At 42.6% G+C, this 144,179-nt stretch overlaps 13 protein-coding genes and 1 pseudogene across 13 annotated transcripts; 3 read left to right on the forward strand and 11 right to left on the reverse strand.

Annotated features, from left to right (window-relative positions):
- On the forward strand, nucleotides 849–1,796 carry LOC102183450 (putative olfactory receptor 3A4). Its single transcript, XM_005693397.1, has one exon. It carries the CDS (start codon nucleotides 849–851, stop codon nucleotides 1,794–1,796), a length of 948 nt encoding a protein of 315 aa, XP_005693454.1.
- Nucleotides 8,677–9,624, forward strand: LOC102183723 (olfactory receptor 139). The gene has a single exon (XM_005693398.2). It carries the CDS (start codon nucleotides 8,677–8,679, stop codon nucleotides 9,622–9,624), a length of 948 nt encoding a protein of 315 aa, XP_005693455.1.
- Nucleotides 22,380–23,278, reverse strand: LOC102183999 (annotated as a pseudogene).
- On the forward strand, nucleotides 32,911–38,228 carry LOC108638211 (olfactory receptor 1L4-like). The gene is made up of 3 exons (XM_018063993.1): nucleotides 32,911–32,916; nucleotides 35,453–35,605; nucleotides 37,248–38,228. Exons 1-3 carry the CDS (start codon nucleotides 32,911–32,913, stop codon nucleotides 38,226–38,228), a joined length of 1,140 nt encoding a protein of 379 aa, XP_017919482.1.
- On the reverse strand, nucleotides 41,737–42,681 carry LOC102184552 (olfactory receptor-like protein DTMT). The gene has a single exon (XM_005693400.1). The coding sequence runs from the start codon at nucleotides 42,679–42,681 to the stop codon at nucleotides 41,737–41,739; it is 945 nt and encodes a 314-aa protein (XP_005693457.1).
- On the reverse strand, nucleotides 60,094–61,038 carry LOC102182625 (olfactory receptor-like protein DTMT). The gene has a single exon (XM_005693395.2). It carries the CDS (start codon nucleotides 61,036–61,038, stop codon nucleotides 60,094–60,096), a length of 945 nt encoding a protein of 314 aa, XP_005693452.2.
- On the reverse strand, nucleotides 67,791–68,735 carry LOC108638237 (olfactory receptor 1E2-like). Its single transcript, XM_018064058.1, has one exon. The coding sequence runs from the start codon at nucleotides 68,733–68,735 to the stop codon at nucleotides 67,791–67,793; it is 945 nt and encodes a 314-aa protein (XP_017919547.1).
- On the reverse strand, nucleotides 77,627–78,571 carry LOC102182904 (olfactory receptor 1E2-like). The gene has a single exon (XM_013971959.2). It carries the CDS (start codon nucleotides 78,569–78,571, stop codon nucleotides 77,627–77,629), a length of 945 nt encoding a protein of 314 aa, XP_013827413.2.
- Nucleotides 83,553–84,497, reverse strand: LOC102191033 (olfactory receptor 1E2-like). Its single transcript, XM_018064056.1, has one exon. The coding sequence runs from the start codon at nucleotides 84,495–84,497 to the stop codon at nucleotides 83,553–83,555; it is 945 nt and encodes a 314-aa protein (XP_017919545.1).
- Nucleotides 93,267–94,211, reverse strand: LOC108638212 (olfactory receptor-like protein DTMT). Its single transcript, XM_018063995.1, has one exon. The coding sequence runs from the start codon at nucleotides 94,209–94,211 to the stop codon at nucleotides 93,267–93,269; it is 945 nt and encodes a 314-aa protein (XP_017919484.1).
- On the reverse strand, nucleotides 99,685–100,629 carry LOC102190774 (olfactory receptor-like protein DTMT). The gene has a single exon (XM_005701398.2). The coding sequence runs from the start codon at nucleotides 100,627–100,629 to the stop codon at nucleotides 99,685–99,687; it is 945 nt and encodes a 314-aa protein (XP_005701455.2).
- Nucleotides 114,129–115,073, reverse strand: LOC108638236 (olfactory receptor-like protein DTMT). Its single transcript, XM_018064054.1, has one exon. The coding sequence runs from the start codon at nucleotides 115,071–115,073 to the stop codon at nucleotides 114,129–114,131; it is 945 nt and encodes a 314-aa protein (XP_017919543.1).
- Nucleotides 120,776–121,720, reverse strand: LOC102184840 (olfactory receptor-like protein DTMT). Its single transcript, XM_005693401.2, has one exon. It carries the CDS (start codon nucleotides 121,718–121,720, stop codon nucleotides 120,776–120,778), a length of 945 nt encoding a protein of 314 aa, XP_005693458.2.
- On the reverse strand, nucleotides 139,982–141,093 carry LOC102185949 (olfactory receptor-like protein DTMT). Its single transcript, XM_005693406.2, has one exon. The coding sequence runs from the start codon at nucleotides 141,091–141,093 to the stop codon at nucleotides 140,149–140,151; it is 945 nt and encodes a 314-aa protein (XP_005693463.1). The 3' UTR covers nucleotides 139,982–140,148.

Consider the following 144,179-nt stretch of genomic DNA (forward strand, 5'->3'; position numbering starts at 1 on the left):
CAGACCATTAGATGGAGGTTGATCCGTTGTGGACTTGACTTTATTCTCAACATTAATCATTAGAAAACATTTTCCTCTGCTCATGCCTTATGCCTTTGGCCCACCTCCCACCCCCATCTTACCCCCCACCCCTGGCCCAGGAAGCTCCAACTCCAGCCTCTTCCCATTTGAAGCAGACTCCATGTGAGTGACTTCAATATCCATCCTTGAGCCAGAGGTTGTGGTGGATCACTGTGTGTTATTAGTGTGACCACCCAGGGGTGGGGAAAGGAAGACATTATGTCAGTGATCAAGCATGTGGGCAAGACACAGCACCATAAGTCTTTAGCCTCATGTGGCCCCAGGTCCACGATAGTGTGTGTGTTGGATGATATGCAGTTAGAACCAGGAGACAGAACAGCAAGAAGCCAAGTGTTGGTGGAGTTGGAGAAGAGAATTCGGAGTCTTGGTGTCTGCTTCTCTGGCCTGAGAGCTCAACTGGGCATCCAGGGAGGCGGCTGAGTTGGGTATCCACTCACCCTACCTGGAAATGAAGCCTGGAAACTCATGCTGCTCAAAGGCTCCTTTTACATTTTTCTTATTCAGTAGAAGGTCAATACTTTGGAGCCCAAACTTGGTGCTCTGTGATGACCTAGAGGGGTGGATGGGGGGTGGAGTGGGAGGGAGACTCCAGAGAGAGGGGATATGTGTATGCATACAGCTGATTCACTTTGTTGTGCAGCAGAAACTAACACAACATTGTAAAGCAATTACACTCCAGTTTAAAAAAAAAAAAAAGTCTGATTCTCCATTTGTCACCATCGGCACCCTCTAGCTTTACTTGGTTCTACTGCCGGTGGGAGAGAGTCATGGATCCGGAAGCCTCAGGAAATGATTCCGTTGTCACTGAGTTTGTCCTGCTGGGCCTCACGAAGACCCCAGCTCTACGGCCCATCCTCTTCATCATCTTCCTTCTCGCTTATGTAGCTACTGTGGGGGGCAATTTCAGCATCCTGGCTGCCATCCTCGCTGAACCCAAACTCCACACCCCCATGTACTTCTTCCTGGGGAACTTGTCCCTGCTGGACGTCGGGTGCATCAGTGTCACTGTCCCTGCCATGCTGGGGCATTTCATGTCCAATAACAGAAGCATTCTCTATCGGTCCTGCCTCTCCCAGCTCTTCTTCTTCCACCTCCTGGCCGGAGTGGACTGCTTCCTGCTGACCGTCATGGCCTACGACCGCTACCTGGCCATCTGCCAGCCCCTCACCTACAGCACCCGCATGAGCTGGGGAATCCAGCGAGCCCTGGCCGGCATGTCCTGTGTCTTTTCCTTCACCAACGCGCTGACTCAAACTGTTGCTGTATCTACTCTCAACTTCTGCGGTCCCAATGTGATCAACCACTTCTACTGTGACCTCCCGCAGCTCTTCCGGCTCTCCTGCTCCAGCATCCAGCTCAACGAGCAGTTGCTCTTTGTAGCAGCAGCCTTCATGGGTGTGGCCCCCTTGGTCCTCATCACTGTGTCCTATGGACACGTGGCAGCTGCAGTCCTGCGGATCCGCTCAGCGGAGGGCAGGAAGAAAGCCTTCTCCACGTGTGGCTCCCACCTCACCGTGGTGGGCATCTTCTATGGCACAGGTGTCTTCAGCTACATGCGGCTGGGCTCGGGGGAGGCTTCAGACAAGGACAAGGGCATTGGCATCCTCAACACGGTCATCAGCCCCATGCTGAACCCTGTCATCTACAGCCTCCGAAACCCCGACGTGCAGGGCGCCCTGAGACGGGTGTTCACAGGGAGACAGCCCCCCACATGAGATTTCTTGCTCTGGCTTTAAAGAATATCATGGCTCCACTAACTGCTTCCAAGAGGTACTGCGATTAGTGCAAATGGAATGTGAACATGGTGAAATCAAATCAGAAACTGGCTTAGGAAGGAAAGTACAATAAAAACAACAGTAGCTGTTACTTATATCATGATTACCATGCGCCAGGCCACTCTTCTAAGTGACTGACAGCTATTAAGCCATTTAACCCTCAGAACAACCCTATGAAGCAGGCACAGATTTACAAATTACAGATTAGGAAACCGAACCTCAGAGAGGTTAAGTACCTTGCCCAAAGTCACACAGCTAAAGAATGTCAGAGCTGTGATTTAAATCTAGGTGGGCACTGTCTCTATTGCCTCTTAAAAGTAATACATCATTCCAAAGGAGAAGGGTATCTGTAAAGTGGGATGGATGGGACAGACAAGAAAGAGGGGACAGAAGAAAAGGAAAGTCAGTGTTATAGGAAAAATATTTTTTAGAAAATAAAAACATGGAGTAAGAAGTTTTGTTTCTTTAATAAATTGACAGTTTGTTCCACAGCAGCTGGAAGAGGCTGGTAGAGGAATTGCTGGAGATTGGCTTTAGCAAATAAACCAACACAAAGAGAACAAAGTTTAAAACCAAAATCCAAGGGGCAAGGCATTGTTTAGAAAAACCATAGAGATGAGGTAGAATATTGGGCTGACAATAACAAAAAATATGAGTAATAATAACACTAATTAAAGAGTTTCCACTCACCTGGACAAGTCTCCCCGACTGACTGACTGCAGACCTTTGCCTTCTTGGACATAAACCAGAACCGAACTCTCCTTCTGCATTGCTAAAAGGAGAAAACCACGTCATTTATTCCATTTATAGCTTTAAACATCTTTTTATATAATGCAATAAAAATGCATGCTTAATAAAAAATTAGGAAGTATGAAAAGAATAAAATTACTCAGAAGTTCATTTCAGAGAAAATCATTTTGATATTTAGTCTATAATTGTTTAAAAAGCTTGTACCTAATATATATTTGTAAAAATAGAATAACCTGCTTTTTTCACTTAATAACATAGTGATAACATATTAATAAAAGAATGACATAGATGGATATCTTTCCATGACATTCAATAGAGATCTTACTCATTTTTTTCTAGATTACATAGCATTCCTTTGAATGGACAGAATAAAATGGACTTTATAACTTTCTCTTAGTGAATGTACTTTGGTTGAAATAATCTTGTTGGATGGAGGGCTGCAATGAACCTAGAAAGAACCTTTATTTAATTTTCAAAGGAATAGATTCATTGATTCTTTCCCCACTGATATAAAATCACCCTTTCACTATCATCCTAATATCCTTCTAGTTTGGGGTCTGTTGTTGGGCTCTTTTATGCTCTTCTTAATCATTATGGTATTAAAACACAAGTTAATATGTAGTTGTTAAGGTATTTCTTATTACTTTCATTTCCCTGGCATTGGTCTGTCTTTGCCATACTCATTCTTGCAACTACTTATAATCATTCTTCCAATTAATTTTGAAATGTTTGTAAATTTCTAACAGAGTGTCAATGTATAAATTTAGGAAGAACTGACACCTTTGTATTACTGATTTTCCCAATCTGGAACAAGGTATATTGCTTTAATTACTAAAGTCTTATTTTATAGCTTAAGAGTGTTTTCTTTTTTTAATAATAGAATTGTGTGAAACAGAAAGCTAAATTTCCCTTGCCAGGAGGCAGATTTATCCAGAGTGCTTCAGGAGGCCAAGGAGGCATGTCCCACAGATAGGGGTTAGTGAGTGTATGCTCAAATTACTGCAGCTGGCTCTGGAGAGTCGCTGATACTTAAACACACCACTTGGAACCTTGGGAAAAAGGTTCTATGTGAATTTATTATTCTGATAGTCAGGTATATTTACACTTAGAAAAGTAATGGAAAGGAAACATTTGTGTGTGCTTCACCGAGTTCACCGGTTTTCAGACTCCCAGCTGTACCTGAAGCACAGACATGTAGTTTATAAGATTTGAAAGTAATCAGGACGCTTCCCTGGGGGCTCAGGTAGTAAAGAAGCTGCCTGCAATAAGGGAGACCTGGATTCAATCCCTGGGTTCGGAAGATCCCCTGGAGGAGGGCATGGCACCCCACTCCATATTCTTGCCTGGAGAATCCCCAGGGACAGAGGAGCCTGGCAGGCTACAGCCCATGGGGTCACACAGAGTCAGACATGACTGAGCAACTAAGCACACATGCTTTTCAGCTCTTACAGAATGAAATTTGTCAACAGTGGACCCACATCCTTCTTTGTCAGCAATCATCTAGGACTAAATTTCTATAGACCTCATTAGAGAGGACCAGTACCCTCCAATTTGCCGGGCTTCCAACTCACCACACCCTTTGCCTTGCCCTTGTAGGCACAGCAGTTTGTTACCCCTGATCCAGACATTTGATGTTCTGCTTTTGTCACTGTTGAGAAAAGTTTTGATCTGCAATGTATGTGTGTTTCCTAGAATTTTCTGATTCTTTCTGAACCCTCAACTTATAGGAAATTCTACTAGCACATAAGGCACTCAAGTAATATCAATAGGATGAATCACTGTCTAATTTGGGGGGTTCCCCAAGTGGCTCAGTGGTAAAGAATCTGCCTGCCAATGCAGGAGACACAAGAGAAGTGGATTCGATCCCTGGGTTGGGAAAAATCCCCTGAAGAAGGAAATGCAACCCACTCCAGTATTCCTGCCTGGAAAATCCCATGGACAGGGGAGCCTGAAGGGCTACACTACAGTCCATGGGGTCACAAAGAGCTAGGCATAACTGAGCGACTGAGTACACACGCGCGCGCGCACACACACACACACAAACACACACATTGTCTTATTTTAGGGAAGATGGTCTCAACAGTTAGGCACTATCTAGGGAGAAGAAAAGAGGCACAGACTTGCCACTAAATTGGACCTGACACTGAACAAAACCTTACCTATGTCCATAAAAGTATAATTTTGTTAAAGTATTAATTGATTCCAAAAACTTTCATTGAGTACCTAAAATGAAGCAGGAAAAACACTACCTGCCAATCCAGAGTGGTCTGCCTCTTTCTCTCATCTCTCCTTGCCTTCTCTGTGTGGGGCCAGTTTGCAAATCAACACAAAAATGTTGTAGATAAGATACAAAAGTCATGAATTATAAAAGAAAAAATTGATGAATTGGATATCATCAAAAATTTAAATGTCTATTATTTAAAGGATACTGTTTATGAAAATATAAGTCACAGACTGGGGAACTATTTACAAAACATGGATTAAAGGCTAGTATCCTTTATATTTAATAAAATATATATTTAAAAATAACAAGAACTAGAAAAACAACTAATTTTTATTGAGGGGAGCAAGTTATTTAAATACTTGATCAATGACATACAGATGGTAAATAAGCACATGAAAAGATGCTCAATATCATTAAGGAAATACAAAGTTAAACCACAATGAGATACTATTGCACACCTAATAGAGAGGTTTAATATTAAAAAGACTGATGATATTAAGTGTTGATGAACAACTGGCAATCTCATTCATTGCTGGGAGGGATTCAAAATGGTACAGCCACTTTGAAAAACAGTTTGACAGTTTCATTTATAATTAAACATCCACTTAAGTAGGTTTCAGCAGTTATTGGAGAAGGCAATGGCACCCCACTCCAGTACTCTTGCATGGAAAATCCCATGGATGGAGGAGCCTGGTGGGCTGCCGTCCATGGGGTCGCTAAGAGTCGGACATGACTGAGCGACTTCACTTTCACTTTTCATTTTCATGCATTGGAGAAGGAAATGGCAACTCACTCCAGTGTTCTTGCCTGGAGAATCCCAGGGACTGGGGAGCCTGGTGGGCTGCCGTCTACAGGGTCACACAGAGTCAGACACGACTGAAGTGACATAGCAGCAGCAGCAGCAGTTATACTCCAAGGCATTTTCCAAGGAGAAATGAAAACATGTCTCCACACAAAGAATTGTCTGAACATAGTTGTATCTTTATTTGTAATGGCTAAAATCTGGAAACAATCCAAATATTCATTAACTGATAAATACCTTAGCAAATTGCAATACGTGGAATATGACTTGCTGAAATGTGCTACTACTACAACCAACAGGCATGAATCTCCGAAGGATCATGCTAATAGAATGAATCCAATTATTTAAAAAGTCTACATAATGTGTGATTTCATTTATGTGACACTATGAAAAAACCAAAACCATAGGGAAAGAAATCAGATCAGAGGTTGCCATCGCAACCTCTTTAAATAAGCAGTGTGTACATATTGACCCTAAACTTTTAAAAGCCATACCTTAAAAAACCCAGTGTAGAAAATAAATGAGAGAAACAGTACCAGAATCAGTGAATCTGGAAACCAGCCTGAGCTCCACTAGGGACACCCTCTCTGGCTTTGCCAAGTCAACTGAGCCCTCTAGTTCTTATTTTTCCCATCAGTAATATGGAACCTGTATCCTTTCTCAGGAGCATTAGGAGCCTGGAATGAAGTTGTGACTCTAATGTTCCTTTAATAAAATCCAAAATGCTAGGCAGATGAGAGAAACCCTTAAGGACTGAAGGACTGAGATTGTTTGTCTGCCTCTGGCTTCTGGTGCAATCCCTGGGGAGTGTGTCATTTTTAGGGCCCCTAAGGGCTTGTTAGCTCCCAAATACAGAGAGAACACCAAGACACACTCTGTCGTTCCGGGCGTCACTTCCTCTATAAGGCTTCTGGAGACGGGCCACTTTGGGTCAGCTTGGCATTCACTCCCCTCTCTACAAGAACCGCCATCTGGGAACTCGGAGTAGAAAGGTAAGTGCCTCTGCACCAGGACTGCTAATTTCCCATCCTTCGTGAGTAAGTGTGGATGAAGAGCCCACATGATCTTCAGGTAGCTTTTCCCTTGGTGCTAGAGAATAAAGGACTGAGCCATCATCAGATTCAGGGGGTGGCAGTGAAATGCAACGGTGGCGTTCTCTACTCTTAGTGACAAGAAGGACGAAGGTCAGAGCTGGCAAGTAGAGGAAGTTAGAGGGAAGAGATTAGGGTCAAGAATGGGGAAATGAAAAGTCTGGGGAGAGGCAAGGGTGGGTATTTAGGTTGATCAGGGCAGAGAAATCAATATTTATAGTGTCTTACAGCATATTAAAAAACAGAGACATCACTTTGCCAGCAAAAGTCTGTCTGGTTAAAGTATGGTTTTTCCAGTATTTGTATGAATGTGAGAGCTGGACCATTAAGAAGGCTGCGTGTCAAAGAATTGATGGTTTCAAATTGTGATGCTTGAGAGGACTCTTGAGAGTCCTTTGGACAGCAAGGAGATCAAACCAGTCAATCCTAACAGAAATCAATCCTGAATATTCATTGGAGGGACTGAAGCTAAAGCTGAAGCTCCAATACTTTGGCGATGAGCAGACTCATTGGAAAAGACCTTGATGCTGGGAAAGATTGAAGGCAGGAGGAGAAGGGAGCAACAGAAGAGGAAGTGGTTGGATGGCATTACTGATTCAATGGTCATGAATTTGACCAAACACTGGGAGATAGTGAAAGACAGAGAAGCCTGCAGTTCATGAGGTCACAAAGAGTTGGACACGACTTAGTGACTGAACAACAAATACCTCTAAGTAAACCTAGAGAATACAATATAGCCTTTCATATTGCAGAAGGGAAAATGGATGGACATATAGATAGATGATAGATACTGAGATATTGGCAAAGGGGTTGGCAAAAATAAAAGCACAAAATACAAGTTCTCCAGAACAAACTCTTACACATGTGAACTTAAAACAGGATATCTTTTTTTGAGCTTTCCTTTTCTCATTTTAAAATGATTAGCTATCTTCAAGAATTTCTGTGAAATTTAAATGGAGTAAAATATTTCACAAAAAGTTTATATTCAAGTAACTGTTGGCTTCCTATTTTTCCCCCTTTCTTTGTCTCCTTCCTCCCTTCCTCTTATCTTCTTTTCCCCTTCTGTTATCCTTTTTCCAACGTCCTGATGCTAGTAATAGAAGCTTGTTTATAACACAAGCATCTAGACTCTTAACTCCACAGCTCTTTCCACTGTGCTGAGTTGTCCTTATATACCAGGAGAAAGAAAGGGAGAGAGAGAGAGACAGAAGGAAGGAGAGGAGGGGGGAGAAAGGGAGGGAAGGAGAAAGAGAGAGAGACTGTGAACATCTTTGTGTAGAGAAAGAACTACTTAAGGCAAATTGGACCACAGGACCCGAGGCACACTGCACCTTGCATGGACAGGCAGGGTGGGGATGACTGGAGAAGTGGGAGTAGACAGATGCATTCAGGAGAGAGATGAACCTCTGCTCAGAGCAAGGCTAAACTCTTGTCACTGTGTCATGAGACACTGTACTGTGTCACTGCTGTTGATTCATACCCAGATTGGGCGTGCCTTAATGTTAACTTAGGAAAATCTGCCTATGATTTCCTAAGGTCAGTCACTCTACACTGATACAACCTTCATAGCTGTCAAAATAGTGAAACCCTTCCATCTCATTTTGATCAACAGCCACTGTCCTGGGTCCTCAGAGCAGTTTCCTCTGTTCCAGCCCCTTTCTTGGGATCCTCTGGATCTCAACCTGAGCTGGAAATTCAAGAGTTAATGTCTAGCATTGTAAGGGCCATGGGGATCCTGCTCAAGCTCTAATCAGTATCCATTCCATCAATAAATGTACTTGCCCCATTATCCCTAGCATCCAGCAGACACAGATTAAGTAGTGGGCTGCCGTCTATGGGGTCGCACAGAGTCGGACACGACTGAAGTTGACTTAGCAGCTTAGCAGCAGCAGCAGCAGCTTCCCCTTTCAGCAGGCCCACATTTTCTCACTCTACGTCTCTCAGCAGTGGCCTATGGAGCCAGGTGCCTGGGGCAACAAGACTGTGGTCACTGAATTCATCCTTCTTGGCCTAACAGAGAACATCGAACTGCAACCCATCCTTTTCGCCATCTTCCTCTTTGCCTATGTGATCACAGTTGGGGGCAACTTGAGTATCCTGGCCGCCATCTTTGTGGAGCCCAAACTCCACACCCCCATGTACTACTTCCTGGGGAACCTTTCTCTGCTGGACATTGGGTGCATCACTGTCACCGTTCCTCCCATGCTGGTCTGTCTCCTAACCCACCAATGCCGAGTTCCCTATGCAGCCTGCATCTCACAGCTCTTCTTTTTCCACCTCCTGGCTGGAGTGGACTGTCACCTCCTGACAGCCATGGCCTACGACCGCTACCTGGCCATTTGCCAGCCCCTCACCTATAGCATCCGCATGAGCCGTGACATCCAGGGAGCCCTGGTGGCCGTCTGCTGCTCCATCTCCTTCATCAATGCTCTGACCCACACAGTGGCTGTGTCTGTGCTGGACTTCTGCGGCCCTAACGTGCTCAACCACTTCTACTGTGACCTTCCACCCCTTTTCCAGCTCTCTTGCTCCAGCATCCACCTGAATGGGCAGCTTCTTTTTGTGGGGGCCACCTTCATGGGGGTGGTCCCCCTGATCTTCATCTCGGTGTCCTATGCCCACGTGGCAGCTGCAGTCCTGCGGATCCGCTCGGCAGAGGGCAGGAAGAAAGCCTTCTCCACGTGTGGCTCCCACCTCACCGTGGTCTGCATCTTTTATGGAACCGGCTTCTTCAGCTACATGCGCCTGGGCTCCGTGTCCGCCTCAGACAAGGACAAGGGCATTGGCATCCTCAACACTGTCGTCAGCCCCATGTTGAATCCACTCATCTACAGCCTCCGGAACCCGGATGTGCAGGGTGCCCTGAAGAGGTTGCTGACGGGGAAGCGGCCCCCTGAGTGAGAAGGCAGGGGTGTCAAGATGCCTCTCCCTCCTTGAGCAACGCCCCACTTTCTTGTGCTGAAGGCTTAGCTGTGGGCAGGAGGATATTCAAGGGTGGACTAAGAAGGAAAGTAGGTAACTCAGGCCATGGTAGAATGTGGTTTGCCATGAACTGGGGAGAAAGGCTAAAGCTTAGAGAAGAGAGTATCTAAATAACTGATGAAAGATGGATTAGAGACAGATGGGAGAAGGGACTTTCCTGGTGGCCCAGTGGCTAAGACTCCATGCTCCCAGTGCAAGAGGCCTGGGTTCAATCCCTGGTCAGAGAACTAGATCCCACATGCCGCAAATAAGTGTTCACAAAAGATCCTGCCTGCTGCACTGAAGATCAAAGATCCTGCAAGTAAGAGCCAGCACATCCAAATAAATATATCAATATGTTTTTAAAGGATAAATGGGAGAAAATTATACTATGGGTCAGGAAGTGGGACACAAATAAATTATGTTGTATTTTTAAAATTCAATGACTGTTCAGTTGAAATACATTAAAAATATTAATTAAAATGTTTGCCTTAACCTTTTTAAGATAAGACATGTTTGTATCTTTGGGCTTCCCTAGTGGCTCAGGTGGTAAAGTGGCTCAGATGGTGGGTCTGGCTGCAATGCAGGAGACCCAGGTTCGATTCCTGGGTTGGGAAGATCCCCTGGAGAAGGAATGGCAACCCACTCCAGTATTCTTGCCTGGAAGATCCCATGGACAGAGGAGCCTGGTGGGCTACAGTCCATGGGCTCTCAAAGAGCCAGACACAATTGAGCAACTAGCATATCTGTATCAGAGTATTGGGTCTGGGGACTTCCCTGATGGCTCAATGGTAAAGAATCCACCTGCAATGCAGGAGATGGAGAAGACTTGGGTTTGATCCCTGGGTTGGGAAGATCCTCTGGAGGAGGGCATGGCAACCCACTCCAGTATTCTTGCCTGGAGAATCTCATGGACAGAGGAACCTGGAGGGCTACAGTCCATGGGGTCACAAAGAGTTGGACATGACTAAAGCAACTGAGTACGCACTCATGCATGGAGTCTGTTTTTTAAAAAGATTCTTCTTCAGGAAATAAACCCATGATTGTGGAATTAAGGTTTGGCATAGCCTGGGAACAGGATGTGGAGACCTGTCAGAGTACCTTCCAGCATCTTCTTTAGAGCAACACTATCAAATACCTCTTCCTAAAACCAGGGTCCCCATCCTGACTAACCATGAGTGGGAACAACACATTTTCACGTCACTGTGTGAACTCTCTCCCCCAGCCTCTCTACTGAAAACTCGGGAGTGGGTCATCATTAATCTCCTGAGAAGCAGCATTCAGAATAGTTAGTTTAGTGTTTATTTTTCCTGGCAAAGTACACCGATTTATAAGAGGGCATTCTATCTAATATGTATAGAAAATCAGTGAAGGTGAAAAACGAAGGGAAATAGAAGTTTGCAAGTTACCACTGAATGAGTACTGGAAACCAAGATTTTACCGAAAGAACGAAACTGAGGAAACCCATGGAAGAACAGTGACTAGAATGAGAGTTGATTTCACATGCAGTTGTGACTGTTTCTAGAATTTTTTTTCCGTGAATCTTTCAGACACTTCCTGGTCCACACGTTGGAAGTCTGAGAAGAGGGACCTTACCTAACACGCTTATTAATTGATGAGGAGGGCAGCTTGGCCCCTCAAGGTGTCTGAGACTATTCCCCAGTCAAATGAAGGTTCCCACCGTCACTCTCTCTATTTTTCCTGAAGACAGCTGTCTCCCACATCAGGTCCGGTTCCCCTGCCAGTGGTTGGTGGCAGGCCCTGCAGCCTCTGGGCCTGGGCCCCTCCGCACTCAGGCCACCCACGATGCCTGATTAAGCCCCTGGCGCAGTGTCTATCCCATTCCACGTCATCCGATTTCTTTCTGATGACCACTGTATCACATCCAGACCTTCGCCGGGGATGTCATGTCTCTCTGTCGCTCATTTCTTCCCGGCCTCTCCCCTCAGTCTTTCTCAGCCCCAGCCTCTAGCTCAGCGAGGATTTTTCTTTGTCAGGAGACTCATGCCTCTCTTCACTTTTATTGCACGTGCGTAATCTCCTCCGAAAGGGTGTGCCCTGCTGAGCAAGAAAGACATCATCATCATTTCTGTATTCCTTGCAGCTATTTTTTGGCTCTCCCTGACTAGATTGTAAGCTCCTTAATGACAAGGACCATGTTTTCTATTATACATGTCTTCAAATTCACAGCACAGTGCTGAGTGCATAAAGCCATCTCATGGATCAATCAGCTGCTACTAGGAACTGATAACCATCAACTGGTATTCCTCACCTGTGATAGGAAATGTGTGTTCGACATGGGAGGTCAGTGAACCGGCCAGATGTTTTCTAAATGCCCGAAACCCAAGATCTTAAGATATGAAAGGAAAAGAAAAAAAGAAAGAGAAGCTTTCTTCTGAGGATATAGTCAGTCATTGAGCTAGCCCTAACAGGAAGAAACTTTCTGGATTTTATGTGTGAACTGCAATGCCATTTCTCCCCCAGAACTAAAAGAAACTGCCTGAAGTTAGAGCCAGAAGTGTCTCCCTCTTGCAAAGAAATGGAAGAGAACTTTTAATTAGCAAAAGCTAATTGGAGCTTGGAGCCCCAGGGTTCTGAAAGCCTGCAACATCCAAAAGTGGGATCCATTCAACTTGGAACACATTAAGAGGGTGGGTTGACAATAATAAATGAGTGCTAATCAGTATGACAAAGTGTCTTTCTTTAAGTGATGTCCTGAAGTGAATAATTTTTAACTCTGCTCTGCAAATATGAGCAATTCATATGTGTTATAAATAATTTTAATGAAAAGCGTATTTTTGTTTAAAAAGAAGAATGAATATATTGACATGAAAAGATGTACAGCACATATTGCTGAATTTACAAAGTGGTAATGATGTGACATGTACTGTGTATCGAGCCAAAAAGTGCTGGGGAACAACCCCTGAGTCTTAGGTGGTGATTTCCACTGCAGAGGAGAATTGGACTGGGCAGAGGGGTGGGAAATGCAAAAGGACTTTCACTTTCTACTCCATTTACTCTTTTTTTTTCATATTGTTTATTATTTTACTTGCAATCCTATAGAATGACCTACTGGGACGAATGAGGATTTTTATTTTGGTGAGGGGAGTGTTCCAGGGATTGAACAATGCCCCTAGACGTGGAAGCGTAGAGTCTTAACCACTGGACCACCAGGGAAGTCCCTCCGTTTACTCTTCTTTGAAGTTTCTCACTGAATTCTGTGGCTTGCCAGGTGGCTCAGTGGTAAAGAATCCGCTTGCCAATGGAATCGCCGCAGGAGACTTGGGTTTCATCCCAGGGTCAAGACTACCTCCTGGAAGACGAAATGGCAACCCACTCCAGTATCCTTGCCAGGAAAATCCCATGCACAGAGGAGTCTGGTGGGCTGCAGTCCACAGGGTCGCAAAGAGTCAGACACGACTGAGAGATGGAGCACACAGTCACTGAATTCTGTAATATAGAAAATTTTTAAATAAATGCTATTGGTGGATATGGGAGTGGGAGGAGTAAAATGAATCGACTGCAGTATTTTCTCTCCAGCCTTCAAAATGTCCTCTGTCATCCTCATCTTTGAGGAAAAAAAAAAAAAGTAAGTTGCTTATCCCTCCAATATAAGGCCACGGGCTTCACTTGATCTAGATTCACAGGCTCCAGAGAGACATAAAGTAGCCATTGGTCATCTTATCCATGCTGCCTCTTCTAAGATGAGAGCCAAACCCAAGCATCTCTAGCATTAGAAAATACCCCAGGGGGACCTTTCCCCTTGTCCCATCTCCTGGCCCTGAAAATTCAAATTTCACCCTCCATTCCACACGAATGCCTACCTTACACCAGCACCAGCACACCTCCTCCCCCTAAAACCCTTGCACTTCTGCCTAGTTTTGAATCTTTTTTATGTAATTCCAGTCAAAGGTAGTGACTCATTTTGGTGGGGACTCATGTAGATTTTCATGATTCCTTGTGCCACAGATATAGGGTCATGGCCTCTAGGAGCTTAAAGAAACCTCTAGAGATATTTTGGTCCAGCCACCCTGACTTCAGAAAACTCATATCCAAAGAAACTTGTTCCAAATGTTCTTGGCCTTCAACACAAATGTGAGCTTATTGAGGACAGCCAGGATCCATCTGCTAAGCTCAGCTAATGTCATTTTATAAACCATAAGCGTCTATAACACATATGCCTCCTTGGACAAGTTCTCAGAAACATTTTCACGTTGCTTCTTTCTCCCACACCCTTGTCACTATCTAGAGGTCCACCATATGTGTCACAGAGACAAAGGCACTGTTAGAACCCAAGAAAATTATGAAAGTAGTATGATTCCTTGTTATACTACTGGCACATAACAATATTCACAGAGCACTTTGAAATCTGTGTTCTCATTTGAATCTTGCATCTGCACAGAGGAGTATCATCCACAATGAGGACCAGAATTAGAAAATATCAATAAGAAGGCCAGTTTTTATTATCTTCACTTTGCAAATTCAAAAAACAAGAAACTAAAAAACAGAAGCTAAGTGATTTTCCAAAGGCCATGGGGTTAGTAGGGCTTCCTAGGTGGTCCAGTGGTAAAGAATCTTCCTGTCAGTGCAGGAGATGCAAGAGACACCAGTTCGATCCCTGGGTGGAGAAGATCCCCTGGAGAAGGAAATGGCAACCCACTCCAGTATTCTTGCCTACCATGGACAGAGGAGCCTGGCAGGCTACAGTCCCTGGGGGTCACAAAGAATCAGATCGACTGAGTTACTGAGCTCGGATGCATATAGGGTTAAGTTAGTAGGGCAGCCTGCAAGTGCTGACTCACAGCCCAGTATTTTTGCTTTCCTCCATGACTGCCTCTAAGAAATCACCAAAGACTTCTGAACTAAACAGAGTGATGCTGACTCTCAGTGTAACGAGTCTCGGAAATGGGAAAGGTACGACAGCTTAGAGAAGAGAACCTTAGGGTATCCAGAGACTTGCTTTCTAACCCAGCCTCTTCTACTTAAGGCCACATGAGCTTTCAAAGCCATTCCTTCCTTCCACATATCTTGCACCTTTTTTCATTCATCTATTCTATGATAAATACTCAGACCCCCTCCTCCCGCAGGATACCAAAGGCTATGGGGAAAAGGGGGCCTTAGGTAATTCAATTAAATGGACAGGTGATAGGATTGAGAGCAGGAGGTTATGCCCAGGAATAACTCATGCACAGTGGAGCTCTGATGAATAAAGTCTGGTTCTTGGGCTGTGGCAACTGGAGAGATGCCCAGACTGGAGGCGGTAGCAGTGGTCCAGGCAGAGATGTGACAGCCCGAGAGGCAGAGGTCACTGAGACGGAAAGAAGTGAACTTGGGAAGGAATCTTGGAACATCAGCCAGAAAACATCTACACTTGTTTTCAGAGTTTATGTTTGTAGGATCTGAAGAGATTAGGATATTAAGGCCCTAAAAGACTTCAGACCTTTGTTTGGTATTTACTAATAGTTGCCCAGGCCAGGATATATGGAAAAGCAAATGTGAATCAAGCTTCCTCCACGTGCCGGGCAGCAAGCTGAGCAACCCATGCTCCTTGTCGCATTAAACTAGCTGTGATCAAGCGAGGTCAGCAGTGGACCCAGAAGTTGGGAGGCCTGGCTTCTGGGCAGACACTGCTATTTATTAGCTATGTGACACTGGACAGATAGATCAGTTACCCTCCGTGGGCCCCAGTTTCTCATTTATGAAACGGGAATCATAGCACACAATTCAAATGATTACTCTGAAAATTAAATAAATTAAAATACAGAATTAGTGTGTTGATAAGTATAATGTTCCCTGGTGGCCCTTCTCTGGTGGCTTACTGGGTAAAGAATCTATTTGCAATGCAGGAGACCCAGGGTTAATCCTTGGGTTGGGAAGATCCCCTGGAGAAGGAAATGGCAACCCACTCCAGTTTTGTTGCCTGGAGAATCCCATGGACAGAGGAGCCTGGTGGGCTACAGTCCATGGGGTCACAAGAGTTGGACGTGACTTAGAGACTAAACCAGCACCACAAGTATAATGTAGAAGGTGTTAAAAATCCATGGGGTTTTGAGTTGCATCTTTCTAGAGTTTGTGACCTCACACTAGAAAGCACCAGAACAGGAACTTACTGCCCCAAACTCCAGCCTTGCCCGATCAGTGTTAATGTCCTTTGTATCACCGTGGCCCTCACTTCCCTTGAATGAACTAGTGAAAGACTCAGAACAATGGAAGCTTCTGCCCTGCCGTGGACACCTGGAAGAGGGCCTGATTAATTCCCTGGGTCCCAAAACACTTTGCTAACTTCTCGAGCTCAGCGGAGCCTCAGGAGGTTCACCCATCTTCATGGATGTTCACCCACCCATCCATCTTTCTCACAAAGTTTCCCACCGAGACAGCGGTGACGGGGATGGGAATGAAGTCCTCGAATGTTCCACAAACAGAATCCTCTAATTAGCTCCCAAATGAGAGCTCAGGACAACTTGGCTGAGAGGTGGCTGGGGATTTGCTGATTGTCTTCTCCATCTCTGCTAACAAGGCCAGAGGGAAGGGACAGCCAGCAAAGATTTTGCTTTCATTTGTGTCCTTTAGAAAGAAATCAGACCTTAGAGAGGAGGGTGGAGGAGGCCAATTAGTGATAGATGGTTTCAGTAGTGTTGTTAACAAGATTCATTAGCAAAGGTGCCAATAGAGGGAAGATGTGTTCAAAACAAGGTTGCCTGGGTGTGAGTGTCAGCCTCTCTGCAAACACTTGCCGCCACTTCTTCACTTTTTTCTGACTTTTGGCATTGCGTGCTTCCATCCTCGTCACACCCCAAAACTCTCCTGTCCACCCACCCCTCCTCCATCATGGCCTGGTTTTCTTCAATCCCATATTAAATAAATGTGCCTACTCTGTTGTATGAATTGGCTGTATCATTTTATACCTGCATCAGGATTTCCTTAATCAACTCTATCCTAACCCTTTAGACTGCTTTCAGTTTTCCGTTATTAAATGCAAAGTGTTATATGTCTCTGCACAGCTGTTTCCTTGATTGGACCGTATGCATGTATATATCTTCAACTCTTATGAATATTGACAAATCATCAACTAGATGCATTGTAACATTTGAATGTTCTGCCAATTCAATGCAAGAAGGCCCCTTTCCAGACCTTAAGCAACTTCAGGTATTATCATTTAAACCAGGGATCCCCCAACCCCCAGGAACTGGGCCACAGAACAGGGGGTGAGCGGTGGGCAGGTAAGCAAGTGAAGCTTCATCCAGCACTCCCCATCACTTCCACTGCGACCTGAACCATCCCCACCATTGCTTGCATTGCCACCTGAACACTGCACACTCCCGTTGTTTGTGGAAAAAAACTGTCTTCATGAAATTGGTCTCTGGTGCCAAAAAGGCTGGGGACTGAAATCTTTACAATGTGATAATCCCTGTTTCCCATTACTGTTCTACTTTGCATTTTATTGTAAAGGTTCTTTTTCTTCTTCTTTGAGTGCAAGTATTAACTCTTAGCTGCAACTATTTTCCTTATTTATATTTGCCTCTTATTAATGCGAATTGTGTTTTTGACACACGAACGTTTATCTTCTGTAGTCAAGTATATAAATATTTTACTTTATGACATCTTTCTTTGCTGCCATACTTGAAATTATTTTCCTCATCTCAAGCTTATGTAAATAGTCATCTATTTTTCTACTATGTATTTTATAATTTTATTTTTTATGTTTTCCATTTTTCCATCCAAAATTTTAGTACATGATTTGACATAGGGATACAATGCCCCTTTCCCCCTCCTCCGCTGGAGATGAGGGTTCCTTTCCCTGTTTCATCGGGAAAGGATTCCCGGCCTTCCCGTCGCATCTCAAGAGGAGGCGCTCTCAACAGGAAAGTCGAGAGGAACTCCAGGGGTCGTGCCACCATTCCAAAAGACCCCCAAATGTCTCAGTCCACTCCAGAGGAACCTGATTTCCCTGCACTGCCTCGTTTTTTAACTCTATAGCCTGTGCTCCCAAGACAGTTCCCAATAACTTGAAGAATGCTTTTGTCAAATATTAAATGTTTTAGTGCACTGATCTCTGCTTCTGAACAGCTTTATATTCTGTTACACCATTCTGTGCTTGTGCCACAGTGTTTCAACCGCCTGTAGCTGTGGAGCGGACCCACAGGTCTGAAAACCTCATATTCACATTGCATTCTCATTACTCTTTCCTCCCAAATTATTAATAGTTGGTAAGTATCACATGTTCTCTCTTCCAGTTTAGCTATAGAATCATTTTTCTCACTGGAATCTTCTACCATTGGGGTTTTACTTAGAATTTGTTGAATTTCTAATTTGGGGTTGGAGGCTTTACAGTATAGGATCTTCCCATGGTATGGTCTATCCATTCATTCAAGTGTTATTTCTAAAGAAAAGTTTTGAAGGTTTCTTAAAAAATGAGTTTCCCTGTTTTTATTAAATTTATTTCAAGATATATAATATTTTACTCTCATAAAGTGGATATTTAATGAGATATGAATATTTTAAGACTCTTAATCTGTGTTATTAAACTATCTCATAACAGAAAGGTGATGCCTTACTCTCCATTTAGAAATTGTCCATATCCATTTTACCACATCATCACAAATATTAATTATTTTTAATCATTTCAAATTTGAGAGGCAAAAATATATTAAAAATTTACTTTGCATTTTCTGTTTCATAGTGAAGCTGAGTATTTTCTTCTAGTAAACATGGTATTTTTCTCTTTTGTAAATTGTCTTTTATGTTCTTGGCTTATTCAGTGAGATGTCAGCATTTTCACTTCAATATTTTTATTTTTTAGTTTGTTTCAGATTTCTATTAGATCTTTACAGGTTAAATATATTAACATTTTCATATTTTCTGCAAATATTTCCCCAAATTTGTTGCTTGTCTTTTAATTTTGGTAATTTTTACATATATTTTAAAAATGTTTATGTAGTCAGATCTATTGATCTTTTCCTTCATGCCTTCTTCCATTGCTTACATGCCTAGAATGCCTGCTATAGTTGACAATTATATAAATAGTCACTTATTTGTTCTCTTGGGTTTTTAAAATTTGGAGCTTTGTATTTAACTCTTAAATCCATCCTGCATTTATTTTGGCACATCATGTAATGTAATATATACATCCAGGAGGTCTTTATTTTTCAAATGAGCAATCAATAGCCTCAACAGGAGGGAATAATCCATTCCCTGCCCCACCCTCACTGATTTATAATGCTTAATTTATGATAAGAGTGCAAGTTGTTGCAACATCCTTGAAGATCATTTTGCCAGTATCTAATAAAGATGAAAATATACATACCCTATAACCCAGCAGCGTCACTCTTAGGTTTATGCTCAAGACAAGAGCAGCCATGGGCACACACATAAAAAATGTCCATGGAAGCATTATTCATAATGGTCCATTGAAAACCCAAATGTCCATCATCAATATAATAGAAAAATATTCTGTTGTACATTAATACAATAGGGTGTAATACAGTCATGAACATGAACTTGTTAAAAATTTATAAACAGAAAACTCATCTATTGATAGAGTTAGGAGACCAGAAGGGGGAGCTCTCCAGCCCTGTGTGGATCCAGAGCCCAACAGAAAGAAAGACTCCTGTTCTAGCAGGGACTCAGCCAATGAAAAGCAATGAATTCTTTGTTTGCTACAACCCTCCCAACTTCCTTTAGCCCCCATGATATTATTCTCCTTCCGTTGCCATAGGGGGACTTGCACTTGGCTCTCCATGGTTGCAAACTCTGAACTGCAGTTCTCTGCTGATCCTCAATTAACCCATCTTTGCTGGAGAAATCTCTGGCAGTCTATTTGTTTTAGGTCAACAAACCAAACCCATACCTGAATACTTGGAAGAATCTTGGAAGCATATTAAGGAAAAGAGAATATGTATTATATGAATTCTATGTGTGTGTATATATATATATATATATAGGCTTCCCAGGTGGTGCTAGTGGTAAAGAACCCGCTTGCCAATGCAGGAGACATGAGGCGCAAGTTAGATCCCTGGGAAGATCCCCTGGAAGAGGGCAGGGAAACCCACTCCACTATTCTTGCCTGGAGAATCCCAGGGACAAAGGAGCCTTGGTGGGCTACAGTCCATAGGGTCACAAAGAGTCAGATACGACTGAAGTTATATCCACATGGAAGAAAGAAAAATGATACTACAGGAAACAGGGCATGTAATTAAGAGAGAATGAATGCTATTAGAAAAATAAATATCTATTATAGCTTTTTCCTTATCTTTTAATTCATCATCTCTAATTTTTTTCTCTTCCTTTTTCTGTAACCTTTTCTGTAAATCCTCTAGACCTTTCTACTCAAAGTGTGGTCTGCTACCCGGCAGCATCTGTGTTATGTGAAAGTTTGTTGGAAATTCACAATCACAGGCCTTCCTCAAACCTCCTACATCAAAACCTGCACTTAAACAAGATATCCACATAATATATATGCATAGTGTGGAAGGAAAATCAAAATGGAGTTATATAGCTAAGAGAGCTCTCTCAAATGGAGCCAGGAGGCCGTTGAAGAAGTGTGACCATGAATGTCGCAACCCAGATGGAGTCTGAACTTTGACCATTTATAGTAAGTTCCCTACATACACACCTTCAAGCTTTGAACTTTCAAAGATGCAAACGTGTGTTCCATCCCATTGGGCGTGAGTGAAACTGCATCCTGCCTTCCGTCTCCTGTTACTGATGATCCTTCAGCTCTACCATCTCCCACCTCCTCTCCCTCCGCCAACCAGTAACTCTTCCTGCCTGTTCACTCGATTCCAGCCCCTGAAGCCGGCTGTTGTACCGTACTACCATACTTTTCAAGGTATTGTAAGATTAAAAAGGTTTTCTTTATTTTTTGTGCTTGTTTATGTATTGTGTGAAAAGTATTATAAACCTCTAACAGTACAGTCTATACAGCCTATTGTGTTAGTTGGGTAACACAACTAACTTTGTTGGACTTACAAACAAATTGGACTTACAAACACACTCTCAGAATGGATCTCAGACATACTCTTTTGTCTTACTGCAGACAACCAGAAGATTTGCCCAATATTTCAGAAACTCAAAGTACTTATTGGACCTGTGCCCTAAATAACTCCTAACAAACTCTCTCTTACAGACAAATACTTTCTTGCATCGGTGCGTGCTTAGTTACTTCAGTCGTGTCCACCTCTTGGACTGTAGCCCGCCAGGCTCCTCTGTCCATGGGATTCTCCAGGCAAGAATACTGGAGTGGGTTGCCATTTCCTTCTCCTGGGGATCTTCCCTACCCAGGGATCGAACTTGGGTGTCCCGCATTGTGGGAAGATTCTTTATCGACTGAACTACATCCAAGTTAATTCTAATTCTTGCCAGACAACTTTAACAACATTGTGGCTTTTGCCTTTCTAATTCCCCTGCCCCTTTCTCTTCCCTGAAACACTCATTTTACCCAAATCTGTGTCTCCACGATTGCAGCTCCTAAGACCTCAAATAAACTCTTTCTTATTTGCAGCCTTCTCTATTTCTTGGTCAACAGTGGCAAAGTTGGTAAAGTTAAAAATGGGAAAGTTCTTGAAGTTGGTTCTAGAGTCTTAATTCAGTTTTCTGCAGTGATAACCCTAATTCTTTATTTTAAAAATTGAGGAGGATGGGACTTCCATGGTGGTCCAGTGGTTAAAAATCTGTTTTCCAATGCAGGAGACATAGGTTCAATTCCTGGTTGGGGAACTAAGATCCCACATGCCATGGCGCAACTAAGCCCATGCTCAACTAGAGAGCCTGCCCGCCGTCAATACTGAGCCTGCATGCGCTAGAGTCCATGCTCTGCAAAAAGAGAAGCCATGAGCTGCCACAAAACAAAGCCCACACACTGTAACGAAGATCCAGCATGACCCCCCAAATTTTTTTTGAGATGATTTTCCAAAGAACTTTTCTGCTGAACCCCATTGCAAGCTTTTCTTGGTTTAACAAGATCTTTCAGGATCACTGAGAACATGCTTTAGAGCTTTCAAGCATTCTCCTGTGTCCTCTATTAAGTCTGCCCCAATGAGAAACATGTGTTCAGAATATTCAGCTTGGCTCTCCCTGCTAGCTGTCTACTGACCTTCCTTTGTTGACCCTTGCCTGCAGGAGTCCAGATTTAGAGCACTGGGAGCAAATGTGAATTTCTTAAGCTTCTGTGCTGGTCCAGCTTCATAGAGTCCTGGGTGGAGTGGGGTGGTGGTGAGATGTCAGCTAATGGGCTGACAGTGCCTCCAAAGAGCAATGTGGGAAAGCCCGCTGTGTTCTCTGGGTTAACATCAGGTCCAAACCTCAACTCTGGGCTTCCCAGGTGGTGCTAGTGATGAAGAACCTGTCTGCCAATGCAGGAGACCAAAGAGATGAGGGTTCAATCCCTGGGTCAGGAAGATCCCCTGGAGAAGGGCATGGCAACCCATTCCAGTATTCTTACCTGGAGAATCCCATGAACAGAGGAGCCTGGTGGGCTACAGTCCATAGGGTAGCAAAGAGTTGGACACTACGACTCAGCACACACAGCACAAACTTAAACTCTTTCTGTGGGCTTTGCATAACCCTGGGGAGGGGAGCATGGCTCTTGGGAAAGTATGAGAATGGGAGGACCTTCTCTATGATAGCTTCTCTCTCTCTCTCTCTCTCTCTCTCTCTCTCTCTCTCTCTCTCTCTCTCTTTCTTTGTCTTTCAAGCTGTTATCTAAGGGCACTGAGCCACAATGGATTTTGAATCTTGTTGAATGCAGCCATGACCATAGACTGCACATTTTCATCAAAAGCAGTGATCTTCTCCTCCAGTGTATCTGTTCCAACTTCATCATCTTCAACTACACACTGTATTTGAAAGTTTTTTAATTCCATACCTCACTGGATCTAGTTTAGAAGATGCCCAGACTAAGCCTTCTGCTTGAATACTTCTGACACACTTCTCCAGTTTTGCCATACTTGTCTCATCATCCCAAGGGTTCATGACTGGTAAGACAGAAGACTTGGCAACAAGTGATGGTTGTTTGGCTTTCTTTGACTCATTCCGTGCAAGTTCTTCTCTTAGCCTCTTGTCTTCTTCACTTTCCTCCTCCTCCTCAGATCCAGAGGGATCAATGTCCTCATCATCTTCATGTAGCTCCACTTTCTGTGGTGCCTTCCACATTAGCAGGGCCATACTTGCCCAAAGCTTTCTTCACCCCTGGCAGGCTGCTCTTTCTGTAAGATTGGATGTGCTTGTACCTTGGGCTCCCCTGCTGGCTCAGACAGTAGAGAGTCCACCTGCCAGCGCAGGAGACCCAGGTTCAGTCCCTGGATTGGGAAGATCCCTTGGAGAAGGGAATGGCAATCCACTTCAGTATTCCTGCCTGGAGAATTCCATGGACAGAGGAGTCTGCTGGGCTTCAGTCCGTGGGGTCGCCACTGAGTGACTTTCACTTCATATACCAACATATGGCATGACACAAGTCAGGAGGTGGTGGGCCCGAGATGGCTTCAAATTCTGCCATGTTTGCTTCTGATGACATAGACCCCCAGATGTAGCTCTTGTCCGCCAAGGAGTCATTCAGCGCCCAGAGGTGGGCAGGGCTTTTCAGGTTTTCAAAACCCATGATGACAACTGCTGGAGAACTGGGTGGCAGTGGAGGAAGAGAGAAGCGCAGGCAGTTGCTGCCGAGCACTAAGAGGGAGAAAAAGGAGTGGTAGCATCTTTGACACTTCACATGCGTTCACACCCACCTCACAGCCCTTTTGTGACCCTCTTTTGTAAACCCTATGAGATAGAGTTAGTCTTTCAGAGCCTCTTTATTTTCCCTGTCCCACGATTTTAAAACTTTGATCTTGACATCATAGAGGCAGGAACTTCTGGGTCTAGTACAAGTCTCTTGTGGGTGAGTCCATTTTGTGGGTGGATATCACTGAGTTCTGCCAACCAGGTTTAAATCCCCGTTAGTGAATTTTGTCACACTAACTGTAAATCTTTTATTGGTTCTACTGGTAATCAACCACTTGATAATAGGAACACATACAGTGTTCCAAAGTTTCTGCCCTCATCTCATTAAATGTCCATGTGAGTGAAAGTTAATCAGTCATGTCCGACTCTTTGCGACCCCATGGAATATACAGTGAATAGAATTCTCTAGGCCAGAATACTGGAGTGGGTAGCCTTTCCATTCTCCAAGGGATCTTCCCAGCTCAGGGACTGAACCCAGGTCTCCCACATTCCAGGCAGATTCCTTACCAGCTGAGCCACCAGAAAAGCCCAAGAATACTGGAGTGGGTAGCCTATCCACTCTCCAGCGGATCTTCCCAACCCAGGAATCAAACCAGGGTCTCCTGCATTGCAGGTGGATTCTTGACCAACTGAGCTATCAGGGAAGCCCAAATGTCCACAGATTATTTTACCTATTTTTATATATAATAGTTAAATATATAATAAGAGATTATCATATAATATATTATAATTATATTATTAAATTATATTATTAATATATTTATTATAATTGTAATAAATAATATAATTATAAATAATTATAATCACTATAATATTAATATATTATATATTATAATATATAATTAATTAAATATCAAAGTTGTATATTGTCACCCTACTTATTTAACTTATATGCACAGTACATTATGAGAAACACTGGACTGGAAGAAACACAAGCTGGAATCAAGATTTCCAGGAGAAATATCAATAACCTCAGATATGCAGATGACACCACCATTACAGCAGAAAGTGAAGAAGAACTAAAAAGCCTCTTGATGAAAGTGAAAGAGGAGAGCGAAAAAGTTGGCTTAAAGCTCAACATTCAGAAAACGAAGATCGTGGCATCCGGTCCCATCACTCCATGGGAAATAGATGCGGAAACAGTGGAAGCAGTGTCAGACTTTATTTTTTTTGGCTCCAAAATCACTGCAGATGGTGATTGCAGCCACGAAATTAAAAGACGCTTACTCCTTGGAAGAAAAGTTATGACCAACCTAGATAGCATATTCAAAAGCAGAGACATTACTTTGCCGACTAAGGTCCGTCTAGTCAAGGCCATGGTTTTTCCTGTGGTCATGTATGGATGTGAGAGGTGGACTGTGAAGAAGGCTGAGTGCTGAAGAATTGATGCTTTTGAACTGTGGCGTTGGAGAAGACTCTTCAGAGTCCCTTGGACTGCAAGGAGATCCAACCAGTCCATTCTGAAGGAGATCAGCTCTGGGATTTCTTTGGAAGGAATGATGCTAAAGCTGAAACTCCAGTACTTTTGCCACCTCATGCGAAGAGTTGACTCATTGGAAAAGACTCTGATGCTGGGAGGGAATGGGGGCAGGAGGAGAAGGGGACGACCAAGGATGAGATGGCTGGATGGCATCAGTGACTCGATGGACACAAGTCTGAGTGAACTCATGGAGGCCTGGCGTGCTGCGATTCATGGGGTTGCTGAGAGTCGGACACAACTGAGGACTGAACTGAACTGATATTATAATTATATATTAATTATATAATATTATATACCTTATATAATATATTCATAATAATATATAATATAATATATAACTTTATTATATATTATAATATATTATAAATATACATTAGATAATATGACATTAGATATATATTAGATAATATTTTTAATATAGTATATATTAATTAATATATGATAATTATATAATAAAATAATTATTTAATTATAAGTGATATATTAATATATTATACATATATTATATAGCTATAGTTATATATAATATAATATTATTTTTAATAATTATATAATAATATATATAACACATATTATATATAATATAATATATATTTTATATATATAATAGAAGACTTCTGAGGCTTCCTGGAAAACTTTACTATATATATAATAGTATAATATAAGATTATATTATTATATATAATATATTATTATAATGTTATTGTATATAATAGTTACATAATTATTATACATAATATATAAATATATAATAATATATTATAATCTATAATAATAACATTGTTATATTTATATTATATATAATATATATTATTAATACATATACTTTGTGTATAAATATATTAATATATTGTTATATAATTACTACATTATGATATAAATTATGATATTATGTATATTATAATAATATAAGAATTTAAAATGTCCATAGATTATTTTAATTCTTTAGGTAAAAACCATTGCAGGAAATAAGGGCTATTATTTTTAGAAGAAATTGTTCCATCTGAAGCTGTAGGTTCAGTGTGTCTGTGGGAGGAGAGCTCAGGATCTTCCTTCATTACCATCTTGAACCAGCTATTATTTTTAAAATACAAAGAAGAAAATACTCATAATCCTACTATTGTCATTTTACTACACTATCTTCCATTCTTTCTCCCCAGTTTTCAGTTCAGTTCAGTTCAGTCACTCAGTCGTGTCCAACTCTTTGAGACCCCATGAATCGCAGTACTCCAGGCCTCCCTGTCCATCACCAACTCCCGGAATTCACTCAAACTCACGTCCATTGAGTCAGTGATGCCATCCAGCCATCTCATTCCAAGGGACTCTCAAGAGTCTTCTCCAAGGCCACAGTTCAAAAGCATCAATTCTTCGGTGCTCAGCTTTCTTCACAGTCCAACTCTTACATCCATACATGACTACTGGGAAAACCATAGCCTTGACTAGACAGACGTTTGTTGGCAAAGTAATGTCTCTGCTTTTGAATAAGCTATCTAGGTTGGTCATAGCTTTCATTCCAAGGAGTAAGCGTCTTTTAATCCCCAATGTTATTGAGATACAATTGACCTATACATTCTTTTGTTATATAATAATTTTAAAAAATTGCTTGACAGATGTCAACTGGGGCCCTCCTGATTTAGAGATCCAGGTAAAACTGCCCTGGACTTTCAAACTTTCAAAGATCACACCCGGGGAAAATTCCAAGTCCGCCACAAGACTTCTGAGGCTTCCTGGAAAACTTTACAAAATCTTGACTTCCGCTGAGGTTCTGCTCACAGAGAGGCAGACTTCCTGCTGCATCCCCTCAACCCAGACCTGAAATAGACACCTCCTTTGAATTCCACGTTCTCAACTCAGTCACTGCAAAAGTATTTCAAATTATGCAGATTCAGATGTTTCATCATTTCTGCAGTTGATGTTCTTATTTTTCCTTCTTCTTATTTTTCTTATACTTTATCCTGATCTCCTATTCTTTCCTCTCTCTTCTCCCAAGTGTGAGGAAGATCTCATTCCAAGAACATATGGTGGTACAGAGCCTAAGAGCCTCTATAAGTCAAGTCTCAGGGGCGCTAGAATGGGGTGTGTGTGATCACACGCAGAGAGGTGGATGAGGAACCAAACTGGTTTCTCAGACAATTCCCAGAGGCAGAACTCAACCCGACTTCTCTGTCTTGCTAAGTTACTTCAGTCATGTCCGACTCTGTGCGACCCCATAGACAGCAGCCCACCAGGCTCCCCCATCCTTGGGATTCTCCAGGCTAGAACACTGGAGTGGATTGCCATTTCCTTCTCCAATGCATGAAAAGTGAAAGTGAAGTCGCTCAGTCATATCCGACTCTTCATGACCCCATGGACTGCAGCCTACCAGGCTCCTCTGTCCATGGGATTTTCCAGACAAGAGTACTGGAGCGGGGTGCCATTGCCTTCTCTGTTCTCTGTCTTAGGGTGTCTTTAATCATCTAGTAAACTTTTTTCATTGTACTTAACTACTTAAGTTATATATTTGAGGATCCAGTTTTTCACATCCACTGCTTGTCAACTCCTTTGGGTTGAATGCCACTTTCTTTTAGATATATTCTTTCTGAAGTAATGTGTTTTCCTTCTCTGTTTTATGCCTTTCATGTTTGTGGTTTCAAACATATGGTTCTCTATCAGTTCTATATAAAAGAGCATGCCAAAGAGTCCCCCATCCCAAGTATGTTTATGAAGTCCTGACATTGTTCAGATGTGTGATTTTAAAGTATTCTAGTTCCCATGTTGCCTTCTCCTTCAAATTTTAAATTGTAAAGCAATGTGAGTCTTAAAACCAAGTTTAATACTACCTATTTCTTAATATGTCTTTTCCAGGTGACCTGTCATTTTATCCTTTTCTGTGGGATTATATTTTAAAATGTTTTGATTGAAAACAAAAATCAACAAGTTGTTTCTGTTAGGAAGACCCTCAGAATTTGAGGGAAATTGGTATTATTTCTGTAGGGTCTGCCTTCCAAGAAGTCTTGATTTCTGTATTGCAAATTTTCTACATCTGATAGTACACTCTGTGTATGTGTTTCAGAGATACTAATACATGTTCTTTACTCTACTGTTATGGGTGACTCAACTCTTAAACTTAAAACAGCAGTTTTGGAAGCAGGTCTACATAGTCTAAAATGTCGGATTTAACTTATTTAGAATGATGTGAGCTAGAAGATGCTAGTAAAGTAATGCTCAAAATTCTGCAAGCCAGGCTTCAGCAATACGTGAACTGTGAACTTCCAGATGTTCAAGATGGTTTTTTTTTTTTTTTTTGAATTTTTTTTTATTTTTTATTTTTTAAATTTTAAAATCTTTAATTCTTACAAGATGGTTTTAGAAAAGGCAGAGGAACTAGAGATCAAATTGCCAACATCTGCTGGATCATGGAAAAAGCAAGAGAGTTCCAGAAAAACATCTATTTCTGCTTTATTGACTATGCCAAAGCCTTTGACTGTGTGGGTCACAATAAACTGTGGAAAATTCTGAAAGAGATGGGAATACCAGACCGCCTGACCTGCCTCTTGAGAAACCTGTATGAAGGTCAGGAAGCAAGAGTTAAACTGGACATGGAACAACAGACTGGTTCCAAATAGGAAAAGGAGTACGTCAAGGCTGTATATTATCACCCTGCTTATTTAACTTATATGCAGAGTACATCATGAGAAACGTTGGGCTGAAAGAAGCACAAGCTGGAATCAAGATTGCCAGGAGAAATATCAATAACCTCAGATATGCAGATGACACCACCCTTATGGCAGAAAGTGAAGAGGAACTAAAAAGCTTCTTGATGAAAGTGAAAGAGAAGAGCGCAAAGGTTGGCTTAAAGCTCAACATTCAGAAAACAAAGATCATGGCATCAGGTCCCATCACTTCATGGCAAATAGATGGGGAAATAGTGGAAACAGTGTCAGACTTTATTTTGGGGGCTCCAAAATCACTGCAGATGGTGATTGCAGCCATGAAATTAAAAGACGCTTACTCCTTGAAAGAAAAGTTATGACCAATCTAGATAGCATATTCAAAAGCAGAGACATTACTTTGCCAACAAAGGTCCGTCTAGTCAAGGCTATGGTTTTTCCAGTGGTCATGTATGGATGTGAGAGTTGGACTATAAAGAAAGCTGAGTGCCGAAGAATTGATGCTTTTGAACTGTGGTGTTGGAGAAGACTCTTGAGAGTCCCTTGGACTGCAAGGAGATCCAACCAGTCCATTCTAAAGGAGATCAGTCCTGGGTGTTCTTTGGAAGGACTGATGCTAAAGCTGAAACTCCAATACTTTGGCCACCTCATGCGAAGAGGTGACTCATTGGAAAAGACTGATGCTGGGAGGGATTGGGGGCAGGAGGAGAAGGGGACGATAGAGGATGAGATGGCTGGATGGCATCACCGACTCGATGGACATGAGTTTGAGTGAACTCCAGGAATTGGTGATGGACAGGGAGGCCTGGCATGCTGCAATTCATGGGGTCATAAAGAGTTGGATATGACTGAGTGACTGAACTGAACTGAACTGAGCTAGAAGACATAAAGATTGCCCTCAGAAGGCAGTTCAACACTGATGCAAAATTTTTGCCCAGGGCACGTTAACAAACTATAGCATTCTTATAGCTCAGAACCATAATACATATTATATTATTTAACAAAGTCTTCTAGGTTTATTCATAATAAACTATGTTCTTAATTTAGCAATATATTACAATATCCAACCAACACTACTAATTCCATTTTCACTAAAGCACATTCTAAGACAAGAAAATATTCAATAAAAATTCTTGCCCTGAAGCATTTATAGTTGCATGTAAACTTCTCAGAACATGAAAGGTCTTTAAAAAGAATCCACAGAGAAAATTCAACAACCTAAGTCCATGACTCTTGGAAGGCGACTCTGACATACTTCACAAGTTGGAATCAAATGTCCAGTTGTATGGAAAGTCATGACCTGGCATCTGAGGTTTTTCCTCTAGATTCTGAATTTATACTCTTTCTAAACACAATTAAGTTCAGTTTTTTCTCTGATCCTTAATAAAGATCATTTACAATTTCAGCTTTCTTTTTATCCAACTAAGATGAACACAAATTAATGTGATATCCTCTCTACAAAATAATAACAATATTAATAATTGTTCATAGAGTATAATTTCTCACTTGGGTGAGAAAGTAAAAGGAAATATGAAAAAACATTTATTTTTATAAAATATAAATATAATATTATATTTATATTATTGTAATAACATAAAAACTAATATATAAATATTTTAAACAAAACATTTACATATATTTAGATAGTTAATTATTACATTAATATTTATTTATTAAATAATTTTCTTTAATAAATTAACATAAATATTTTTAAATATTATATACATATTTCTTTCTGTGTTCATGTAGCATGGCATATATTTGGAAATCAGTACACAAGTCAATTCTAACCAATACAAAACGTAATGATATTCATCTTGTATTTATTCATTTGTCTGAGAATTATAACTATGCTAATATAAAGTAAAACTTATTTTAAATGGTTTACACTAAAGAAAAAATGCAAATATTAGATATCTTTTTTAAACTTTTTATTTTGTATTGGAGTTTAACAGATTAACAATGTGGTGATAGTTTCAAGTGCATAGCAAAGGAACTCGGCAATACATACACGTTTCTAAACTCCCTCCTGTCCTAGATGTATTGTTGTACAGCTTATTGCTTTTCAGATGCAAGGCCCAAGAGAGGCCAAGACTCTGATTCAGAGTTGGCTACACTCTACCAGAAACAGGTAGAGCCATGATTATGGCTCATGGATTTAACAGCCAAAGGAAATGAAAACAAAGTTCTGTTTTCCACAGAAGCTAAAATCAAGACTAGAAAAACTAATACTAAAAATCATAATAGCATTCCACAGTGAGGAGAAGGCAAACTCAGCCATTGGTGATGGCTTGTGTAATTAGTGAAAAAGCTTGCTTGATGAATTTCTTCTCCACATTTGTCAGTAGCCACAGAAATATTCACCTTTTTGACCCTGGATTTTTTCCTCTGGGATCTTAGGAATGCTTCGTGGAAGAAAGTAACACTTAAGTTGACATACCTCCCTTACTTTTTGTTCAAAATTACCATAACTTGGTAAATGATTAAATACCATTTAATCACTTGGTAAGTGATTAAATAACTTGTGGCATGTCCACTGCATGAAACACGCAGTCATTAGAGTGAAAGTGAAAATGTTAGTCGTTCAGTGTCTGACTCTTTGCAACCCCTTGGACTGTGGCCCAGCAGGCTCCTCTGTCCATGGGATTCTCCAGGCAAGAATACGAGAGTAGGAGCCATTCCCTTCTCCAGGGGATCTTCTGGAGCCAAGAATCGAACCTGCATCCCTTGCATCTCTGGCATTGGCAGGCACGTTCTTTACCCCATGCCTAAATCTCTCTCCGACCTGCCTGTTAACCACTCGGTGCAATCTCAGAATGTCCCACCCTCCAACATGAAAGGGAAAGTCAGACTCTACCAGTTCATCTCTCTCCATTTGCCAAAGAGGAAACAGATGCAGAGAGGAGAAGAGACTCACTGGGGGTTCCTCACTCACTCCGAGACTTCTCTGACTCTCTTCAGAGCCAAACAGGGCCGGCACCCTATGGTCCCCAAGCAACATTTTCAAATGAATGAACAGTCAAGCTAAAGATGCTCATCCCCTGAGATGCGGCTATCAGTCCCCAAGTGTTGAAAGGTACACCAGGTGGAGGAAGGGCAGGTGAGACAGAGATAAAGATAGAGACTGTCCTTGACAGAAATTGATGAGCCTGGGAATTAGTCTGGGCCCTCCAGATGCAGGAGGGTTGCTTTGTCAGGCCAGTGAAAAGGACAAGACAGTCAAAGGGCTTTGGAACAAGCAGTAGGAATCATCTTGCCCCAGCACCAGCTGGTCAGGGCTGAGATCCTGGCATCTCTGACCTGGGCTGTGGGCTTAGAGAGCAGCATCCTTGAAGTCCATCAGGAGCAGCGCCACACGTGTCCCATGATCTGCTTTCCTGGGGTGAATCTGCCATCACCTCCAGCCCCTCTTGCCTCCCTCGGCTTCCAGGTTAGATGGGACCTTTAGGGCTGTTCCCTAGGGCTTGGGGAAGAGGTTCTGGGGTCCATGCTGGGACACTGGGCATCAGAGTCCTCAGCTCCACTTCACCACTCTCCTCACAATGGCATCAGAAGAAAGAACTCTTTTCTGAGCAGAGGAATCGCAGTGAGGTGGCAGGTTTAGGGGTGATGGATGCAGCTCCACATAGGTACCTCCAGAGAGAATAGACTAGGGTCTCCTGGCTGTGTGGTTGCCAACAAGCCCTGCCCCTCTCAGGGCCCCCTCAGAAGGAGGCAGAGGAGCAATAGCATCCTTTAGGGACATGGGGCCAACACAGGTGTTACCACATGGAGGGGTGTCTTCCCAGTTCTGGGCTCTCAGACCCTCGCATCCCCTCTCTCCCATTCAGTCTCTCTAGAAGGACAGGAGAGAAGGTACCATGCTGGCTGAGAACAGAGGATCCTCCTGGGGCCTGTGAGTGCAGAGGCCATAGCTCTCCGTGGAGTTGCCTAGTTAACTAGTTAGTGACCCCTCTGCTCCCAGGCTGCATGGCCTTAGGCTGTTGAGGTAACTCTTCCTCTCCAGGGCATACCTGCCTTAACTCCCTGGCTGGAAGCCGAGCAGCATCTGGTATATGGTGTGAAGGGCAGAGCCCACTTGTGTTCACAGGTGAGCAGTCGGGCAGGAGATTTGCTGGCAGAAAGTGGAATAATCAAAGGCAGGCAGGCAAAGTGGGTAAACTGAATGTCTGAGTGACAGGGAAGTGAGATATAGCCCCCAATGCAGGGCAGACAGGATGGGAAAGTGCATGAAAACTTGGGTAGTCCAAACCCCAGATTCACATCCTGGCTTTGTCACCAAATTGCTGAATGAAGTCAGTGTTTTCTGGGTCCTGCTTCCCATTTGTGACATGGGTGTTGGGGGAGATGATATCTTAGAGTCACTGCCAGTTGGCTGACATGGAGGTAGGAAGGAAGGTGCACTCTTAAAAAATATATATATTTGTTTATTTAGCTGCCTTGGGTTTTAGTTGTAGCTCGCAGAATCTTCATTGCATCATGCAGGGTCTTTCATTGTGGTACATGGACTCTCTAGCTGTGGTGTGTGGACTCAGTATTTGTGGCAATCAGGCTCCAGAGAGAACAGGCTTCAGTAGTTGCAGCAAGCAAGTTTAGTTTCCCCACAGCATGTGGGATCCTAGTTCTCCAACCAGGGATTGAACCCATGTCCCCTGCATCTGCAAGGCAGATTCCTAACCACTGGACCATCAGGGAAATCCTTGAGCTCTTTAAGAATGTCTTAGCTCTCAATACTTACTGCCTGGTGTAGAGTAGATACAACAGGTAAGACTGTCATGTAAATTATTAAAGAAGAATGAATGAGAAGTTGGCGGAGGAAAGCAAAGGAGGAGAGGAAGCCCTTGGAATAGAAAGGGTTTGTGTTGTTGTGCTTGGCTGTGTCCAACTCTTTGCAACCCTGTGGACTATAGCCCACTAGGCTCCTCTGTCCATAAGATTCTCCAGACAAGAATACTGGAGTGGGTTGCCATTTCCTCCTCTAGGGGATCTTCCTGACACAGGGATGGAACCTGCATCTCCTACAGCTCCTGAATTAGCAGGCAGATTCTTTACTCCTGAGCCACCTGGGAAGCCCTAGAAAGAGCTCATTTTGAGTTAAAACAGGAGTTGCAGAGAAAGCTATTTGGGACACCATCAAAAGAAGAATCTGGGTTGACCAGCAAGAGACCAGGGTCAAGGAATTAGATAGACACTCCCCAGACTGAGAGACCTAGGGCCCACTGACCATTCCCCACTCTGTTAAGGCAGATGGAGACCTGAGACAAGAGAAAGGAAGGAAGAAGCTGTTGGTTTTGTGTGCAGATTCCTGCACGGGTCTCAGTGTGCCCAGGAAGATCCATGGAGGTCTGATATTTGTTCCCCTGGCACTGGTGGGAGGTGGAGGAGGTATGTATCTGGGTATGAGTCTTCAGGTGCATGTGGCATATACACCTATGGATGGGTCTGTGTGCATCTGTGTGTGTCTGTCCTACCTGTAAACACATGTATGTGACTGTTCACATGTCCTAGTGGGGGTGAGTGTGTCTCTGGCATGTCTGTGTGTCTGAATTTATCATACTCACATCCCGTGTGCTTCTGTGTCTTGGTGCATCTGAGTATTTCCTACAAAGGTGACCTTTTCCATATAAGATTTAGGGCTGCAAGCTGCCTGGGAGCTGCAGATCTTAGATCTTCACTATGTCTGCCTCTCTTGATGAACACTTGTCTGTCCTACTCAAATGCCACCTCCTCACTGTAGCCTTCCCTGGCTGCCGGGACAGTTCAAACAAGTTCTCTGAGGGCAGATATTTAGTTATCCGTTCCTATAAGGCCTAGCAGATAACTAAACATCTGTCCTCAGAGAACTTGTCATCCAGTGGGAAGACAAGGATCACAGCAGCAAAAGTCACTGCAATACCAGCAAATGAGGGCCGCGTTCCAAATGAGGGTTACAAGAGATGGAGGAGAGAGAAATTCATGTGGGCTGAAGAAGTCAAGAAAGGAAGTGGGAGCTGAGAGAGGAGCACCGGCATATACACACCCGCACGTGTGAAACAGACAGCTAATGGGAAGCTTCTCTATAGCACAGGGAGCTCAGCTTGGTGCTCTGTGATGGCCTTGAGGGGTGGGATGGGGGTGGTGGGAGGCAGGCCCAAGAGGGAGGAGATATATGTATATATATAGCTGATTCTCATTGTTGTACAGCAGAAATTAAAACATAGTAAAGCAGTTATACTTCAGAAAGAAATAAATACATATTTTAAAAAAAAAAGAAAGGAAGCAGGGCTTCCTGGAGGAGGTGAAGCTGGGGCTGGGTACTGGGATGGGGTAGGAAGAGCACCGCAGGTAGGGAGCCACGTGCAGGAAAGGCACGCGAGAAGGTGTAAGCAAGAGACAGCGACGAGGGCTCCCTGGTGGCTCGGTGGTAAAGAGCCCACCTGCCCATGCAGGAGCCACGGGTTCGATCCCTAATTGGGGAAGATCCCACGTGCTGTGGGGCAACTAACCCCTGGGCCACAACTATTGAGCCTGTGCTCCACAACCAGAGAAGCCACCAAAATGAGAATCCCGTGCACCGCCACAACCAGAGAAAAATCCATGCAGCTACAAAGACCCAGCACAGCCAAAAATAAATAATTTTTTTAAATGATGGAAGTGGCAAATAAATTTTGTAAAAAAAAAAAAAAAGAGAGAGAGACAGTGAGAAGATCATCCTGGCTGGGGTTGGGAAAGGGAATAATGTGGAAGCAGCTGGAGCTGAGGTTGGAGAGGAATCCTGGGAGCCAAGCTGGAAGGCTTTGGGTGCCAGGCTGAGTGGTTCACACCATATCCAGTGGGCAATGGGGAGACTTGGCAGGGCAGCAGAGCTGGGTGGAAACAGCATGCCCAGGAATTCCTGGGGCCCTTACAGGTCTGGCTTTCTCTCTCTTTCTCTCTCTCTAAGGCTGCTATTCCAGCCCACAGGAAACACGCTGAAGTCTCTGGGCAGAGATGGGTAACGGTGTATCTGTCCCTAAGACCAGGGACCTCTGGCCAGGAGGTGGACCAGCCCACAGACTCTGCAGACAGCCCTGAGACCTGGCACACTGCCCTCCAGGTGACAAACCCAGCACCCCTCTGCTGTCTTCTCACCATGGTTCTATTTTCCTCCCAACCCCACTCTGCCTTCCAGGGAAGAAGCCACATGTTCACTCTCCCCCTTACTTGAAATTCTCTTCCTATTCCCAAGTCTCTGTCTGATGATCTCCTACTCATTCTCCCAACCCTAGTTCAACCCTTCACTTTGGAATCTTCCTTGAATCGGCCAAGCAGAGGAAATCATTCCCACTTTGTTCATAGTTAGTACTGCTTCTTACATTGTGCATGGCTGGAGGTCAAGGACAAAGACTGGCCTGCCTTCATAGTCCGAGAGACCAACACAACACCTGATCCAAAGCAAGCACTTGATAAACTCATGTGAGGTGGACTGTTGAACTGTTTAGTGCCACACAGCCCAACTCCGGATAGAGCAGTGTTCAAAAACACTGAAAACACAGAGGGTAACCAGAATGGAAAAAGACCTGGCAACAGAGTCCTGTAAGGAAGGATCTAGGGCACCATGGATGTTTGGACTGGAGAAAAGAGGACTCAGTGGACCTCGAACAGATTTCTTTGAGCATGATGTAAAAAGCTGCAGAGAAAGCAGATTTGGTGTGTGGCCCCCAGCGGCCAAAACTGGGGCCACTTGTGGAAGTTACAGGGAAGCTGGTTTCAGATGAGATTAAGAAAAACATACTTAAATAACTAAAGCCTCCCTGAGCTACCAAATAATATGTGGTGAATTCATGAAAGGCAAATATAGTAAGATGTCTTGTGAGAAAACTTCAATTGGTATTCAGATGGACTGGGTCTCAATTCTGCCCCTAACTACTGGTTTGACTAAGCAAATGATGAGGATGTCGTTGAAGATATAGATAGATAGATTGTGGTTGTGTTGTTGTTTAGTCACTAATTCATGTGATGCCGCGGACTATATGTAGTCCGCCAGGCCCCTCTGTCCAAGGGATTTCCCAGGCAAGAATACTGGAGTGGTTTGCCAATTTCCTTCTCCAAGGGATCTTCCTGAGCCAGGGACAGAATCCACATCATCTGCATTTGCGGGCAGGTTCTTTACCACTGAGCCACGAGGCCTGGATAGATAGATGGTAGATAGATAGATACTTGATAGACACATGATAGATGGCAGTCTTTAATGCCTATTATGTGCTGGGCACTGTGCCACGTATTTTAGATTTATTATCCACCCTGTCCTCACAACTGTGGGGAAGGAAATGGCAAGCCACTTCAGTATTCTTGCCTGGAAAATTCCTTGGACAGAGGAGCCTGGCAGGCTACAGTCCATGGGGCTGACAAAAAGTGGGACACGACTGAGTGATTAAGCACATCCTCACAACTGTAGGAGTAGCAACTAGTATTTTTCTCACTTAAAGGAGAAGAAACTGAGGCTCAGAGAGCCCTAAATGATGGAGCCAGGACTCAAAATCAGGTCAGATCTACTCCCAAGCTTGAGACACCCCAGTGCCCAGAACACCCTTCTGAGAGTAAGTTTCTCCATAAAACTAGGATTATCGGATGAGCAGTGTGGTCCCTACCCCATTTTAGCAAACAGAAGTTTTAGAAAATATTCATATTTTAAAACATGCAGAAATCTACCTAGAGGTGCCAGAATTTACGGTGGGCCGTCTCCTCTCTCCCCTCAGCGCCCCCACCGTGCCGGCCACTCCACGGCTCTGGCCAACCTCACCTCCCGCCCAGCGTTCCTCCTCCTCGGCCTGATGGACGGCACAGACATCCACCCGCTGCTGTTCCTCCTCTTCCTTGGCGTCTACCTGGTCAATGCCCTGGGCAACCTGAGCATGGTGGTGCTGGTGAGGTCCGACGCGGCCCTCCGCTCCCCCATGTATTACTTCTTCTTCTGCTTCACCACCGTCACGGTCCCCAGGCTGCTGGCCGGCCTGCTCCACCCGGGCCAGGCCGTGTCCTTCCGGGGCTGCTTTGCCCAGATGTACTTCTTCGTGGCTCTGGGCATCACCGAGAGCTACCTGCTGGCGGCCATGTCCTACGACCGCGCGGCGGCCGTGTGCCGGCCCCTGCACTACGCGGCGGTCATGAGCCCCGGGCGCTGGGCGGCGCTGGCGGCGGCGTCCTGGGCCCTGGCGCACCTGCACTCGCTGCTGCACACGCTGCTCATCTCCAGGCTCTCCTACCCGCGCGCCGCCCCCGTGCGCCACTTCTTCTGCGACATGACGGTGATGCTGAGCTTGGCCACCTCGGACACGTCGGCCGCGGAGACGGCCATCTTCTCCGAGGGCCTGGCCGTGGTGCTGACCCCGCTGCTCCTGGTGGCCCTGTCCTACGCGCGCATCCTCGCCGCGGTGCTGGGGCTGCGGTCGGCAGGGGGCCGGCGCCGCGCCTTCTCCACCTGCGGGGCCCACCTGCTGGTGGTGTCGCTTTTCTTCGGCTCCATCCTCTCCGTCTACTTCCGGCCATCGTCTGCCTACTCCGCCCGCTACGACCGCCTGGCCAGCGTGGTCTATGCGGTGGTTACCCCGACCCTGAACCCTTTCATCTACAGCCTGCGCAATAAAGAAGTCAAGGGCGCCCTAAAAAGGGGGCTCTGGTGGAGGGCTGCACCCCCAAAAGGTGTGACGGCAGGTCTGGACTCACTGGCATCTCAATAATAATGATTACAGAAGAACGCCACTCTCCCCTCCCTTTCCTTTTTATAGCTTTCCAAAACCCAAACAACTTTAAATCCCGCAATGTCTTATCTCTTGTTAAATTAAAAATTAGATCTGAAGCCAACAGGACAAGGTGTTTATTCAAGGGGATGGGGACAGAGCAATAAGCCAAATTCGTTTCTGTATTGCTTGAATGTCTGAAACAGAATCTACTTCTAAATTTTGGAAAAATGGAAGGGGAACAAGCAGGGGAGGAGGAAATGAATCTTGTGGGGAGAGAGAGAGAGGGGAGAGTGTGACCAGCAGCAACCCCGTGGGTGGAGAAGAAATTAGGTCTAAGGTGTTTTAAGTGGTTTCTTAAAGATGCCTTGCAATGTAGTTCACATTGCTACAGACTCCTTTTCTAGAAACTTTGGGAAAGATCTAGTTATTTAATGATATAAATATTCTGAGGGGCTTCCCTTGTGGCTCGGCTGGTAAAGAATCTGCCTGCAATGTGGGAGACCTGGGTTTGATCCCTGGGTTGGGAAGATCCCTTGGAGAAGGGAAAGGCTACCCACTCCAGTATTCTGGCCTGAAGAATTCCACAGACTGTTAAGTCCACGGGGTCGCAAAGAGTCAGAGCAATTGAACAACAACAACAAATATTCTGAAGGCAAAATACTCAGCATTGAGAATACTGTAAAGAAATGACCACTCTCATTTAATTTTGGAAGGAGTTTCAGTTCAGTTCAGTTCAGTTGCTCAGTCGTGTCCGACTCTTTGCGACCCTATGAATCGCAGCATGCCAGGCCTACCTGTCCATCACCAACTCCCAGAGTTCACTCAGATTCATGTCCATCGAATCAGTGATGCCATCTAGCCATCCCATCCTTTGTCGTCCCCTTCTCCTCCTGCCCCCAATCCCTCCCAGCATCAGAGTCTTTTCCAGTGAGTCAACTCTTCACATGAGGTGGCCAAAGTACTGGAGTTTCAGCTTTAGCACCATTCCTTCTAAAGAAATCCCAGAGCTGATCTCCTTCAGAATGGACTGGTTGGATCTCCTTGCAGTCTGAGGGACTCTCAAGAGTCTTCTCCTACACCACAGTTCAAAAGCATCAATTCTTCGGCACTCAGGTCTCTTTATAGTCCAACTCTCACATCCATACATGACTACTGGAAAAACCATAGCCTTGACTAGACGGACCTTTGTTGGCAAAGTAATGTTTCTGCTTTTTAATATGCTGTCTAGGTTGGTCATAACTTTTCTTCCAAGGAATAAGCGTCTTTTAATTTCATGGCTGCAGTCACCATCTGCAGTGATTTTGGAGCCCCCAAAAATAAAGTCTGACACCATTTCCACTGTTTCCCCATCTATTTCCCATGAAGTGATGGGACCGGATGCCATGATCTTCGTTTTCTGAATGTTGAGCTTTAAGCCAACTTTTTCACTCTCCTCTTTCGCTTTCATCAAGAGGCTTTACTTGAGAAGAATTCCTTGGAGGCGATTTGACAGTTTCTATCCAATTAAAAATGTCTATATCCTGTGACTGAGTATACCATTTCTGAAAATTGAATTTATTATTCAAAATAATAAAAAACTGAAAACAACCCAAATGTCCACCAAGAATAGATTATTTAAATAAATTATGGTAAATAACATCCATTTAACAAAACATTACATAGCTTCTAGAAGAGTTACATGTCCTTGCATGAAATGATGAATTCAGAACATACTTTAAGTGATAATGAGAAAATGGCAGCTACAATTTAGTCCTATTTATTTATAATATATAAATACAGAAAATAACTGGAAAAGTATGCCCCAGCTTTTAACTGCCATCATGGAGAGGGTGAAGAACAATGGAGGACCCACATATTCCACTTTATTACTTATTTCTTTGTTGTTTGGCTATTTCTTGGTGAGAATGTATTATTTTCAAAGTCAATAAAAATTTTTAAGAAGAAATGAAGTAAAAATTGGCATTATTAGGAAGACTTTTTTAAAGGTGAGATCTTTTAAGACAATTCTTTTCAAGAAACACATTAATGCATTCAAATCAAATCAATAGATATTTATTCTCTATATCTAGCAGATTCAAGGCACTGAGTTAGGCACCACAGAGAGTAGAGGGCACCTGTCTTCGAGATCAAGACACTTGTAATATACTTGATAAGAAAAGAAGTAAACAAAGAAAGCACCAGATAATTTCAGCCATAATATTCCAGAGGAAAAAATCTACCTCAGAGTCATAAATAGACTTTAGTCTTTCAGCCTCTATTTGTGCTACCTTGAGCAATAGATGAGCCACCATTTTAATGTCTATAAATTAAACAATTCATAACAGAACTCTGTGATTCTATCCATATAATTTTAATTCAAAAGACGAATTCTCATCGAAAATATAGATACTACCTTGGACTTCCCTGACAGTCCAATGGTTAAGACTTTGCCTTCCAATGCAGGGAGTATGGGTTCAATTCCTGGTCAGGGAGCTAACATCCCACATGACTCATGGACAGGAAAAAAAAAAAACCATAAAAAGAAGAAGTAACATTGAAACAAATTCAACAAAGACTCTAAATTCTTTTAATTAAAAATAAAATAAAAAATATAGATAGTACCAAAAGAAGTAGGTCTTCCCAGGTGGCACTAGTGGTAAAGAACCCGCCTGCCAATGCAGGAGACCCGAGAGACTCAGGTTTGGTCCCTGGGTTGGGAAGATCCCCTGGAGAAGGGCATGGTTGCAAGATCCACTCCAGCATTTTTTCCCCTAGAATCCTTTGGACAGAGAAGCCTAGAGGGCTACAGTCCCTGGCATTGCAAAGTGTAGGACACAACTGAAGTGAGTTAGCACAGCACATGTCAGAAGTAATTAACTTGCCATTAACTAACAAATGATTGGTACAGTTAAAGGAAACAGAGATAATTTTAGAATGTGGTCATTAAATGGATGAATCAATCAACACCTGAAAATAAAATTTAAAACTGTATAGATTAGCAAGGGGAAAAATGATGCTCCTGGAGAATAAAGTTACAAGAGTAATACATAATAAATTGGAAGATATTTTTCATGGAGCAGACATGTTTGGCAGAAGCAAAGTACAGAAGTGTTTGAGAAATTTATATTTGCTTCTTAGAGATTTAGGAACTACTATACTGGACAGAGGAGCCTGGTGAGCTACAGTCCACAGGCTTACAAAGAGTTGGACACAGCTTAACAACTAAACAACAACAATACATTCCTTGAGTGCAATAAACACCAAAATACAGTGGTATTTATTCAAAATTGAATAATAGGCATTGAGTGTCCACTACACATCTTGGTGCATCACAATCAAGATTCAGTGATAAACCCAAGAGACACAATGTAACCTGCCTCTAGTGACATTTGGGGGAAACTCTTCTTGGGGGTTCTATCCAGGCTGCACCAGCAGCACCAAGCTTGGGTGCTACCTAGGCTGTTTGAAATACTACTCACTGTCAGTATTACACCTACTGTTTGAAAACATCCCTTAATCTTTAAAGTCACTGGTTGAAAAAAAAGCCAACTGTCCATTTTGAAAAGACTCTTCTCAGGGCTCCCTTTATGTCTTGATTCCTCAGGCTGTAGATGAAGGGGTTCAGCATGGGGGTCACCACAGTGTACATCACAGCCATGACAGTCTCTTTAACAGTAGAGTTGTTAGATGAAGGGCAAAGATAGAGGCCAATGATTGTCCCATAGAAGAGAGACACCACGGAGAGGTGGGAGCCACAGGTGGAGAAAGCTTTGCGGATACCCCTGGCAGAGCGGACCTTGAGGATGGAGGACACGATTCGCGCATAGGATGAAAATATCAACAGGAATGGAACAATAATGACAAGCCCTCCCAAGATAAAAATCACCATCTCATTTATCTGAATGTCAGAGCAGGCCAAGTTTAGCAGAGCTGACATGTCACAGAAGAAGTGGGGGATCACGTTATCAGCACAGAAAGACAGCCGAGCCATGAGTAGGGTGTGCAACAAAGAAACGCAGATGGTCAGCACCCAGGACAGCACCAGCAGGAAGAGACAGAGCCTGGGGCTCAGGATGGTGGTGTAGTGCAGGGGGAAGCAGATGGCCACGTAGCGGTCATAGGCCATGGCCACAAGGAGGAAGCTCTCCAGGTCTGCAAAAAGCAGGAAGAAGTACATTTGTGTCAGGCAGCCAGCATAAGAGATGGACGAGATGTGGCTCTGCATGTCCTGCAGCAATTTGGGCATTGTGACAGAGGAGAAGCAGAGGTCAGAGAAAGACAGGTTACTGAGAAGCAAATACATGGGTGTGTGGAGGTGGGGGTCCAGGCAAATGAGGACGAGGATGAGAAGGTTCCCCAGGACGGTGGTAACATACATGGCCAGGAACAGAGTGTAGAACAGGTCTTGCTGATCGGGTCTAATGGGCAGGCCCAGGAGGAGGAATTCTGAGACGACTGTTTGGTTTCCCATTTTCCTGCTGCTTTTGTTTTACCTTTTGAAAATTAAGAAAAATCTGTATGAAAGTATAAGCCTAAATATATATATATATATAGCAGAACTTTCAAAAATATTTTCATTAAATGCCCATAAGTCATTGCAGTTGTTTACTACTTTATTTGAAATCTCCCAAGTATGTAAATAAATATTTATATAAAGGAAACAACAAACGCATATGAAATTATGGGTCAAATTCAATCAAATTCCAAAATTCTCTATGAATGTTCCATAACAGAACCGTGGATGGGGTCAGAGCAGCATGATCTGAAAGTAGACAGGAAGTAGTCTAAATCTGTATGCCTCTCACTTAGGGATACAAGCAGTATAATATCAACCAGAAAATTAGTCACCATCCTTACAACTCAGGAATGATGCTGACGGTGAGTAAGATGATGGTGCTTGTGGAAGTGATGACGATGGTGATGATGATGGTGATGATGGCTGATGACAGTGGTAACAAGAGCATGGAAACATGTGTCAGTGCTTGCTCTTGCTAAACACTGGGATAAAAGCATAATATGCACTGACTCATTTACTCTCCACAGCAACCATATGAGATAGGTACTGTGTGTGTGTGTGTGTGTGTTAGTAGCTCGGTCATGTCCAACTCTTTGCAACTCCATGGTAGCCCACCAGGCTCCTCTGTCCATGTAATTCTCCAGGCAAGAATACTGTAGTGGTTGCCATTCCCTTCTCCAGGGAATCTTCCTGACCCAGGGTTCAAACCTGGGTCTCCTGCATTGAAAGCAGATTCTTTACCATCTGAGCTACCAAGGAAGCCCATGAGATAGGTACTACTATCTTCATTTTTTAGATAGAAAATAAATAACTTGCCCAAGGTCACATACCTATTAAGCAACAGATCTGGGACTTAAATCCAACAGTCTAACTTCAGAGCTTAACTTTTAGCCAGGAGGGTTTCCAGAACTGGTTATGCGTTGCAGATGAATATATATTGTTGAGAAAAAGTCTTACGGAAGAGAGCACAGGAAGAATGAGTTCTGAGAGTAAATTATTCTGCAAGAGGGAGTGGGAAATGTGTGGGGTTTTGTTGTAGTTGCATTTTGGCAGTGCTGGGCAGCTTGTGGGATCTTAGTTCCCTGACCAGGAATCAAACCCTGGCCCTAGGCAGTGAAAGCATAGAGTCCTAACCACTAGACAGCCAGGGAATTTGGGAAATGTTTTTATTCATACATCTGAACATTAAAGAGAGATACTTGCAGTCAACTTCAGAGTACCCATAAATACAACCACCTTTTCCTTTTGGTCAGAGAACAGAGCAGGAGAGGAAACAAAAGACTCACCTTGGTGGGCACGAACAAAAGCAGCAGAACCAGAAAAAATGAGAGGCAAATGAACCAATTCAAGGAGGGGGTAATTAAATGACCCTTGAACTCTCTCAGGCTGCGAATATCTCAAAAATTGGGTCTGGAATAATTGTGAGACATTGATCTTTGAAAGATTCATTTCCTTGCATCTCACATTCACTTCCCCCCATTCAGGTAGGTAGTCAGGTCTGTATTCATTGCCTCAGGACAGAGATGTGGGAGGAAAGCAGAAAGAGTCCACACCTTTTCCTGGCTTTTATTTCCAAAAGCCTGAGCCCCAGAATGAGAGCGGAATTTTCTGGTAAAGAAAAAATGATTTGGCCAGAATTAGGAGATGAAGTAAAGTTTTGTCCCAGCAAATCAGAAAGAGATTGCCTTGAGTTTGGGACAGAGGAAGAATGGGAGGATGCTCAGTGGACCCAAAGAACAGGGCACATCTGGTAGCCCAGATAGTGCGGATTTCCTCTCAACTTAGGAACTGAATTTATCTCGAGTTAAAGATATTAATATCAGGGCAGTTTGATGGAGGGTGAGGAAGACTGGCTTCACAGAAAGGGGATATCAAGACGGTCTCTTTCTTTTTAGCTCACCCACAAGCAAAATATTCCGGAGCCCAGAGGAGTCAGATGCCATCATTTAATGACCCAGGTGGCTCAGTGGTAAAGAATCCTCCTGCCAAGCAAGAGGTGCAGGTTTGATCCCTGGGTCAGGAAGATCCCCTGGAGAAGGAAATGGCAACCCACTCCAGTATTCTTGCCTGGTAAATCCCATGGACGGAGGAGCCTACAGTTCATGGGGTCGCAAAAGAGTCAGACACAACTTAGAGACTAAACAGCAAAAAACATCAGCAGTTGATCTTGGCAAATTGCTGAACTTTTCCAACCTTATGCTCCACCATCGGTGAGTCTTATACACTTTGAAGAATTGTGGGTGTAGAGTGACGGTTGTATGCAAAGTATAACATACTCTCCAAATATATAGCTTATTAGTTCCCAATAACAGCTTTGGTGATTCTCAACTACATTTGGAGATGAGAATCACTATTGAGGATGGAAAACAATGAGAATGATGACTTCTGAATCATCCAGCAGGAGCTGTACTATAGAATTAGGGTGTCCTGTTACCTGTTAAAGGAGATTTTGGAATCACTTCCAGCTTATCCAGCTTGTCTGAGTGTGGCTCCTGAGCCTGCTTCCTGTCTGCTACTTCTGTGTCGTACATTTCCAGCCAGAGGCTCTGCCATTGTCTTCTGAGTCCTCTCTCCTATGATGCCCTGACCCCTGGGATTCCTGGGTCCCAAAGAAACTCATTAATAACAAACCTAGTACTTGATCCCCCTTACTGAGCCATAGTTCTGAGCCACATTGCTGAGTAATTCATGTCTAGGGACAGAATTCTGGGTTCACCCCAAGTCTGAGCTTCTCCAGGAAGCATTCCTTGATCATCACAGCCCACAATAATATCTACCTTTTCTATCTTCTGGGCTCCTACAACAGGTATCAGAGTCAAGTACTGTAGCATTTCATCATTATTTTATGTCATCCAAAGATTGCTTCCAAATATACCAATCTTCTCTCTCCAGTAGACTTTAAGCTCCATGATGGCAAGTCATGTGTAGACAGATTCAACCAAGAAATAACCTATTAAATCATTAATGCATTCCTTCAAGAAATATTTACTGGGTAACTGCCATCCACCAAACACTGAGCCATGTGATACAGGGAAGACAGTGGCCAAGGAAGACATGGTCCCTGCCCTCTGGAAGCTTACTGTCTAACTGGCAGACATCACAACAAAACAAGCCACTACTGAGTGTTACAAATGTTATCATGGGGGGATACAGGATGTGATAAGGGTATACAGCAAGGCACCTAACCTTAACCAGTGGGTCAGAGAAGACATTTTTTTTAATGAAGTTTAAGTGGTAGCTGACGAGTCTTCCAGGAAAAGGAGATGAAAGTATCCAGAGAGAGAAAATGGTAAATGGAAAAACCCAGGGATGAGAGAACATGGAGCTTCTGACAAAGTGAAAGAGTTTCATTGTGGCTGAAATACAGTGGGTGGGTTTGAAAGAGAGCAGAGGATGGGGGTCACTGGGAGAGGATAAATGTGAGTGATGCAATTTGGAAATTCCTCAAAAAGTCATATATAGAATTACTGAATGACCCAGACATTCCACTCCTGGGTATATACCTGAAAAATATTGAAATACAAATATATGTATATGAATGGTCATACTAGCACTATTCACAATAGCCCCCAAGTGGAAACAAGCATTCATTGATAGCTAGGTAAATAAATGTAGCGTATCCATACAATGGGATATTATTCAGCAATAAAAAATAAATGAAGTACTGATACACACTACAAGATGGAGGAACCTTGGAAACATTATGCCAGTCACAAAAGTCACATTGTTTAATTCTATTCACATGAAATATCAGAATAGGCAAATCCATAGAGAAAGAAAGGAGATTGGCAATTGCTAAGGGAAAGTGGGTAGTGATTGTCAGCAGGCATGGGATTTCTTTGGCGGTAATAAAAATTTCTAAAATTGTGGTGATAGTTGCACAACTCTGAATATACAAAAAATATTTAATTTTATACTTTAAATGAGTGGATGTTATGGTATTTAAGTGGGCTTTTCCAGTGGCTCAGCGGTAAAGTGTCTGCCTGCAGGACAGGAGACATGGATTTGATCCCTGGGTTGGGAAGATGCTCTGGAGAAGGGAATGGAAACCCTTTGCAGTATTCTTGCCTGGGAAATTCCATGGACAAAGGAGCCTGGGGGTCCTTCCATGGGGTTACAAAAGAGTCGGACATGACTTTGGGACTAAAACAAAAAATGGTATATAATTAATACAATTAATTATGTTAACAAATCTCAAAGAACAAGCCTTTATCATTGGCAGAATTTGTATACAGATTGTATATTAAATATATATGTATTAATGTTAAATTTCTTAGATGTAATAATAGTATTACAGTCATATATGAGACTGTTCTTGTTTCTAGGAGCTCCTGAATGCTGAGTTCTGTGGTTAAATGTCTTGATGCTTGAAAATTATTTCAAGCACTATAATATATGAAAAGTGAGAAAGGAAGGAAGAAAGAAATAGAGAATAATCAATACAGGGAGGAAAGGAAGAGAGATTGGTATGTGATATAAATATAAACAAATGACATTGTGTTTCATTTTTTAAACCCATGAGTTCAACAATATATCCTGCTTCTGTCATGATAATATTTATAGAACCACAATATTGCAAATTGGTTTTTTCATAATTTGTAGAAAATAAAAGTCACCATTTCTGCCTACATTGTATGCGTTTCAATTCTGTTGCCACCAAAAAAAAAAAGATTGATCTTACTAAAGTAGAGGGGAAGAAAAGGAACAACAATAATGTTCCGAGATGCAATAGTAAAAGACTCTTGAAATGAAGAAAGAGGCAGACTTACAAATCAAAAGGGACTTGTTGTGTTATGAAAAAAAACTGTAGCAAAAGTCATCTAATACAAAAACAATCTGATGAAATTTAAGTTTAGAGAAATAATCCCATGAGCTTCAACGGGGAAGAAGATGGTCATATGAGGGGTGGAGAGAAAAGGAGTAGTCAGCCTTACCTCAGATTTCTTGAGGTAAGAAATTTTGAAAAATGGGAAAACAAATGTCCCCCAAATTCTATACCTAACCAATTTGTCCTTCAGATATAAGCATACATACAAAAGGAAAATCTGAAATACGTGAAAATTCAATAAAATAGCATTCATGTACCATTTTTAAACTTGGAGGCAGACGGTTTAACCTCTGAGCCACCAGGGAAGCCCTTTAAAATAACTAGAGTATGGGGCTGGAGGGAAAGATGGCGGAGGAATAGGACGGGATGACCACTTTCTCCCTCACAAATTCCTCAAAAGAACATTTCAACGCTGAGCAAACTTCACAAAACAACTTCTGTAGGCTGGCAGAGGACATCAGGCAACCAGAAAAGCAGACCATTGTCTTCAAAAACAGGTAGGAAAAAATATAAAAGACGAAAAAGGAGACAAAGGAGGTGGGGAGGAAGCTCCGTCCCGGGAAGGGAAGCCCGTCCCGGGAAGGGAATTTTAAGAAGAGAGGTTTCCAAACACCAGGAAACACTCTCCCTGCCGAGTCTGTGGCGAGCCTTGAAAACACAGAGGGCAACATAACAGGAAGGAAAAATAGATAAATAATTAAAACCAACAGATTACAAGCCCACCAGTAACTCCCCCAGCGGAAAAGCAGCACGGACGCCTGCATCCGCCACTGGGAAGTGGGGGCAGGGCAGGGACGCGCGGGAGGCGCGGGCTGCAGAGCTTTGTAAGAATCGGGCAGGAACGCCCCACGCGCAACCAGAACGATCTAACTTGGGCTAGCAAACCAGACTGTGGGATAGCTACCACGCGAAAAACTCGAACATAAGACACCGCCAGGACCGAGCACAGAACAAAGGACGGAACGGAAAAAGCCGGCTGCAGACCATCCCCTGCCGGGGACAGGCAGCCAGAGCCGTAAGGACTGGAAAGGGGCAATTGCAGACCCGGAGAGACTTTACTTACCTAACTGCAAGCAGGCTCCTTTGCTAAGACTTCTGGGGGTGCTGGACAGTCACCATCTGCCTCACGGGGTGCGCCAGCGGTCCACCCAGAAAGCTGAGCAGCAGCGGCAGAAAAGGTGACAAGCCGCGGCGATCGCGCTCGCCAAACTCCTGAGCTACTCGGACCTGGGAAGGGCACAAAGTGCAGTTCCAGCCGAATCTGTGCCTCTGAGGGCTGCCTGAGCGCCGAACCTGAGCGGCTTGGTCCGGGGAAGTGCACGCAGCCTAGGGCCGGCCCCAGACGGTTCCCGGCTGAGCATCCTAGAGCCGGAGCGGTTTGTGCGCCGCAAGAAGGGACAGGTCAAGCGGGGCAGAGAGACTGTGTGCACACGACAGTGCTATTTGTTTGCAGCATCCCCCCTCCCCACAGCGCGACTGAACTAGTGAGCCTAAAAAACCAGCAAACAGAAGAAGTTAAACAGAGGGAACCACCTTGGAAGTGATCCCACATGGCCCATAACACCAGAAAGGGCCAGATATATTTTTAATATTTTTAAAAATCATTCCTTTTTTTTTTTTTGCTTTTTTTTTCTAACTTTTTTTTAACTGTTAAGTCTTCTATTTCTCCTCTAATTTTTATTTCTATAACCTATTATTACTATATATATATATTTTTTAAGACTTTTTTTTTTTTAAGGCAAACACCATATACAGTCTTTGGATGGTTGTTGATGGTTTTTTTTTTGGTTTTTTTTTTTTTTGATTGTTTGTTTGTTTGTTTGTTTCTTGATAATTCTTTTTCTATCTTATTTATTTATTTTTTTCTTTCTTCCTTTTTCTTTCTGCTTCTCTTTAATATTGTATCTTGGAAAATCCAACCTCTACTCTAGATTTTTAATCTTTGCTCTTAGGTTTTTGTTGTCAATTTTGTACATTTAAAAACCCAAACTTCACTACCCCAGTTTACCTGAGAGCGAGACTACTGGCTTGACCACTCTCTCCTCCTCTGGACTCTCCTTTTTCTCCACCAGGTGGCCTCTGTCTCTTTTCTCCCCCATCTCTCCTCTATCCAACTCTGTGAATCTCTGTGTGTTCCAGACGGTGGAGAACACCTAAGGAACAGGTTACTGGCAGGATTTGTCTCTCTCCTACTCATTCCTCTCTCTGATCCTCCTGGTCACCTCTGTCTACTTCCTCCCTCTCCTCTTCCCCGTATAACTCTGTAAATACCTCTGAGCGGTCCAGACTATAGAGCGCACATAAGGAAGTGACTACTGGCTAGCTTGCTCTCTTCTCTTTTGATCTCACCGCATCTCATTCCAGTTACCTCTAACTACCTCCTCCATCTTCTCTTCTCCTTATAACTCAGTGAACCTCTCTGAGTGTCCCCCAATGTGGAGAAACTTTTCATCTTTAACCTAGATGTTTTATCATCGGTGCTGTATAGATGGAGAAGTCTAGAGGCTACTGTAAAAATAAAACTGAAAACCAGAAGCAGGAGGCTTAAATCCAAAGCCTGAAAACATTAGAGAACTCTTGAATTCGGGGAACAGTAAGCTATAGGAGCCCATCTAATGCCTTCATACCTACACCGAAACCAAGCTCCACCCAAGGGCCAACAAGTTCCAAAACAAGACATACCACGCAAATTCTCCAGCAACACAGGAACACTCCCCAGAGCTTCAATATACAGGCAGCTCAAAATTATCCCAAAACCTTTGATGTCTCGTAACCCATTACAGGTCACTCCACTGCACTCCAGAGAGAAGAAACCCAGCTCCACCCACCAAAACTCCAACACAAGCCTCCCTATCCAGGAAACCTTGACAAGCCACTGATAGAACCCCACCCAAAGTGAGGAAGCTCCATAATAAAGAGAACTCCACAAATTACCAGAATATAAAAAGGCCACCCCAAACGCAGCAATATAACCAAGATGAAGAGACAGAGGAATACACAGCAGGTAAAGGAACAGGAGAGTTGCCCACCAAACCAAACAAAAGTGGAAGAAGTAGGGAATCTACCGGAGAAGGAATTCCGAATATTGATAGTGAAAATGATCCAAAATCTTGAAATCAAAATGGAATCACAGATAAATAGGCTAGAGACAAGGATTGAGAAGATGCAAGAAAGGTTTAACAAGGACCTAGAAGAAATAAAAAAGAGTCAAAATATAATGAATAACGCAATAAATGAGATCAGAAACACTCTGGAGGCAACAATTAGTAGAATAACGGAGGCAGAAGATAGGATTAGTGAAATAGAAGATAGAATGGTAGAAATAAATGAATCAGAGAGGAAAAAAGAAAAATGAATTAAAAGAAATGAGGACAATCTCAGAGACCTCCAGGACAATATGAAACGCTCCAACATTCGAATTATAGGAGTCCCAGAAGAAGAAGACAGAAAGAAAGATCATGAGAAAATCCTTGAGGAGATAATAGTTGAAAACTTCCCTAAAATGGGGAAGGAAATAATCACCCAAGTCCAAGAAACACAGAGAGTTCCAAATAGGATAAACCCAAGGTGAAACACCCCAAGACACATATTAATCAAATTAACAAAGATCAAACACAAAGAACAAATATTAAAAGCAGCAAGGGAAAAACAACAAATAACACACAAGGGGATTCCCATAAGGATAACAGCTGATCTTTCAATAGAAACTCTTCAGGCCAGGAGGGAATGGCAAAACATACTTAAAGTGATGAAAGACAATAACCTACAGCCCAGATTACTGTACCCAGCAAGGATCTCATTCAAATACGAAGGAGAAATCAAAAGCTTTCCAGACAAACAAAAGCTGAGAGAATTCAGCACCACCTAACCAGCTCTCCAACAAATTCTAAAGGATGTTCTCTAGACAGGAAACACGAAAAGGGTGTATAAACCCAAACCCAAAACAATAAAGTAAATGGTAACGGGATCATACTTATCAATAATTACCTTAAAGGTAAATGGGTTGAATGCCCCAACCAAAAGACAAAGATTGGCTGAATGGATACAAAAACAAGACCCCTCTATATGCTGCTTACAAGAGACCCACCTCAAAACAAGGGACACATACAGACTGAAAGTGAAGGGCTGGAAAAAGATATACCACGCAAATAGAGACCAAAAGAAAGCAGGAGTGGCAATACTCATATCCGATAAAATAGACTTTAAAACAAAGGCTGTGAAAAGAGACAAAGAAGGCCACTACATAATGATCAAAGGAACAATCCAAGAAGAAGATATAACAATTATAAATATATATGCACCCAATATAGGAGCACCGCAATATGTAAGACAAATGTTAACAAGTATGAAAGGGGAAATCAACAATAACACAATAATAGTGGGAGACTTTAATACCCCACTCACACCTATGGACAGATCAACTAAACAGAAAATTAACAAAGAAACGCAAACTTTAAATGATACATTAGATCAGTTAGACCTAATTGATATCTATAGGACATTTCACCCCAAAACAATGAATTTCACCTTTTTTTCAAGTGCTCATGGAACCTTCTCCAGGATAGATCACATCCTGGGCCATAAATCTAAACTTGATAAATTCAAAAAAATCGAAATCATTCCAAGCATCTTTTCTGACCATAATGCATTAAGATTACATCTCAATTACAGGAGAAAAACTAGTAAAAATTCCAACATATGGAGGTTGAACAACACACTTCTGAATAACCAACAAATCACAGAAGAAATCAAAAAAGAAATCAAAATATGCATAGAAACGAATGAAAATGAAAACACAACCCAAAACCTGTGGGACACTATAAAAGCAGTGCTAAGAGGAAAGTTCATAGCAATACAGGCATACCTCAAGAAACAAGAAAAAAGTCAAGTAAATAACCTAACTCTGCAACTAAAGCAACTAGAAAAGGGAGAGTTGGAGAACCCCAGAGTTAGTAGAAGGAAAGAAATCTTAAAAATTAGGGCAGAAATAAATGCAAAAGAAACAAAAGAGACCATAGCAAAAATCAACAAAGCCAAAAGCTGGTTCTTTGAAAGGATAAATAAAATTGACAAACCATTAGCCAGACTCATCAAGAAGCAAAGAGAGAAAAATCAAAGCAATAAAATTAGAAATGAAAATGGAGAGATCACAACAGACAACACAGAAATACAAAGGATCATAAGAGACTACTATCAGCAGTTGTATGCCAATAAAATGGACAACGTGGAAGAAATGGACAAATTCTTAGAAAAGTACAATTTTCCAAAGCTGAACCAGGAAGAAATAGAAAATCTTAACAGACCCATCACAAGCACTGAAATTGAAACTGTAATCAGAAATCTTCCAGCAAACAAAAGCCCAGGTCCAGACGGCTTCACAGCTGAATTCTACCAAAAATTTCGAGAAGAGCTAACACCTATCCTACTCAAACTCTTCCAGAAAATTGCAGAGGAAGGTAAACTTCCAAACTCATTCTATGAGGCCACCATCACCCTAATACCAAAACCTGACAAAGATGTCACAAAAAAAGAAAACTACAGGCCAATATCACTGATGAACATAGATGCAAAAATCCTCAACAAAATTCTAGCAATCAGAATCCAACAACACATTAAAAAGATCATACACCATGACCAAGTGGGCTTTATCCCAGGGATGCAAGGATTCTTCAATATCCGCAAATCAATCAATGTTATTCACCACATTAAGAAATTGAAAAATAAAAACCATATGATTATCTCAATAGACGCAGAGAAGGCTTTTGACAAAATTCAACATCCATTTATGATAAAAACTCTCCAGAAAGCAGGAATAGAAGGAACATACCTCAACATAATGAAAGCTATATATGACAAACCCACAGCAAACATTATCCTCAATGGTGAAAAATTGAAAGCATTTCCCCTAAAGTCAGGAACAAGACAAGGGTGTCCACTTTCACCGCTACTATTCAACATAGTTCTGGAAGTTTTGGCCACAGCAATCAGAGCAGAAAAAGAAATAAAAGGAATCCAAATTGGAAAAGAAGAAGTAAAACTCTCACTGTTTGCAGATGACATGATCCTCTACATGGAAAACCCTAAAGACTCCACCAGAAAATTACTAGAGCTCATCAATGAATATAGTAAAGTTGCAGGATATAAAATCAACACACAGAAATCCCTTGCATTCCTATACACGAATAATGAGAAAGTAGAAAAAGAAATTAAGGAAACAATTCCATTCACCATTGCAACGAAAAGAATAAAATACTTAGGAATATATCTACCTAAAGAAACTAAAGACCTATATATAGAAAACTATAAAACACTGATGAAAGAAATCAAAGAGGACACTAATAGATGGAGAAATATACCATGTTCATGGATCGGAAGAATCAATATAGTGAAAATGAGTATACTACCCAAAGCAATTTACAAATTCAATGCAATCCCTGTCAAGCTACCAGCCACATTTTTCACAGAATTAGAACAAATAATTTCAAGATTTGTATGGAAATACAAAAAACCTTGAATAGCCAAAGCAATCTTGAGAAAGAAGAATGGAACTGGAGGAATCAACTTGCCTGACTTCAGGCTCTACTACAAAGCCACAGTCATCAAGACAGTATGGTACTGGCACAAAGACAGACATATAGATCAATGGAACAAAATAGAAAGCCCAGAGATAAATCCCCACACATATGGACACCTTATCTTTGACAAAGGAGGCAAGAATATACAATGGAGTAAAGACAATCTCTTTAACAAGTGGTGCTGGGAAAACTGGTCAACCACTTGTAAAAGAATGAAACTAGATCACTTTCTAACACCATACACAAAAATAAACTCAAAATGGATTAAAGGTCTAAATGTAAGGTCAGAAACTATAAAACTCCTAGAGGAGAACATAGGCAAAACACTCTCAGACATAAATCACAGCAGGATCCTCTATGATCCACCTCCCAGAATTCTGGAAATAAAAGCAAAAATAAACAAATGGGATCTAATTAAAATTAAAAGCTTCTGTACAACAAAGGAAAATATAAGCAAGGTGAAAAGACAGCCTTCTGAAAGGGAGAAAATAATAGCAAATGAAGCAACTGACAAACAACTAATCTCAAAAATATACAAGCAACTTCTGCAGCTCAATTCCAGAAAAATAAACGACCCAATCAAAAAATGGGCCAAAGAACTAAATAGACATTTCTCCAAAGAAGACATGCGGATGGCTAACAAACACATGAAAAGATGCTCAACATCACTCATTATCAGAGAAATGCAAATCAAAACCACAATGAGGTACCACTTCACACCAGTCAGAATGGCTGCGATCCAAAAATCTGCAAGCAATAAATGCTGGAGAGGGTGTGGAGAAAAGGGAACCCTCCTACACTGTTGGTGGGAATGCAAACTAGTACAGCCACTATGGAGAACAGTGTGGAGATTCCTTAAAAAATTGCAAATAGAACTGCCTTATGACCCAGCAATCCCACTGCTGGGCATACACACCGAGGAAACCAGAATTGAAAGAGACACATGTACCCCAATGTTCATCGCAGCACTGTTTATAATAGCCAGGACATGGAAACAACCTAGATGTCCATCAGCAGATGAATGGATAAGAAAGCTGTGGTACATATACACAATGGAGTATTACTCAGCCGTTAAAAAGAATTCATTTGAATCAGTTCTGATGAGATGGATGAAACTGGAGCCAATTATACAGAGTGAAGTAAGCCAGAAAGAAAAACACCAATACAGTATACTAACACATATATATGGAATTTAGGAAGATGGCAATGACGACCCTGTATGCAAGACAGGAAAAAAGACACAGATGTGTATAATGGACTTTTGGACTCAGAGGGAGAGGGAGAGGGTGGGATGATTTGGGAGAATGGGAATTCTAACATGTATACTATCATGTAAGAATTGAATCGCCAGTCCATGTCTGACGCAGGGTGCAGCATGCTTGGGGCTGGTGCATGGGGATGACCCAGAGAGATGTTGTGGGGAGGGAGGTGGGAGGGGGGTTCATGTTTGGGAACGCATGTAAGAATTAAAGATTTTAAAATTTTAAAAATAAAAAATAAAATTAAACAAAAAGAAACAAACAAAAATAAAATAAAATTTTTAAAAAGTTATTACAAAAAAAAAAGAAATGAATGAACCAAAATATAAAAAAAAAAATAAATAAAATAAAATAACTAGAGTATGTAATCCAACCAATCAAGGAATTAATTAAAATAAACAGCTCAAAAATTAAAAAGCCATAGTATTGAAATAGTATTATGGGAAGAATTCTGTTTAACTTTACTGCCAATAAAATAAGAAAAGTATGTTATGATAATAAATGCAAACAATATGGTTTATCTTTTAACAGCAAAGTTGAGTTTAAGGCAAATGACATTAAACAGACCAAAATGCATTGCTATAATAAAGAAGATAAAAAGTTCCATTTGGAATCAGTTCAGGTTAGAAGAAATGCTATAGATAGGAGAATACATTATGAAAAATGAGGTAAGAGATAAAATGATGTGAATATGTGAGTAAAGACAGATAAGTAAAAGGTACGTAGATCAACGGAAGAGAAGAGAGTCCAGAAATAGATTTACCCATACAGAGTCAACTGAGTTCATACACAGGTGATCTGGTAATTCAGTGGGGAAAGGGACAGTGTCCTTCAACAATTCAAAAACTGGGTACAATGAAAATGTCCATCAAAAGGTGAATGAATGAACAAACTGTGCCATATTTAAACAATGGAATACTATTCCATAATAAAAAGAAACTACCGAGGCATGGAATTATATAGCTAAATCTACAAAACATTGTGTAGTGCTAAATATTCCAGATACAAAAGAGTACATATAAATGATTCCATTTGTATGAACTTCAAAATCAGGCAAGCCTAATCTATAACTACAGAGGTCAAATAAATAGAAATCAGATTGGTGGTCAGGGATGGGACTTTGATTTCAAAGGGTCACAGCAAATTTTGAAGTAGTGGAATTATTACAGCTTTGAATTGGGATAGAGGCTATATGAATGCTTATCATTATCAAAGTTCATTGAGCTGTACATTTTATATGGGTATATTGTCTTGTATGTAAACTATACATCAAGAAAATTGGAATATACATATGTGTATGCTCTTATTCCTGTATCCTTATTCTTATCACAGAAGGTTAATCATTTATAAATTTGTCAATTATCCGTTCAGTTCAGTGGCTCAGTTGTATCCTACTCTTTGCGACCCCATGGACTGCAGCACACCAGACTTCCCTGTCCATCACCAACTCCTGGAGTTTACTCAAACTCATGTCCATTGAGTCAGTGATGCCATCCAACCATCTCATCCTGTCACCCCTTTCTCCTCCTGCCTTCAATCTTTCCCAGCATCGGGGTCTTTTCAAATGAGTCTGTTCTTCCCATCAGGTGGCCAAAGTATTGGAGTTTCAGCTTCATCATTAGTCCTTCCAATGAATATTCAGGACTGATTTCCTTTAGGATGGACTGGTTGGATCTCCTTGCTATCGAAGGGACTCTCAAGAGTCTTCTCCAATACCACAGTTCAAAAGCATCAATTTTTCAGTGCTCAGCTTTCTTTATAGTCCAGCTCTCACATCCATACATGACTACCAGAAAAACCATAGTTTTGACTAGATGGACCTTTGTTGGCAAAGTAATGTCCCTGCTTTTTAATATGCTGTCTAGGTTGATTATAGCTTTTCTTCCAAGAAGCAGACATCTTTTAATTTCATGGCTGCGGTCACCATCTGCAGAGATTTTGGAGCCCCAAAAAATAAAATCTGACACTGTTTCCACTGTTTCCTCATCCCTTTGCCAAGAAGTGATGGGACCAGATGCCATGATCTTAGTTTTCTGAATGTTAAGTTTTAAGCCAACTTTTTCACTCTCTTCTTTCACTTTCATCAAGAGGCTCTTTAGTTCTTCTTCACTTTCTGCCATTAAATGTGGTGTCATCTGCATATCTGAAGTTATTGGTATTTCTCCCAGCAATCTTGACTCCAGCTTGTGCTTCATCCAGTCCAGCATTTCTCATTATGTACTCTGCATATAAGTTAAATAAGCAGGGTGACAATATATAACCTTGATGTACTCCTTTCCCGATTGGGAACCAGTCTGTTGTTCCATGCCCAGTTCTAACTGTTGCTTCTTGACCTGCATCCAGGTTTCTCAGGAGGCAGGTCTGGTGGTCTGGTATTCCCATCTCTAAGAATTTTTCACAGTTTGCTGTGATCCACACAGTCAAAGACTTTGGCATAGTCAATAAAGCAGAAGTAGATTTTTTCTGGAACTGTCTTACTTTTTCCATGATCTAGCAGATGTTGGCAATTTGATCTCTGCTTCCTCTGCCTTTTCTAAAACCATCTTGAACATCAGGAATTTCATGGTTCACTTATTGCTGAAGCCTGGCTTGGAGAATTTTGAGCATTACTTTACTAGCGTGTGAGATGAGTGCAACTGTGTGGTAGTTTGAGCATTCTTTGGCATTGACTTTCTTTGGGATTGGAATGAAAACTGACCTTTTCCAGTCCTGTGACCACTGCTGAGTTTTCCAAATTTTCCTAAATTGTCAATTATGTGGTCATTCAATTACCACTTCATGTTTTTTCCATTTGCTTTTCCCTGGTTAACACTGACTTGAGCATCTTTTCATATTGCTTATTCTTGATGAATTTTCTCTCAATGTTCTTTATACATTTTTTCTGTTCAGCTGTCATTTTACTCTAATGTATTTGTAGGAGCTCTCTGGATATTCTGAATTTTAATCTTGTGTCTGTTAGACATGTTATAGTCTGTCATTTCTCTTTCTTATTTTTTCTTACTATTTTCATGTTTATGCAGTGAAATATGTCAAACTTCTCTATATCAAAATAAGTTTGTCAAAAAATGTTTCCAAAAAATAATTCCATGAGAATTTGATTTGATTGCGTTGAATGTATCTGAGGAAAACCAATGTTAAAATTTGAGATTGCAAAGCTTGTTAAAATGAACTGTCAAAACGAACTTGTCAAATGGATTGATTTTGCTATACAAAATTGACTCTTCAAATGTAAATCAAAACTACAATAAGGTATCATCTCACTGCAGTTAGAATGGCCATCATCAAAAAGTCTATAAATAATAAATGCTGGAGAGGGTGTGGAGAAACAGGAGCCCCTCTTACACTCTTGGTGGGAATGTAAATTGGTGCAGCACTATGGAAAACAGTATGGAGTTTCCTTAAAAGACTAAAAATAGAGTTACCATATAACCCTGCAGTCCCACTCCTGGGCATATACCTAGAAAAAAACGAAAACTATAATTTTAAAAGATACATACTCCACAATGCTCACAGCAGCACTATTTACAATAGCCAAGACATGGAAATAACCTAAATGTCCATCAGCAGATGGATTGATAAGAAGATGTGGTACCAACACACACACACACACACACACACACACACACAATAGACTATTACTTGGCCACGAAAAGGAATGAAATACATGGATGAACCTAGAGATTATCATTCTAAGTGAAATAAGTCAGACAGAGAAAGACAAATATCATATGATATCACTTATATGTAGAATCTAAAAATATGATAAAAATGAACTTATGTATAAAACAGAAACAGACTTGTAGACACAGAAAACAAACTGATGGTTACCAAAGGGGTCAGAAAGAGAGGGATGCCTTAGGAATTTGGAATTAACAGATATGATGACCCCAGATGGGTTGGAACCAGATGGTTGATGATACTGACTCTTGGTTATCTCATCACCAACAAATCAGAAAACTGTCCATGAGAGATCATGGACCCCATAACCCTGTCCCCAGCAAGTAATCCCTTCTTCTTTTCCCAATATAATCTCTGAGCAAGACTTGGCAAGTTGGAGTTGGTTCTTTGGGACATGGTTTCACATTCTTCCCAGGATTGCCAACTTCCTCAATAAAGGAAGCTTTCCTTTTACCCAACACTTGTCTAGCAGCATTGGATTCTTGAGCAATGAGGAGCTGAACTTGAGTTTGGTAACAAGGTCAAAAAAACATAAGGTAGATACAAAAATAAATCAGAGGGAGAAATAAAGCTAAGATATAAAATGATGTAAAAAATGTGCCTGGAAAAGTGAATAGGACACATTTAGGGGAGGCTGGGAGGTTGTGAGGTGTGGATCTTATTTCACTGATCTAAGAGTATAATTATTTTAAAATAATACCAGAATCAAAACAAAGTTATAACTAAAAAAAAAACCACTCCTGCATTAAATTAGCATATGCATGCAAAGTGTGAAGATCATTAAAACAGCTGATCTTAAAATGTGCTTTTAGAGGGTCCCATAGGGAAGAAAAAGAGGAAGACCTTGCTACAAGATCATCAAGACCTCCTTCCCCAGTTCAATTATGCAACTACACTTTACCTATAGAATGATTATGTCCTATGTCATTTTAACAAAAGTTTACATGGTGACAAAAAATTTTTGAAATAATATTTAAATATTAATATATCTACTAGATAAAATTGTATAGAAATACCAACCTTACCATCAAAGAGAGAAGTGAATTTTCTTTCTACAAAAGACTCTTTTGAGAGCTCCCTTCATGTCTCTGTTCCTCAGGCTGTAGATGAAGGGGTTCAGCATGGGGGTTACCACTGTGTACATCATAGACATGACAGTCTCCTTAACAGTGGAATTATTAGCTGATGGGCATAAATAGAGACCAATAATTGTCCCATAGAAGAGAGACACCACAGTGAGGTGGGAGCCACAGGTGGAGAAGGCCTTGCAGATGCCTTTGGCAGAAGGGACCTTGAGGATGGAGGACACGATTCGTGCATAAGACATGATGATGAGTAGGAATGGGATGACGATAATGAGCCCTCCGACGAAAAATATCACCAGCTCATTCACTCGAGTGTCAGAGCAGGACAGCTTCAGCAGAGCAGACAAATCACAGAAAAAGTGGGGGATCACATTGTCTTCACAAAAATGCAGCCTGGCCATGAGCAGGGTGTGTAACATGGCATGGGATGTGGTCAGTATCCAGGGCAGCACTACCAGGAAGAGACAGAGCCTGGGGCCCATGATGGCGGTGTAGTGCAGGGGGAAGCAGATGGCCACGTAGCGGTCATAGGCCATGGCCACAAGGAGGAAGTCCTCCAGGTCTCCAAAGAACAGGAAGAAGTACATTTGTGTCAGGCAGCCAGCATAGGGGATGGACGGGTCTTGGCTCTGCATGTTCTGCATCAACTTGGGCATTGTGACAGAGGAGAAGCAGAGGTCAGAGAAAGACAGGTTACTGAGAAACAAATACATGGGTGTGTGGAGGTGGGGGTCCAGGCAAATGAGGACGAGGATGAGAAGGTTCCCCAGGACGGTGGTAATGTACATGGCCAAGAACAGGACATAGAACAGGTTTTGATGTTCTGATTCAATGGGCAGTCCCATCAGGAGAAACTCTGAGACAATAGTTTGATTCCTTCCCGTCATGCTCTGTCTCCAGTATCTTTAGGAAGAAATAATAGTGTCACAAAAACCTGAATTTCAGAATGAACTTATTGCTATGATAAACTGGTTCTTAGGTGCTTTGCAAAACTATTTTATATTTTTCTCATCACCATCATTACAATCTTTACAGGACCCCAATTCTCTGTAATCAGAATCTCTATCATTGGAAATGACTTATTTTCTTCATTTCTCTTTAACATGAAACAATATTTCAACTTTCCTAAAACATTCTTATCCCTTAGCTTCTGAGACGCATAATGTAAGGCCAGACCCCAGGGGCCATGATGGGCTGCCCTTCCTCTCCCTCCCACCAGCAGGGGAAGTCCCTAATGGAAGGAGCCTCCCGGGGACCAATGACAGCACACTTCACCAGCTAAGGCCGCCCCGCCCCAGCCATGTAGAAGGACCTATCAGCCCGCGACGCCTCAGCCTGGCGACCTATCCGAACCCCTGTCCATCTAGCCTGAGCAGCCGTCACAAGGGACGTATAAAACCACCCCCAGCACTGTCTGGTCCCTGACTTCCTTGACCTGCCTCCTTCGGGTCCAGGAACCCCGCCCGGGAGCGCTTCCCCATTAAAAGCCTGTTAGACACTCTTTTGGTGTCCTGGTCGTCTTTACCTAACACATAATACATTGGTTTTTCCCATACGTGCCTGGTCAGACATCCTCAATACTCTACTGGCTTTTGTTTTGTCTCTATCTTCAACTTGATTGATGTTCCAGGGTTTTTTCCTAAACACTGTTCTCTTATAATTGTATATTCCATAAGAAGAGGGCTTCCCAGGTGGTGCTAGTGGTCAAGAACCTGCCCGCCAATGCAGAGACAGTGCAGCCTCGCAGGTTACACTCCATGGGGTTGCAGATTTGGACCAGACTGAAGCGACTTAGCACACATGCACCAAGAAAGACCCATCTACTTCAATGGCTTGATTACCATTTAGACTTCAGTTGTAGATGTCTCTCTAAACCATAGAATAATATACTCAATTGCTTGAGTAATATCTCTACTTGGATAGTACATCTACATCTTCAGTTAAACAGATTCCAAAAGAAACACAAGATCTCCCTTCATGACTCACCCAATTCCCTCCTCCTCTAAACTTCCATATCTCAGAAGAAGACTTCCAGGTTATCCAGATAAAGCATTAGAGTCTTCTTTCATTCCCTCCTTTTTGTTATCAATACCCAACATCTGTCAACAAGATCCAGAAATTCTTTCTCCTTCACCGACTCCTTATCCACACTGTCACCACCTTAGATCAGCCTGACATCACATTTTGTTTGTACTATTGGAATAATCTTTTTGTGGAAAAAAAAAATGCTATTGGAATATAGTTGATTTACAATGTTGGGTTAGTTTCAGGTGTACAGCAAAGTGAGTCAGGGGTGTGTGTGTGTGTGTGTGTGTACACGCGCACGCATGCTCAGTCATGTCCAACTCTGCAACTCCATGGACTGTAGCCCAGAAGGCTTCTCTGTCCATGGAATTCCCTAAGCAAGAATACTGGAGTGGGTTGCCATTTCCTACTTCTGGGGATCTTCCTGACCCAGGGATCAAACCCTTGTCTCTGGATATATACATATATATCCACTCTTTTTTAGATTCTTCTCCCATATAGGCCATGACAGAGTATTGAGTGTACTTCCCTGTGCTATATGTTAGGTTCTTATTAGTTATTTATTATATATATATATTATATATATAATAGGTTATTATTCAGTTCTTATTAGTTATTATATATATTATATATATATATGTAGTTATATGTAGTAGGGTGTATATATCAATCTCAATCTTTGGAACAACCTCTTAATTTATCTCCCTGCTTCCATACTTGAAACCTTCTACATCGGTATCTTTCATCATAGTAAGCATTCTAAGATGAAAAATGGATGACCATTCTCCATAAAGTCTTCATGGATTCTCATTGCTCTTAACATAAAGGCAAATTCCCTTCAAAAGGGGACTCATGACCTCACCCTTGCCTAACTCTGAAACTTCATCTGGCCCCACAACGGTACTCACATTTCCCTCTCCAGCAAAGCTGGACTTAAACACAACACTCTTGCTCCAGCACTTTGCACTCACTGTTCCTCTTCCCTAGAGTTCTCTCCCTTCTGCTCCCTCTTCCCATGGCTTCCCATATTTGTCCTTCACATACATGACATGTCCTTTCATGTCCTCTGCCCTGCAAACCTCCCCTAGCTTCGCTAGACCAGAGGAGAATGCACTGCTATGTTTCCAAGCATCCTTCTTGTCCCCAGGCACTCCATGACAATGGGGTCATTTCTCTATAGCTGCCTTCTTCATTTTAAACTCCACTTGGGAAAGGCTCATGTCTGCCTTCATAGCTGCTGCAGAGCCAGCACCCGGCCCAGTGCCTGCATACAAGTGGTGTTTCATAAACATCCACTGGTTGTGCTTCAGGTTGCAATGTGCATTCCTCCAACTTTAAAGCCAGCAAAACTCCTTTTATGTTAGAATCACTACTGTTACTAACCCCTCTCAGGACAGAAACTCACCACCTTTGACCGTTTAGCGCTAAATTTGACCCTGTATTACAAAATGTGTGGAACAATGTTGTCCCCGTGGTATTGATTCTTGTACCTCAGACACACTGTGTGTAGCACAGTCTCCTGTTCGTGTCCAACTCTTTGCGGTCCCACGGACTGTAGCTCATCAGACTCCTCTGCCCGTGGGATTTCCCAGGCAAGAATACTGGAACGGGTTGCCGTTTCCTTCCCCAGGAGAATCTTCCCAGCCCAGGATCCAAGCCATGTCTCCTGCATCCCCTGTGCTGGCAGGCAGATTTTTACCACTGAGCTACCTGAGAAGCCCTTTCAAACACACTCCTATTACACTGATACAGATGATATAGATAATAGAGACATATGCACATATATGGATAGATAGAGATAAAATTCTCCATTGGATCTGATTCTCTGGAGATACCTAACACTCCATAGTGCACCTCAAAGTGGACAAAAAAGCAGAGAAGCATCATTCGATGTGGGAAGCTCTTTCATTACAGACATAACTGAATCCAACAGCTGGGATTTCACCCCTTGATGCTGGCTGATCCAGCTACGTCAGTAGGTTTTCACATGGAATTTACATAGAGGCTAAACACTGGGAAGAGACCCTGGCAAAGGAGCAGGACCCCATTTGTGTGACTGGGGATCACATCTGTATTAAGAGTGTGACTAGCGATCACAAACCAGAGACAGGACTAGGGGATGTTGTCACTGACGGTGCCATGAGCCTCTCACCTTCTACACCAGTTAAGTCAGTAGTTTTCAGCCAGAACTGCACTTAAGGAAATCTAGGGTGATGCTTCTTAAATTTAATATCCCTGAAAAATCTCCTAGGAGTGCTTGTAAAACACTGATTTTGATATAGTAGGCTTGCTTCTGCATTTTAATCAGCACCCAGGTAATGCCCCTCTTCAGTCCATGGGCTTCACAATAAGTACCAAGAATCTAATGGATTCGAGATCTACTATACCCCTGAGATATATAATCACAGTCTTTGAGAGAGGAAGCCCATACACAGTTCTTAAAGCTCCGAGGTAATTCTAAAATAAAACAAGGGTTCCGAATATGGCATTAATACTTACCTCAAGAGTTGTTAGTACACTGAAATTCTACAACGTTCTGGAATAAATGACGTGGTAAAAAATACATTAGAATGTTCTCATTAATAAAAATAGATTATAACGTGTGAACCTTAACAAAAACTTCTCAAATGTAGTGAAGTTTTGAGAAGCAGAGAGGTGGAAAAGGAAAGCATTACTTAACTTGAAAAACTCCCCTGGAGAATACCACACAACCTGAAAAATCAAGACTCTCAGGTCAGAAAAACCCTAATGGACCAGCTTATTTACTCTCTGTCCAGCTTAGCCAGTGTGAGAGGACTGTGACCCGAGATCCTGCTCTCCTTTATTCACTAAGGCATGTGAGATAACAGCCTCTAAAGTCATCTCTGGCATCTGGAAAATCCTATCCACATCTCCCATTCTGCACATCCTTGGGCCAAACAGGCCCTGCATCCCAGAGGAGTCTGGGTCCTGGAGGAGCTCATTAAAGACAAAGTAATTACTCGAGGCCTCTCTAGGACACCACCTCCCATGGTGGCTCAGATGGTAAAAATCGGCTTGCAATGCAGGAGATCCAGGTTCGATCCCTGGGTCAGGAAGATCCCCTGGAGAAGGGAATGGCAACACACTCCAGTATTCTTGCCTGGAAAATCCCATGGACAGAGGAACCTGGTGGGCTACAGTCCATGGGGTCACAAGAATCAGGCACGACTGGGCGATTAACACTTTCACTTTTTCTAGGACAAATGGCCTCAGGGTCCTGGAGCAATGACTGATTACAATCACTGATCACACCTGACTATACTTTGGGGAAGATGGGAATGGAGAGAAGCTCATACATGAAAGCTTAATCACTGACTGTTTAGGGAATGGACAGTAGACGCTTGTGGTTGGAGCCTACATTTCCAGAGGTAAAAGAGGATGGAAGTCACTTTTTGTGAAGTCATAAAACAAGCAGGAACCATGCGGTAGTACCCTAAAAATTCTGACGAGTGTAACAGGCTGTTTTCTGTGGGCAACAAGAGAGCTTCAGTGGTTTGAGTAAAGTGCCAAGAAAGACATTGGTTTTTTGGGTTTTCTGTTTTTGTTTTCTGACCATTCTGAGCAGCATGTGAGACCTTAGTTCCCTGAGCAGGGATCAGCCAGCACTCCCTGAAGTGAAGACTCAGTGTCTTAACCACTAAGTCCCAAGACATATTTTGGAAAGATTCTCAAGGTGGAAGAATCTTTCAGTAAAACACCATTTCCCATACATGACCTGTAACTAACACGGAGTACTTATCTACATGACACAACCATATGCAGATATATAGGAAGGGCTTCCCAGGTGGCTCAGACGTTAAAGCGTCTGCCTGCCATGTGGGAGACGTGGGTTCAATCCCTGGGTCGGGAAGATCCCCTGGAGAAGGAAATGGCAACCCACTTCAGTACTCTTGCCTGGAGAATCCCATGGATGGAGGAGCCTGATAAGCTACAGTTCATGGGTTCACAAAGATTCGGAAATGACTGACTTAACTAACTAAGAATAAGAGACAAGAGAAAGACTCCCTGATCATATTCAATTCTTTCTCAAGTCAAGATAGAAAAGAAAACCCAGTGTGAATCCCACTGAAGTACTTCTGCCTTCTTACCTCTGTGGGAAAACATACTGGCGCCTGCCACTTCCATCGTCTCTAATACTCCCCTAATGTGTCAGAATACCTCCTAGTTTCCAGCTCTTCCTGCTGCTGCAGTTATCTATGGCCACAAAGCCATAATTAACTTTTTTTGGCTGTGCTGGGTCTTTGTCACTGTGTCTGGGCTTTTCTGTAGTTGCTGCGAACAGGGGCTTCTCCAGTTGTGGGGCCTGGGCTTCTCGTGGTGGTGGCCTCTCTTGTGGCAGAGCACAGGCTCCTGGCCCATAGGCCTAAGTAGCTGTGGCACACGGGCTCAGTTGCCCTACGGCGTGACAGAGGAGCCGGGTGAGCTAAAGTCCGCGGGGTCAAAAAACAGTACACACGACTTAACGGCTAAACAACAACAAAGATGAACTAAACTACCAAGGAGATGGTAAAGTAGCAAAGGAGATAGAACGCTCACCTGAGGTTCAGGGCAGGTCAAGAGGACACTGGAGACATAAAATCAGAGGACAGAAGGTTAAGAGACAGGATAATGCAAACACTTGCTCAAGAAGAGATAAGTAAATATCTATATTTAACAATTAAAAGTCCAGTTTACAGGAGGTAAGCAGGGGAGAATTTTGAATTTTAAATAGTATTGATCTGGAGGACACAGTGTTATATAATGCATGTTTTTTGTTACTTTTTCAAAAAACATGATAAATTAATTGTTTAAATAAGGGGCACAGACACTGAAGAAAAGGCTCTCCTCTCCACCTTTAGTGTGGCAGACCTGGGTTCTAAGTCACCTTCCTAGGAGCGTGGCATGGCCTGGATGGCGGCCTCACACATCCAAAAGGGCCAGGTTTAGGAAGGGACCACTGGCCCAAGAATTTACTGCCACAGCGGCCCACAGTGGGCAAGGAGGCAGCGCATCCCAGATTAATGCTATTTTACAAGATATCGCAGCTGTGCTGTTTCTTTTAGTCGCCTCCATATTTTCAAATGGGAGGATGATAAAAGTAACTACATTGGGAGTTGTCTGGTTCAGTAAATATGAGTATCCTACGGCAGCCCCAGGTTCTGCAGTTTCAGTCTCTTCATTCATGAAATGTCTGTCCAAGGTGGTGGGTCAAGGGGAGAGGGGAGAGGGTGTGTCAACAAGTAAATGAGTAAATGCTCAGTAAACAATAGTGTTTATTTCAACAGTAAATCAAACATTGAAAACAGTAATGAAAAAAAAGTTGGAGGGAGGGCACAAAGATTAATTGGAAAGTTAAAAATGAAGCTTCTTTCAATTACCTGGAAAGAAAAATGAGAAAAATCCAGCTAGGAGGTCACTGACATCCCCTTTCCAAGTCCTACTACATACCTCCACTGTATCTCTTTTCCTTATTGGGCAATATCCTACTAAACCATTGTAAAAAAAAAATCATTGAAAATAGAAATCTAGGTTAATATCCCAATATTGATATCAATATACCTACTAAATAAAATTGTGTGGAAATCCCAACTTTATCATCATCCTAACATTACAGTCATAGAGAGAAGGCATTTTTCTTTTTGCAAAAGACTCTTCTGAGAGCTCCTTTCATGTCTCTGTTCCTCAGGCTATAGATGAAGGGGTTCAGCATGGGGGCCACCACAGTGTACATCATAGACATGACAGTCTCCTTAACAGTGGAATTATTAGCTGATGGGCATAAATAGAGACCAATAATTGTCCCATAGAAGAGAGACACCACAGTGAGGTGGGAGCCACAGGTGGAGAAGGCCTTGCAGATGCCCTTGGCAGAAGGGACCTTGAGGATGGAGGACACGATTCGTGCATAAGACATGATGATGAGTAGGAATGGGATGACGATAATGAGCCCTCCGATGAAAAGTATCACCAGCTCATTCACTCGAGTGTCAGAGCAGGACAGCTTCAGCAGAGCAGACAAATCACAGAAAAAGTGGGCGATCACGTTGTCTTCACAAAAATGCAGCCTGGCCATGAGCAGTGTGTGCAACATGGCATGGGATGTGGTGAGCACCCAGGACAGCACCAGCAGGGAGAGACAGAGCCTGGGGCCCATGATGGCGGTGTAGTGCAGGGGGAAGCAGATGGCCACGTAGCGGTCATAGGCCATGGCCACAAGGAGGAAGTCCTCCAGGTCTGCAAAGAACAGGAAGAAGTACATTTGTGTCAGGCAGCCAGCATAGGGGATGGACGGGTCTCGGCTCTGCATGTTCTGCAGCAACTTGGGCATTGTGACAGAGGAGAAGCAGAGGTCAGAGAAAGACAGGTTACTGAGAAACAAATACATGGGTGTGTGGAGGTGGGGGTCCAGGCAAATGAGGACGAGGATGAGAAGGTTCCCCAGGACGGTGGTAATGTACATGGCCAGGAACAGGGCGTAGAACAGGTTTTGATGCTTTGACTTGATGGGCAGTCCCAGCAGGAGAAACTCTGAGACAATAGTTTGATTCCTTCCCGTCATGCTCTGTCTCCAGTATCTTTAGGAAGAAATAATAGTGTCACAAAAACCTGAATTTCAGAATGAACTTATTTCTATGAGAAACTGGCTCTTAGGTGCTTTGTAAAACTATTTTATATTTTTCTCATCACCATCATTACAATTTTTACAGGACCCCAATTCTCTATAATCAGAATCTCTATCATTGGAAATGACTTATTTTCTTCATTTCTCTTCAACACAAAACAATAATCCAACTTTCCTAAAACATTCTTACCCCTTGGCTTCTGAGAGACATAATACATTGGTTTTTCCCACACTTGCCTGGTCAGACATCCTCAGTACTCTACTGGCTTCTGTTTTGTCTCTATCTTCAACTTGATTGATGTTCCAGGGTTTTTTCCTAAACTCTGTTCTCTTATAATTGTATATTCCATAAGAAGAGGGCTTCCCAGGTGGTGCTAGTGGTCAAGAACCTGGCTGCCAATGCAGAGACAGTGCAGCCTCGCAGGTTACACTCCATGGGGTTGCAGATTTGGACCAGACTGAAGCGACTTAGCACACATGCACCAAGAAAGACCCATCTACTTCAATGGCTTGATTACCATTTAGACTTCAGTTGTAGATGTCTCTCTAAACCATAGAATAATATACTCAATTGCCTGAGTAATATCTCTACTTGGATAGTACATCTACATCTTCAGTTAAACAGATTCCAAAAGAAACACAAGATCTCCCTTTGTGTCTCTCCCAATTCCCTCCTCCTCTAAACTTCCATATCCCAGAAGAAGACTTCCAGGTTAACCATATAAACCGTGAGAGTCTTCTCTGATTTCCTCCTTTTTGTTATCAATACCCAACATCTGTCAACAAGATCCAGAAATTCTTTCTCCTTCACCGACTCCTTATCCACACTGTCACCACCTTAGATCAGCCTGACATCACATGTTGTTTGTACTATTGGAATAATCTTTTTGTGGAAAAAAAAAATGCTATTGAAATATAGTTGATTTACAATGTTGTGTTAGTTTCAGGTGTACAGCAAAGTGAGTCAGGGGTGTGTGTGTGTGTGTGTGTGTGTCTGTGTGTGTCTGTGTTCCTGCACGTACATGCTCAGTTATGTCCAACTCTGCAACTCCATGCACTGTAGCCCAGAAGGCTTCTCTGTCCATGGAATTTCCTAAGCAAGAATACTGGAGTGGGTTGCCATTTCCTACTCCTGGGGAACTTCCTGACCCTGGGATGAAACCCTTGTCTCTGGATATATATATATATCTCCACTCTTTTTTAGATTCTTCTCCCATATAGGCCATTACAGAGAATTGAGTGTACTTCCCTGTGCTATACATTAGGTTCTTATTAGTTATTTATTATATATATTATATATATAATAGGTTATTATTTGGTTCTTATTAGTTATCTATTATACATATATGTTATATGTAGTAGGGTGTATATATCAATCTCAATCTTTGGAACAACCTCTTAATTTATCTCCCTGCTTCCATACTTGAAACCTTCTACATCGGTATCTTTCACCATAGTAAGCATTCTAAGATGAAAAATGGATGACCATTCTCCATAAAGTCTTCATGGATTCTCATTGCTCTTAACACAAAGGCAAATTCCCTTTAAAGGGTGACTCATGACCTCACCCTTGCCTAACTCTGAAACTTCATCTGGCCCCACAACGGTACTCACATTTCCCTCTCCAGCAAAGCTGGACTTAAACACAACACTCTTGCTCCAGCACTTTGCACTCACTGTTCCTCTTCCCTAGAGTTCTCTCCCTTCTGCTCCCTCCTCCCATGGCTTCCCATATTTGTCCTTCACATACATTTCATGTCCTCTGCCCTGCAAACCTTCCCTAGCTCCCCCAGACCAGAGGAGAATGCACTGCTATGTTTCCAAGCGTCCCCACAGCACTGCATGACAATGGGGTCATTTCTCTAGCGCTGCCTTCTTCACCGGAATATAAACTCCACATGGGAAAGGCTCATGTCTGACTTCACAGCTGCTGCAGAGACAGCACCCGGCCCAGTGCCTGCATACAAGTGGTGTTTCATAAACATCCACTGGTTGTCCTTCAGGTTGCAATGTGCATTCCTCCAACTTTAAAGCCAGCAAAACTCCTTTTATGTTAGAATCACTACTCTAACTAATCCCTCTCAGGACAGAAACTTACCACCTTAGACCATTTAGCACTAAATATGACCCTGTATTACAAAATGTATGGAGTAATGTTGTCCCCATGGCATTGATTCTTGTACCTCAGACACACTGTGTGTAGCTCAGTCTCCTGTTCGTGTCCAACTCTTTGCGATCCCATGGACTGTAGCTCATCAGATGCCTCTGCCCGTGGGATTTCCCAGGCAAGAATACTGGAACGGGTTGCCATTTCCTTCTACAGGGGAATCTTCCCAGCCCAGGATCAAAGCCATACCTCCTGCATCCCCTGGGCTGGCAGGCAGACTTTTACCACTGAGCTACCTGAGAAGCCCTTTCAAACACACTCCTATTACACTGATACAGATGATATAGATAATGGAGACATATGCACATATATGGATAGATAGAGATAAAATTCTCCATTGGATCTGATTCTCTGGAGATACCTAACACTCCATAGTGCACCTCAAAGTGGACAAAAAAGCAGAGAAGCATCATTAGATGTGGGAAGCTCTTTCATTACAGACATAACTGAATCCAACAGCTGGGATTTCACCCCTTGATGCTGGCTGATCCAGCTACGTCAGTAGGTTTTCACATGGAATTTACATAGAGGCTAAACACTGGGAAGAGACCCTGGCAAAGGAGCAGGACCCCATTTGTGTGACTGGGGATCACATCTGTATTAAGAGTGTGACTAGCGATCACAAACCAGAGACAGGACTAGGGGATGTTGTCACTGACGGTGCCATGAGCCTCTCACCTTCTTCACTTGTTAAGTCAGTAATTTTCAGGCAGAACTGCACTTGAGGAAATCTAGGGTGATGCTTCTTAAATTTAATAAACCTGAAAAATCTCCTAGGAGTGCTTGTAAACACTGATTTTGATATAGTAGGCTTGCTTCTGCATTCTAATCAGCACCCAGGTAATGCCCCTCGTCCGTCCATGGGCTTCACCATGAGTAGCAAGAATACATGACACTGTTAAAAATAAAGATCACTGGACCCCTGAGATATATAATCACAGTCTTTGAGAGGAAGCCCATACACAGTTCTTAAAGCTCCGAGGTAATTCTAAAATAAAACAAGGGTTCAGAAGTACGGCATTAATACTTACATCAATAGTTGTTAGTAATAAAAATAGATTATAACGTGTGAACCTTAATAAAAATTTCTGAAATGTAATGAAGCTTTGGGAAGCAGAGAGGTAGAAAAGGAAAGCATTACCTAACTTGAAAAACTCTCCTGGAGAATACTGCAAAAACTGAAAAATCAAGACTCTCAGGTCGGAAAAACCCTAATGGACCAGCTTATTTACTCTCTGCCCAGCTTAGTAAGTGTGAGAGGACTGTGACCCGAGATCCTGCTCCCCTTTATTCTTGAAGGTGTGTGAGATAACAGCCTCTAAAGTCATCTCTGGCATCTGGAAAATCCTATCCACATCTCCCATTCTGCACATCCTTGGGCCAAACAGGCCCTGCATCCCAGAGGAGTCTGGGTCCTGGAGGAGCTCATTAAAGACAAAGTAATTACTCGAGGCCTCTCTAGGATACCACCTCCCATGGTGGCTCGGATGGTAAAAATCGGCTTGCAATGCAGGAGATCCAGGTTCAATCCCTGGGTCAGGAAGATACCCTGGAGAAGGGTTTGGCAACACACTCCAGTATTCTTGCCTGGAAAATCCCATGGACAGAGGAACCTGGTGGGCTACAGTCCATGGGGTCACAAGAATCAGGCACAACTGAGCAGTTAACACTTTCACTTTCTCTAGGACAAATGGCCTCAGGGTCCTGGAGCAATGACTGATTACAATCCCTGATCATCCTTGACTATACTTTGGCGAAGGTGGGGATGGAGAGAAGCTCATACATGAAAGCTTAATCACTGACTGTTTAGGGAATGGACAGTAGACGCTTGAGGTTGGAACCTACATTTCCAGAGGTAAAAGAGGATGGAAGTCACTTTTTGTGAAGTCATAAAACAAGCAGGAACCATACGGTAGTACCCTAAAATTTCTGACGAGTGTAACAGGCTGTTTTCTGTGGGCAACAAGAGAGCTTCAGTGGTTTGAGCAAAGTGCCAAGAAAGACATTGGTTTTTTTGGGTTTTCTGTTTTTGTTTTCTGACCATTCTGGGCAGCATGTGAGACCTTAGTTCCCTGACCAGGGATCAATCCATCACTCCCTGAAGTGCAGACTCAGTGTCTTAACCGCTGGACTGCCAGGGAAGTCCCAAGACATATTTTGGAAAGATTCTCAAGGTGGAAGAATCTCTTAGTAAAACACGATTTCCCATAAATGACCTATAACTAACATGGAGTAGTTACCTACATGACACAAACATATGCAGACATTTAGGAAGTACTAGAATAAGAGACAAGAGAAAGACGCCCTGATCATATTCAATTCTTTCTCAAGTCAAGGTAGAAAAGGAAACCCAGTGTGAATCCCACTGAAGTACTTCTGCCTTCTTACTTCTGTGGGAAAACGTACTGGCGCCTGCTACTTCCATCGTCTCTAATACTCCCCAGATGTATCAGAATACTTCCCAGATTCCAGCTCTTCCTGCTGCTGCAGTTATCTATGGCCACAAAGCCATAATTAACTGTTTTTGGCTGTGCTGGGTCTTCCTCGCTGTGTCTGGGCTTTTCTGTAGTTGCCGCGAACAGGGGCTACTCTTGAATCGTGGGGTGTGGGCTTCTCATGGCGGTGGCCTCTCTTGTTGCAGAGCACAGGCTCCTGGTGCACAGGCCTAAGTAGCTGTGGCACACGGGCTTAGTTGCTGTATGGCATGACAGAGGAGCCTGGTGAGCTGAAGTCCACGGGGTCAAAAAAGAGTACACACTTTCTAACACCATACACAAAAATAAACTCAAAATGGATTAAAGATCTAAACGTAAGACCAGAAACTATAAAACTCCTAGAGGAGAACAGGCAAAACACTCTCCGACATAAATCACAGCAGGATCCTCTATGATCCACCTCCCAGAATACTGGGAATAAAAGCAAAAATAAACAAATGGGATCTAATTAAAATTAAAAGCTTCTGCACAACAAAGGAAACTATAAGCAAGGTGAAAAGACAGCCTGCAAAATGGGAGACAATAATAGCAAATGAAGCAAGTGACAAACAACTAATCTCAAAAATATACAAGCAACTTATGCAGCTCAATTCCAGAAAAATAAACGACTCAATCAAAAAATGGGCCAAAGAACTAAATAGACATTTCTCCAAAGAAGACATACGGATGGCTAACAAACACATGAAAAGATGCTCAACATCACTCATTATCAGAGAAATGCAAATCAAGACCACAATGAGGTACCATTTCACACCAGTCAGAATGGCTGTGATCCAAGAGTCTACAAGTAATAAATGCTGGAGAGGGTGTGAAGAAAAGGGAACCCTCTTACACTGTTGGTGGGAATGCAAACTAGTACAGCCACACTAGAACAGTGTGGCGATTCCTTAAAAAACTGGAAATTGAACTGCCTTATGACCCAGCAATCCCACTGCTGGGCATATACACCAAGGAAACCAGAATTGAAAGAGACACATGTACCCCAATGTTCATCGCAGCACTGTTTATAATAGCCAGTACATGGAAGCAACCTAGATGTCCATCAGCAGATGAATGGATAAGAAAGCTGTGGTACATATACACAATGGAGTATTACTCAGTCACCAAAAAGAATACATTTTAATCAGTTCTAATGAGGTGGATGAAACTGGAGCCAATTATACAGAGTGAAGTAAGCCAGAAAGAAAAACACCACACCAATACAGTATACTAACACATATATATGGAATTTAGAAAGACGGTAATGATAACCCTATATGCGAGACAGCAAAAGACACGCAGATGTACAGAACAGACTTTTTGACTCTGAGGGAGAGGGGGAGAGTGGGATGATTTGGGAGAATGGCACTGAAACATGTATGCTATCATATAAGAAATGAATCGCCAGTCTAGGTTCTGCCGGGGGCCAGTGTGAGGAACTCCACCCATGGCAAAGGTCATGAGGAAGGAGGCTTGGCATACGCAAAGGCGTGATCAAGCCTCAGGAAACCCCCTGTTCCCGAGCATCAACCCCAAAACCAGAGTCTGTTTTATGCTCTCACCTACACCTCTGACTTTACGGGGGGCTCTCCCCCATAACCGTTTCTCTCGGAGAAGGAGTAAACGCGCAGCTCCAAGGCAATAAAAATTCTTGGGCATGACAAGAGTGTTTCAGCTTACAGACTCCTCTGAAGGTTATCTAGCCCACCTGTATAGGTTCGTCCGGCCACATGTGATTGTTTACAGCCTCCCAACCTGAGAGGCATGAGATGTTTTAGACTTACTAAAGGCAAATTCTTTTGGGGAGTTAGAAATTATTAGTATGATGGGTTGGTTAGGAATTATATTGGTGAAGGGTTTTTCATTTGTTGTGTCAATAATTGCTGCTAATTCCCTGCTCTGGTGGGACAAGTATGTCTCAGGTCAAACCTCTCTACTGACAGACTAGCTTGTGTGACAGGATTATCCATACTCCTGCCACATGATTGTTTACTACCTCTTAACCATAAACCGCACAGAGAGTTTTGGAGTATTTTGAGAGTCTTAATTAGCATAGGACTTTTTCTTCTTGTTGAATCAATGATTGCCACCAGGCCTCTATATCCTTAGGCACCTGGGAATATATTAATCAATGTATTTGGAATATAGCAAAGGAAATATAGTCATTTTTGATGTTAGCAATACTAGACTTTTTGAGTTAATGGATTTTCTCTTTTGTAATAGATCACTGTACTTTGTTATAAATCACTGTGTCCTTGCTATGTAAGAAGGTAACTTCATCATATCTTAAGACTAAACAGATCTTAAGAGGAGCATTGGTGAAAGGATTTTCATTTGTTAGGCTGATGTTTGCTGCTAAATCTCCATGTTCCCTACCCTTATAATGAATATAACTAGCATATAGGAAGAAATAAGTATTAACCTTTAAACATATAGGAGAAATAAGTATTAACCTTTAAGATTAATCCTGTTAACCTTGGGTTAAATAAATTCCTTTCTTGATTGTAACTCACTACACCCTCACCCTATAGGAATGCAGCTTTATTTGGAGGGTGGTGCCTGGTTTAAGAAAAAACACACTTGGAAGAAATAAGTTTTTTGGTTATCAGAAAGAAAGGATCATAAAATGTCAGCAGGTCTCACTCATGGCCAGAAGATGATGTAATATCCCTAAGACCTTTTTTTATACATTTATGTGAAGCACCTGATTTTAAAGGTCAGGGCTGCTGACCCCCCGGCGACTCTGTATTCATCCCTATGTGTAACAAAAGGTATATAAGCTAACCCCAAAATAAAGAAATCAGATCAGTTTCTGGAAAGACTGATTCCCCCATGTCGCTTCTTTCTTGCTCCTGTTTTTCTGGCTGAATTCCCATCTGGAACATGGATGCTATTCCACGTAATCCAAGTTGTTCAGCCTCCTTTTCTCCACTAATCTTCCTACTACACTATCCATTTCTAATCTCTCTATATCTGTGATTAAATATGTATTTTTCCAAAGACGCCGACTCCGTCCCCACCTTCAAATCACCCTGGATCCACCGGGGCTGGACCCCGGTAGTAGGTTCGATGCAGGATACAGGATGCTTGGGGTTGGTGCACTGGGATAACCCAGAGGGATGGTATGGGGAGGGAGGTGGGACGGGGGTTCAGGAGTGGGAACTTATGTACACCCATGGTGGATTCATGTTGATGTATGGCAAAAGCAATACAGTATTGCAAAGCAAAAAAATAAAAAGAAAAGAAAAGTCCAGTTTACAGGAGGTAAGCAGGGGAAAATTTTGAATTTTAAATAGTACTCACCTCGAGGACACAGTATTATATAATGCATGTTTTTTGTTACTTTTTCAAAAAACGTGATAAATTAATTGTTTAAAAAAGGGACACAGACGCTGAAGAAAAGGCTCTCCTCTCCGCCTTTAGTGTGGCAGACCTGGGTTCTCAGTGGCCTTCCTAGGAGCACGGCATGGCCCGGATGGTGACCTCATATATCCAAAAGGGCCAGGTTTAGGAAGGGATCACTGGCCCAAGAATTTGCTGCCACAGCGGCACACAGTGGGCAAGGAGGCAGCACATCCCAAATTAATGCTATTTTACAAGCTATCGCAGCTGTGCTATTTCTTTTAGTCGCCTCCATGTTTTCAAATGGGAGGATGATGAAAGTAACTACATTGGGAGTTGTCTGGTTCAGTAAATATGAGTATCCTACGGCAGGCCCAGGTTCTGCAGTTTCAGTCTCTTCATTCATGAAACGTCTGTCCAAGGTGGTGGTGGGTCAAGGGCAGAGGGGAGAGGGTGTGTCAACAAGTAAATGAGTAAACCCTTGGTAAATAGTGTTTATTTCAACAGTAAATCAAACATTGAAAACAGTAATGAAAAAAAAAAGGTGGAGGGAGGGCACAAAGATTAATTGGAAAGTTAAAAATGAAGCTTCTTTCAGTTACCTGGAAAGAAAAATGAGAAAACTCCAGCTAGGAGGTCACTGACATCCCCTTTCCAAGTCCTACTACATACCTCCACTGTATCTCTTTTACTTATTGGAAAATATCCTACTAGGTCATTGTAAAAAATAAAAAGAAGATCACTTAAAACTGAAATCTGGGTTAATATCACAATATTGATATTAATATACCTACTAAATAAAATTGTGTAGAAATCCCAACTTTATCATCACCCTAACTTTACAGTCATAGAGAGAAGGCATTTTTCTTCTTGCAAAAGACTCTTCTGAGAGCTCCTTTCATGTCTCTGTTCCTCAGGCTGTAGATGAAGGGGTTCAGCATGGGGGCCACCACAGTGTACATCATAGACATGACAGTCTCCTTAACAGCGGAATTATTAGCTGATGGGCATAAATAGAGACCAATAATTGTCCCATAGAAGAGAGACACCACAGTGAGGTGGGAGCCACAGGTGGAGAAGGCCTTGCAGATGCCCTTGGCAGAAGGGACCTTGAGGATGGAGGACACGATTCGTGCATAAGACATGATGATGAGTAGGAATGGGATGACGATAATGAGCCCTCCAACGAAAAATATCACCAGCTCATTCACTCGAGTGTCAGAGCAGGACAGCTTCAGCAGGGCAGACGAATCACAGAAAAAGTGGGGGATCACATTGTCTTCACAAAAATGCAGCCTGGCCATGAGCAGGGTGTGTAACATGGCATGGAATGTGGTCAGTATCCAGGGCAGCACCACCAGGAAGAGACAGAGCCTGGGGCCCATGATGGCGGTGTAGTGCAGGGGGAAGCAGATGGCCACGTAGTGGTCATAGGCCATGGCCACAAGGAGGAAGTCCTCCAGGTCTGCAAAGAACAGGAAGAAGTACATTTGTGTCAGGCAGCCAGCATAGGGGATGGACGGGTCTTGGCTCTGCATATTCTGCAGCAGTTTGGGCATTGTGACAGAGGAGAAGCAGAGGTCAGAGAAAGACAGGTTACTGAGAAACAAATACATGGGTGTGTGGAGGTGGGGGTCCAGGCAAATGAGGACGAGGATGAGAAGGTTCCCCAGGGTGGTGGTAACATACATGGCCAGGAACAGGGCGTAGAACAGGTTCTGATGCTCTGACTTGATGGGCAGTCCCAGCAGGAGGAACTCTGAGACAGTAGTTTCATTCCTTCCTGTCATGTTCTGTTTCCAGTATCTTTAAGAAGAAATAATAGTGTCCTTGAAAACCTGAATTTAAGAATGAACTTATTGCTATGATAAACTGGCTCTTACATGCTTTGTAAAACTATTTTCTATTTTTCTCATCACAATAATTACAATTTTTACAGGACCCCAGTTCTGTATAATCAGAATCTCTATCTTTGGAAATGATTTATTTTCTTCATTTCTCTTTAACAGGAAACAATATTCCAACTTTCATAAAACATGCTTATCCCTTGGCTTCTGAGACACACAATACATTGGTTTTTCCCACACTTGCCTGGTCAGACATACTCTACTGGCCTCTGTTTTGTCTCTATCTTCAACTTGATTGATGTTCCTAAACACTGTTCTCTTATAATTGTATATACCATAAGAAAAGGGCTTCCGAGGTGGTGCTAGTGGTCAAGAACTTACCTGCCAATGCAGAGACAGTGGAGCCTCGCAGGTTATAGTCCATGGGCTTTCAATGTTGGAGCAGATTGAAGAGAATTAGCACGCTTGCACCAAGAAAACCTCATCTACTTCAATGGCTTGATTACCTTAGACTTCTGTTGTAGAAGTCGTTCTAACTCGTAGAAGAAGATAGTCAATTGCTTTAATATTATCTCTCCTTGGATGTATTACAGGCATCTTCAGTTAAACAGATTCCAAAAGAAACACACGATATTCCTTTGTGCCTCTCCCGATTCCCTCCTCCTCAGGTCTTCCATATCCCAGAAAAAGACTTCCAGGTTATCCAGATTAAAACACGAAAGTCTTCTTTCATTTCCGCCTTTCCGTTATCAATACCCAACATCTGTCAACAAGATCTAGAAATTCTTTCTCCTGCATTCACTCCTTATTCATATTGTCCCCACCTTAGATCAGTTTGACATCATGTCTTATTTATACTATTGGAATCATGTTTAAAAAAATGTCATTGGAATATAGTTGATTTGCAATGTTGTGCCAGTTTCAGGTGTACAGCAAAGTGAATCAGGTGCGTGTGTGTGTGTTTCCAGCTGTTCGAAGCCCCATGGACTGCAGCCTGGCAGACTCCTCTGACCATGGAATTTTCCAAGCAAGAATACTGGAGTGGGTTGCCATTTCCTACTGCTGGGGACCTTCCTGACTCAGGCATCAAACCCACTTATCTTGCGTCCCGTGCACTGGCAGGCAGAATCAGTTGTATCTATACAGACATCCACTCTTTTTTAAAATTATTTTCCCATATAGGCCATTACAGAGCATTGAGTATAGTTCCCTGGGCTTTACAGTAGGTTCTTATTAGTTATCCATTTTATATATAGTAGGGTGTATATGTCAATCTTAATCTTTGGAACAGCCTCTTAATTCATCTGCCTGCTTCCATACTTGAAGTCCATCAGTATCCTTCATCACAGTAGGCATTTGAAGATAAAGAACGGGTAACCGTTCTCCATAAAGTCTTTGTGGATTCCCATTGCTCTTAACATAAAGGCAAATTCCTTAAAGGCAAATTCCCTTCAAAGGGGGACTCATGACCTCACCCTTGCCTAACTCTGAAACTTCATCTGGCCCCACAAGTGTACTCACATTTCCCTCTCCAGCAAAGCTGGACTTAAACACAACACTCTTGCTCCAGCACTTTGCACTCACTGTTCCTCTTCCCTAGAGTTCTCTCCCTTCTGCTCCCTCTTCCCATGGCTTCCCGTATTTCTCCTTCACATACATTTCATGTCCTCTGCCCTGCAAACCTTCCCTAGCTCCCCCAGACCAGAGGAGAATGCACTGCTATGTTTCCAAGCGTCCTTCTTGTCCCCACAGCACTGCATGACAATGGGGTCATTTCTCTATAGCTGCTTTCTTCACTGGATTATAAACTTTACATAGGAAAGGCTCCTGTCTGCCTTCATAGCTGCTGCAGAGCCAGCACCCGGCCCAGTGCCTGCATACAAGTGGTGTTTCATAAACATCCACTGGTTGTGCTTCAGGTTGTGATGTGCATTCCTCCAACTTTAAAGCCAGCAAAACTCCTTTTAAGTTAGAATCACTACTGTTACTAACCCCTCTCAGGACAGAAACTCACCACCTTAGACCATTTAGCACAAAATTTGACCCTGTATTACAAAATGTGTGGAACAATGTTGTCCCCGTGGTATTGATTCTTGTACCTCAGACACATTGGGTGTAGCTCAGTCTCCTGTTCCTGTCCAGCTCTTTGCGATCCCATGGACTGTAGCTCATCAGACGCCTCTGCATGTGGGATTTCCCAGGCAAGAATACTGGAACGGGTTGCCGTTTCCTTCCCCAGGAGAATCTTCCCAGCCCAGGATCAAAGCCATACCTCCTTCATCCCCTGTGCTGGCAGGCAGATTTTTACCACTGAGCTACCTGAGAAGCCCTTTCAAACATACTCCTATTACACTGATAGAGATGATATAGATAATAGAGACATATGCACATATGTGGATAGATAGAGATAAAATTCTCCATTGGATCTGTTTCTCTGGAGAAACCTAACACTCCATAATGCACCTCAAAGTGGACAAAAAAGCAGAGAAGCATCATTAGATGTGGGAAGCTCTTTCATTACAGACATAACTGAATCCAACAGCTGGGATTTCACCCCTTGATGCTGGCATAAGGCTACGTCAGAAGGTTTTCACATGGATATTACATAGAGGCAAAACACTGGGAAGAGACACCTGGTTTCTAAGAGTTTTGTCTCCCTGGCAAATGAGCAGAACCCCATTTGTGTGACTGGAGATCACATCTGTGTTAAGAGTGTGACTAGCGATCACAAACCAGAGACAGGACTAGGGGATGTTTTCACTGATGGTGCCATGAACCTCTCACCTTCTTCACCAGTTAAGTCAGTAGTTTTCAGCCAGAACTGCACTAAAGGAAATCTAAGGTAATGCTTCTTAAATTTAATATCCTTGAAAAATCTCCTAGTGGTGCTTGTAAAACACTGATTTTGATATAGTAGGCTTGCTTCTGCATTTTAATCAGCACCCAGGTAATGCCCCTCTTCAGTCCATGGGCTTCAAAATGAGTACCAATAATCTATTGGATTCGAGATCTACTAGACCCCTGAGATATAGAATCACTGTCTTTGAGAGGAAGCCCATACACAGTTCTTAAAGCTCCAAGGTAATTCTAAAATAAAACAAGGGTTCAGAAGTGTGGCATTAATACTTACCTCAAGAGTTGTTAGTACACTGAAATTACACAAAGTTCTGGGAATAAATGACGTGGTAAGAAATCAATAAGAATGTTGTTATTAAAACTTCTCAAATGTAGTGAAGTTTTGGGAAGCAGAGAGGTAGAAAAGGAAAGCATTACCTAACTTGAAAAACTCTCCTGGAGAATACTGCACAAACTGAAAAATCAAGACTCTAAGATTGGAAAAACCCTAATGGACCAGCTTATGTACTCTCTGCCCAGCTTAGCCAGTGTGAGAGGACTGTGACCCGAGATCCGGCTCCCCTTTATTCTTGAAGGCGTGTGAGATAACAGCCTCTAAAGTCATCTCTGGCGTCTGGAAAATCCTATCCACATCTCCCATTCTGCACATCCTTGGGCCAAATGGGCCCTGCATCCCAGAGGAGTCTGGGTCCTGGAGGAGCTCATTAAAGACAAAGTAATTACTCAAGGCCTCTCTAAGACACCACCTCCCATGGTGGCTCAGATGGTAAAAATCGGCTTGCAATGCAGGAGACCCAGGTTCCATCCCTGGGTCAGGAAGATCCCCTGGAGAAGGGAATGGCAACATACTCCAGCATTCTTGCCTGGAAAATCCCATGGACAGAGGAACCTGATGGGCTACAGTCCATGGGGTCAAAAATGAGTAAACATGACTTAACAACTAAACAACAACAAAGATGAGCTAAACTATCAAAGGAGATGGTGAAGTAGCAAAGGAGATAGAACGCTCGCTTGAGGTTCAGGGCAGGTCAAGAGGACACTGGTGACATAAAATCAGAGGAGAGAAGGTTAAGACACAGGATAATGCAAACCCTTGCTCAAGAAGAGATAAGTAAATATATATACTCAACAATTAAAAGTCAAGTTTACAGGAGGTAAGCACGGGAGAATTTTGAATTTTAAATAGCATTGACCTGGAGGACACAGTATTATATAATGCATGTTTTTTGTTACTTTTTCAAAAAACATGATAAATTAATTGTTTAAATAAGGAGCACAGACACTGAAGAAAAGGCTCTCCTCTCCACCTTTAGTGTGGCAGACCTGGGTTCTAAGTCACCTTCCTAGGAGCGTGGCATGGCCCGGATGGCGGCCTCACACATCCAAAAGGGCCAGGTTTAGGACGAGACCACTGGCCCAAGAATTTACTGCCATAGCGGCCCACAGTGGGCAAGGAGGCAGCGCATCCCAGATTAATGCTATTTTACAAGATATCGCAGCTGTGCTGTTTCTTTTAGTCGCCTCCGTATTTTCAAATGGGAGGATGATAAAAGTAACTACATTGGGAGTTGTCTGGTTCAGTAAATATGAGTATCCTACTGCAGGCCCAGGTTCTGCAGTTTCAGTCTCTTCATTCATGAAACGTCTGTAAGGTGGTGGGTCAAGGGCAGAGGGGAGAGGGTGTGTCAACAAGTAAATGAGTAAATGCTCAATAAACAATAGTGTTTATTTCAACAGTAAATCAAACATTGAAAACAGTAATGAAAAAAAAGTTGGAGGGAGGGCACAAAGATTAATTGGAAAGTTAAAAATGAAGCTTCTTTGAGTTACCTGGAGAGAAAAATGAGAAAAATCCAGCTAGGAGGTCACTGACATCCCCTTTCCAAGTCCTACTACATACCTCCACTGTATCTCTTTTACTTATTGGAAAATATCCTACTAAGCCATTGTAAAAAAAAAAGATCATTGAAAATAGAAATCTAGGTTAATATTCCAATATTGATATCAATATAACTACTAAATAAAATTGTGTAGAAATCCCAACTTTATCATCATCCTAACATTACAGTCATAGAGAGAAGGCATTTTTCTTTTTGCAAAAGACTCTTCTGAGAGCTCCTTTCATGTCTCTGTTCCTCAGGCTATAGATGAAGGGATTCAGCATGGGGGTCACCACTGTGTACATCATAGACATGACAGTCTCCTTAACAGTGGAATTATTAGCTGATGGGCATAAATAGAGACCAATAATTGTCCCATAGAAGAGAGACACCACAGTGAGGTGGGAGCCACAGGTGGAGAAGGCCTTGCAGATGCCCTTGGCAGAAGGGACCTTGAGGATGGAGGACACGATTCGTGCATAAGACATGATGATGAGTAGGAATGGGGTGACGATAATGAGCCCTCCGACGGAAAATATCACCAGCTCATTCACTCGAGTGTCAGAGCAGGACAGCTTCAGCAGGGCAGACAAATCACAGAAAAAGTGGGGGATCACATTGTCTTCACAAAAATGCAGCCTGGCCATGAGCAGGGTGTGTAACATGGCATGGGATGTGGTCAGTATCCAGGGCAGCACTACCAGGAAGAGACAGAGCCTGGGGCCCATGATGGCGGTGTAGTGCAGGGGGAAGCAGATGGCCACGTAGCGGTCATAGGCCATGGCCACAAGGAGGAAGTCCTCCAGGTCTGCAAAGAACAGGAAGAAGTACATTTGTGTCAAGCAGCCAGCATAGGGGATGGACAGGTCTTGGCTCTGCATGTTCTGCAGCAACTTGGGCATTGTGACAGAGGAGAAGCAGAGGTCAGAGAAAGATAGGTTACTGAGAAACAAATACATGGGTGTGTGGAGGTGGGGGTCCAGGCAAATGAGGACGAGGATGAGAAGGTTCCCCAGGACGGTGGTAACATACATGGCCAGGAACAGGGCGTAGAACAGGTTCTGATGCTCTGACTCGATGGATAGTCCCAGCAGGAGGAACTCTGAGACAGTAGTTTGATTCCTTCCCGTCATGCTCTGTCTCCAGTATCTTTAGGAAGAAATAATAGTGTCACAAAAACCTGAATTTCAGAATGAACTTATTGCTATGATAAACTGGTTCTTAGGTGCTTTGTAAAACTATTTTATGTTTTTCTCATCACAATAATTACAATTTTTACAGGACCCCAATTCTCTATAATCAGAATCTCTATCTTTGGAAATGATTTATTTTCTTCATTTCTCTTTAACAGGAAACAATATTCCAACTTTCCTAAAACATGCTTATCCCTTGGCTTCTGAGACACATAATACATTGGTTTTTCCCACACTTGCCTGGTCAGACATCCTCAGTACTCTACTGGCTTCTGTTTTGTCTCTATCTTCAACTTGATTGATGTTCCAGGGTTTTTCCTAAACACTGTTCTCTTATAATTGTATATTCCATAAGAAAAGGGCTTCCCAGGTGGTGCTAGTGGTCAAGAACCTACCTGCCAATGCAGAGACAGTGCAGCCTGGAGGGTTACAGTCCATGGGCTTTCTGAATTGGACAAGATTGAAGAGAATTAGCACACATGCACCAAGAAAACCTCATCTACTTCAATGGCTTGGTTACCATTTAGACTTCAGTTGTAGATGTCTTTCTAACTCATAGAAGAAGATAGTCAATTGCTTGAATATTATCTCTCCTTGGATGTATTACAGGCATCTTCAGCTAAACAGATTCCAAAAGAAACACATGATATCCCTTTGTGCCTCTCCCGATTCCCTCCTCCTCAGGTCTTCCATATCCCAGAAAAAGACTTCCAGGTTATCCAGATTAAAACACGAAAGTCTTCTTTCATTTCCGCCTTTCCGTTATCAATACCCAACATCTGTCAACAAGATCTAGAGATTCTTTCTCCTGCATTCACTCCTTATTCATATTGTCCCCACCTTAGATCAGTTTAACATCACATCTTATTTATACTATTGGAACCATGTTTAAAAAAATGTCACTGGAATATAGTTGATTTACAACGCTGTGCCAGTTTCAGATGTACAGCAAGGTGAATCAGTTATATGTGTGTGTGTTTCCAGCTGTTCGAAGCCCCATGGACTGCAGCCTGGCAGACTCCTCTGACCATGGAATTTTCCAAGCAAGAATACTGGAGTGGGTTGCCATTTCCTACTGCTGGGGACCTTCCTGACTCAGGCATCAAACCCACTTATCTTGCGTCCCGTGCACTGGCAGGCAGAAACAGTTGTATCTATACAGACATCCACTCTTTTTAAAATCATTTTCCCATATAGGCCATTACAGAGTATTGAGTATAGTTCCCTGGGCTTTACAGTAGGTTCTTATTAGTTATCCATTTTATATATAGTAGGGTGTATATGTCAATCTTAATCTTTGGAACAGCCTCTTAATTCATCTGCCTGCTTCCATACTTGAAGTCCATCAGTATCCTCCATCACAGTAGGCATTTGAAGATGAAGAACGGGTAACCGTTCTCCATAAAGTCTTTGTGGATTCCCATTGCTCTTAACATAAAGGCAAATTCCCTTCAAAAGGTGACTCATGACCTCACCCTTGCCTAACTCTGAAACTTCATCTGGCCCCACAACGGTACTCACATTTCCCTCTCCAGCAAAGCTGGACTTAAACACAACACTCTTGCTCCAGCACTTTGCACTCACTGTTCCTCTTCCCTAGAGTTCTCTCCCTTCTGCTCCCTCCTCCCATGGCTTCCCATATTTGTCCTTCACATACATTTCATGTCCTCTGCCCTGCAAACCTTCCCTAGCTCCCCCAGACCAGAGGAGAATGCACTGCTATGTTTCCAAGCGTCCCCACAGCACTGCATGACAATGGGGTCATTTCTCTAGCGCTGCCTTCTTCACCGGAATATAAACTCCACATGGGAAAGGCTCATGTCTGCCTTCACAGCTGCTGCAGAGCCAGCACCCGGCCCAGTGTCTGGATACAGGTGGTGTTTCATAAACATCCACTGGTTGTGCTTCAGGTTGCGATGTGCATTCCTCCAACTTTAAAGCCAGCAAAACTCCTGTTAAGTTAGAATCACTACTCTTACTAACCCCCCTCAGGACAGAAACTCACTACTCTCAACCATTCAGCACTAAATTTGACCCTGTATTACAACATGTGTGGAGCAATGTTGTCCCTGTAGTATTTGTTGTCAAACCTCAAACGCACTATGTGCTCAGTCCCTTAGTTGTATCCAGTTCTTTGTGATCCCATGGACTGTAGCCCACAAGGGTCCTCTGTCTGTGGGATTTCTTTCCCAGGCAAGAATATTGGAGCAGGTTGCCATTTCCTGCTCCAGGGGAATGTTCCCGACACATGGACTGAACCCATGTCTCCTCCATCTCTTGCACTAGCAGGCAGATTCTTTACCACTGAGCTACCTAAGAAGCCCTTTCAAACACACTACCATTGTACTAATATAGATGATATAGGTAATAGAGATACATGCACATATATGGATAGATATAAATAAAATTCTCTATTAGATCTGTTTCTCTGGAGAAGCCTAACACTCCTCAGTGCACCTCAAGGTAGTAAAACTGGCACCCATTAGACGTGGGAAGCTCCTTCGTTAAAGACATAACTGAATCCAACAGCTGGGATTTCACCCCTTGATGCTGGCTGATCTGGCCACGTCAATAGGTTTTATACATGGATATTACAGAAAGACATAACACGAGGAAGAAACACTTGTTCCTCAGAATTTTGTTCCCTGGCAAATGAGCAGGACTCCTTTTGTGTGAGTGGGGATTACATTTGTATTAAGAGTGTGACTAGCGATCACTAACCAGAGACAGGACTTGGGGATGTTGTCATGGATGGTGCCATGAGCCTCTCACCTTCTTCAGTAAGTAGTTCTCAGCCAGAACTGCACTTAAGTAAATCTAGGGCAATGCTTCTAAAATTAATACCCCTGAAAAATCCCCCGGGAGTGCTAGTACAACACTGATTTTGATACATAGGCCAGCTTCCGCACTCTAATCCGCACCCAGGTAATGCCCGTGCTGTAGTCCATGGGCTTCACAGTGAGTAGGAAGAATACATGATGCTTTTAAAAACAAGGATCACGGGACCCCTCAGATAAATAGAATCACAATCTTTGAGAGGAAGTCCATACAGAGTTTTCTGAAGCTCCAAGGTGATTCTAAAATAAAACAAGGGTTCAGAAGTATGGCATTAGTGCCTACCTTAAAAGTTGTTAGTATACTGAAACTACATAACGCTGTAGGAATAAATGATACGGTAAGTAATACGTAAGAATGCTATTATTAATAAAAAATAGATTAAATGAGTGAACATTAGTAAAATCTTCTCCAATGCAGTGAAATTTGGGGAAGTAGAGAGGTGGAAAAGAAAAGCATCACTGTACTTGAAAAACTCTCCTACTGAACACCATTCAACCTGGGAAATCAAGACCCTCAGGTTGGAAGAACCCTAAATGACCAGCTCATTCACCTTCTGCCCAACTTACCCAGTGTGTGAGGGTGACTCCAGGACCCTGACCTGAGATCCTGCTCTACTTTATCCACTAAAGCATGTGAGATATCAGTCTCTGTAGACATCACCTGTGTCTGAAACTTCCTTTGCCACATCTCGCATTCTGTACATCCTTGGGCCTAAGGGGCCCTGGATCCCAGAGGAGTCTGGATCCTGGAGGAACTCATTAAAGTCAAAGTAATTAGCCAAGGCCTCTCTAGGACACCACCTCCCATGGTGGCTCAGATGGTAAAGAATCTGCCTGCAATGCAGGAGACACAGGTTCAATCCCTGGAGAACGGAATGGCAATGCACTCCAGTACTCTTGCCTGGAAAAATCCCATGGACAGAGGAACCTGGTGGGCTATCATCCATATGGTCACAAAGAGTCAGACATGACTTAGCAACTAACAATTTCACTTTCTCTAGGACAAATGCTCGCAGGGTCGTGGAGCAGCGACTGATTACAATCACTGATCACCCCTGACTATTCTTTGGGGGAAGGTGAAGATGGAGAGAAGCTCATACATGAAAGCTTAATCACTGCCTGTTTAGGGAATGGACATGGGACACTTGTGGAGGGAGCCTACACTTGGGGAGGTAAAAGAGGATGGTTCGTGAAGTCATAAAACAAGCAGGAACTCTACTGTGAGTATCCTAAAATACCTGAGGAGTGTAGCAGATGGTTTTCTGTGGGCAACAAGAAGCCATCAGTGGTTAGGGCAAAGTGTCAAAAAAGACGCATATTTTGGAAAGAGTCTCAAGGTGGCAGCATCTCTCAATACAACACCATTTTCCAAGAATCACCTGCAGCTAACAATAAGCAGATATCTCTGACACACCTATATGCAGATAAATAGAAAGTGCTAGAATAAGAAAAAAGATAAACTCTCCCTGGCCATGTTCAATTCTTTCTCAAGCCAAGACATAAAAGAAAATCCAGTTTGAATCCTGTTGAGATACTTCTGCCTTCTTGCCTCTGTGAGAAAACATGAATAGCACCTGCAACCACCATCATCTCTGCATGTGTGTACATGATCAGTCGCTCAGTCATGTCTGACACTTTGTGACGCCATGGACCATAGTCCCGGAAAAGGCGATGGCACTCCACTCCAATACTCTTGCCTGGAAACTCCCATGGACAGAGGAGCCTGGTAGGCTGCAGTCCATGGGGTCACAAAGAGTAGGCCACAACTGAGCGACTTCCCTTTCCCTTTTCACTTTCACGCATTGGAGAAGGAAATGGCAACCCACTCCAGTGTTTTTGCCTGGAGAACCCCAGGGATGGGGGAGCCTGTTGGGCTGCCGTCTATGGAGTCGCACAGGGTCAGACACGACTGAAGCGACTTAGCAGCAGCAGCAGCAGCAGCAGCAGCAGGACCATAGTCTACCAGCCTCCTCTGTCTAAGGAATCTTTCAGGCAAGAATACTGGAGTGAGTTGCCATTTCCTACTGTAGGGGGTCTTCCTGACCCAGGGATTGAACCCACATCTCCTACATTGGCAGGTGGTTTGTTTATCATTGCACCACCTGTATAGCCCAACATCATCTCTAATACTCCCCAAATGTGTCAGAATATCTCCGAGTTTCCAGCTCTTCCTTATGCACCATTAACTATGGCCACGAAGCCATAACACCTTCTTTCACCCATTCTGTGTTCTCCTCGGCCACCATCTCAGCTGTATGGCGTTCTCACATGATCACATAATGCAAATCTTCATTCCTAGTGAATCAGCATCTTCACTGGTCTTGCCTTATCAACTTGTTTTAGTTTTATTGATATTTATTTTTAAATAGAAAATACTAAGTGGCACTCAGAGAATTCCCTAGAATTGCAGACGTGGTCCTCTCTGACCCAGTTGTATGGAGAAACCCAGTTGTGAATGTCTTTGCACATTCGTTTTTGCACATTCTAATTTATAGCACCAACCCAGGCTCAGGTAATGTTAATCTTTGCATACGGGTTCTCATAAGTGACTTCCCTGGTGGCTCAGACGGTAAAGCGTCTGCCTACAATGTGGGAGACCCGGGTTCAATCCTTGGGTCAGGAAGATCCCCTGGAGAAGGCAATGGCAGCCCACTCCAGTACTTTTGCCTGGAAAATCCCATGGACAGAGGAGCCTGGTAGGCTGCAGTCCATGGGGTCGCTAGGAGTCGGACATGACTGAGCAACTTCACTTTCACTTTTCACTTTCACGCACTGGAGAAGGAAATGGCAACCCACTCCAGTGTTCTTGCCTGGAGAATCCCAGGGATGGGGGAGCCTGGTGGGCTGCCGTCTATGGGGCTGCACAGAGTCGGTCACGACTGAAGCGACTTAGCAGCAGCAGTCCATGGGGTCGCAAAGAGTCAGACATGACTGAGCAACTTCATCTTTCTTTCACATAAGGACCACAAAATGTCCAGGTGATTTGTTCAACTTCCAGTTTATGAAACCACTGTCACATCCCTTGGTAGAAGCAGTCCTCCCTTGAGGCCTACATGAGACACTTCTTGCACATCTTCAATTCTCTCAGCTTCATCTCCTCTCCCAGACATGGCTTAGTAACCAGCTCTGCACTGGCTTCAGCAAGCTTTGGTAGTGCAACCTGATGGCACCTCGCCTCCATTCTGTTCCACATGGTTCAAGCTTCCTGCTGTGGGATTTCTCTGGCTCCATGAAACACAGTGTCATGGGAAACCATCTCAGTATTTATACTAGTATTTAAGCAAGTGATCCATCAAGAATGAATTGGTTTTGTTAACATGAGGTGTGGATTGAAGTTTGTTTTTTCACATGGAAATCCAAGTTCTCCAGCATCATTGGTCAACAGGACTGTTTTCTACTGAATTGTCTTTGCACATTTGTCAGTGATCAATAGATGGTGCATGATTGAATCTAGTTTCTGGATTCTATAAAGTATTCTATACTCTCTATATCGATCTGTATTTCTCTAATGCCACCATTTTAAATCTTTTAGCCATAGTAAATTTACTTTTTTGGTTTCTTCGCCTTTACATGTGTATTTTGTAACCTTATTGTCCATTTATACCACAAAAAAATCCTCTGGAATTTAACTGAAATGTGTTGAATCTCTAGATGGGTTTCAGGAGAACATCTTAACAACGTCGAGTCTTTCATTCCGTGAACATGTTGTATCTATCAGTTTCTTCAGTTCTCAATGAGTTCTTAATCAGAGTTTTGTGATTTCAAGATATAGACCTTGTATATATTGTGTATGATTTATATCAAAGCATTTAAAGTTCTGGTGCTATTATATTAAAAAGATGGTACTTTAAAAATACAATGAGGAAGGACAGTCTCTTCAATAAATGGCACTGGGGAACTGGAAATGCAAAAGAATTTAACTCAAATGTGTTAATGCTTGAACTAACACCTAAAACTAAAAAAACTCCTAGAAGAAACATAGGCAGTAAAGTTTTGACATAGGTCTTGGTGACTATTCTTTGAATATGACACCAAAGACATAAGCAACAAAAACAGAAATAAATGGGAACAACCTCAAACTAAAAAACTTCTGCATAGCAAAAAAAAAAAAAAAAACCACCAACAAAATGCAAAGGCAACACACCGAATGGGAGCAAATATTTGCAAATCACATACCTGATAAAGGGTTAATATCCAAAATATATTTTTATAAAACTCTTATAACTCAAAGCAAAAAAACAAAAATCTCATTAAAAATGTTCAGAGGATAGGGACAGTTTTGCAAAGAAGACATACAGATGGCCAACAGGCACATGAAAAGATGTTCAACGTTACTAATTATTAGTGGTAAGCAAGTCAAACTGCAATGAGATATCCCCTCATACCTATCAGATTGGGCTATCATCAAAAAGAACACAAAAATGTTGGAGAAGATGTGGAGAAAGGGAACCCTTTTACACTATTGGTAGAATGTAAATTGGTGCAGCCACTGTGGAAAACAGCATGGAGGTTCATAAAAAAAATAAAAATAGAACTGCCACATGACCCAGCAATTCCACTCCTGGGTATATATCTGGAAAAAAAAAACACAAAAATGCTAATTCAAAAAGATACGTGCACCCAGGTTCATAGCAGCACTGTTTACAATAGCCACGATGTGGAAGAAACAGAAATGTCCATCAACAGATAAATGGATAAAGAAGCTATGATGTGTATATGCAATGGAACATCATTCAGCATTAAAAAGCACACAATTCTGCCATTTGCAGCAATGTGGATGGACCTAAAGAATATTATGCCTATTGAAATAAGTCAGACAAAGACCAACACTATATAATGTCACTTACATGTGAAATTCAGTATATATACAAAACGGAAACAGACTCACAGATATAGACAACAAACTAGTGGGATATTGATCTGCACTTTTCATATAATGTTCATCTGGTGTAACTATCAGGGCCACTGTGACAGTTCTCAAAAAAAAAAAAAAAGAACTACCACATGACCCAGCAATCCCAATTCTGGGTGTATAACCAAAGGAAATGACATGAGGAATATGAAGAGATACCCACTCTTCATCATTCACGTCAACAATATTCACAATAGCCAAGATATGGAAACAATTCATACGTCTATTAACCAAGATATGAATAGAGAGAATGTGGTATATGCATATAATGGAATATCACTCAGTCTTTAAAAAAAAAAAAGAAATATTCAAATTGGCTGACTATGTGGATGAGCCTACAGGACACGGCACCATGTAAAATAACCCACGAACAGAAGGACAAGCACTGAATGATTCCATTTTAGATGTGAGTTATCAAAATAGTTATATTCATAGAAGAGAGAACAGAAGGGTGGTTGTCAGGAGCTGGAATGAAGAGAAAATAGAAAGCTGATTTTTTTTATGGGCATGAAATTTCTGTTATATAAAATGAGTAAGCAGTAAAATATAAGATAGTACCTACAGTTAACAATATGGTGTTGTACATGCTTAAACACATGCAGAGGAGAGAAGTCATGCTCAAAAAAAGCGATATTTATTTTATCAGTAAATTAAACATTGGAAGCAGTTTTTAAAAGGGGGGTGACACAATGATTAACTGGAAGTTTAAAAATAATTCTTCTTAGGGTCACCTGAAGAGAAAAAAAGAGGAAGACTTGTAGGTCATGGACATCCCCTTTCCAAGCCCAACTACAAACCTCCACTTTATCTCTTTTACTTATTGGACAATATCTTATTATGAAATTATAACAAAAAGATTATTGAAAAAAGTTATGGTTAATATCCCAACATTAATATCAACACATCTACTGGATGAAATTATGTAGACATTTACCATTATAAATTTTACCAACTTTACCATCATAGAAAGAAATGAAATTTCTTTTTACAAAAGACTCTTCCCAGAGCTCCCTTCATGTCTCTGTTCCTCAGGCTGTAGATGAAGGGGTTCAGCATGGGGGTCACCACAGTGTACATCATAGCCATCACAGTCTCCTTAACAGTAGAATTATTAGCTGATGGACATAAGTAGAGACCAATAATTGTCCCATAAAACAGGGACACCACAGTGAGGTGGGAGCCGCAGGTGGAGAAGGCTTTGCAGATGCCCCTGACAGAGGGGACCTTAAGGATAGAGAAAATAATTCGTGCATAAGACATGATGATGAGTAGGAATGGCAGAACAATAATGAGCCCTCCAACGACAAATATCACCAGCTCATTCACTCGAGTGTCAGAGCAGGACAGCTTCAGCAGAGCAGACATGTCACAGAAAAAGTGGGGGATCACATTGTCTGCACAAAAGCACAGTCTGGCCATGAGCAGGGTGTATAACATGGCAGGGACAGTGGTCAGCACCCAGGACAGCACCACCAGGAAGGAACAGAGCCTGGGGCCCATGATGGTGGTGTAGTGCAGGGGGAAGCAGATGGCCACGTAGCGGTCATAGGCCATGGCCACAAGGAGGAAGTCCTCCAGGTCTGCAAAGAACAGGAAGAAGTACATTTGTGTCAGGCAGCCAGCATAAGAGATGGACGGGTCTTGGCTCTGCATGTCCTGTAGCAATTTGGGCATTGTGACAGAGGAGAAGCAGAGGTCAGAGAAAGACAGGTTACTGAGAAACAAATACATGGGTGTGTGGAGGTAGGGGTCCAGGCAAATGAGGATGATGATGAGAAGGTTCCCCAGGATGGTGGTAACGTACATGGCCAGGAACAGGACATAGAACAGGTTTTGATGTTCTGACTCAATGGGCAGTCCCAGTAGAAGGAACTCTGAGACAACATTTTGATTCCTTCCTGTCATGCTCTGTCTCCAGTACCTTTAGGAAGGAATAACAACGCCCATGAAAACTTGAATTTCAAAATGAACATATTTCTATGATATATGGGCCACTAGATGCTTTGCAAAAATACTTTATATCATTCTCGTCACAATAATTACAATCTTTACAGGACTCCAGATCTCTATAATCAGAATCTCCATGATTGGAAATGATTTATTGTCTTCACGTTGCTTTAAAATGTAGCAATATTCCAGATTTTTTAAAGCACACTCTTATCCTCTAGGTCCTGAGACACATGATGTACAGGTTTTTCTTCTTACCCTCCACTAACTGTAATTGGCTTCTGTTTTGTCAATGTTTTCAAGATGATTGATGCTCCAAGGCTTTTCCTTTTTACCTTTTCCTTTGGAAAAGATAAACTACCTGTAATAATTCTATATATACCATGAAGGAAAACTCATCTACTCCAATGGGTTTGATGATTATTTGAGCTTTAGTTGCAAATGTCTCTTTAACCTATGAAAGAAGATATTCAGTTGCCTAACTGCTATCTTCCCTTGGACATTACACCCTAATTTTCAGCAAAGAAACTCATGATATCTCCTTAAGTCGCTCAGTCCAACTCTTTGCTACCCCATGGACTGCAATCTACTAGGTTCCTTCGTCCATGGGATTTTCTAGGCAAGAGTACTGCACGGGGCTGCCATTTCCTTCTCCAGAGGATCTTCCCAACTCAGGGATCAAACCCAGTTCTCCTGCACTGCAGACAGACGCTTTACCGCCTGAGCCACCAGGGAAGCCCTTGCCCATGCTCCAATGTCTCCTTGCCACTTCCTCAATTCCCTTCTCCTTTAGCTTCTCATATTTCAGTAAAAGGGAATCCAGGTACTCCACAACCCGAAAGTTTTCTTTCATTCCATGCTTTGGTCATTATCAGCTTCCTGTGGGTACGTCCTACAGATCCCACCACTTGATTCTCCTACCCGTTCAGATATTCCCATTAGCCACTCTCAATACCCTTGATCTGGTGCCATCATGTCCTCTCTCTACCGTTGGGATGGCCACTTAACTCGTCTCCTTGCTTCCAAGATTGAACCCTTCTTTGGTATCCTTTGATCACACTGTTAATCGCTGTCTTCCCTACAGAATGGTAGGCTACCCGTAGGAAAGGCCATGTCAGCCGATATGACTGCAGCAGTGCTTGCAGCTGGCAGAGTGTCTGGACGTGGTTGATGTATCAGAACACTCATTGGTTGTGCTTCCAGCTGAAACATGCATTCTTCCAACTTGAAAGACCACAAACTCCTTCTAAATTAGAACTTCGCTGTCTGTTCCTACTAAATCCTCTCAGAACCAGAAGTACTAGATTCAACTCCTAGTGCCAGCCCTTTGGCACTGAATTTGACACTGCATTACTGAATTTATGGATGTAATTTGTCCCTTGGAAAATGTCTCCACACAAGATACACTATTTTTCTCACCATTACAGAGGATATAAATAGAGATATTTATCTATATAGATAAAATAAATATAGGTATAGATGTACTTTCCAAATGGTTCATTTTCTTTCAAGAATCCTGATTAATCCATCTCAGCATGCCAAAAGCTGGCAAAATGAAAAAAAGGCAAAGGAGAAACATCATTAGATGTGGGAAGCTCCTTCATGAAAGACGTAACTGAATCCAACATCTGGGATTTCACTCCCTGATGCAGGTTGATCCAGCCATGTCAACAGGTTTTACACATGGATATGGATACCGGCATCACAGTGGGATGTTGTCACTGGTGATGCCATGAGCCTCTCACTTTCTTCACTCGTTAAGTCAGTAGTTCTCAGACTGGACTTCATTTAAGGCAACATAATGCAGTGATTCTAAAATTTGATAACCCATTAAAATCCCCTGGGAGTTCTGATAAACCCTGATTTTGATATAGTAACTCTGTGCCTGCATTTTTTTTTGGTAAGTAATAATAACTTTATTATGGCCTAATGCTTCTGCAATTTAATCAGCATCCAGCTAATGCCCATACCACAGTCCATGGACTACACAGTGAGTAGCAAGGATACGTGACACATTTTAAAAATAAAGATTACTGAAGCCCTCAGATAAATTTAACCACAATTTTTTACTGGAATATAATTGCTTCAGTCCATGCCATTTACTGGAATATAATTGCTTCAGTCCATGCCATTGTGAGGAGTCAGACACGACTTGGAGACTGAAAAACAATATAATTGCTTCACAATATTGTGTCAGTTTCTGCTGTGCAACATCCATACAAAATTTTCTAAAGCTCCAAAGTGATTCTAATATAAAATAGGGGTTCAGAACTATGATATTAATGTCTAGAATGAGCTGTCAGTATGCTGAAATTATTCAATATCATGGGAATAAATAATATGGTGAGTAATACACAAGACGTTGTCAGTCATGAAAGCAGATTATAACTGGTGGAATATAAATAAACATTTCTCAAATGTAGTGAAATTTTAGGAGGGAGAGAGGTGGAAAAGAAGAGCATTACCATACCTGAAAAATTCTCCTGCAGAACATCACACAACCTGGGAAACCAAGACCCTCAAGTTGGAAGGTTTCTAAGGGATTAGCTCATTCACCCTCTGCCCAACTTACCTAGTGTTTGAGGGTGACTCCAGGACCGTGACCTGAGATCCTGCTCCCCTTTATTCACTAAACCATGTAAAATATCACCCTCTGTAGTCATCACCTGAGTCTGAAACCTCCCTTCTCACATCTCCCATTCTGCACATCCTCGGGCCTAAGGGGCCCTGGATCCCAGAGGAGTCTGGATCCTGGAGGGATTTATTAAAGACAAAGCAATTACCCAGGATCTCTCTAGGACCAATGCTCTCAGGGTCCAGGAGCAGTGACTGATTACAATCACTGATCACACCTGACTATGCCTTGAGGGAAATTGAGGATGCAGAGCTCTGCAGGAAAGCCTAACCACTGCCTCTTTAGGGAATGGACAACAGACCTTTGTGGTTGGAGCCCACGGGTGGAAAGTAAAAGAGGATGGTTGGTGAAGCCATATTGCTGCTGCTGCTGCTAAGTCGCTTCAGTTGTATCTGACTCTGTGCGACCCCATAGACGGCAGCCCACCAGGCTCCCCCGTCCCTGGGATTCTCCAGGCAAGAACACTGGAGTGGGTTGCCATTTCCTTCTCCAATGCATGAAAGTGAAAAGTGAAAGGGAAGTCGCTCATTCGTGTCCAACTCTTAGCGACCCTGTGGACTGTAGCCCACCAGGCTCCTCTGTCCATGGGATTTTCCAGGCAAGAGTACTGGAGTGGGGTGCCATTGCCTTCTCCAGAAGCCATACTAGGAATACCCTAAAAATCTGCAGAGTGTAACAGGATGTTTTCTGTGGGCAACAAGAAGCCTTCAGTGGTTTGAGTAAAGTGTCAAGAAAGATGCACATTTTGTTTTGGTTTTGGGGCCATGTTGGGCAGCATGTGGGATCTTAGTCCCTTGACCAGCGATCAAACCCATGCCCTGTGATGTGGAAGCACAGAGTCTTAACCACAGGAACACCTGGAAGTCCCCAAGACACATATTTTGGAAAGATTCTCAGGATGGCAAAATCTCTCAGTAAAACACCATTTCCCATAAACCACCTGATGCTAACTAGGAGTAGCTATCTATGACACAACTATATGCAGATATATAGAAAGTACTACAATTAGAGACAAGAGAAACTCTCCTTGATCATATTCCATTCTTCCTCAAGCCAAGATGAAGAAAGCCCAGTTTGAATGGCACAGAAGTACTTCAGCCTTCTTACCTCTGTGGGAAAACATTACTGACACCCGCCACTTCCATTGTCTCGGATACTCCGCAAATGTGCCAGAATAGCTCCTGGTCTCCAGCTCTCCCTGCTGCTGCAGCTGTCTATGGCCACAAAGCCATACTGAGCTATTTTCTGGCTGTGCTCTCTCTTCGTTGCTGTGTGTCGCTTTCTCTATGGTTGCGGAGGATGGGGGCCACTCTGTAGTGGTGGTGCATTCTCTTCTCATTGCGGTGGCCTCTCTTCTCGCAGAGCACAGGCTCTTGGCACACAAGCTTAAGTAATCGTGGCACATGGGCATGAAGAGGTGCCTGGTGAGCTAAAGTCCATGGGGTCCCAGGAGACTCAGACATAACTTAGCAACTGAACAACAACAAAGACAAACTGAACTATTGCAGCAAAGGAGACAGAAAGCACACTTGAGGTTCAGGGCAGGTCAAGAAGGCATTGGAGACATGAAAATAAATCAGAGGAGACAAGGTGAATGACAGAATAATGGAACCCTTTTCTCATGAAGAGATAAGTAAATACCTATATTCAGCAATGAAAAGTCTAGTTTAGCAGAGGTAAGCAGGGGAGTGAGAATTTTGAATTTTACAGTACTGACTTCGAGGACAGAGTATTATTTAAAGATGGTTTTGGTTATTTTTTACAAAACAAAACAAAAGATAAATTGTTTAAAAAAGGGACACAGATATTGAAGAAAGGGCTCCACTCTCCACCTCCTTATGTGGCAGTCCTGGGTTCTAAGTGGCCTTTCTAGGAGCATAGCATGGTCTGGATGGTGGCCTCACACATCCGGAAGGGCCAGCTTTAGGAAGGGACCACTGGCCCAAGAATTTGCTGCCATAGCAGCATGCAGTCAGCCAAGGACACAGCGCAACCCAAATTAAAGTTATTTTACAAGCTATCATGGCTATGCTGTTTCTTTTAGTCTCCTCCATATTTTCAGGGCTTCCCTGGTGGCTCAGATGGTAAAGAATCCCCCTGCAATGCAGGAGACACAAGAGATCCAGGTTCGATCCCTGGGTCAAAAAGACCTCCTAGAGGAAGAAATGGTAGCAGCCCACTCCAGTATTCTTGCTGGAGAATCCTACAGGCAGAGGAGCCTGGTGACTACAGTCCATGGGGTTGCAAAGACTTGGACACGACTGAGCAACTAGCTCTTTCTTCACTTTTGTATTTTCAAATGGGACCTCGGGGTTGTCTGGCTCAGTAAATATTAGTTGGCTGCTGCGGGCCCAGGTTCTGCAGTTTCAGTCTCTTCATTCATGGAATGTCTGTCCAAGGTGGTGGGGTTAAGGGCAGAAGGGAGAAGGTGTATCCACAGTAAATGAGTAAAAGCTCAGTAAACAGCAGAGTCTATTTTATCAGTAAATAAAACATTGGAAACAGTAAAGAAAAAAAATGGGGGGGGGGGGTAGAAAAATTAATTGGAAGTTTAAAAATGAGGCTTCTTAGAGTAACCTGGAGAGAAAATTGAGCAAGATTCTTCTAGTAAATCACTGACATCCCCTTTCCAAGTCCTACTACATACCTCCACCATATCTCTGTTACTTATTGAACAATACCTTACTATGGAATTTTAACAAAAAGGTCATTGAAAAAAGAAGTCTGGGTTAATATACCCATATTAATACCAATATACCAATCACATAAAATTATGCAAAAGTCCAAACTTGACCATCACAGAGAAAAGGGAGTTTTCTTTCTCCAAAAGACTCTTCCCAGGGCTCCCTTCATGTCTCGGTTCCTCAGGCTATAGATGAAGGGGTTCAGCATGGGGGTCACCACATTGTACATCATAGCCATCACAGTCTCCTTAACAGTAGAATTATTAGCTGATGGGCATAAGTAGAGACCAATAACTGTCCCATAAAACAGGGACACCACAGTGAGGTGGGAGCCACAGGTGGAGAAGGCCTTGCGGATACCCCTCGCAGAAGGGAGCTTGAGGGTGGAGGACACGATTCGAGCATAGGACGTGATGATGAGTAGAAAGGGGATCACAAGAATGAGCCCTCCCATGATAAATATCACCAGCTCATTCACTCGAGTGTCAGAGCAGGACAGCTTCAGCAGAGCAGACATGTCACAGAAAAAGTGGGCGATCACGTTGTCTTCACAAAAATGCAGCCTGGCCATGAGCAGGGTGTGCAACATGGCATGGAACATTGTGAGTACCCACGACAGCACCAGCAGGGAGAGACAGAGCCTGGGGCCCATGATGGCGGTGTAGTGCAGGGGGAAGCAGATGGCCACGTAGCGGTCATAGGCCATGGCCACAAGGAGGAAGCTCTCCAGGTCTGCAAAGAACAGAAGGAAGTACATTTGTGTCAGGCAGCCAGCATAGGGGATGGACGGGTCTTGGCTCTGCATGTTCTGCAGCAACTTGGGCATTGTGACAGAGGAGAAGCAGAGGTCAGAGAAAGACAGGTTACTGAGAAACAAATACATGGGTGTGTGGAGGTGGGGGTCCAGGCAAATGAGGACGAGGATGAGAAGGTTCCCCAGGATGGTGGTAACATACATGGCCAGGAACAGGGCGTAGAACAGGTTTTGATGCTCTGACTTGATGGGCAGTCCCAGCAGGAGGAACTCTGAGACAATAGTTTGATTCCTTCCCATCATGCTCTGTCTCCAGTATCTTTAGGAAGGAATAACATCGCCCATGAAAACTTGAATTTCAAAATGAACATATTTCTATGATATATGGGCCACTAGATGCTTTGCAAAAATACTTTATATCATTCTCATCACAATAATTACAATCTTTACAGGACTCCAAATCTCTATAATCAGAATCTCCATGATTGGAAATCATTTATTTTCTTCATTTTGCTTTAAAATGTAGCAATATTTCAGATTTTTTAAAGCACACTCTTATCCACCAAGTCCTGAGACACAGGATGTCTTGGCTATTCCTCACACCCCCCACTAACTGTAATAGACTTATGTTTTGTCAATATCTTCAAGTTGATTGGTGCTCCTGGGCTTTTCCCTAAACATGGTTCCCTTGTAATTCTATATATACCACAAAGAAAAACATCTACTCCAATGGCTTTGATGATTATTTAAACTTTTGCTGCCAATGTCTCTTTAACTCAGTTGCCTAATTGTTATCTTCCCTTGGACATTACACCCTCATTTGCAGCAAAGAAACTCATGATGTCTCTTTGCTGCCCTTCCGCCAATTCCCTCCTCCTCTAATTTCTCATATTTCTCAGTAAAAGGGAATCCAGGTGCTCCACAACCTGAAAGTTTTCTTTCATTCCCTCCTTTGGTCATTATCAGCTTCCTATCTGTGGGCAAGCCCTACAGAGTCTCCCACCCTTTCACACACTCCCATTAGCCACTCTCAGTACCCTTGATCTGGTGACATCATGTCCTCTCTCTACCGTTGGGATGGCCGCTTAACTCGTCTCCCTGCTTCCATGATTGAACCCTTCTCCTTTGATATCCTTTGATCACACTGTTTATAGCTGTCTTCCCTACAGAATGGTAGGCTACCTGTAGGAAAGGCCATGTCTGCCGATATGACTGCAGCAGTGCTTGCAGCTGGCAGAGTATCTGGACATAGTTGACGTATCACAACACTAATTGGTAGTGCTTCCAGCTGAAACTTAGCATTCTTCCAACTTGAAAGACCACAAACTCCTTCTAAATTAGGAGTGTGCTGTCTGCTCCTACTACATCCTCCCAGAAGTGCTAGACTCCTAGTGCTAGCCCTTTGGCACTGAATTTGACTCTGTATTACTGAATTTCTGGATGTAATTTGTCCCCTTGGAAAATGTCCCCACACCAGATGCACTATTCTTTTCACCATCACAGAGGATATAAATAGAGATGTTTATCTATATAGATAAAATAAATATAGGTATAGAGGTACTCTCCAACTGATTCATTTTCTCTCAAGAATCCTGATTTATCCACCTCAGCATGCCAAAAGCTGGCCAAAAAAAAGAAAAAAAGCGCAAAGGAGAAGCATCATTAGATGTGGGACGCTCCTTCGTGAAAGACGTAACAGAATCCAACATTTGGGATTTCACTCCTCGATGCAGGTTGAGCCAGCCATGTCAACAGGTTTTACACATGAACAAAGGTACTGATGTCACAGTGAGAAGAATCAGTAAAGAAAATCATAATTTTCTCAGAAACTTTTTCCCTGGCAAGTGAGCAGGCCCCAACTCTTGGGCCAAGAGTGTGACTGCGGATCACAAACCAGAGACAGGACTTGGGGATGTTATCACTGATGACGCCATGAGCCTCTCACCTTCTACGCCCATTTAAGTCAGTAGATCTCAGCCTGGGCTTCACCGACGGCAACATAATGCAGTGGTTCCAAAATTTAATAATCCATGAAAATCCCCTGGGGTTCTGGAAAACCCTGAGTTTGACACGGTAGGTCTGCTCCTGCATTTTTTGCTAAGTAGTGGTAACTTCATTATGGCATAATGCCTCTGCACTTCAGTTAGCACCCAGTTAATGCCCACGCCACGGTCCACGGACTACACAATGAGAAGCAAGGATACTTGATACATTTTAAAAATAAAAATTACTGAAGCCCTCAGGTATATTTAACCACTGTTTCTTATTGGAATATTGTTGCTTCAGTCCATGGCATCGCGAGGAGTCGGACCCGACTTGGTGGCTGAACAACAACATTGTGTCACAATATTGTGTCAGTTTCTGCTGTGCAACATCCATACACAATTTTCTAAAGCTCTAAAGTTATTCTAACATAACATGAGAGTTCAGAACTATGACATTAATGCTCACATTGAGCTGTCAGTATGCTGAAATGATTCAATATCATGGGAATAAATAACACATTGAGTAATACACAAAAATGCAGGCATTAATAAAAATAGATTACAACTGGTGGAATATTAATAAACATTTCTCAAACGTAGTGAAATTTTAGGAGGGAGAGAGGTGGAAAAGAGGAGCATTCAGTTCAGTTCAGTTCAGTCGCTCAGTCGTGTCCGACTCTTTGCGACCCCATGAATTGCAGCACGCCAGGCCTCCCTGTCCATCACCAACTCCCGGAGTTCACTCAGACTCACGTCCATTGAGTGGGTGATGCCATCCAGCCATCTCATCCTGTGTCGTCCCCTTCTCCTCCTGCCCACAACCCCTCCCAGCATCAGAGTCTTTTCCTATGAGTCCACTCTTCGCATGAGGTGGCCAAATTACTGGAGTTTCAGCTTCAGCATCATTCCTTCCAAAGAACACCCAGGACTGATCTCCTTCAGAATGGACTGGTTGGATCTCCTTGCAATCCAAGGGACTCTCAAGAGTCTTCTTCAACACCACAGTTCAAAAGCATCAATTCTTCATTACCATACCTGAAAAACTCTTGCAGAACATCATACAACCTGGGAAATCTAGACCCTCAAGTTGGAAGGACCCTAGTGGCCAGCTCATTCACCCTCTGCCCAACTTACCTAGTGTTTGAGGGTGACTCCAGGACTGTGACCTGAGGTTCTACTCCCCTTTATTCACTAAACCATGTAAAATATCACCCTCTGCAGTCATCACCTGAGTCTCAAACCTCCCTTCTCCATCTCCCATTCTGCACATCCTTGGGCCTAAGGGGCCCTGGATCCCAGAAGAGTCTGGATCCTGGAGGGATTTATTAAAGACAAAGCAATTACCCAGAACCTCTCTAGGACCAATGCTCTCAGGACCCAGGAGCAGTGACTGTTTACAATCACACCTGACTATACCTTGAGAAAAACTGAGAATGCAGAGCTCTGCAGGAAAACCTAACCACTGCCTCTTTAGGGAATGGACAGCAGACCTTTATGGTTGGAACCACAGGTGGAAAGTAAAAGAGGATGTTTGGTGAGGCCATACTGTTAATATCCTAAAATATCTGAGTGCAGCAGGCTGCTTTCTGTGGCAACAAGAAGCCTTCAGTGAGTTTAGTAAAGTGCCAAGAAAGACATTTTGCTTTTGGGCCATGCTGGGCAGCATGTGGGGTCTTAGTTCCTGGACCAGGGGTCTAGCCTGCACCCCTTTCAGTGGAAACTCAGAGTCTTAACCACTGAACTGCCAGGGAAGTCCCAAGACACATATTTTGGAAAGATTCTTAAGGTGGAAGAATCTCTCAGTGAAACACCGTTTCCCATAAATGACCTGTGGCTAACTAGGAGTCGTTACCTGTATGACACAACCATATGGACATATATAGAAAGTACTAGAGTAAGAGACAAAAGAAACACTCCCTGATCATATTCAGTTCTTCCTCAAATCAAGATAGAAGAGAAAACCCAGTTTGAACTCCACTGAAGTACTTCTGCCTTCTTACTTCTGCTGGAAAACGATGCTGGCACCTGGCACCTGCATCATCTCTAATACTCCCCAGATGTGTCAGAATACCTCCTAGATTCCAGCTCTTTCTTATGCTGCAGTTATCTATGGCCACAAAGCCATAACTAACTTTCTTTGGCTGTGCTGGGTCTTCCTCGCTGTGTCTGGGCTTTTCTGCAGTTGCCGTGAACAGGGGCTACTCTAGTTGTGGGGCATGGGCTTCTCGTGGCGGTGGCCTCTCTTGTTGCAGAGCATGGGCTCTTGGCGCACAGGCCTAAGTAGCTGTGGCACACGGTTTAGTTGCCCGATGGCATGACAGAGGAGCCTGGTGAGCTAAAGTCCACGGGGTAGCCAAAGAGCTGGACACGACTTAGCAACTAAACAAGAACAACAAAGACAAACTAAACTATTGTAGCAAAGGAGATAGAGAGAGCACTTCAGTTCAGGGCAGGTCAAGAAGACACTGGAGACATGAAAATATATCAGAGGAAAGGAGGGTAAGAGACAGGATAATGCAAACCCTTGCTCAGGAAGAGATAAGTAAATATCTATATTCAACAATTGAAAGTCCAGTTTAGCCGAGGTAACCAGAGGAGTGAGAATTTTGAATTTTAAGTAGTATTGAGCTCGAGTATAGGATTAGTATTAGTCACTCACTCGTGTCTGACTTTTTGTGACCCCATGGACTGTAGCCAGCCAAGGCTCTTCTCTCCATGGGATTCTCTAGGCAAAAATACTGGAGTGGGTTGCCATTTCGTCCTCGATAAAGAAATCTGTAACTGGCTGTGATCAGTTAATTGTAAGCACCACTGCACTTGGACCAGCCTGATCTCGAGGACAGAGTATTATGTAATGCATGGTTTTGGTTAGGTTTAAAAAAAAAAAAAGATAAGTTAACTGTTACAGAAAGGGACACAGATACTGAAGAAAGGGCTCCACTCTCCACCTCTTCACGTGGCAGACCTGGGTTCTAAGTGGCCTTTCTGGGAGCACAGCATGGTCTGGATAGTGGCCTCCCACAACCAGAAAGGCCAGCTTTAGGAAGGGACCACTGGCCCAAGAATTTGCTGCTATAGCGGCATGCATACACCCAAGGAGGCAGAGCATCCCAAATTAAAGTTATTTTACAAGCTATCACGGCTATGCTGTTTCTTAGTCTCCTCCATATTTTCAGGGCTTCCCTGGTGGCTCAGATGGTAAAGAATCCCCCTGCAATGCAGGAGACACAAGAGATCCAGGTTCAATCCCTGGGTCAAAAAGATCCCTTGGAGGAAGAAATGACAGCAGCCCACTCCATTATTCTTGCCTGGAGAATTCCATGGACAGAGAAGCCTGGTGGTTATAGTCCATGGAGTTGCAAAGAGCTGGACACAACTAAGCAACTAGCACTTTCTTCATTTCTATATTTTCAAATGGGACCTCGGGGTTTTGTCTGGCTCAGTAAATATTAGTAGGCTGCTGCGGGCCCAGGTTCTGCAGTTTCAGTCTCGTCATTCATGGAATGTCTGTCCAAGGTGGTGGGGTCAAGGGCAGAGGGGAGAGGGTGTCTCCACAGTAAATGAGTAAATGCTCAGTAAACAGTAGAGTTTATTTCATCAGTAAATAAAACACTGGAAACAGTAAAGAAAAAAGGTGGGGTGCGGATACAAAGATTAGTTGGAAGTTTAAAAATAATGCTTCTGGAGAACTGTAAAGATGGCGGAGGAATAGGACGGGATGACCACTTTCTCCCTCACAAATTCCTCAAAAGAACATTTCAACTCTGAGCAAACCCCACAAAACAAGTTCTGTAGGCTGGCAGAGGACATCAGGCAACCAGAAAAGCAGACCATTGTCTTCAAAAACAGGTAGGAAAAAATATAAAAGACGAATAAGGAGACAAAGGAGGTGGGGAGGGAGCTCCGTCCCGGGAAGGGAAGCCTGTCCCGGGAAGGGAATTTTAAGAAGAGAGGTTTCCAAACACCAGGAAACACTCTCCCTGCCGAGTCTGTGGCGAGCCTTGGAAACACAGAGGGCAACATAACAGGAAGGAAAAATAGATAAATAATTAAAACCAACAGATTACAAGCCCACCAGTAACTCCCCCAGCGGAAAAGCAGCACGGACGCCTGCATCCGCCACTGGGAAGTGGGGGCAGGGCAGGGACACGCGGGAGGCGCGGGCTGCAGAGCTTTGTAAGAATCGGGCAGGAACGCCCCACGCGCAACCAGAACGATCTAACTTGGGCTAGCAAACCAGACTGTGGGATAGCTACCACGCGAAAAGCTCGAACATAAGACACCACCAGGACCGAGCACAGAACAAAGGACGGTCGGAAAAAGCCGGCTGCAGACCATCCCCCGCCGGGGACAGGCAGCCAGAGCCGTAAGGACTGGAAAGGGGCAATTGCAGACCCGGAGAGACTTTACTTACCTAACTGCAAGCAGGCTTCTTTGCTAAGACTTCTGGGGGTGCTGGACAGTCACCATCTGCCTCACGGGGGGCGCCAGTGGTCCACCCAGAAAGCTGAGCAGCAGCGGCAGAAAAGGTGACAAGCCACGGCGATCGCGCTCGCCAAACTCCTGAGCTACTCGGACCTGGGAAGGACACAAAGCGCAGTCCCAGCCGAATCTGTGCCTCTGAGGGCTGCCAGAGCGCCGAATCTGAGCGGCTTGGACCAGAGAAGTGCACGCAGCCTAGGGCCGGCCTCAGACGGTTCCCGGCTGAGCATCCTAGAGCTGGAGCGGTTTGTGCGCCGGGAGAAGGGACAGGTCAAGCGGGGCTGAGACACTGTGTGCACACGACAGTGCTATTTGTTTGCAGCATCCCCTCTCCCCACAGCGCGACTGAACTAGTGAGCCTAAAAAACCAGCAAACAGAAGAAGTTAAACACAGGGAACCACCTTGGAAGTGATCCCACACGGCCCACAACATCAGAGAAGGGCTAGATATATTTTTACTATTTTTAAAATCATTCCTTTTTCTTTTTTTTTTTTTTTGTTTTTTGTGTTTTTTGTGTTTTTTTCTTTTTTCTTTTTTTATTCTAACTTTTTTTAATTGTTAAGTCTTCTATTTCTCCTCTAATTTTTATTTCTATAACCTACTATTACTATTTAAAAAAAAAAAGACTTTTTTTTTTTTTTTAAGGCAAACACCATATATAGTCTTTGGATGGTTGTTGGTGGTTTTTTGGTTTTTTGTTTGTTTGTTTGTTTGTTTTGTTTTTTTAAATAATTCTTGTTTGTTTTTTTTTTCTTTCTTCCTTTTTCCTTCGGCTTCTTTTCTTTAATATTGTATTTTTGAAAATCCAACCTCTACTCTAGATTTTTAATCTTTGCTCTTAGGTTTTTGTTGTCAATTTTGTACATTTAAACACCCAAACTTCACTACCCAAGTTTACCTGAGAGCGAGATTACTGGCTTGACCACTCTCTCCTCCTTTGGACTCTCCTTTTTCTCCACCAGGTGTCCTCTGTCTCTTCTCTCCCCCATCTCTTCTCTATCCAACTCTGTGAATCTCTGTGTGTTCCAGACAGTGGAGAACACCTAAGGAACTGGTTACTGGCAGGATTTGTCTCTCTCCTTCTCATTCCTCTCTCTTATCCTCCTGGTCACCTCTGTCTACTTCCTCCCTCTCCTCTTCCCCGTATAACCCCATAAATACCTCTGAGCGGTCCAGACTATAGAGCGCACATAAGGAAGTGACTACTGGCTAGCTTGCTCTCCCCTCTTTTGATCTCACCACATCTCATTCCAGTTACCTCTAACTACCCCCTCAATCTTCTCTTCTCCTTGTAACTCAGTGAACCTCTCTGAGTGTCCCTCAATGTGGAGAAACTTTTCATCTTTAACCTAGATGTTTTATCATCGGTGCTGTATAGATGGAGACGTCTAGAGGCTACTGTAAAAATAAAACTGAAAACCAGAAGCAGGAGGCTTAAATCCAAAGCCTGAAAACATTAGAGAACTCTTGAATTCAGGGAACATTAAGCAATAGGAGCTCATCAAATGCCTCATCAAATGCTCCACCCAAGGGCCAAAAAGTTCCAAAACAAGACATACCACTCAAATTCTCCAGCAACACAGGAACATTCCCCAGAGCTTCAATATACAGGCAGCTCAAAATTATTCCAAAACCTTTGATGTCTCATAACCCATTACTGGTCACTCCACTGCACTCCAGAGAGAAGAAACCCAGCTCCACCCACCAGAACTCCAACACAAGCCTCCCTAACCAGGAAACCTTGACAAGCCAAAGATAGAACCCCACCCACAGTGAGGAAGCTCCATAATAAAGAGAACTCCACAAATTACCAGAATATAAAAAGGCCACCCCAAACGCAGCAATATAACCAAGATGAAGAGACAGAGGAATACTCAGCAGGTAAAGGAACAGGAGAGTTGCCCACCAAACCAAACAAAAGAGGAAGAAGTAGGGAATCTACTGGAGAAGGAATTCCGAACATTGATAGTGAAAATGATCCAAAATCTTGAAATCAAAATGGAATCACAGATAAATAGGCTAGAGACAAGGATTGAGAAGATGCAAGAAAGGTTTAACAAGGACCTAGAAGAAATAAAAAAGAGTCAAAATATAATGAATAATGCAATAAATGAGATCAGAAACACTCTGGAGGCAACAATTAGTAGAATAACGGAGGCAGAAGATAGGATTAGTGAAGTAGAAGATAGAATGGTAGAAATAAATGAATCAGAGAGGAAACAAGAAAAACGAATTAAAAGAAACGAGGACAATCTCAGAGACCTCCAGGACAATATGAAACGCTCCAACATTCGAATTATAGGAGTCCCAGAAGAAGAAGACAGAAAGAAAGATCATGAGAAAATCCTTGAGGAGATAATAGTTGAAAACTTCCCTAAAATGGGGAAGGAAATAATCACCCAAGTCCAAGAAACACAGAGAGTTCCAAATAGGATAAACCCAAGGCGAAACACCCCAAGACACATATGAATCAAATTAACAAAGATCAAACACAAAGAACAAATATTAAAAGCAGCAAGGGAAAAACAACAAATAACACACAAGGGGATTCCCATAAGGATAACAGCTGATCTTTCAATAGAAACTCTTCAGGCCAGGAGGGAATGGCAAGACATACTTAAAGTGATGAAAGACAATAACCTACAGCCCAGATTACTGTACCCAGCAAGGATCTCATTCAAATACGAAGGAGAAATCAAAAGCTTTCCAGACAAGCAAAAGCTGAGAGAATTCAGCACCACCAAACCAGCTCTCCAACAAATTCTAAAGGATATTCCCTAGACAGGAAACACGAAAAGGGTGTATAAACCCAAACCCAAAACAATAAAGTAAATGGTAACAGGATCACACTTATCAATAATTACATGAAACGTAAATGGGTTGAACGCCCCAACCAAAAGGCAAAGACTGGCCGAATGGATACAAAAACAAGACCCCTCTATATGCTGCTTACAAGAGACCCACCTCAAAACAAGGGATACATACAGACTGAAAGTGAAGGGCTGGAAAAAGATATACCACGCAAATAGAGACCAAAAGAAAGCAGGAGTGGCAATACTCATATCCGATAAAATAGACTTTAAAACAAAGGCTGTGAAAAGAGACAAAGAAGGCCACTACATAATGATCAAAGGATCAATCCAAGAAGAAGATATAACAATTATAAATATATATGCACCCAATATAGGAGCACTGCAATATGTAAGACAAATGCTAACAAGTATGAAAGGGGAAATCAACAATAACACAATAATAGTGGGAGACTTTAATACTCCACTCACACCTATGGACAGATCAACTAAACAGAAAATTAACAAAGAAATGCAAACTTTAAATGATACATTAGATCAGTTAGACCTAATTGATATCTATAGGACATTTCACCCCAAAACAATGAATTTCACCTTTTTTTCAAGTGCTCATGGAACCTTCTCCAGGATAGATCACATCCTGGGCCATAAATCTAAACTTGATAAATTCAAAAAAATCAAAATCATTCCAAGCATCTTTTCTGACCATAATGCATTAAGATTACATCTCAATTACAGGAGAAAAACTAGTAAAAATTCCAACACATGGAGGTTGAACAACACACTTCTGAATAACCAACAAATCACAGAAGAAATCAAAAAAGAAATCAAAATATGCATAGAAATGAATGAAAATGAAAACACAACAACCCAAAACCTGTGGGACACTATAAAAGCAGTGCTAAGAGGAAAGTTCATAGCAATACAGGCATACCTCAAGAAACAAGAAAAAAGTCAAATAAATAACCTAACTCTGCAACTAAAGCAACTAGAAAAGGAAGAGTTGGAGAACCCCAGAGTTAGTAGAAGGAAAGAAATCTTAAAAATTAGGGCAGAAATAAATGCAAAAGAAACAAAAGAAACCATAGCAAAAATCAACAAAGCCAAAAGCTGGTTCTTTGAAAGGATAAATAAAATTGACAAACCATTAGCCAGACTCATCAAGAAGCAAAGAGAGAAAAATCAAAGCAATAAAATTAGAAATGAAAATGGAGAGATCACAACAGAAAACACAGAAATACAAAGGATCATAAGAGACTACTATCAGCAGTTGTATGCCAATAAAATGGACAACGTGGAAGAAATGGACAAATTCTTAGAAAAGTACAATTTTCCAAAACCGAACCAGGAAGAAATAGAAAATCTTAACAGACCCATCACAAGCACGGAAATTGAAACTGTAATCAGAAATCTTCCAGCAAACAAAAGCCCAGGTCCAGACGGCTTCACAGCTGAATTCTACCAAAAATTTCGAGAAGAGCTAACACCTATCCTACTCAAACTCTTCCAGAAAATTGCAGAGGAAGGTAAACTTCCAAACTCATTCTATGAGGCCACCATCACCCTAATACCAAAACCTGACAAAGATGTCACAAAAAAAGAAAACTACAGGCCAATATCACTGATGAACATAGATGCAAAAATCCTCAACAAAATTCTAGCAATCAGAATCCAACAACACATTAAAAAGATCATACACCATGACCAAGTGGGCTTTATCCCAGGGATGCAAGGATTCTTCGATATCCGCAAATCAATCAATGTTATTCACCACATTAACAAATTGAAAAATAAAAGCCACATGATTATCTCAATAGATGCAGAGAAGGCCTTTGACAAAATTCAACATCCATTTATGATAAAAACTCTCCAGAAAGCAGGAATAGAAGGAACATACCTCAACATAATGAAAGCTATATATGACAAACCCACAGCAAACATTATCCTCAATGGTGAAAAATTGAAAGCATTTCCCCTAAAGTCAGGAACAAGACAAGGGTGTCCACTTTCACCGCTACTATTCAACATAGTTCTGGAAGTTTTGGCCACAGCAATCAGAGTAGAAAAAGAAATAAAAGGAATCCAAATTGGAAAAGAAGAAGTAAACCTCTCACTGTTTGCAGATGACATGATCCTCTACATGGAAAACTCTAAAGACTCTACCAGAAAATTACTAGGGCTCATCAATGAATATAGTAAAGTTGCAGGATATAAAATCAACACACAGAAATCCCTTGCATTCCTATACACTAATAATGAGAAAGTAGAAAAAGAAATTAAGGAAACAATTCCATTCACCATTGCAACGAAAAGAATAAAATACTTAGGAATATATCTACCTAAAGAAACTAAAGACCTATATATAGAAAACTATAAAACACTGATGAAAGAAATCAAAAAGGACACTAATAGATGGAGAAATATACCATGTTCATGGATTGGAAGAATCAATATAGTGAAAATGAGTATACTACCCAAAGCAATTTACAAATTCAATGCAATCCCTATCAAGCTACCAGCCGTATTTTTCACAGAACTAGAACAAATAATTTCAAGATTTGTATGGAAATACAAAAAACCTCGAATTGCCAAAGCAATCTTGAGAAAGAAGAATGGAACTGGAGGAATCAACTTGCCTGACTTCAGGCTCTACTACAAAGCCACAGTCATCAAAACAGTATGGTACTGGCACAAAGACAGACATATAGATCAATGGAACAAAATAGAAAGCCCAGAGATAAATCTACACACATATGGACACCTTATCCTTGACAAAGGAGGCAAGAATATACAATGGAGTAAAGACAATCTCTTTAACAAGTGGTGCTGGGAAAACTGGTCAACCACTTGTAAAAGAATGAAACTAGATCACTTTCTAACACCGCACACAAAAATAAACTCAAAATGGATTAAAGATCTAAATGTAAGACCAGAAACTATAAAACTCCTAGAGGAGAACATAGGCAAAACACTCTCAGACATAAATCACAGCAGGATCCTCTATGACCCACCTCCCAGTATTCTGGAAATAAAGGCAAAAATAAACAAACGGGATCTAATTAAAATTAAAAGCTTCTGCACAACAAAGGAAACTATAAGCAAGGTGAAAAGACAGCCTTCTGAATGGGAGAAAATAATAGCAAATGAAGCAAGTGACAAACAACTAATCTCAAAAATATACAAGCAACTTCTGCAGCTCAATTCCAGAAAAATAAATGAACCAATCAAAAAACGGGCCAAAGAACTAAATAGACATTTCTCCAAAGAAGACATACAGATGGCTAACAAACACATGAAAAGATGCTCAACATCACTCATTATTAGAGAAATGCAAATCAAAACCACAATGAGGTACCACTTCACACCAGTCAGAATGGCTGCGATCCAAAAATCTGCAAGCAATAAATGCTGGAGAGGGTGTGGAGAAAAGGGAACCCTCCTACACTGTTGGTGGGAATGCAAACTAGTACAGCCACTATGGAGAACAGTGTGGAGATTCCTTAAAAACTGCAAATAGAACTACCTTATGACCCAGCAATCCCACTTCTGGGCATACACACCGAGGAAACCAGAATTGAAAGAGACACATGTACCCCAATGTTCATCGCAGCACTGTTTATAATAGCCAGGACATGGAAACAACCTAGATGTCCATCAGCAGATGAATGGATAAGAAAGCTGTGGTACATATACACAATGGAGTATTACTCAGCCGTTAAAAAGAATTCATTTGAATCAGTTCTGATGAGATGGATGAAACTGGAGCCGATTATACAGAGTGAAGTAAGCCAGAAAGAAAAACACCAATACAGTATACTAACACATATATATGGAATTTAGGAAGATGGCAATGACGACCCTGTATGCAAGACAGGAAAAAAGACACAGATGTGTATTTGGACTCAGAGGGAGAGGGAGAGGGAGAGGGTGGGATGATTTGGGAGAAAAAAAAATTTTCTCTACATCTGTGTCTCTTTTGCTGTCTCACATACAGGACTCTGTGGGAGAGGGAGAGAGTAGGATGATTTGGGAGAATGACATTGAAACATGTATAATATCATATATGAAACAAATTGCCAGTCCAGGTTTGATGCATGATACTTGAAGCTTGGGGCTGGTGCACTGGGACGACCCAGGGGGATGGTATGGGGAGGGAGGAGGGGGGTTCAGGATGGGCAACACATGTATACCTGTGGCAGATTCATGTTGATGTATGGCAAAACCAATACAATATTGTAAAGTAATAAATCTCCAATTAAAATAAATATATTTATATTAAAAAAAATAATGCTTCTTAGAGTAACCTGGAGAGAAAAAACAAGCAATATTCTGCTAGTAAATCACTGACATCCCCTTTCCAAGTGCTATTACATACCTCCACCATATCTCTGTTACTTATTGAACAATATCTTACTATGGAATTTGAACAGAAAGATCATTGAAAAAAGAAGTCTGGGTTAATATCCCAATATTAATATCAATATACCTGCTACATAAAGTTGTGTAGAAATCCCACCTTTAGCATCACAGAGAGAAGGGAGTTTTCTTTCTCCAGAAGACTCTTCTGAGAGCTCCCTTCATGTCTCTGTTCCTCAGGCTGTAGATGAAAGGGTTCAGCATGGGGGTCACCACAGTGTACATCATAGCCATCACAGTCTCCTTAACAGTAGAATTATTAGCTGATGGGCATAAGTAGAGACCAATAACTGTCCCGTAAAACAGGGACACCACAGTGAGGTGGGAGCCACAGGTGGAGAAGGCCTTGCGGATACCCCTCGCAGAAGGGACCTTGAGGGTGGAGGACACGATTCGAGCATAGGACGTGATGATGAGTAGAAAGGGGATCACAAGAATGAGCCCTCCCGTGATAAATATCACCAGCTCATTCACTCGAGTGTCAGAGCAGGACAGCTTCAGCAGAGCAGACATGTCACAGAAAAAGTGGGCGATCACGTTGTCTTCACAAAAATGCAGCCTGGCCATGAGCAGGGTGTGCAACATGGCATGGAATGTGGTGAGCACCCAGGACAGCACCAGCAGGGAGAGACAGAGCCTGGGGCCCATGATGGCGGTGTAGTGCAGGGGGAAGCAGATGGCCACGTAGCGGTCATAGGCCATGGCCACAAGGAGGAAGCTCTCCAGGTCTCCAAAGAACAAGAAGAAGTACATTTGTGTCAGGCAGCCAGCATAGGGGATGGACAGGTCTTGGCTCTGCATGTCCTGTAGCAATTTGGGCATTGTGACAGAGGAGAAGCAGAGGTCAGAGAAAGACAGGTTACTGAGAAACAAATACATGGGTGTGTGGAGGTGGGGGTCCAGGCAAATGAGGACGAGGATGAGAAGGTTCCCCAGGACGGTGGTAATGTACATGGCCAGGAACAGGGCGTAGAACAGGTTTTGATGTTCTGGCTCGATGAGCAGTTGCAACAGGAGGAACTCTGAGACAATACTGTGATTCCTTCCTATCATGCTCTGTCTCCAGTATCTTTAGGAAGAAATAACAATGCCCATGAAAGCTTGAATTTAAAAATGAACATATTTCTATGATATATGGACCACTAGATGCTTTGCAAAAATACTTTATATCATTCTCATCACAATACTTACAATCTTTACAGGATTCCAAATCTCTATAATCAGAATCTCTATGACTGGAAATCTTTATTTTGTTCAGTTTGTTTTATTTTTTAATTTATTTTTTATTTATTTTACTTTACAATATTGTATTTGTTTGGCGATACATTGACTTGAATCCACCATGAGTGTACATGTGCTTGCTTTAAAACGTAGCAATATTCCAGATTTTTTAAAGAACACTTTTATCCACTAAGTCTTGAGACACAGGATGTATTGGCTTTTCCTCATACCTCCCATTAACTGTAACTGACTTCTGTTTTGTCAGTATTTTCAAGTTGATTGGTGCTCCTGGGCTTTTCCCTAAACATGGTTCCCTTGTAATTCTATATATACCACAAAGAAAAATATCTACTCCAATGGCTTTGATGATTATTTCAGCTTTAGTTGTAAATGTCTGTTTAACCCATGAAACAGTATACTCAGTTGCCTAATTGTTATCTTCCCTTGGACATTACACCCTCATTTGCAGCAAAGAAACTCACAATGTCTCTTTGCTGCCCTTCTGCCAATTCCCTCCTCCTCTAATTTCTCATATTTCTCAGTAAAAGGGAATCCAGGTGCTCCACAACCTGAAGGTATTCTTTCATTCCCGCCTTTGGTCATTATCAGCTTCCTATCTGTGGGCAAGCCCTACAGAGTCTCCCACCCTTTCACACACTCCCATTAGCCACTCTCAGTACCCTTGATCTGGTGACATCATGTCCTCTCTCTACCGTTGGGATGGCCGCTTAACTCGTCTCCCTGCTTCCATGATTGAACCCTTCTCCTTTGATATCCTTTGATCACACTGTTTATAGCTGTCTTCCCTACAGAATGGTAGGCTACCTGTAGGAAAGGCCATGTCTGCCGATATGACTGCAGCAGTGCTTGCAGCTGGCAGAGTATCTGGACATAGTTGACGTATCACAACACTAATTGGTAGTGCTTCCAGCTGAAACTTAGCATTCTTCCAACTTGAAAGACCACAAACTCCTTCTAAATTAGGAGTGTGCTGTCTGCTCCTACTACATCCTCCCAGAAGTGCTAGACTCCTAGTGCTAGCCCTTTGGCACTGAATTTGACTCTGTATTACTGAATTTCTGGATGTAATTTGTCCCCTTGGAAAATGTCCCCACACCAGATGCACTATTCTTTTCACCATCACAGAGGATATAAATAGAGATGTTTATCTATATAGATAAAATAAATATAGGTATAGAGGTACTCTCCAACTGATTCATTTTCTTTCAAGAATCCTGATTTATCCACCTCAGCATGCCTCAAAGCTGGCCAAAAAAAGAAAAAAAGCGCAAAGGAGAAGCATCATTAGATGTGGGACGCTCCTTCGTGAAAGACGTAACAGAATCCAACATTTGGGATTTCACTCCTCGATGCAGGTTGAGCCAGCCATGTCAACAGGTTTTACACATGAACAAAGGTACTGATGTCACAGTGAGAAGAATCAGTAAAGAAAATCATAATTTTCTCAGAAACTTTTTCCCTGGCAAGTGAGCAGGCCCCAACTCTTGGGCCAAGAGTGTGACTGCGGATCACAAACCAGAGACAGGACTTGGGGATATTATCACTGATGACGCCATGAGCCTCTCACCTTCTACGCCCATTTAAGTCAGTAGATCTCAGCCTGGGCTTCACCGACGGCAACATAATGCAGTGGTTCCAAAATTTAATAATCCATGAAAATCCCCTGGGGTTCTGGAAAACCCTGAGTTTGACACGGTAGGTCTGCTCCTGCATTTTTTGCTAAGTAGTGGTAACTTCATTATGGCATAATGCCTCTGCACTTCAGTTAGCACCCAGTTAATGCCCACGCCACGGTCCACGGACTACACAATGAGAAGCAAGGATACTTGATACATTTTAAAAATAAAAATTACTGAAGCCCTCAGGTATATTTAACCACTGTTTCTTATTGGAATATTGTTGCTTCAGTCCATGGCATCGCGAGGAGTCGGACCCGACTTGGTGGCTGAACAACAACATTGTGTCACAATATTGTGTCAGTTTCTGCTGTGCAACATCCATACACAATTTTCTAAAGCTCCAAAGTTATTCTAACATAACATGAGAGTTCAGAACTATGACATTAATGCTCACATTGAGCTGTCAGTATGCTGAAATGATTCAATATCATGGGAATAAATAACACATTGAGTAATACACAAAAATGCAGGCATTAATAAAAATAGATTACAACTGGTGGAATATTAATAAACATTTCTCAAACGTAGTGAAATTTTAGGAGGGAGAGAGGTGGAAAAGAGGAGCATTCAGTTCAGTTCAGTTCAGTCGCTCAGTAGTGTCCGACTCTTTGCGACCCCATGAATTGCAGCACGCCAGGCCTCCCTGTCCATCACCAACTCCCGGAGTTCACTCAGACTCACGTCCATTGAGTGGGTGATGCCATCCAGCCATCTCATCCTGTGTCGTCCCCTTCTCCTCCTGCCCACAACCCCTCCCAGCATCAGAGTCTTTTCCTATGAGTCCACTCTTCACATGAGGTGGCCAAAGTACTGGAGTTTCAGCTTTAGCATCATTCCTTCTAAAGAACACCCAGGACTTATCTCCTTTAGAATGGACTGGTTGGATCTCCTTGCAGTCCAAGGGACTCTCAAGAGTCTTCTTCAACACCACAGTTCAAAAGTATCAATTCTTCATTACCATACCTGAAAAACTCCTGCAGAACATCATACAACCTGGGAAATCAAGACCCTCAGGTTGGAAGGACCCTAGTGGCCAGCTCATTCACCCTCTGCCCAACTTACCTAGTGTTTGAGGATGACTCCAGGACCGTGACCTGAGATTCTGCTCCTCTTTATTCACTAAACCATGTAAAATATCACCCTCTGCAGTCATCACCTGAGTCTCAAACCTCCCTTCTCCATCTCTCATTCTGCACATCCTTGGGCCTAAGGGGCCCTGGATCCCAGAGGAGTCTGGATCCTGGAGGGATTTATTAAAGACAAAGAAATTACCCAGAACCTCTCTAGGACCAATGCTCTCAGGACCCAGGAGCAGTGACTGTTTACAGTCACACCTGACTATACCTTGAGGGAAACTGAGGATGCAGAGCTCTGCAGGAAAGCCTAACCACTGCCTCTTTAGGGAATGGACAGCAGACCTTTATGGTTGGAACCACAGGTGGAAAGTAAAAGAGGATGGTTGGTGAGGCCATACTGTTAATATCCTAAAATATCTTAGCACGACAGGCTGCTTTCTGTGGCAACAAGAAGCCTTCAGTGAGTTTAGTAAAGTGCCAAGAAAGACATTTGCTTTGGGGCCATGCTGGGCAGCATGTGGGGTCTTAGTTCCTGGACCAGGGGTCTAGCCTGCACCCCTTTCAGTGGAAACTCAGAGTCTTAACCACTGAACTGCCAGGGAAGTCCCAAGACACATATTTTGGAAAGATTCTCAAGGTGGAAGAATCTCTCAGTAAAACACCGTTTCCCATAAATGACCTGTGGCTAACTAGGAGTCGTTACCTGTATGACACAACCATATGGACATATATAGAAAGTACTAGAGTAAGAGACAAAAGAAACACTCCCTGATCATATTCAGTTCTTCCTCAAGTCTAGATAGAAGAGAAAACCCAGTTTGAACTCCACTGAAGTACTTCTGCCTTCTTACTTCTGCTGGAAAACGATGCTGGCACCTGGCACCTGCATCATCTCTAATACTCCCCAGATGTGTCAGAATACCTCCTAGATTCCAGCTCTTTCTTATGCTGCAGTTATCTATGGCCACAAAGCCATAACTAACTTTCTTTGGCTGTGCTGGGTCTTCCTCGCTGTGTCTGGGCTTTTCTGCAGTTGCCGTGAACAGGGGCTACTCTAGTTGTGGGGCATGGGCTTCTCGTGGCGGTGGCCTCTCTTGTTGCAGAGCATGGGCTCTTGGCGCACAGGCCTAAGTAGCTGTGGCACACGGTTTAGTTGCCCGATGGCGTGACAGAGGAGCCTGGTGAGCTAAAGTCCACGGGGTAGCCAAAGAGCTGGACACGACTTAGCAACTAAACAAGAACAACAAAGACAAACTAAACTATTGTAGCAAAGGAGATAGAGAGCGCACTTCAGTTCAGTGCAGGTCAAGAAGACACTGGAGACATGAAAATATATCAGAGGAAAGGAGGGTAAGAGACAGGATAATGCAAACCCTTGCTCAGGAAGAGATAAGTAAATATCTATATTCAACAATTGAAAGTCCAGTTTAGCCGAGGTAACCAGAGGAGTGAGAATTTTGAATTTTAAGTAGTATTGAGTTCGAGTATAGTATTAGTATTAGTCACTCACTCGTGTCAGATTTTTTTGTGACCCCATGGACTGTAGCCAGCCACAGCTCTTCTCTCCATGGGATTCTCTAGGCAAAAATACTGGAGTGGGTTGCCATTTCGTCCTCGATAAAGAAATCTGTAACTGGCTGTGATCAGTTAATTGTAAGCACCACTGCACTTGGACCAGCCTGATCTCGAGGACAGAGTATTATGTAATGCATGGTTTTGGTTAGGTTTTTTAAAAAAAAAAGATAAATTAACTGTTACAGAAAAGGACACAGATACTGAAGAAAGGACTCCACTCTCCACCTCTTTACGTGGCAGACCTGGGTTCTTAGTGGCCTTTCTGGAAGCACAGCATGGTCTAGATGGTGGCCTCCCACAACTGGAAAGGCCAGCTTTAGGAAAGGACCACTGGCCCAAGAATTTGCTGCCATAGCGGCATGCAGTCGGCCAAGGAGGCAGAGCATCCCAAATTAAAGTTATTTTACAAGCTATCACGGCTATGCTGTTTCTTAGTCTCCTCCATATTTTCAGGGCTTCCCTGGTAGCTCAGATGGTAAAGAATCCCCCTGCAATGCAGGAGACACAGAGATCCAGGTTCAATCCCTGGGTCAAAAAGATGCTTTGGAGGAAGAAATGGCATCCCACTCCATTATTCTTGCCTGGAGAATTCCATGGACAGAGAAGCCTGGTGGTTATAGTCCATGGAGTTGCAAAGAGCTGGACACGACTGAGCAACTAGCTCTTTCTTCACTTCTGTATTTTCAAATGGGACCTCGGGGTTTTGTCTGGCTCAGTAAATATTAGTAGGCTGCTGCGGGCCCAGGTTCTGCAGTTTCAGTCTCTTCATTCATGGAATGTCTGTCCAAGGTGGTGGTCAAGGGCAGAAGGGAGAGGGTGTCTCCACAGTAAATGAGTAAATGCTGAGTAAACAGTAGAGTTTATTTCATCAGTAAATAAAACACTGGAAACAGTAAAGAAAAAAGGTGGGGTGTGGATACAAAGATTAGTTGGAAGTTTAAAAATAATGCTTCTTAGAGTAACCTGGAGGAAAAAAACAAGCAAGATTCTGCTAGTATGTCACTGATATCCGCTTTCCAAGCCCTACTACATACCTCCACCATATCTCTGTTACTTATTGGACAATATCTTACTATGGAATTTGAACAGAAAGATCATTGAAAAAAGAAGTCTGGGTTAATATTCCAATTTTAATATCAATATACCTGCTACATAAAGTTGTGTAGAAATCCCACCTTTAGCATCACAGAAAGAAGGGAGTTTTCTTTCTCCAGAAGACTCTTCTGAGAGCTCCCTTCATGTCTCTGTTCCTCAGGCTGTAGATGAAAGGGTTCAGCATGGGGGTCACCACAGTGTACATCATAGCCATCACAGTCTCCTTAACAGTAGAATTGTTAGCTGATGGGCATAAGTAGAGACCAATAACTGTCCCATAAAACAGGGACACCACAGTGAGGTGGGAGCCACAGGTGGAGAAGGCCTTGCGGATACCCCTCGCAGAAGGGACCTTGAGGGTGGAGGACACGATTCGAGCATAGGACGTGATGATGAGTAGAAAGGGGATCACAAGAATGAGCCCTCCCGTGATAAATATCACCAGCTCATTCACTCGAGTGTCAGAGCAGGACAGCTTCAGCAGAGCAGACATGTCACAGAAAAAGTGGGGGATCACGTGGTCTTCACAAAAATGCAGCCTGGCCATGAGCAGGGTGTGCAACATGGCATGGAATGTGGTGAGCACCCAGGAAAGCACCAGCAGGGAGAGACAGAGCCTGGGGCCCATGATGGCGGTGTAGTGCAGGGGGAAGCAGATGGCCACATAGCGGTCATAGGCCATGGCCACAAGGAGGAAGCTCTCCAGGTCTCCAAAGAACAAGAAGAAGTACATTTGTGTCAGACAGCCAGCATAGGGGATGGACGGGTCTTGGCTCTGCATGTCCTGTAGCAATTTGGGCATTGTGACAGAGGAGAAGCAGAGGTCAGAGAAAGACAGGTTACTGAGAAACAAATACATGGGTGTGTGGAGGTGGGGGTCCAGGCAAATGAGGACGAGGATGAGAAGGTTCCCCTGGACGGTGGTAACGTACATGGCCAGGAACAGGACGTAGAACAAGTTTTGATGTTCTGACTCAATGGGCAGTCCCAGCAGGAGGAACTCTGAGACAATAGTTTGATTCCTTCCTGTCATGCTCTGTCTCCGATATATTTAGGAAGGAATAACAGTGTCCACAAAAACCTGAATTTCAAAATAAACATATTTCTATGACAGAAATATGTGTTAGGTGTTCTGAAATAAAATATTTTATATCATTCTCATCATAGTCATAATAATCTCTAAATTACTGCAAATCTCTGTAATCAGAATCTATGATCAGAAGTGACTTTCATTACTTCTTTTTAATGTGCACAATATTTCAAATTTTCTAATATACCCTTGTCCATTAATTTCTGAGACAGAAAATGTGGTGGTTTTCATCATACCTGCCTAGCTGGACGTCCTCTCAGTGTCTTACATGCCGATGTTCTGGGACTTTTTCCTGAATGCTGTTCTCTTATAACGGTGGTACATATACCACCAAGAAAAATTCATCTACTGAATGGCTTTGCTTACCATTTTAGACTCGTGTGTAGATTTATCAGGGCTTCCCAGGTGGCTCAGTGGTAAAGAATCTGCCTGCCAATACAGGAGACTCAAGAGACACAGGTTCAATCCCTGGGTCAGGAAGATCCCCTGGAGGAGGAAATGGCAATCCACTCCAGCATTCTTGCCTGGTAAATCCCGTGGACAGTGGAGCCTGGCAGTCTACAGTCCATGGAGTCACAAAAGAGTCAAACACAGCTTAGCAGCTAAACAACAGCAACAACAAATATATACATTTTCAGGTCAGCATATCACTAAAGAAATTCATGACCAGCCCCCTACCCCACTCCAAATTCCTTCCACCTCTAGTCTCCCATATCCCCAGAAAAGAGTTTCAGGAGCTCCAGATGGAAACATGAGAGTTTCCTCTTATTCCCTCCTTTCTTCTATCCTCAACATCCAATCTGTCAACACATCCTACATATTAATTTCCTTTCTCACTCATCCATTCTTTATCCCCCTGGGGCTGCTTGATCTAGCCATGTCAACAGGTTTTACACCAGGACATTGGTACTGGCAAACTTTCCTGGTGGCTTAGTGGTAAAGAGATCTCTAGTCTTCCCCGGACTATTGTTTTCCTCTATTTCTTTGCATTGATCATTGAGAAAGGCTTTCTTTTCTCTCCTTGCTCTTCTTTGGAACTCTGCATTCAAATGGGTATATCTTTCCTTTTCTCCTTTGTCTTTCGCTTCTCTTCTTTTCACAGATATTTGTAAGGCCTCCTTACAATTTTGCCTTTTTCCATTTCTTTTTGCATTTTTTTGTTAGTCCATCTTAAAGGAGATCAATCCTGAGTATTCTTTGGAAGGACTGATGCTGAAGCTGAAACTTCAATACTTAGGCCACCTGATGTGAAGAACTGATTCATTTGAAAAGACCCTGATGCTGGGAAAGATTGAAGGCAGGAGGAGAAGAGGACAACAGATGATGAGATGGTTGGATGACATCACTGACTCTATGGACGTGAGTATGAGCAAGCTCCGGGAGCTGGTGATGGACAGGGAGGCCTGGCGTGGTGCAGTCCATGTGGTCACAAAGAGTTGGACACGACTGAGTGACTGAACTGAACAGTGGTAAAGAACCTGCCTGCCAATGCAGAGGAAGCAAGTTTGATCCCTGGGTCAGGAAGATCCCCTGGAGAAGGAAATGGCAACCCACTCCAGTATTCTTGCCTGGAGAATCCTATGGTCAGAGGATCCTGGGGGCTAGAGTCCATGGGGTTCCAAAGAGTTGGATACAACTTAGTGATTAAATAGCAACAACATAGCTACAGGCATTACAGTGAGAAGAAACACTGAGGGAAAATCATACACCTGGTTTCTCAGAATTTTGTTTCCCGGGTAAATGAGCAGGACCTTACGCTTGTATCAAGAGTGTGACTGGCAATCACAAACCAGAGACAGGACTTGGGGATGTTGCCACTAATGGTGCCATGAGCCTCTCACATTCTACACTCGTTAAGTCAGTAGTTTTCAGCCTGGACTGCACATAAGGAAATCTAAGGCAGTACTTCTAAAATTTAATATGCATGAAAACCCCTTGAGAGTGCTGGTAAAACACTGATTTAGAAATAGTTGACCTGTTTCTGTATTTTAAATTAGCACCCAGGTAATGAAACCCCAATACTTTGGCCACCTCATGCGAAGAGGTGACTCATTGGAAAAGACCCTGATGCTAGGAGGGATTGAGGGTAGGAGGAGAGGGAGACGACAGAGGATGAGATGGCTGGATGGCATCACTGACTCGATGGACATGAGTTTGGGTAAACTTCGGGAGTTAGTGATGGACAGGGAGGCCTGGCGTGCAGTGATTCATGGGGTTGCACAGTCTGACATGACTGAGTGACTGAACTGAACTGAACTAAGTGCACATTTCGCAGTTCATGGACTACATAGTAAGTAGCAAGAATACATGATGCTTTAAAAATTAAGATTACTAGATGCTTCAGAAAAATGTAACCACAATCTTTGATAGGAAGCACATACAAAGTTTTTAAAGCTCCAAGGTGATTCTAAAATAAAGCAAGGGTTCAGAAGTATGGCATCAATGCCTACCTGAAGAGTTGTTCAGTTCAGTTCCATTCAGTTGCTTAGTTGTGTCTGACTCTTTGCAACCCCATGAACCGCAGCACTCCAAGCCTACCTGTCCATCATCAACTCCCAGAGTCCACCCAAACCCATGTCCATTGAGTCAGTGACGCCATCCAACCATCTCATCCTCTGTTGTCCCCTTCTCCTCCTGTCCTCAATCTTTCCCAGCACCAGGGTGTTCTCCAATGAGTCAGCTCTTTGCATCAGCTGGCCAAAGTATTGGAGTTTCAGCTTCAACATCAGTCCTTCCAATGAACACCCAGGTCTGATCTCATTTAGGATGGACTGGTCGGACCTTCTTGCAGTCCAAGGGACTCTCAAGAGTCTTCTCCAACACCACAGGTCAAAACCATCAATTCTTCGGCGCTCAGCTTTCTTTATAGTCCAACTCTCACATCCATACATGACCATTGGAAAAACCATAGCCTTGACTAGATGGACCTTTGTTGGCAAAGTAACGTTTCTGCTTTTTAATATGCTGCCTAGGTTGGTCATAACTTTCCTTCCAAGGAGTAAGCATCTTTTAATTTCATGGCTGCAATCACCATCTGTGGTGATTTTGGAGCCCCCAAAAAATAAAGTCTGACACTGTTTCCACTGTTTCCCCATCTATTTCCCATGAAGTGATGGGACCAGATGCCATGATCTTCGTTTTCTGAATGTTGAGCTTTAAGCCAACTTTTTCACTCTCCTCTTTCACTTTCATCAAGAGGCTCTTTAGTTCCTCTTCACTTTCTGCCATATGGTGGTGTCATCTGCATATCTGAGGTTATTGATATTTCTCCTGGCAATCTTGATTCCAGCTTGTGCTTCTTCCAGCCCAGCGTGTTTCATGATGTTCTCTGCATATAAGTTAAATAAGCAGGGCGACAATATACAGCCTTGACGTACTCCTTTTCCTATTTAGAACGAGTCTGTTGTTCCATGTCCAGTTTTAACTGTTGCTTCCTGACCTGCATACAGGTTTCTCAAGAGGCAGGTCAGGTGGTCTGGTATTCCCATCTCTTTCAGAATTTTCCACAGTTTATTGTGATCCACACAGTCAAAGGCTTTGGCATAGTCAATAAAGCAGAAATGGATGTTTTTCTGGAACTGTCTCGCTTTTTTGATGATTCAGCGGATGTTAGCAATTTGATCTCTGGTTCCTCTGCCTTTTCTAAAACCAGTTTGAACACCTAGAAGTTCACAGTTCACATATTGCTGAAGCCTGGCTTGGAGAATTTTAAGCATTACTTTACTAGTGTGTGAGATGAGTGCAACTGTGCGGTAGTTTGAGCACAATTGTTGTTACAAAAGTTGTCTTGTTGTTAACAAGAGTTGTTAGTGTGCTGAAATTACACAATATTGTGGGAATCAATGATATGGTAATACATAAGAATGTTATCATTAATGAAAACAATCAAATGGGTAAACATTAATAAAAAATTCTCAAATTCTCACAGTTTGGTGGAGGGGGCGGGGGATGCAGAGAGGGGGAAAAGAGGAGTGTTACCATACTTGAAGGTGGCTCAGATGGTAAAGAATCTGCCTGCAATGTGGGAAACCTGGTTTCAATCCCTGGATTGAGGAGATCCCCTGGAGGAGGACATGACGAGCCACTCTGGTATTCCTGCCTGGAGAATCCCTGTGGACAGAGAAGCCTGGCAGGCTACAGTCCATGGCGTTACAAAGAGTTGGACACAACTGAGTGACTAAGCACACCATACCTGAAAAACTCTCCTCTGCAACACCACACAACCTGGGAAGCCCTGATCTGATTCTGTAGACATTTCTACATTTTTAGTTAGCAGATAATGCCCATGCTGTGGTCCATGGACTACACAATAAGTAATTAGAATACATGAAGCTTTAATAAATAAGGTTACTAGGCAGTCTCAGAAAAATTTAATTACAACTTCTGAGAGCAAGCCTGTGCAGTTTTTTAAAGCTCCCAGGTGATTCTAAAATAAAACAAGGGGATATCTCTGGCTGTCCAGCGGTTAAGACTCCACGCTTCCACTTCAAGGGGCATGGATTCAGTGTCTGGTCGGAACTAGGATCTCACATGCCTTGTGACATGGCCAAAAAAAGTAAATAAAAATAAATTTATAGGAAATAAAATAAGATACTCAGAACTTTTGTATCAATGCCTACCTCCAGAGCTATTATTATGTTGAAATTGTGCAATCTTGTGAAAGTACACTACACAGTAAGTAATATTTATAAATGCTATCATTAATGAAAAACTGGATTCTAACTGGTGCGTGTGTGCTAAGTCGCTTTAGCCATGTCCGACTCTTTGCGACCCTATGGACTGTAGCCCACCAGGCTCCTCTGTCCATGGGATTCTCCAAGCAGGAATACTAAAGTGGCTTGCCAAGACCTCCTCCAAAGGATCTTCCTGACCCAGGGATTGAACTCAGATCTTGTACATCTCCTGCAGTGGGATCTTTACCACTAGCACCACCTGGGAAGCCCTCTAACTGGTAAATATTAATAAAAATATTTCTAGGATGTGGAATAGTTTGAGGAGGGAGAGAGGTGGAAAAGAGGAGGATTATCATACCTAAAAAACTCTCCTGCAGAATATCACACAACCTGAGATATCAAGACCCTCCGGTTGGAAAGACCCTAAGGGATTAGTTCATTCACCCTCTGCCCTACTTACCCAGTGTGTGAGGGTGACTCCAGGACCCTGACCTGAGATCCTGCTCCCCTCTATTCACTAAGGCATGTGAGATATCAGCTCTGTAGTCATGATCTGTGTCTTAAACCTCCCTTCTCACATCTCCCATTCTTTATCCTTGGGCCTAAGGGGCCCTGGATCCCAGAGGAGTCTGGATCCTGGAGGAACTCATTAAAGACAAAGTAATTACCCAGGACCTCTTTGGGACAAAGGGCTTCCCTTGTGGCTCAGCTGGTAAAGAATCCGCCTGCAGTGTGGGAGACCTGGGTGCATTCCCTGGGTTGAGAAGATCCCCAGGAGAAGGGAAAGGCTATACACTCCAGTATCCTGGCCTGGAGAATTCCATGGACTGTATAGTCCATGGGGTCGCAAAGAGTCGGACACAACTGAGCGACTTTCATACTTTGGGACAAAAGTTCTCAGGGTCCAGGAGCAGTGGCTGATTACAATCACTGAGCACACCTGTCTATACTTCAGGGAATGTAGAGATGGTGAGAAGCTCACATATGGATGCTTAATGGGGACAGTATTATGTGGAGTTGGAGCTTACATTTTGGAGAAGAGGAAGAATGATTGGAGGAAACCATTAAAATAGGCAGGAACTAGACTGTGAATATCCTAAAATAGCTTAGGAATTTAGGAGGCTTATTCCATGGCAAAAAGAAGTATTTGGTGGTCTTTGAGCAATGTGATGCATATCTTTGGAAAGATTTTCAAGGTAGTAAATCTTTCGCTACCATCCACTTCCGTATAAACACACCACAGAGGAGAGTTAAGAAAGATTAGACTTCTATGAGCCAAACATATGCAGATATATATATAAATAGTGAAGTGAAGTCACTCAGTCGTGTCTGACTCTTGGCAACCCTGTGGACTGTAGCCCACCAGGCTCCTCCGTCCATGGGGTTCTCCAGGCAAGAATCCTGGAGTGGGTTGCCATTTCCTTCTCCAATCTATATATATAAAGCACAAGAATAAGAGAAAAGTTAAACTCTCCCAGAATATGTTCAATTCTTCTTCTCTTTGAAATAGAAAATAAACCTAGTTTTCATTCCACTGAGTTATGTCTAGCTCCTCACCTCCCTAGGGAAAACTTAATAGCACCCTGCCCACCATTGTCTCTGGTAATCCCCACATGTGTCTGATTATCTCTGGGTCTCTAGCACTTCCTTACCCCGAAATTGACTATGAGGCCATAAAACATTTATAACTCCTTTTTTTTTTTTTTAACTACTGATTCCATTTTCTCCTCGGCCATCATCTCAGCTGTACGGGGTCCTTAGTTGTTGTTTGGTTGCTGAGTTGTGTCCGACTCTTTGCAACCCCCTCCAGGCTCGTCTCTCCATGGGATTTCCCAGACAAGAATACTGGATTGGGTAGCCAATTCCTTCTCCAGGGGATCTTCCTGACCCACGGGTCGAACCCACATCTCCTGCATTGGCAGGCAGTTTCTTTACCACTGAGCCAGCACTGAAGCCTTATGGGGCCCTTTATGAGCTGATATAACGCAAACCTTCATTCCTAGGGAATCTGCCTCTTCGTTGGTCTTGCTTTATTGGGTTGTTATAGTTTCATTAACATTTATTATGGTACATGAAAATACAAAGTGGTTCTCAAAGAATTTTCCAGAATTTCAAACACAGGCCTGTCTGCTGCTATTGTGTAGAGCAGCCTAGTTTTCCCTTGGTAATTAATAATGCCACCCCAAGCAGAATGGCAACCCTGTCAGTTCATGTAACAACCACAGTTGTTATATACTAGAAACTAATACAATAGTATGTTAGTTGCACCTCAGTTTTAAAAAAAGAAACAAGAATAATCATTTTTTTTAATGTCCAGGTGGTTGGCTGAATTTCCAATTCAATGAGAAACCGCTGTTGCATCACCTGGTGAAAGGACTCTTCCCTAGAGACCTACAAGAGACACTTCACTTCTAGTTCTCTCAGCCTCATCCCCTATTCCAGCCACAGTTACAGTAACCAACTCTGCACCGGCTTCAGCTAACTTAGTAGATGCAACATGATGGCTCTTCACCTTCTCTTCTGAGCTCCCTGCTCTGGGACTTCTCTGACGTCACGAAACACTGTCATGGGAATTTTCTCAGTACTCATACAAGATATTTAGACGGATGATCTGTCTGGAGTGATTTGTTGTTGAGAATGTGAGGTATAGATGTTTTATTGCATTTTATTTTTTATATGGAAATCCAACTTTTTCAGCACCGTTGGTTGAAAAGACTATTTTCCACTGAATTGTCTATACATCTTTGTCAGAAATCAATGGATGATTGAAAATTGCAAATCAATATATTGTACACCTGAAACTTGAATAATATTGTACAACAACTGTACCTCGATTTTAAAAAAATTAGTGGAAGATACATGAGTGGATCTCTCTTTGGACTCTATGTGCTATTCTGCATGCTCTGTACTGATCCATATTTCTACATTTTCACTAAGACCACACTTTCCTGATGATTTATCATAATAGTAAGTCTAGAAATCAGACAACATGATTTCTTGATTTGTTCTTTGTTTCCAAAGTCAGATTTGCTTTTTAGTTACTTTGTCTTTATACATATATTTTACAACAAGATTGTCAGTTTGTACCCCCAAGATCCTGTTGGTGTGTTGATTTGAATTGTGTCTAAACTTGGCTGAGTTTTGAAACAGTCAATTTCTTAAGAATATTAAGCCTTCAAATTCACAAACACATTCTGTCTATTTACTTCTTTACTTCTTTATTATTTCTTCAATCAGTGTTTTGTGATTTTCCACATAGGTCTTGTCTATATTGTGTAAGATTCATACCTAAGTATCTAACCACTGGAGGAGGAAATGGCAACCCAGTCCAGTATTCTTGCATGGAAAATTCCATGGACAGAGGAGCTTGGCAGGCTATAGTTCATGGGGTCACGAAGAGTCAGACACGACTGAGTGACTGAGCACAAATATTTAATAGTTGGATACTATCATAAAGGGTACTTTAAAGGCTTTTTTAACTTTATACATGTTCATTGCTAGTTAATATAATTATAAATATGTTAATACTATTTTATATGCACCCAGGCAACTGCATATCCTACACTGGTAGGCAGATACTTTACCATTGAGCCACCAGGGAAGCCTCATATACTAATATGCAAAAATATAATTTTTAAATATATTGACCTTGTACGTATGATATTATTAAACTCACTTAGTTTAATAATTTAAACTAGTGTAATAAGTTAAATTCGTTACTGGAAACTTTTATTACATTCTTTGGGATTTTCTACATACATAATCATGCTGTCTACAAAAAGAGATGGTGTCTTTTCTTACTTTCCAATCTGCATACTTTTTACTTCTTTTTCTTGCCCTTTCTCACTTTCTAGGACTTCCAGTAAAATACTGAATAAGAGTAGTGAGAGCAAACATTTTTACTTTGCTCCTGATCTTAAGGAGAAAAGGAGTCAATGTTTTACCTTAACTATGATGTTAGCTATAGTTTTTTTAGAAGTTGCTCTTCCATCAACTTGAGGACATTTTCTTCTATTCCCAATTTGCTGAGAAGTTTTATAAATTTTCCTTCAACACTGCTTTAGCTGCCTCCTTCTAATTTAGATATACTGTCCTTTCATCTTAATTCAGAATATTTTCTAATTGTCCTTATGATTTCCTATTTGAACTATAGGTTATTTAGAAATGTACTGCTTACTTTCCAAATATTTGGGATATAACAGAAATTGATTATTGATATTTCTCCTGGCAATCTTGATTCCAGCTTGTGCTTCATCCAACATGGCATTTTTCATGATGTACTCTGCAAAAAATTAAATAAGCTGGGTGACAATATACAGTCTTGATGCACTCTTTTCCCAATTTGGAACTTGTCTGTTGTTCCATGGGGTTCTCAGTGAAAAAGAACTGATTCATTGGAAAAGACCCTGATGCTTTTGAAAGATTGAAGATTGAAGGCAGGAAGAGAAGGGGACAACAGAGGATGAGACAGTTGGATTCCATCACCAACTCGATGGACATAAGTTTCAGCAAGCTCTGGCAGTTGGTGATGGACAGGGAAGCCTAGCATGCTGCAGTCCATGGGGTCACAAAGAGTTGGACATGACTGAGCGACTGAACTGAATTGAACTGAACAGAAATATTAACAAAAGGTTTAAACAGATGTTTTACAAAAGAGAATATCTGAATGACCAGTAAGCATATGAAAAGATACTCAACTTCATTAGATATCAGAGAAGTACAGAAAAGAAACACCACTAAGAACTCACCATAGTAACTAATCAAAAAATGTTGTTGATATTATTGTTGGTAAAGATATGAAGATACTAAACTCTCAGACACTGCTTGTAAGTGTGTATTTGGTATGATTGCTTTGGAAATACCTTTGGTAATATCTGTATTAGAACATAGTTTCCCTGGTGGCTCAGCTGGTAAAGAGTCTGCCTGCAATGCAGGAGACCCAGGTTTGATCCCTGGGTTGGGAAGATCCCCTGGAGGAGGAAACTGCTACCCACTCCAGTATTCTTGCTTGGAGAATCCCATGGAGAGAGGAGCTTGGCAGGCTACAGTCCATGGGGTTGCAAGAGGCAGACACGACTGAGCTACTAAACCTATGAATGATTTTCAGTCAGTTCAATCGGTTCAGTTGCTCAGTCATGTCTGACTCTTTACAACCCCATGAATCACAGCATGCCAGGCCTCCTTGTCCATCACCAACTCCCAGGTTTACTCAAACTCATGTCCATCGAGTCAGTGAGGCCATCCAGCCATCTCATCCTCTGCCGGCCCCTTCTCCTCCTATCTCCGATCCCTCCCAGCATCAGGGTCTTTTCCAATGAGTCAATCAGGTGGCCAAAGTATTGGAGATTCAGCTTCAACATCAGTCCTTCCAATGAACACCCAGGACTGATCTCCTTTAGAATGGACTGGTTGGATTTCCTTGCAGTCCAAGGGACTCTCAAGAGTCTTCTCCAACACCACAGGTCAAAACCATCAATTCTTCAGCGCTCAGCTTTCTTCACAGTCCATCTCTCACATCCATACATGACCACTGGAAAAACCATAGCCTTGACTAGACGAACCTTTGTTGGCAAAGTAATGTTTCTGCTTTTTAATATGCTGTATAGGTGGATCATAACTTTCCTTCCAAGGAGTAAGCATCTTTTAATTTCATGGCTGCAACCACCATCTGTGGTGATTTTGGAGCCCAGAAAAATAAAGTCTGACACTGTTTCCACTGTTTCACCATCTATTTGCCATGAAGTGACGGGACCAGATGCCATGATCTTTGTTTTCTGAATGTTGAGCTTTAAGCCAACTTTTTCACTCTCCTCTTTCACTTTCATCAAGAGGCTCTTTAGTTCCTCTTCACTTTCTGCCATATGGTGGTGTCATCTGCATATCTGAGGTTATTGATATTTCTCCTGGTAATCTTGATTCCAGCTTGTGCTTCTTCCAGCCCAGTGTGTTTCATGATGTTCTCTGCATAGAAGTTAAATAAGCAGGGTGACAATATACAACCTTGACGTACTCCTTTTCCTATTTGGAACCAGTCTGTTGTTCCATGTCCAGTTCTAAGTGTTGCTTCCTGACCTGCATATAAGTTTCTCAAGAGGCAGGTCAGGTGCTCTGATATGCTCATCTCTTTCAGAATTTTCCACAGTTTATTGTGATCCACACAGTCAAAGGCATTGGCATAGTCAATAAAGCAGCTGCTGCTGCTAAGTCGCTTCAGTCGTGTCTGACTCTGTGCGACCCCATAGACAGCAACCCATCAGGCTCTGCCGTCCCTGGGATTCTCCAGGCAAGAACACTGGAGTGGGTTGCCATTTCCTTCTCCAATGCATGAAAGTGAAAAGTAAAAGTGAAGTCGCTCAGTCGTGGCCGACTCTTAGTGACCCCATGGACTGCAGCCTACCAGGCTTCTTCATCCATGGGATTTTCCAGGCAAGAGTACTGGAGTGGGTTGCCATTGCCTTCTCCAATAAAGCAGAAATAGATGTTTTTCTGGAACTCTTTTGCTTTTTCCATGATCCAACGGATGTTGGCAATTTGATCTCTGGTTCCTCTGCCTTTTCTAAAACCCGCTTGAACATCTGGAAGTTCACGGTTCATGTATTGCTGAAGACTGGCTTGGAGAATTTTGAGCATTACTTTACTAGCGTGTGAGATGAGTGCAATTGTGTGGTAGTTTGAGCATTCTTTGGCATTGCCTTTCTTTGGAATTGGAATGAAAACTGACCTTTTCCAGTCCTGTGGCCACTGCTGAGTGTTCCAAATTTACTGGCATATTGAGTGCAGCACTTTCACAGCATCATCTTTCAGGATTTGAAATAGCTCTACTGGAATTCCATCACCTCCACTAGCTTTGTTCGTAGTGATGCTTTCTAAGGCCCACTTGACTTCACATTCCAGGATGTCTGGCTCTAGGTGAGTGATCACACCATTGTGGTTATCTGGTCATGAAGATCTTTTTTGCACAGTTCTTCCGTGTATTCTTGCCACCTCTTCTTAATATCTTCTGCTTCTGTTAGTTCCATACCATTTCTGTCCTTTATTGAGCCCATCTTTGCATGAAATATTCCCTTGGTATCTCTAATTTTCTTGAAGAGATCTCTAATCTTTCCCATTCTGTTCTTTTCCTCTATTTCTTTGCATTGATCGCTGAGGAAGGCTTCCTTATCTCTTCTTGCTATTCTTTGGAACTCTGCATTCAGATGCTTCTATCTTTCCTTTTCTCCTTGGCTTTTCACTTCTCTTCTTTTCACAGCTATTTGTAAGGCCTCCTCAGACAGCCATTTTGCTTTTTTGCATTTCTTTTTCTTGGGGATGGTCTTGATCCCTGTCTTCTGTACAATGTCACAAACCTCCGTCCATAGTACATCAGGTACTCTGTCTATCAGATCTAGTCCTTTAAATCTATTTCTCACTTCCACTGTATAGTCATAAGGGATTTGATTTAGGTCATACCTGAATGGTCTAGTGGTTTTCCCTACTTTCTTCAATTTAAGTCTGAATTTGGCTATAAGGAGTTCATGATCTGAGCCACAGTCAGCTCCCAGTCTTGTTTTTGCTGCCTCTATAGAGCTTCTCCATCTTTGGCTGCAAAGAATATAATCAATCTGATTTTGGTGTTGACCATCTGGTGATGTCCATGTGTAGAGTCTTCTCTTGTGTTGTTGGAAGATGGTGTTTGCTATGACCAGTGTGTTCCCTTGGCAAAACTCTATTAGCCTTTGCCCTGCTTCATTCCATACTCCAAGGCCAAATTTGCCTGTTACTCCAGGTGTTTCTTGACTTCCTACTTTTGCATTCCAGTCCCCTATGATGAAAAGGACATCTTTTTTGGGTGTTAGTTCTAAAAGATCTTGTAGGTCTTCATAGAACCGTTCAACCTCAGCTTCTTCCACGTTACTGGATGGGGCATAGGCTTGGATTACCGTTATATTGAATGGTTTGCCTTGGAAATGAACAGAGATCTTTCTGTCGTTTTTGAGATTGCATCCAAGTACTTCATTTTGGACTCTCTTGTTGACCATGCTGGCTACTCCATTTCTTCTAAGGGATTCCTGCCCACAGTAGTAGATATAATGGTCATCAGAGTTAAATTCACCCATTCCAGTCCATTTTAGTTCGCTGATTCCTAGAATGTCAACATTCACTCTTGCCATCTCCAGTTTGACCACTTCCAATTTGCCTTGATTCATGGACCTAACATTCCAGGTTCCTATGCAATACTGCTGTTTATAGCATCGGACCTTGCTTCTTTCACCAGTCACATCCCCAACTGGGTATTGTTTTTGCTTTGGCCCCATCCCTTCATTCTTCCTGGAGTTATTTCTCCACTGATCTCCAGTAGCATATTGGACATTCACCGACCTGGGGAGTTCCTCTTTCAGTATCCTAACATTTTGCCTGTTCATAGGTATTTACCCAAAAGAAGTGAAGTGAAAGTCGTGTCCAACTCTTTGCAACCCCATGGACTATAAAGTCCATGGACTTCTCCAGGCCAGAATACTGGAGTGGGTAGCTGTTCCCTTCCCCAGTGGATCTTCCTGACCCAGTCAAACCGGGTCTCCTGTATTGCAGCAAATTCTTTACCAACTGAGCTACCAGGGAACCCAAAAGAAATATGTACACATATGCAAGAAAAGACATATACAAAAATATTCATAGTAGCATTATTTGTAAGAGTTACTCAGAAATCGAAAAGAACACATTACTAACACAACTGTATGGATGTATCTCAAAACAGTATACTGATCAAAAGACCACAAAAAAATACAAGGGAGGATATACTATATGATTTTCACTTATATGAAATTCAAAAACAGACAATCTAATCTATAGTGATAGGAAACAGATCATCAGATGACTGGGTCAGAGGATGGATGACTGATTGCTAAGGATCAGAAGGGAACAGTGGGGTGACAAACACTGGATTTGGACCAGAATTGAGGTCACTTGAGTGCTTACATTTGTCAAAACTCTTTGAGCGACACACTTAAAAGGGTGCATTTTATTGTATGTAAACTTTTCTTTCAACAAAAATTATCTTCAAAATACATGAGGTTCTGAGAAAGGAAAGCTATCAGGGATAAAGAGAGGCATTTCATAATGGTAAAGGGTCATAACAATCTTAATATGTATGCACCCAACAAAAGGGCATCAAAATGTGTGAGGCAAAAAGCTGCAAGGAAACGTAGATGAATCTACTCTTATCACCGGAGACTTCAACACCCCTCCCTCAACATCCTTCCAGAAATGGACAGATCCAGCAGGCATAAAATCAGTAGGAACACAGCTGAACTTGATCAATACCACCACCGACCAGCTGGATACAATGGGCATCTAAAGACTACTTCATCCAACAACAGCAGATTATACATTTTTCTCAAGTTCATATGGAATATTCACCAAGGTTTACCATATCCTAAGCCACAAAACACACTTCAAAAAAATGTTAAAGGATATGTATCCCACAATGTCTGTTCACAGACTACAGAGTAATTAAACTAGAAATCAAAAACCAAAAGATAGCTAGAAAATCCCAAAATATTTGGCAATTAAACACACATTTCTAGATAACACAGGAGTCAAAGGAGATATGGAGAAGGAAATGGCAACCCACTCCAGTATTCTTGCCTGGAGAATCCCGTGGACAGAGGAGCCTGGTGGGCTGCTGTCCATGGGGTCGCAGAGAGTCGGACATGACTGAAGCGACTTAGCATGCATGCATGCATTATAGAAGGAAATGGCAACCCACTCCAGTATTCTTGCCTGGAGAATCCTAGGGACAGAGGAGCCTGGTGGGCTGCCGTCTATGGGGTCACACAGAGTTGGACACAACTGAAGTGACTTAGCAGCAAAGAAGACAGCTCAAGATAAATTTTAAAGTACTTTGAACTAAATAAAGCACAATGTATCAAAAACACAACTGCAAGAGGAGCTTAAAACGCTGAATGCTTATGTTAGAAAAGAAGATCTAAAATCAATAATCTAAGCTTTCACCTTAGGGAACTAGAAAAAGAAAGGCAAGCTAAGTTCAACATATGCAGAAAAAATAAATAATAAAACTTAGAAGTCAATGAAATTGAAAATAGGAAATCAAGAGAAAATAGATGAAATAAAAACTGACTATCATGTGAAGAGTTGACTCATTGGAAAAGACTCTGATGCTGGGAGGGATTGGGGGTAGGAGGAGAAGAGGACGACAGAGGATGAGATGGCTGGATGGCATCACTGACTCGATGGACGTTGAGTCTGAGTGAACTCCGGGAGTTGGTGATGGACAGGGAGGCCTGGCGTGCTGCGATTCATGGGGTTGCAAAGAGTCGGACACGACTGAGTGACTGAACAGAACTGAACTGAAAGATATCAAAAATGGTAAGCCCCTAGGCAAGCTAACTAAGAAAAAAAAAAAGAGAGGACACGATTTACTAATTGAGAGAAACATCATTACAGATCCCCTGGACATTAAAAGGATAATAACAGAATGCTATGAATAACTCTATGCCCACAAATTTAATAACCTCAGTGAATAGGACTAATTTTTTGAAAGACACAATTGGCGAAAACTCACACAAGAAAAACTAGATGGTTTCACTGGTGAATTCCACCAAAACTTAATAAAGAAGAATGAACACCTATCCTTCTGAAAAACTGAAGAGGTGGAACCACTTCAAAACTCCTTTCACGAGGCTAGCATTACCCTGATTTCAAGACCAGAGAAGGACACTACAAGAAAGAAAACTGAATGCTAACATTGAAGGAGTCTTTTGGGCCTAGAAAAGAAAACAACAGTTTCAAAGACCCTTGCTGAATCATCTAACTTCAGAGAAAACAAAACAGAACTTTAGGTCCCGCCCTGATGCTCCAAGCCAGTTGCTTCTATCTGGGACTTATCACCCCTTGTCCAGAAACCTTCCACCCTCTACACCTGCCCAGAAGACTTATCACCCCCTGCCCAACTACAAATGCCATCTCAACTTAAGAATACCCAAAACATCCCACCTGATTAATGTTTCCCTTATCGCTTCCACAAACCTCCCTATAAATATGGAGCCTCCCTGATCCCTCTCCGCGCTCAGCCTGGTCATTAGGCCAACTGTTGCCCCTCCTTGCCTGAATAAAAGTAACCTACTTCTGTTGAGGTCGTCTTTCCTTTCTGCCTCGGCCCGAACTATACGTTACAAACATCCCTGATAAATATAGATGCAAAATTGTCAACAAAATATTAGCAAACTGAATTCAACTGCAAATTTAAAAGATCATATAATGTGATTAAGTGGAAATAACCCCTGGGTTTATTCATTCTGATTTTATCTCAAACTGAAGCTTCTGCACAGGAAGTAAAACAATCAATAAAGTACAAAGGCATCATGTGGGAAAGGAGAAAATGTGTGCAAATCATCATCTTTACAAGGAGTAAATGTACAAAATTTATAAGACTCTTCTACAACTCAAAATCAAAAAATGAATAATCCTGGACCTCCCTGGTGGTCCAGGGGCTAAGGCTTTACACTCCCAATGCAGCAGGGTCTGTGCTGGATACCTGGTCAAGACCCCACATGCAGCCACTGACTTCGCATGCCACGACTGAAAGGACCCGCAACTAAGACCTGGCACAGTCAAATAAACATTTAAAAACCAAATAATCCTACTAAAAAATGGGCAAAGGACTTGAAGAGATATTTCTCCAAAGAAGACATGCAAATGGCTGCTACATATACGAAAAGGTGCACAACGTCACTAGTCACCAAGGAAATGCAGATCGAACTATATTGAGATGAAACCACAGATGTGTGGAGATGGATGCTAATTTTTAAAAAAAGGTAACAAATGTTGGAGAAGATGTGGAGAAATTGGAACCATTATATGCTATTAGCTATATATCCAAAGGAAGTGAATTCAGGACCTCAAAGTGGTATCTGCATCCCCATATTTATTGCAGCATTATTCACAATAGCCAAGATTTGCAATCAACCAAAGGTCCATCAACAGATGAATGGACTTTTTAAATGCGTATACACATACAAAGGACTATTATTCAGCACTTAAAACAAGAAAGTAATTCTGCCATTTGTGAGGCCGTGGATGAACCTGGAGGACTTTACGTAAGTGAACCTGCTGAGCTTTTGGGGAAACCCCATAAGGTGTGTTGATCAATTCCAAATAAGTAAGTAGAGAGAGACACCCTTGAAGAGTGAGGCTGGCAACTAGACTCTGGCTTCCTTCCCCATACCTGAGGGAATAACTTAGGACACCAGCTGTGAGTTAGTTCTCAGGTAAAGACAAACTAAACTATTGTAGCAAAGAAAATAGAAAGTTCACTTGAGGTTGAGGTCAGGTCAAAAAGACAATGGAGTCACGAAAATAAATGAGAGGAGAAAAGGTTAAGGGAGAGAATAATGTGAACCTTTGCAGAAGAAGATGGAAGGAAGAATCTGTATTCAATAACGAAAAGCTTCTTTTAGCAGAGGAGTGAGAATTTTGAGTTTTGACCTGAGAGGACAGGATATTATTTAAAGCAGGGTTTGGGTTTAAAAAAAACAAACAAACAATAAATTGTAAGGCGAATGCAGAGAAAAAGAGAGCAAGCCAGGCAGTCAGGCAAGAAAAAAAAATTTAATGGAGGGAAAAGAGAGGGTGGCTGGCCTTAAGGAGAACCAGTGTCCTCCCTTTCTGACAGAGTCCTTCTTATACCCGACCAATGAAAAATTCTCGGAAAGGATGGGCACGTAGCTGGAGGTCTAGAATCTGGTGGTCTTGCAGCTTTGAGAAGATAGGCGGCAGTGAGATAACAGGACGCCATTAGGGCAATTTGGTCAGTCTTGCAGATCACTGTGATTTTATTCTTCGTTTGCAAGGTCGACATAAGGAGCCATCTTGTCAATAAGACCCCACATGGGCCCTATCATAAATTAGTTAACAACTTAAGACAAAGATCAAGTAAAACTTTTTAAATGATGCTTCTTAGAATTACTTGGGAAAAACGAGAGAAAGCCCTTGCCTGCAGGTCACTGACATCCCCTTTTTGAGTCCAGCTGTTGAAGCCTCGCACTCTGGGAAACAAATTCAGAAGGACAATGCAGATAGTGGAGTGCAGTTTGTTACACCTGCGGGCCTAAGGCAGAGTCTCCTCTTAGCCAAGGACCCTGACCAGTTTTTCTGAAAACCTTATATACCCTCAGTGTACATGCTCAAATCCACCTCCCCAAATTCCCTGAAACTAGTCTGAACAAAGGAAAAGAAAGATAAACTCAAAGTTAACCCGTGATCCACAGGCCTTAAGTCTAGGTAATTAACAATGGATAATTATCAATAGGTCTGTGGTCACACCCCAATAAGCATAATAGAATGCATGAGTCTATTCAGTTTCACAGATAATTAGGGTATTCTTCGGAGGGTCTAGGTAGGAGCCCTGGGGCTCTTCCTTCCGAGGGTCTGGTTTTACAGTTGGTATGTCGTTTTCATAGACGCTGGGTATATAGCTCAAAGTCCACAGTCTGGCCCAAGATGGAGTCCTGCTTTCAAGATAGAGCCTGTTCTGTCTTTTCCTCCTTCACAGCTACATATCTCCGCTTGAGCTTTTACTTTGGCAATTTCTAGCTATGTAATTTAACCAAAAGACCATTGGGGAAAAGATAAGTCTAATATCCCAATTTTAATGTCAATATACCTACTGAATAAAATTGTGTAGAAATCTCAGCTCTACCATTACAGAGAAAAAGGAGTTTTCTTTTTGTAAAAGACTCTTCCCAGGGCTCCCTTCATGTCTCGGTTCCTCAGGCTGTAGATGAAGGGATTCAGCATGGGGGTCACCACAGTGTACATCATAGCCATCACAGTCTCCTTAACAGTAGAATTATTAGCTGATGGGCATAAGTAGAGACCAATAACTGTCCCGTAAAACAGGGACACCACAGTGAGGTGGGAGCCACAGGTGGAGAAGGCCTTGCGGATACCCCTCGCAGAAGGGACCTTGAGGGTGGAGGACACGATTCGAGCATAGGACGTGATGATGAGTAGAAAGGGGATCACAAGAATGAGCCCTCCCGTGATAAATATCACCAGCTCATTCACTCGAGTGTCAGAGCAGGACAGCTTCAGCAGAGCAGACATGTCACAGAAAAAGTGGGCGATCACGTTGTCTTCACAAAAATGCAGCCTGGCCATGAGCAGGGTGTGCAACATGGCATGGAATGTGGTGAGCACCCAGGACAGCACCAGCAGGGAGAGACAGAGCCTGGGGCCCATGATGGCGGTGTAGTGCAGGGGGAAGCAGATGGCCACGTAGCGGTCATAGGCCATGGCCACAAGGAGGAAGCTCTCCAGATCTGCGAAAAACAGGAAGAAGTACATTTGTGTCAGGCAGCCAGCATAGGGGATGGACGGGTCTTGGCTCTGCATGTCCTGTAGCAATTTGGGCATTGTGACAGAGGAGAAGCAGAGGTCAGAGAAAGACAGGTTACTGAGAAAGAAATACATGGGTGTGTGGAGGTGGGGGTCCACTCGAATCAGGAACATTATGAGGAGGTTCCCCAGGACGGTGGTAACATACACGGCCAGGAGCAGAGTGTAGAACAGGCCTTGGTGCTCTGGCTCAGTTGGCAGGCCCAGGAGGAGGAACTCTGAGATGATGGTTTGGTTTCTTGCTGTCATGCTCTGTGTTCAGTATCTTTAGGAGAAAATGATGGTGTCCATTAAACACCTGAATAAAAATGAACATTATGTCTGTTAGTTGGTGGTCAATGATTGATTTCACCGTCATTATCTGTAACAACACTTTGTAACCAGAAATATACTATGTCTCCAAATCCAAGCCACCTTTCAGACTTTTCCTTCATTCCTCATCAATTAGCATGTAAAAGAATATTAACTCTAATTTCCCTTCTAAAACACTCTCATCTTCTATATTCTATGTGATCACATTGGTTCTTCTGATAGTTTCCTTACCATTCATTCTCAGTCACTTTGATTGGTTTCTTCTCCATTCTCTTATATACTGGTGTTTTCTTGGTTTTTTCCCTAAATACCATTCTCAAAATTTTATATCTACAGCCCTGGAAGAACTCACATATTCCTTTGGCATCCATTACCATCTAAAGCTCATGGGTAGACTTTTATCACCTTCATCATTGGCTTACTGATTATGTTCCCCACGGAATATCACAAGCCTCTTCAGCCATCCACAGATCCCATATGAAATTCATGAGCCCCTGCCCTTCTCCCGATCCACTCCTTCAAGTCTATCATCCTTCAGTAAAAGAAATCCAGGCCCAAGATAGAAACCTAGGAGTTTTCTTTCAGTCTCTCCTTTCTGTCACTATTAGGACCCACTCTATCAAGTGCTATAGATTCTCCCATTCAATTCTCTAATTCATCCACCACTATCCCAACCCTCACTACCCTGGACCAGGCTAACATTATAGCTTGTCTGTATTACTTAACAGCCTCTTTATCTCCCTGCTTCCATACTTACTCCCCTTCAATCTCTTTACACTGTGGCATTCTAAGATAAAAATCTGATCACTACTCTCATAAGGTCCATGGGTTCTCACTGCTCTTTCAAAGGCCAAAAGGCGCTTCATGATCTGACCCTTGCCTCCACATCTTCATCCAGTCCCATTATGACACACACACCCTACTCTCACCAAGGCTGCGATTAAAAGTCAGTTTCTAGCTCCATCCTTTTGCACCTGCTGTCCTCCTGCCTAGCACCTTCCTGCCTTGGCTCCCTCTTCACCTGGTGTGCCTGTATTCGTCCATCAGGCATGTTACGTGCCACTGGGAAATGGAATATTTCCTGCCATGTCAGTATACAAGGATGTCACAGTCATCGGTAATTCCAGCACTCCAGGGCACTCAGGAAGGAGAACAAAACCTGTGCCCTGGCAGCCATCAGGCTTCAGCCACTCCCTATGGTGAGCACTGAAGAACTCAAGACGTGAAAAATCACAGGACACTGGGTATCCAGATAACTAAGGTGCGTAAGAAAGGAATGATTTCAGTGAGCCAGATTCTTGCATCTTCCCATACATAGTTCTAAATTCCTTAACTGAGATAGCTGCTGCTGCGTCGCTTCAGTCGTGTCCAACTCTGTGTGACCCCACAGACGGCAGCCCATCAGTTTCCCCCGTCCCTGGGATTCTCCAGGCAAGAACACTGGAGTGGGTTGCCATTTCCTTCTCCAATGCGTGAAAGTGAAAAGTGAAAGTGAAGTCGCTCAGTTGTGTCCAACTTCTCTTTATTTCACAAAAATACTTTTTTATTTAAAAATTATTTTTGGCTGTGCTGAGTCTTCGTTGCTGCATAGGCTTTCCTCTAGTTGCGGGGAACAGGGGCTACTTTCTAGTTGTGGTGCATGGGTTTCTCACTGTGGTGGCTTCTCTTGTTGCGGAGCACAGACCCTAGGAGCACTAGCTTCAGTCGCTGCAGCCTGCGGACTCAGTAGCTGCGGCTCCCGGGCTCTAGAGCACAGGCTCAGTAGTTGTGGCGCACCATCTTAGCTGCTCTGCAACATGAGGGATCTTCCCAGATCAGAGACAGAGCCTGTGTCTCCTGCATTGGCAGGCAGATTCTCCATTATTGAGCCACCAGAGAAGCCCTACAAAAATGCTTTTGATGCTCAGACTACCTGCCCTTTGTTGCAAACTTCTATATAACCTGATTCTTTCTCCCGATCCCCGCCTCCTCGGAGCAGTTCTCTCAGGGTCGCTTAAGATGCTGTCTCCCAGGCCTGAAGCCCTAAAAATTCCCACCAAAAAAGATGTAACTCAATCTTTAGGTTGTGACTATTTTTAAGTCAACACTGTTTACTCAGCTAAACCCTCCTGTCATCCCAGACCAGGTGAGAACCGAGTGCTTTGTTTCCACAGCATCCTGTGCTTGTTCCATAGCACACAGTGCCCAGGGGTATTATTTGTTTACAGCTGTCTTTCCCCACTGGAGAAGAAACTGGCAACCCACTCCAGTGTTCTTGCCTGGAGAATCCCAGGGACGGGGGAGCCTGGTGAGCTGCCGTCTATGGGGTCGCACAGAGCCGGACACGACTGAAGCGACTTAGCAGCAGCAGCAGCAGCAGTCTTTCCCCCTCCGATTGTAAATTCCATGCAGGCAAGGGCATATATGCCTCCACCACTGCAGCAGTGCCGGCATCTGGAATAATGCCTGACTATAGCCAATGGTTCATTTTTTGAAATATTTATTGGCCGTACTTCAGGATGGGACATGCATTCCTCCAGCCTTAAAGATAGAAAACCTGTTATTTTAGAATATCTACTCCTGCTTAATCCTCTCAGAACAAGAGCTCACTAGTTTTTGACACTTTTTTTTACAGAATGCCTGGATGTAACCTCAAACTCATGGAAGTATTAGACTATCCCAACAACACTACTCTTTTTTTCTTTTAAACTTTTTATTGTGTTTTGGTTTATAACTGATTGATTCGGCTTCCTTGATGGCTCAGATGGTAAAGAATCCACCTGCAATGTGGGAGACCTGGGTTCAATCCCTGGGTTGTGAAGATCCCCTGGAGAAGGGCATGGCAACCCACCTCAGTATTCTTGCCTGGGGAATTCCCATGGACAGAGGAGCCTGGCGGGCTACAGCCCATGGGGTTGCAAAGTCGGACACTACTGAGCAACTAAGCACAGCACAGCACATAACCAATTAACAACCAATGTTGTGATAGTTTTAGGTGAACAGCGAAGGGATTCACCCATACATATCTATGTATCCATTCTCCC

This window comes from Capra hircus, chromosome 19, assembly GCF_001704415.2.
Source record: "Capra hircus breed San Clemente chromosome 19, ASM170441v1, whole genome shotgun sequence".
Lineage (NCBI taxonomy): Eukaryota > Metazoa > Chordata > Mammalia > Artiodactyla > Bovidae > Capra > Capra hircus.

Bases quoted from the DNA above. Each gene is read 5' to 3' on its own strand.
- LOC102183450 (XM_005693397.1), top strand. From the start codon at position 849: ATGGATCCGGAAGCCTCAGGAAATGATTCCGTTGTCACTGAGTTTGTC.
- LOC102183723 (XM_005693398.2), top strand. From the start codon at position 8,677: ATGGAGCCAGGTGCCTGGGGCAACAAGACTGTGGTCACTGAATTCATC.
- LOC108638211 (XM_018063993.1), top strand. The intron at 35,606-37,247 runs GTGACAAACCCA...CTCTCCCCTCAG, and splicing joins CCTGGCACACTGCCCTCCAG to CGCCCCCACCGTGCCGGCCA.
- LOC102184552 (XM_005693400.1), bottom strand. From the start codon at position 42,681: ATGGGAAACCAAACAGTCGTCTCAGAATTCCTCCTCCTGGGCCTGCCC.
- LOC102182625 (XM_005693395.2), bottom strand. From the start codon at position 61,038: ATGACGGGAAGGAATCAAACTATTGTCTCAGAGTTTCTCCTGATGGGA.
- LOC108638237 (XM_018064058.1), bottom strand. From the start codon at position 68,735: ATGACGGGAAGGAATCAAACTATTGTCTCAGAGTTTCTCCTGCTGGGA.
- LOC102182904 (XM_013971959.2), bottom strand. From the start codon at position 78,571: ATGACAGGAAGGAATGAAACTACTGTCTCAGAGTTCCTCCTGCTGGGA.
- LOC102191033 (XM_018064056.1), bottom strand. From the start codon at position 84,497: ATGACGGGAAGGAATCAAACTACTGTCTCAGAGTTCCTCCTGCTGGGA.
- LOC108638212 (XM_018063995.1), bottom strand. From the start codon at position 94,211: ATGACAGGAAGGAATCAAAATGTTGTCTCAGAGTTCCTTCTACTGGGA.
- LOC102190774 (XM_005701398.2), bottom strand. From the start codon at position 100,629: ATGATGGGAAGGAATCAAACTATTGTCTCAGAGTTCCTCCTGCTGGGA.
- LOC108638236 (XM_018064054.1), bottom strand. From the start codon at position 115,073: ATGATAGGAAGGAATCACAGTATTGTCTCAGAGTTCCTCCTGTTGCAA.
- LOC102184840 (XM_005693401.2), bottom strand. From the start codon at position 121,720: ATGACAGGAAGGAATCAAACTATTGTCTCAGAGTTCCTCCTGCTGGGA.
- LOC102185949 (XM_005693406.2), bottom strand. From the start codon at position 141,093: ATGACAGCAAGAAACCAAACCATCATCTCAGAGTTCCTCCTCCTGGGC.